The sequence below is a fragment of the Aethalodelphis obliquidens genome, unplaced genomic scaffold (assembly GCF_003676395.1).
Source record: "Aethalodelphis obliquidens isolate GAN/ISIS:26980383/991018 unplaced genomic scaffold, ASM367639v1 scaffold19, whole genome shotgun sequence".
Lineage (NCBI taxonomy): Eukaryota > Metazoa > Chordata > Mammalia > Artiodactyla > Delphinidae > Aethalodelphis > Aethalodelphis obliquidens.
Window position 1 is genome coordinate 16,206,185 of NW_020837963.1, and position 144,179 is coordinate 16,350,363.

General features: G+C 43.2%; 1 protein-coding gene across 16 annotated transcripts; it reads right to left on the reverse strand.

The window, feature by feature from the left end:
• Positions 1 to 29,601: 29,601 nt before the first annotated feature.
• RNF152 (ring finger protein 152) lies at positions 29,602 to 111,060 on the reverse strand. 16 transcript variants are annotated; one of them, XM_027118677.1, is made up of 4 exons: positions 110,950 to 111,060; positions 109,676 to 109,799; positions 75,472 to 75,598; positions 29,602 to 37,666 (listed from the first exon to the last, which is right to left on the reverse strand). In XM_027118677.1, exon 4 carries the CDS (start codon positions 37,514 to 37,516, stop codon positions 36,905 to 36,907), a length of 612 nt encoding a protein of 203 aa, XP_026974478.1. In that variant the 5' UTR covers positions 37,517 to 37,666; positions 75,472 to 75,598; positions 109,676 to 109,799; positions 110,950 to 111,060; the 3' UTR covers positions 29,602 to 36,904. The 16 variants fall into 16 exon arrangements, 10 of the variants coding, with proteins under 10 accessions (XP_026974478.1, XP_026974476.1, XP_026974479.1 ...); XM_027118675.1 differs by having other exon boundaries at positions 110,946 to 111,052; XM_027118678.1 differs by lacking the exons at positions 109,676 to 109,799; positions 110,950 to 111,060 and adding exons at positions 89,867 to 90,294; positions 91,864 to 93,605.
• Positions 111,061 to 144,179: the final 33,119 nt, after the last annotated feature.

Here is a 144,179-nt window from a genome sequence, read left to right on the forward strand (position 1 = left end):
AGTCTCACCAAACTATATTAGATGGAGGAGAAATAATTTCCCACAAGGCACGTGAAGTACTATTACTAAAATATGTGCTGAATTCGAGAGTCAAAAGTGTTCTTACTTCAATAAAATATGCAGTGTTACCACATCCAATCCATTAAGTTATAATCAGAAGCAAATAAATTTAACATTTTTGTTAGCCTGGATAAGATTATGACGGATAATTTTCTCAAAACAAAAATCTATTTTAACACACTTTAAATTTAGCTTTGAGAAGGAGAAACTCAAGAAGATGGAAGCAGAAAACAGCTCTATTCTTCCTCACTGTCTGTCTGAGCTCTTTCTGCCCGCATTCTCTTGGATGAACTCTTGGCTAGATCCCATGTCTTTGTCAGGCACCCTTTGATAAGAAAAAGTTCTCCAGCCACTTTTAGAACCAAGGACAGCCTCCATTCAGTAACTAAAACCCTCTCTTCAGTTTAACAAATAAAACTACAAACTTCATTAAAAGTTCCCGCCTCTGCAGATGAGCTTCGTTTCTGCCTGGGAGTCTGCAGGGGGAAGGGGTGGCAAAGTTGACTACTTACTGGTTTCTCTGCCTTTCCCTTCTTCTCCCCTAGTTGGGCAGCCTGGATTGCTGAATCCTTCAGGATTGTAGCTTGAAGGTGGGATTCAGGGGCGTGGGGGGGCGTGGTGCTGAAGGGGCGTGGGGGGGCGTGGGGGGGGGAGACTGGAAAGAGCTTACTTGGCGGCTACTGTCAAGGTCTACTAACGTGTTCCGTGGGCAATTCCTTTGTTGACCCTCTCATGGGGCACCTACTAGAAACATCCATTTGCAGCTCTCTTGACTGAAAATGTGAAGTCTCTCCTCCAGCTGTCTTCTTACAACATTCCGATCAGCTTCTGCGTCCAAAAGTGCACCTGGCAGGATGCCATTTCTCTGTGACCTATACTTAGGCTACAGTGTACCCCTGCCTTGCCACCAGCAGCTCAGTCTTCTCCCAGGAGTGCCACGTTGGTGAAGGGGAAAATGCCAAAGCATGTCAACAACCACATCAAGGAAATTCTCTCGATATCTTCAACCTCAATCCTTTTCTATGCTTAAGGTCACAAGATAGGCTTGTAGGAACCTCATGTGCAAGTCCAGCGTGAATTGGTCTAGCACCCCACTTAGGAGCATGAGGGTACTTATCTCATTTTGCTCTGAGTCTTTGAAAGAGTCCCATTTCAAAATGTTGATGTATAAAACCTAATATATTTTCCGAAAGTTGATCGTGCACCAGGCACTGCTAATCACTGGAAATCCAAACATGAATTAAGCTTCCTGCCCTCTAGGAGGCCATAAGAAACTTTTTAAGATAGGAAAAAGTATATTTTTAAAATATATAGTAATCAAACATTCCTAGTAAGTATGATCTTGAAAAACAAGTGGTCCTTTTCGATCCTTAGCTTCCTTACCTTTAAAAATAAGAGGCTGGTTCCTCAAAAGTTTAAACATAGAATCACCGTATGATCCAGCAATTCTAATCCTAAGTATATACCTGAAAGAATGGAAAGCAGGGACTCAGATATCTGTGCACCAACATTCGTAACAACATTTACAAGAGCCAAAAAATGGATCTTTTTTCTCTTGTAAATAATGTGTCCCTCAACAGATAAACAAAATGTGGTGTATATGCACCATGGAATATTATTTATCCATAAAAAGGAATGAAGTTCTGATGCATGCTACAAGATGGATAAACCTTGAAAACATGCTAAGTAAAATAAGTTAGGCACAGAAGGATTAAATTTCCTATGATTACACTTAATATGGTGTACCTGGAATAGTCAAGATCGTAGAGACAGAAAGTAGAATGGTAGTTACCAGGGACTGAGAGGGCCTGGAAATGGAGAGTTATTGCTTAATGGATACAGAGCTAATATATGGTATGATGAAAAGCTTCTAGAACTAGTTACTGGTGATGGCTGCAAAACATTGTAAATATACCTAATGTCGCAGAATTTACACTTAAAATGGTCGAAATGGTAAATTTTATGTATATTTTATCACAATAAAAAAAATGAGCTGGGCCTGAGAAACCCTCACAGCTCCATTGGGTTCTAACTCTCTAATTTCTCTGAGTATGGTAATTGTTGCTATGATGAAATTATTTTTGCTTGATTAACTATAAATATTAATGTGCAAATTCTAATAGGAAAAAAAGGAAACTGTATCCACCCACCAAGTTGACCTCAGCCTTAAAGGGAAGAGTGTGAAAAGAGTCAGCTGACTGAGGCAAAATGATTCTTATTCTCAGAAACCACAGCTGGCAGGGAGCTCTTCATTTATTCATTTATTGACTGTGAAAACTATGGCTAAACATCTGAGGTGCAACTTCTCATCCAGGAAGTCCAATTATATGTTGTGAAGCAATGAATAAAGTGAAGCAATGCTTTTTGTTGGCGGGGGCGGGGGGCGGACAGGGGAGACGGCGGGGAATGATAGTGAGGGAACCGAGTTTTAAATGGCTTCTGGGAAGTCAGCAGATCTTGGAGAATGAGACTCACAGACTGAAACACTAAGGATGCCACCAAACTGCCACCTCGGATCTAGGGAATGAAGTGGCTGTTTTATTTTGAAGGAAATTTTAGGAGACAGTAGAAATGAGGGCCCGGGAACCATAGCACCTGAGGTTTTTACCACCCAGATAATGTAGGCGACTAGCTCCTTGGAAGATTTATTTGACACTGAATATTTCACAAGTCTCATTTCAAAACCTAAGTGTGTTAAGGTCACGATTTTGGGAAATGTCACACCTCCCCTCCTCCGCTGAAAGCAAGTTTAGAAGAGGCGGTTATTGGAAGTAAAATGGGCCACAGAGGGAGAAGAAAGTGGAAAATGCAAACTACTGACAACATTCCATACAGAGTAAGCCCTGCCCAAACGGAAAATCGTTTGCAAAATTTATAGTAAACACACCACATCAGAAATCTCTGCTTCTTGCCGGATGCTTATGCCCTAAATCACCTCTGCTAAATTGTTTTTATTCCAGCTCCCTATTGAAAGATTAAATTCTAAGAAGAGGTTTTCTCCTAAATGAGTCATGTTAATTGGCCTGGTCTGAAAGTAAGGGGGACGCCTGCATTGATTAACAGCCTTATCTGTGGAGAGCAGCCTTTCAGGACAGCAGGCAGATTTGTCGTCTGTCTGTTTGCAGTGTCAGCTGGGTACACCTTTAATCGAGGTGTAAATTTATTTCCAATTCATCATTACCCTCAGGACATAGCCCTTTGAGTCTCAGCTTTATGTATGGACCTCTAATCAAACACCCAATGGGTGGGACCCAGCTTTTGTCAAATGTCCCCACAAGGCTTTGAAAACCAAGTTCAAGTTCACTCAACAGGAAATGTTGAATCAGTGCTCCACCTACTTCTATAGGTTAAAGCTTCTACTTAGATTTTGAGTATTCCTTCTTCTTGCTAGCTCATTGATGCATTTGAAAATATTTTTTTAATAGTTTCAGAGGCAGAGTCATTATGGTACCAAGTCCAGCACACCGCCAGAAATGGAAAAGTTCCTTTAATTTTTACAGGTTTCCAAAGAAGTGGAATTAATTTGACAATGTTCACCCATGTATCTCATAAAATAATTTGTAAGACTTTGCCTTAGTAACTTCAGGCTGCTATAGCAGAATACCATAGGCTTGGTAGCTTAAACAACAGAAATTTATTTCTCACGATTCGGAAGGCTGGGAAGTCCAAGATCAAGGCAACAGCAGATTCTGTGTCTGGTGAGGGCCTGCTTCCTGGTTTGCAGATGGCCACTTCTTGCTGTGTCCTCCCTCACATGGCAGAAAGCAGAGAAAGATAACCTCTCCTATGTCTCTTCAATAAGAACACTAATCCCATTCATGAGGGCTCCATCCTCATGACCTAATAATCTCCCAAAGGCCCCACCTCCTAATACCATCACATTGGGGATTAGGGCTTCAATGGATGGATTTTGGGGGACATAAACATTTAGTCCATAGCAATCTTATTGTTTTCTCATGACCTTTATATGGTTTGATCTCAAGCAGCTGCATGTGTAGCTTTAAATCAAGAAGATGCAAAAGGTGAAAGAGAGTTCAATTGTGCTTTCTTGTCATCTTGAGTAAACTTTTAATAAGACATCCCCCCTATTCCTCAGCCTCGCCCCCCATCCATCCCCACACAGAGGAACTATTAAGATATTTTCAGACATCCTAATGTAGATGGAATGACTTTGAATTTCATTGCTTTGTGAGAGATGAATCTATCTACGAAAATATAAAAGATACTAATCTAAACACCTTTTTTTCCCCTGCTTCCCAGCCCCACTAGTCTAAACATCTTTAGACAGCTTTTCAAGAAGCCTGGCTGACTAAATCATCCTCATAAAGCCCCTTTAGGTTATGGAATCATGGAGGTTTAGAGTTGGAGGTTGTTGCTTCAACATCTCATTCAATAGCTAAGGAAGTTGAGGTCCCAATACCTCAGCTGGGACTAAATCTCCACCTTGTACATTGCCTTGCTCATAGGAAGCAACTTGGTTTGATTCAAGTGACCTGAACCCCAGTCCCAATCTCTTTCCTCCACACCCCACTGCGAATATTCATACAACCCAGGACTTGTCTCTGAAGCTATAAGGGCTTTGGAATACAAACATCCCCCAGAGAAACTTCTTGCCATAACCTAATAAGACACATAGAAATATTGTTAATTTATGCTTTAGAGTGAATTTCAGCTTCTATTTTAGCTCACATCTCTGATTTGACCACTCATAATTTTTATGTGCTATTTGCTTACTTTATAGCCCATTGAGAGCCTGTTGTATAATGTGCACCGGGCATTTATGACCAATTCATAGGCATTACTATTTTAATTAATTGAAGAGGTTAATAGTTTTGTATATTTGATTTTATGGCACATATTTTGCATATCCATTATTTATTTGATATTGCATTCTGGATCAGAGATGGAACCCCTAATTATAACGTGGTTCCCGAGGGAAAAGATAACTTGCTTTATGATAATTACTTTACGACAACAATTTCTAGAAATGAATTATGGTCTACATATAATTTGTAACATCAAGTTTATGAGTAATGGGATTAGAACAAGTGGCCTGTGTGCTATAATTTGAGAGGCAGTGTCAATAGTAGCAGGATCTTGACAATTTTCCATGGGATAACCAAGATTTTGTGATAATTTGGTGGAGGAGAGGGGATTGGTTGGAAATAAAGCATTTAAAGAAAGAGTGCATATTATTAACTAGTGTGATATAAAATTGTCTCATCCCACTAATAGAGAGCACTGAATTTGTTATTTTATAGCAGGCTATCTGTCTCCTAGGGAATACAATTATTGGTAATATTTTTAATGGGAGAAAGTAGAATGGTGTGGTTGCAGGAGCTAGAGGGAGGGGGAAGGAGGGTGTTATGGTTTAATAAGAAGAGTTTCAGTTTTGCAAGATGAAAAGAGTTCTGGACATGGATGGTGGTGACGGTTGCACAACAATGTGAATGTACTTACTGCCACTGAGCTGTATATTTAAAAATTGTTAAAATGGTAATTTTTATATTAAGTGTATTTCACTACAATTATTATTATTATTTTATTTTATTTATTTTTTATTTTTCTTTTTTGTGGTACGTGGGCCTCTCACTGTTGTGGCCTCTCCCATTGTGGAGCACAGGCTCCAGACGCGCAGGCCCAGCAGCCATGGCTCATGGGCCCAGCCGCTCCACGGCATGTGGGATCTTCCCGGGCCGGACCACGATCCCGTGTCCCCTGCACCGGCAGGCAGACTCTCAACCACTGCGCCTCCAGGGAAGCCCGTCACTACAATTATTTTTAAAGGGGGAAAAAAAAGATGATGTGACCTTAGTCCAAGGCTCTGAATCCTAACATCTCCAGTCTTCTCAGGACTTTAACTCCATTCATCATCCTGTCTCTTTCTCTCTGGGACTTTCAAGGGCTTTTTTTTTTTTTCCTTCTCTCTCTCTGTCTCTCTGTCTCTCACTACTTTCCAACCAGTATTATTCAATATTATTCAAATAAGTGTATTATTTGTGCACTTTGTAGAAGCTATTTTTTCATTCCCCAACCACTATCTTCAGACTTGCATCCTCTCCACTCAGTCAACAATCATCCCTTCTCCTAAAATGCAATGCATGCTTTTTAGTTCTTACCTGGCTGGACCACTGAGCAGCCATTTATCCTACCAATCTCCTCCTCTTCCTTTAAATTGTTTCCATCCCTCTTGTGTCACACCAGACTCATCTGCTACCTCAAGGTCTCACTCCCCTCCCGCCTCTTCAAGCTCCTTTGTAGCCATTCTTCCTGTATGCATAAGAGCCGGACCCCCGAACCCCAGTTCCATCCTGGGTACTTTTTTATTCTCACTTTGTACACTTTCTGAGTGATTGCATCCATGCTGGCCTTTCTCATCATATGCTGATGATGCCTAAGTCCACGTCTGCAGTAGAGATTTCACTCCAGAACTTTACACCCATAATTCCTGGCCGTCTGGACCTCTCCACTTGGATGTCCCATATACATTTCAAACTCAATGTTTTTAAATTTGAACTCATTTTGGCCCCTCTCCACCACACACATACAAATTCCTCCTCCAATATGCCATTGGTTGAAATGGCAGAATTACCATTAAATAACCCAACCAGAAAGTTCACATCATCTTTCACTTCTCTCGCTCTCTCATGTCCATTTCTCAACAGTTATAATCAGGTCCATTTCACCTATCCAGGGAAATTAGAAAATCCCCAGGTAGACTGGTGCCCCTGAGAAGAAACTTTATAATGCTCTGCCCATCTGGGAGGTCATTGATAAGTTTAATAGTGTGCCAGAAAGACATCTTTTAATGGTGGTCTGATCTGTGTATTTGGAGAAAGGATTTGAATCTTCAAATGAATTGACAATCATTGGTAATAGGTATTTCACAAGGATGTAGTAATCCCCGTGCCGAGGATGCTCTCTACAGTCTGCTTTTGAAGCATTTGAATTGTATTTGTTGTAAAAAGTGTGTATTCAGTATCGGCAAGCATGATAAGTTACTTTTAGAAGCCCTGGGAACAACACTCTCTTGCTAGATTATAAGGCATCAGTTCTAAAGCCCCAAGATCCTGACATGTAGGAAGGAGGCAGTCAGCTGACGTTTGCCAGGAAGGGCTGGTTGAGGAGTCCTTGGCTCCCCCTCTGAAGCCTGCTGGAGATTTTCAGAGCTCCTTCGAAGTTCAAACACTTGGCTCACTCACTTCCTGTGGGAAGTTGCATCATCCTACCTGTTAAGATCCTCCTTCCTACACTGCTTGGAGCGAAGAAGGCATCTAGGGGGTGATGGCAATAGAACTCATGAAAGTGAAACAACACTGTCGACTACTGAGTAATCTGTGCTGTGACTGAAACCTCTTAAAGGGTGTTGGAGATTGAATTGTTTCCCCCCAAAAGATGTGTTTCTAGGATCCATGCCTGTGAACGTAACCTGATTTGGAAATAGGTCTTCAAAGATGTCATCAAATTAAGATGAGGCCATTGCATTAGGTCCTAATCCAAGGACTGGTGTCCTGATAAGAAGAGAGAAATTTGGACACAGAGAGTCACAGGGAAGAAGGCCATGTGAAGACGGACGCAGAGATTGGAGTGATGTGTCTACAGGGAACGTCAGGGATTGCTGTCAGCCATCAGAAGCTAGAAGGGAAACAGGAAACAGATTCTTCCCTAAAACCTCAGAAGGAGTCTTGATTTCAGACTTCTAACCTCCAGAGCTGTGAGAGAATAAAGTTCTGTTGTTTTAAACCCCCAGTTTGTGGTACTTTGTAGCAGCAGGCTTAGGAAATGAAAACGCTGGGGAATCCCTGGATGGGACAGACACAGGCGCCAAAAGGGAGGCCTCCAAGACCTCCACCACAGGTGTAAATGGCAGCAGAACCAATACACAGTATGTTAAATAGCTCTCAGGTCCACCCACTTCTGTGAACTAGGCCATCATGCCCCCTTGGCTGGATTCCAGAATGGCCTCCTGACCAGTCTCCCTGCTCTATTCTTACACCAGTGCATCAGGGAAACCCTGACAGAATTGCTGCATTTATTGAGAACTGTGTCCTTGACAATGTCTGAAGAGTTCACATAGTGTGTGCAAGTGCAGGCAGAATCCTAATGAGGATCTTAATCCTCTATCATGTTAATCTTGATCACAGTCCTTTGTGATGTGTTGTACTATAAACCTCATTTGGGAGCGTGGGGACACTCCAGCCCAGGGAAGCTGAGTAATTAGCCTGAGGTCACACAGCTAGAAATTGAACTCAGGTGTAGCTGCCTCTTTATACTCTATACTGTATTGCCTGGGGGGAAACCACGGTTCAAGGCTCAAAGGAGCAAGCAGAGCCCCTAAAAAAGACAGAGCACCCACCTGGAACAGTCCTTTGAAACCGGGAAGAAGCGGCATTATCTTTTTCAGTGGAGACACTGAAATCTGAGATTTGCTTTAGGTTCCCGATGCAAGTCAGAACTTGGACCAGAAACACCAATTTCTACACTTTCTCTTCCCCCGCCAACCCCCTGGCCTCCCCCCAGCCTCTCTTCACCCACCACCCCACTTCCATCCCCAGCCCCGCCCCGCCGCTTGCTGGCTCGATAACCTGCGTGTTATCAGTAACTTTCCCAAGAGTGCAGGGAGAGTTAATGTTTATAAAGTGCTCTGAAAGCCCCTGATAAAAGACGTTAAACGGTATTAACAGAACACATTCTACAGGCCCTGCGTTTCGCTCGGCTTGATTGATACGTGTCCCTCTTGCAGAAGGTGGACTCTGCTTCCGATGAACTGAGCTCATTAATTAGGATCCTGCCTGCAGTTTATTGTGAAGGATGCTTGGTTATTAACGTAATTAGGATCCTCAGCCACCACTATCTCACTGTACACATGTCAGGGGAGGGGGACTGTCTCCTTGAACCCATTGTGCTCATAGTTGCTAAATTCAAGCCCATTATCTTGTACCAACAGGCAGCTGAGACTCTAATATTATAAAAAAAGGAGATCGCTGATTTCAACCGTGCTTTCCTTAGACGATTGGCATGTAAGCACAACAGTGATAAATGCATCACTTAATAGTGCTTCCCCATTTCCAGACATGAGCTCAATTCTGGACCTGTAACATCTCTCAACAGCATTTCCACTCAACATCTCATAGACATTTTAAAGCAAAATCAAGTTTCTTTACCCATTTGCGATCAAGGGACTCTTTGCATTAGCCAGAAAACTGCAGTACTTTTAAGGCAATTCCTTACAAAACTGGTCGCATGTTAGAAACCTCTAGGGAACTTTTAAAAACTCCAGGTACCCAGGCCCCAGCCTCAGAAATTCTGAATCATTTGGTCTGGGGACCACACATAAGTACATCAGTATTTGTGTGTGTGTGTGTGTGTGTGTTGTTTCTTTCTTTCTTTCAATCAATAGACTTTATTTTATTTATTTATTTTTTTTGCGATACGCGGGCCTCTCACTGTTGTGGCCTCTCCCGTTTCGGAGCACAGGCTCCGGACGCGCAGGCTCAGTGGCCACCATGGCTCACGGGCCCAGCCGCTCCACGGCATGTGGGATCTTCCCGGACCGGGGCACGAACCCGTGTCCCCTGCATCGGCAGGCGGACTCTCAACCACTGCGCCACCAGGGAAGCCCTAGACTTTATTTTTTTAAGAGTAATTTTAGGTTTACAGAAAAACTGAGCAGAGTCCAGAGTCCCCATATACCCATACCCATAAACCATATAGAATGTTTTTCAATGCCTGGAGTGATGCAGATGTGCGGGCAGGGCTAAGGATTCAGTTGTAGTGCTATCATTGCCTACACAGCTGGAATTCAACAGCCTTTTAAAAACTAATTTCTGATTAAACCACAACCCAAACACTTCTGGGTTTTCTCAATACCTTTCCTTAATGTAACAGCCCAAGCTTGAGAATGTGCTTGGCATTCACGCAGATGAAAATGACTCCACTCACCACTGTGGTTTATGCTTTCAGATTGCATAACAAATGGCCTTATCAGTTATTACAGGTCTTGGAGGACTCTCTTCCTTGTTAGATTAAAAGAAATATAAAGAGATAATACAATAGAGATAACACAGTGGACAATCTAGAACTCTTTGAAAATGGTTGATGATTTGAAGAACTGAAGGAAAATTAACATATTACTTCTAAAAAGAAGTTATTTAAATATTTTAACATTAGTAGTCTTACTGGAAAGATAATTAAGTAGAGTGAAGGCAACAATCCATTTGATAGAGAATAAAAAATATGAAAAAATATTTTACACTATCCAAAAGGCAGCTATGCACTTAATCAAGTCTTTTGGGTCCATATTCATTCATTCATCCATTCATTAAAAAAAAATTTATTGAGCACCTACTAAGTTCCAGGTTCTAGGTGCTGTGGATAAATAATGAACCAAACAGGAATAGAATTGCTGATGGCATATTAGAATATATACTCTTCCACTTGCAAAAGTATTGTTGAAAATGTCTAATTATCCAGCTGTTGGATACTTTTGGAAATGTGAAATATGTAAATTCTAAACATTATTAATATTGACATCACTATGGCCTTTAATCACACTAACATCAAGATACAAACGAAACTCTAAATTATGAAATACGCTTGTTGAATTTTGACTTTAGAAAAAGCTACTATGCTTTGATATTGGTATGTTGTAATAATTGGATTGCTGAAGTATAAATCACAAATCATATAAAGTATAGAAAAGAAATAAATTCAAGTTCCTTCCATAAGGTTAACAGCTCATGCATGTGTTGGGTCTATTTAAGCTGATAGACATGTTTTTGAATCTTGTTAGGAGGAAATAGTATCTTTATTTATTGAAGGGGACTAGTATCTACCAGTTAGCTTATGCTGCATAACAAACTTCCCTGAAATGAAGTAGCTTGAAACAACCACCATTTTATTTAGCTCACAATTCTGTGAGCCAGCTGGAAGTTTCTTCTTGGTTGGCTCAGCTGATCTTTGTTGGACATTCACATGTGCTGGGGTCAGCTGGGGAGAGGACCTCACTCACAAGACTGGTGGTTGGCAATCTGGTTTGTCTAGGGCCCTGCAGCTGGGATGGTGCATCTCTTCTCCATGTGGCTTCTCATCCTCCAATAGGCTAGCATGGACATCTTCACATGAAGGTCTCAGGGTTCCACAAAACATAGGGAACAAGTGCCAGTGTTAAACAACTTTTCGAGTCTGTGATTGTGTCCCATTGATCAAAACAACTCACATGTCCAAGCCCAGAGTCAGTGCGAGAGGGAATGACTCAAGGGAAGAGAAGGAAATTATTTGTGCAAACAACTACCCCAATATCCCATTACTGGGGTACAGGTTTTTAGGTGAGAATCCCCCAGAAATTGCTCTTTTATAAGAGAAGTTCCTCATTGGTCCTGAGCTCCACATACACTCAGATCTGACTGTTCCCAGTGAATGCAGTCCAGGGAAGATGGCATCTTGCTGCATCACTACCCATCATGCAGTTCTGGGACCTGGAGATGCACACTTCTTTCATCCTCTAGGCTGTCCTACGTACATTCTACCTCTGGGGGCTATGCTTTCCTATCTTAAAGTGGCCTCATAAATTTCATATATAACCCTAATCTCCATGGGGACCAAACCCCTGCATCTTTAAGAGAAGAGAAAGATGTTTGTGATACTGTTGTGAATCTCTCTCTCCCAGGACTCAAACCCACACTATCTTCCTCTTCCTTAAGCCAAAAGTATGAGTGAATCATTGTTAGAACCAGTTGTAGGGGATTGCAGGCCTGGGACTCATGGGGCCAGGTCAAAAAAGAGGTTCAGGAAAAAGAGAACAATATACCTCCCGGGCCAACTCAGATTAGAGCTCTTCCCTCAGAGATGAGAGCAAGTGTAACAAGGTGGAAAACCAAAGAATCTCTTTTAGCATCTACATCTCTTAATTTGGAAAAGTCATTTAAAATTTTGTTTCATCTGGGCTTTGCTATTGAGTTTGAATATAATTTTCATGAGTAACTCTCTGTCCTTGGGCAGGAGGAGAATAGCCTACTCATTAGAAGGGCAGACTTCCCTGGAGTCCTGCTTCTACCAATTACTACTTATCACCTGTGTAACCTTGAACAAGTTAGTCCATGTAAGCCTCAGTTTCTCCAGCTGTATTAGATATGAATATAGGTATAGATACAGATATTTTAGAGAAAGAGAGAGAGATTTTGAGGAATTGGCTCACACCACTGTGGGAGCTGGCAAGTCTGAAATCTGTAGGACAGGCTGGCAGGCAGGATTCTGATGAGTCAATGTTGCAGTCTTGAGTCAGAGCTCCCCAGGGCAGCAGGCTGGAAACTCAAGCAAGCTTTCTATGTTGCACTCTTGAGTATAATTTCTTCTTCGAGGGTGACCTCAGTTTCTGCTCTTAAGGCTTTCAATTGATTGGATGAGGCTCACTCAAATTATGGAGAAAACCCCACTTTACTCACAGTCTACTGGTTTAAATGTCTAAAAAAGTAAATGTCTAAAAAAGAGCAATAGCTAGACTAGCGTTTGACCAAACAACCGGGCACTATGGCTTAGCCAAGTTGACACATAAAATTAACTATCACATCACCCATCAAAAGGAAGAAAAATAGTACATACACCATAGAATTGTGATGCAAAGAAGCATACAAAGCAGGGAGAACGACTCCTAGCATTAACCTTGGTCGTCACTGTCCTTGCCCATATCCTATGGATACAGTAAAGGCTGGTCATTCATGTAAGTCAGGGCTCCCTAGTTTGAGGAAGGGGTGAGCACAAGGTTTGGTGGATTTATGACAGGTTGTTTTATTCCTTACAGAACCAGAGCAGGGCCTTTGAGGTTAGTTTTCTGTGTTTATCTTTTGCTGTTGTGGTTGTTGTTTTTAATAAATTTATTTATATATTTATTTATTTTTGGCTACGTTGGGTCTTTGTTGCTGTGTGCGGGCTTTCTCTGGTTGCGGCGAGTGGGGGCTACTCTTCGTTGTGGTGCACGGGCTTCTCATTGCGGTGGCTTCTCTTGTTGTAGAGCACGGGCTCTAGGTGCGCGGGCTCAGTAGTTGTGGCTTGTGGGCTCTAGAGCACAAGCTCAGTCGTTGTGGCGCACGGGCTTAGTTGCTCCATGGCATGTGGGATCTTCCTGGACCAGGGCTCGAACCCGTGTCCCCTGCACTGGCAGGCGGATTCTTAACCACTGTGCCACCAGGGAAGTCCTGGGGTTAGTTTTTAAATTGATGTTTATTTTCAAAAGAAAAGGAATTTAAAAAGAGCTCTGATCCTTTAAGACTGAGCTATTGCTTTAGAGACCCATCACCTAGCAACAAGAAGGTAATACTTCTCTCCTCCAACAGGTAAACCTCTGGCTTATCTAATTGAAATTTCAGGTTTCCTGCCTCACTCCTAAAAAACTATCACTTTAAAGGGATCAAACCGTACAAGCCAAACAAAGTCAGATTTAAATGCACTACTTTTCAAATGGCAGGCTAATGAGATTTTCATTGGGAGAAGAGATTTGAAGCTTTGCAGCTCATAATTTAAGTAGCTTTGTTCCACTGGCATTTGCTGAATTTCACAAAAAGAGTCTGCAGTAAAATTCCTTTTTTGACTCCTGTCTGGCGATCAAAGATAAGTGTTAAAAGAAGAAACAAAGTATAAATTTTAAGAAAATAAAGAATTATCTAGACTTTTCACCAGGTTGAGTTATCTTTTATCCTTCCCTCCCGATCCCCTCCCCGTCCCTCCCATATTCATTGCAAATGCTATCCATTCTGCTCCTAAAATGACAGCTCCTTTCATGCTTTTCCATTCCACTGACACTGCCATTGTCAAGGCTCCTAACCCATCTTCCTGACCAGACTGTCCCAATCTCATCTAATCTTCACATAGCTGGCTGGTTTATTTTGTTTAAGACACAGCCTTTCCTCTTTCTACTTTGCTCAAAAGTTTCAATAGCTACTATTGTTTTTTTCAACAAATTCAAACTCTTTTGCCTGGCATTTAAGAACTTCTGTGATCTGACCTCAAATTCTCTTTCCAAGTTTGTCTCTATTCAGCAATTCGAGCCAAATACAAATGTCTTGTTCTCCCCAGACGTGGCCTATGCCTCTTTGACTCCACACCTGTTTATACTAGAACTTCCTCAAATGCCTCTCCTTGAATCCTAGTGCAGTTGACCCTTGAATACCATGGGTTTCAACTGCATGGGTCCACTTATATCTGGATTTTTTTTCAAGTAAATGCTACAACACTACACAGTTCGCAGCTGGTTGAATCCACGGATGTGGAGGAACCTCAGATATGCAAGGCTGACTATAAATTATATGCAGATTCACCCCCATGTTTTTCAAAGGTTGACTGTAAGTCATCTAGGCCTTGGTCAAATGCCACTCCCTCCAAGAAGATTTCCTTGATTTCCCTTCTCCTAAGTAGTAGGCTCACCTTTTAGTTACAACTCTGTTGTGATATTATAACATTTAGAGAAGTCAACAGGGCACAGTGGTTAAGAGCATAACCTTGGAGGCAGAGAACTGGGTTTGAGCCCCAGCTCTGCTGCTTCCTAGCTGTGTTACCTCGGACAAATCGCTTACCTTCTCTGAGTCACACCACCTATGTTTGTCTTTTTGAAAACTGAGGTAGCCCGTGATTGTGAAAGTTGAATAAGTTAAATCATAGAAAGTGCTTAGCACAAAGCCTGGCACGTGGCTGATAGCAAACATTAACTCCTATTTTATAAAAATCACATTTAACCTTGTTTATAGTCCATATATTCTCCATCTCTTTCCTCCATTGTAAAATTTGGGGGGAGTACAATCGATATCATAATCCCACCCTGTCCCACTTCCCACAGCATCTGCCATGTACTAGAACTCAAAACATTTTTATTCAAAATCTTGGTTCTTGGGGCCTTCCCTAGGCACCCTACCCCACACGCCAGCCACACTATCTTTTCAGTGGGCCTTAATTTCCCCATGACACTAATTATCACCTGAAGTTATAGTATATACCTATTGTTTTTGTGATTTGTTAATTTTATTGTCTATCTTCCCCACAAAAATGCACTTTCAAGAGCCTCTTCTGTGTGTTTTGATTATTGCTGAATCCCAGCACCTAGACTTTTTCACCAGGACTGAGGGATGGATTTGCACGAGTCCATGATACTTTCTGCCCTTTGCGCAAGAACAGATAATTGGCCAGAAGATGAGACATGATCCATGACCACAGGTTATGGCAAAGGGATTGACCTGCCAAACGATGAAGTCCATGTCCTTTGCTACAAGAGCATGATACTTTAACCAGCTGAACTCATGAGTCATCCTTAAAGACATTCCCAAACCTATTGATTCATAATTGACACCAATCCAACCCATCCTTGGTGTTAGAAAAATCCAATGTTTTAAGGTGTAGTCTATGTACTTGAGGGTCTTACAGTCTAGTTGGGGTCCAAGCGACTGTGTCTTCTGAAGCAGAAATAAAGAGAGAATTGTGCAAAATAATTTTCTGTTTCAGAAAGTCTGGAACTTTCTGTCATGTCAGTATTACATTATAAAAGGGACACAGTAAGGGGCACAGAAATGAAAAGCTGGCAAAGGAGAGACTGCGCAAAATTTTATCGAGGAGGAGAGAGAAAGGAAAACTAAGACTCAGATGTCCACAGGGCCAAGCAGAGAATGTGAGCTGAGTGACACTAGCACAGGAGAGAAATATTAATTCCACATGTCCACCTGCTGCGTGGGAGTGCGGGGCCCGGGTTACTGGACCTTCAGATTATTCAAGAAAAGGTAGAAATCCAGATATTTGTAAGAAATACCAGATTTTTAAAATATTGACAACTAAGATAAACGGGGTTGCAGGTCAAATAAAACGGTTTCTGAGGACTTCCCTGGCGGTCCGGTGCACAGGACTCGGCGATTCCACGGCAGGGGGCATGGGTTCAATCCCTGGTCGGGGAATTATGATCCCACATGCCACACGATAAGAACAGTTTCTGGCTGACCTGGATGACTGCTGTGCGCTCTGACCCAGTCAGCGAGGCGGGCAGCTTGGGAAAGTTCTTTCTTCTCCTGTCCCCCGAGCCTCTGCATTTCAAGTGACTCATTTTACTCTCTGCAGAATATATTTAGCCCTGATTAAATTGATACTAGATGTAGTGCGCTGACTTTGCATAATTCCTTAATTTTGAAGAGGACATTTAAGATACGCATTCCCCACCCCGCCATGATTTTGCTCTGTCAACAGTAATCGTCCTGAGCCACCACACCCACCGGTCAGAGCCGTGGAAGAGGGGTTGGCTGTGATTAATTAAACTCTGTTTGCTGCGAGCAAATGGCAGCGCCCTCAATCACGCTTAGTGCCTCTTCAGCTGCCTCCAGAGGAAGCTTTTGCCCAGGATTATAAAACTGTTATGGCATTCCTCCCCATTTACTTTTTTTAAAATTAATTAATTTTATTTATTTATTTTTGGCTGTGTTGGGTCTTCATTGCTGAGCGCGGGCTTCCTCTAGTTGTGGCGAGCAGGGGCTACTCTGCGTTGCGGTGCACAGGCTTCTCATTGCGGTGGCTTCTCTTGTTGCAGAGCCTGGGCTCTAGGTGCACAGGCTTCAGTAGCTGTGGCTCGCGGGCTCAGTAGTTGTGGCTCTTGGGCTCTAGAGCGCAGGCTCAGTAGTTGTGGCGCACGGGCTTAGTTGCTCCGCAGCACGTGGGATCTTCCCGGACCAGGGCTCGAACCCGTGTCCCAGGCATTGGCAGGCAGATTCTTAACCACTGCGCCACCAGGGTAGCCCCCATTTACTTCTTATTTTATTTTTTTATTGTGGTAAAATATACACACTATTTACCACTTTAACCATTTTAAGGTGCACCGTTCAGTGGCATTTAGCACATTCGCAGTGTGGTGCAACCGTCACCAGCGTCCACTTCCGGAACCTTCTCATCATCCCAAATAGAAACCAAGTACCCATTAAACAGTAACTCCCATTCCTCCCTCCCCCTACGCCCTGGTAATCTCTATTCAACTTCCCATTCCTCCCTCCCCCTACGCCCTGGTAATCTCTGTTCAACTTCCTGTCTCTATGAACTTGACTGCTCTGGGCCCCTTATGTGAGTGGAATCAGACAATATCCGTTTTTCTGTGTCTGGCCTATTACACTAAGCAAAAGGGTTTCAGATCCATCTGTGCTGTAGCAAATATCCCATCTACTTTTTACTTTGTTCCTTTCCTCATGCTTCCTTCACCCCTTTTCATATTTTAGTGGTAAATATTTACAAAAAGGATAATGCTTTAGCATAAAAACCACCAAGGATAAAACATTCAATGTTTTAATTCTCTTAAAGAGAAAGGATCCTGATTTATCCAAATCTATGGCTTTCAGACTGCCTGGATTTGAACCCTGGCACTACCATTAACTACTCATGTGGCTCCAGGAATGTTATTTGACCTTCCCGTTCCTTAGAATCCTCATCTGAAAAACCAGGATAGTAATAATTCGTACATACACTAATATCTAATGTTACGTATAACATGAGTATACATGAACACAGTAGCACCCATTTATTCAGACAACTTTTAGTAATTTAATTTTCTTGAAACATAACTAGGACTGGTTATGTATATACATCATATGTATATTCTAAATAATTTTAAAATAATCTAAATAATTTCTTTAAATAAGTCCTTGCTAGTAAATACTATTTACTAACCAGGGACTGACAGGTGAACCAGGGCTACTAGAAGTAGAGGAAGAGCCCAGGCACATCTCCCTCTGAGATAGACGGAAGGTTGGGAGCAGAGGATACAGTACACAACAAGACCACAGTGACAACTCTCAGTAAGAAAGTCAAAAGTAATACTTGGAAGGAATGAAGAAAAGGAGGGGAAAATGAACAGAGGGAGGAAGGGAAAAAAAGGAGGAAGCCAATCCATTGAATGGGGGCAGTAACCATGACATCCTTCTTATTAGCCCCTGAGAGCATCAACTGTTTCACTAGCCAAGCACTGTACAAGGAGTCCAGGTGAGACAATAGATACAAGTAAGAACCCTCTCTACAGACCCCTTATACAGGCTGATCACAATCCCTAGGAAAGAGAGGTGTGTAAGCCAGTGAGTTCTACAAGAGTGACAAGCACAAGAAGAGAAGTACGTAAGATACTGGTACCACAGAGGAGGAACTGATGAACCCTCTCTCATACGGTCAGGAAAACTTCCTTGCATCTATAACATCTACACTGAAAAACTGAGTGGGAGTTTCCTAGTCAGATGAGAATGGCTGGGAGGGAGAGACAGTGTGTGGACAATTGTATTCAGGGAACATTGAAAATCCTTTAACACTGCTGGACCTTAAAAATAGACTAGAGAAGTAGGGAGGGAGAGGAATGAGGAGCCCTGTGTGTGATGCTCGGGTACCGAGACCCTGGTCTTAATGCTAAGATGGAGCCAGTGCAGGGCTTATTCAGGAGAGGGGCGTGCGCAGAGAACACACTAGCTTTAGTGAAGAGGATACAAAGCTAGTGACAGAGATAGAGCAGAAGGCAGGGACTTTAGCCTTGGCTAATGTCGATTGGAATCTCCTGAAAAGCATCTAAACTGGGGCATTGGTGGCAAGGATGTAGAAGAAAAATAAACAAACGTGGTGCTTCTTTTATCATTCTTTCTGGTCTTTATAGTCATTCACTTAACAGGTGTTTATTGAGCATTCATTAGTAACCGAAGTATTTCATTAATACTATTTATGAATAGTGACCTATTTTTAAGCTTAATCATTTTCACAAACTTCATTATCTTGTTTGATCCTCAGGGTAAGTATGTGAGGTAGTAAATATTTTATCATCCCCATCTGACAGACGAAGAAACTGAGGTTCAAAGAAGTGAACTCATTTTTCCCAAGGCTACACAGATAGCAAGCTGCAAAGCCCCAGGGTAGACCCGAATCTTCTCACTCTGGCCCAGGTGTACCCTCCAGCCCCATCCCATGACATCATAGTCCAAAACAATTTTATTATTTGTGCATCCCCAGGAAATGAAAGTCCACTTGGCAACGGGCTATCCTTCAGGGGAATGGAAAACTTCAAAGAAGATGAAAGCTTTAGCAGTCTGTAGAATTCTCTAAGTCATTGATCTAGACACAAATGGCCCAGCAAATGGGAAGGAATGCAGAGCTCTTTCTGGTTTGCTTTTTAAATAAGCAGTGAATCTACTTACCCACACACACCTCTGGCACAGTTAATAAAGAAAATTTATGGTGTGCCTGACAAGATGCCGTCACCTCCTCCCTGTGGTAGGGGTAAACATCTGTAAAATCTCTGCGTTACATGAAAAGACTCATCAGGCCATGAAGATCTGTCTTGATCACTAAGGAAAACCAAAAAGCATTTGGTGACCCATTTAGGCTTAATTTGCTTTCAGTCTCCTCTACCATCTGCAGAGCTGGGAGGTGAGCTGTTGTTCAGCCCATTTGTACACACTGATTGTGTCTGGTGTCTCCATTCACCTGCATCCCAAACATGAGTCCCTTCAAAAAGACAGAGTCACATCTTCCACCTGTTGCTCAGGTCGTCATTTATTTGTGGCTCCCAGACCTACCTGTCAAAAAATATTTTCCATTCGGAGTCAAATCTGGCTGATTGCCCCAGTGTATTTATATGAGTGGGTCTGTGTTTTATTGCTGTAAAAAGGGATTAGTCCTGCTGTAATAATATTTTCCATTTAGAGAGCACTTTGGGCTGAGAGCCCCATTCGAAGGCACGTTGTTCTGATGCTGCTTTTCTAAAACCACCCGCTTTATCCCATCAAACTTTGTGAAAATGACAAATAGCCTCCAGGCGCCCCCCCCCCCCCCCCAGTCAGCTGGCAGAGGAAACAGCCTTAAACAAGGTTATTTTGGCGATTTATATCCTGAACCCCCCTGGGAAAGACTGCCAAAACTTTGAGACCCAAATCAGAGTCAACTGAATTAGTGGGAAAAGCCTGGCTGGAAAAAAGGTAGCCAAGGACTGGAAAGCACCTTAGAAATCACCCAGAAGAGTGATTTCCAAGTTTATTTCTCCAGCAGAACTCCTTTTACCTGACAAAACAGATGCCTGCTGGTTACTGTGGCCATCCTTGGTCCTCCCCTGGTGGCTCCCAAGGGTCCCAGGGAACATTTTTGAAAACCTGTACCGCAGGTCAACTTCTTCATTTTACAGATAAGAAAATGGAGGTCCAGAGAGATGACATGACCTGCTCAAAGCCTGACAGCAAGTGACAGGGACAGCATGCTGTCCTAACTGTCTCCTTAGCCAAGGAGGGACTGAAAAGGAGGAACAGGGACAGCATCTTGGTTCCTCTTTGATGGTTTTGATGTCAGTGGTTTTCTCCTGAATGGGAACCTTCAGTAGAGCTTGAATCTGGGTTCTCTCTGGTTTGCTCCTTCCTGGTGCCTCGTAGTGGGGACCAGCATCTTTCTTTTTTCCCTCCTTGAACGCAGATTGAAACTACTAGAGACCCTTCAAAGGCATACAGGTTCATCCACCCCAGAGCCTTTCCATTTGTGAATCATATAATAAATAAACCTCCAGGGACAGAGCCCAGGCCTTTGTAGGAGGGTTGGGGGCGCCCTTCACTTCCGGGTCCCCAACTTTGCCCTGCACAGGGCCCCTCTCTGACTGCTCCACCTTCACCCAGGAACTTCTCTTGTTGTGTATGTCAAATAAAAAGGCAAGCAGTGTGAACCTAAAATGTCAGGATCCAAGAAAACTGCAAGACTAACCTGCTTAACCAAGCATTTCTGGAAGGGAAGGGTCCTTGTGACGAATGCTTTTAGACTGTTTGCTCACTCTCCATCCATCACCAGTTTTTGTTTGCCAATCCCAAGCAGATCATTTATACGTGCTAAGAATCCCTGGGTAATGGGCATGCTGTAAAAATAAATGGAATAAATAAATTAGTGCTTGAGCTTCTCAAATAAATCCAGTTGAATCAGACACACCTAAAGTCACTCAGTCTTGAAGAGCAAAGCGGAGACTGTCATGAAATGAGAGACAGGCTTTTTGTTTCAGAAAAAGTAAGAAGAGCAGAAAAACCTCACTCAACAGGCATGAAAAATTTCAAGAAATAAAGGGAGTCATATTTGTACAGAGAGTTATTATTATTTTTGAGGCCTTGTCTCCCAGCTGCCTTTTTCCATAGCTTCAACTCACCTTATATTTCTAGAGCCCTCCACTGAGATTTGAATGCGGGTCTTTTTAAAAGTGACAGTGGGGCTTCCCTGGTGGTGCAGTGGTTGAGAGTCCGCCTGCCGATGCAGGGGACGCGGGTTCGTACCCCGGTCCGGGAAGATCCCACATGCCGCGGAGCGGCTGGGCCTGTGAGCCATGGCTGCTGAGCCTGCGCGTCCGGAGCCTGTGCTCCGCAACGGGAGAGGCCACAGCAGTGAGAAGCCCACGTACCGCAAAAAAAGGAACAGTGACAGTCACTTGACAATCACTGTATGTGCCCAAAGAGAAAATAAGGTTGTTACACCTGAAAAAGTTATCCCTCAGAAAGGAGGAAGTAGCCCAAATTTTCACATCCTTATTGTCTTTCCTAATATATTTTGAATAAAAAGTTTCTACTTGGGTTAGACACATGAGCTAGAAACACACACACGTATATAACCATCCTTTGTTTTGTGGTTTTTTTTAAATCTAGGTTGAATATTTGCACTTGGAATGAGAAGACCCTTCTTTCTTTTTAAATTAATTTATTTATTTGTTATTTATTTATTTATTTTTGGCTGCGTTGGGTCTTCGTTGCTGCACGCGGGCTTTCTCTAGTTGCAGCGAGCGGGGGTTACTCTTCGTTGCAGTGCACGGGCTTCTCATTGCGGTGGCTTCTTTTGTTGCGGAGCATGGGCTCTAGGCGCGTGGGCTTCAGTAGTTGTGGCTCACGGGCTCAGTAGTTGTGGCTCACAGACTCTAGAGCACAGGCTCAGTAGTTGTGGTGCACGGGCTTAGTTGCTCCACAGCATGTGGGATCTTCCCAGACAGGGCTCAAACCTGTGTCCCCTGCATTGGCAGGCGGATTCTTAACCACTGCGCCACCAGGGAAGCCCCTAACCATCCTTTGTTGAGACCCCACAATATACCAGGCACTGTTCTAAGTCCGATATTTGCATTAACTGTTTTAATCCTCACAACAATCCTATAAATCATGGACTATTATTATCAGATGAGGAGACTGCTAGTTTTAGATTCTTACGGAGGTCACCTGATAGAACTGTTCTTTTAAGAGGCAAAAGAGAAAAATCACCCAGGATTTCGAATGTATTGTACAATTAAGGTAAATTACATTTAAAGTAAACATTTGACATCTATGCTTATAAAAGTTTATATATTCAAGTTGGCCTAAATTGCATTTTTCTTTTTTAGATCTTTCAACTGGGAAGATAAAGTATGACCTTGTAATTTGCATTATTTTCTACGTCGGCATATGCAGTGTTAACTGAGCACGTACTTTGTTTGGAAGGCTACCTTGGCAGCTGTGGGGGAAACAAGTGAGATGTATTTGGATCTTACACTCAATCCAGTCACAGTCAAGACTCACACACACACACACACACACACACACACACACACACACACCCTCCCTTCCTCCTCCCAGAGCTGGGACAAGGGTGAGAAGAGGGAGGCTCTCAAGAGTGTCTCCTTAAACAGTCTGCCCTGGAGGTCTCACTTGCATCACCCTAATCCAGGTCTTGTCCCCTCCTTCTTAAGCACACACCATGTACTGCAATTCAATACAACAAAATAGAGCGTGTTCATGTATTCAAGCAAATGGACTATGAGGAATGTACAAGATCTATAAGTGGTCAAAGTGAGAGGGTTGGTGCAGACTTCACATTAGTGAATTCTGATTAACAAGCGAAGTTGCCAAGCCAGTCAGCCTTGAGCAGGAACATTTTGAGGAAGAGGAAATGACTTTATTGCAGGAAGACAGCTGAACAGGAACAACTCGTTAGAGTGGGTTTGATGGACAGGATGGAGGAAGCAAACTATTCCCCACAGCAATAGCAAGAATCTAAGTCCAGGAAGTGATGAGATCTGCAAAGAAGAGAGCTCCAACCACACCGCATATCCCAAAAGTGTCAGTGCACCAGAGCCTAGTGTTACTGAGTTACCTCAGCAGACAGGATGACACAGACACTCATTCATTCAGCGAATCCTTACAATCGATCACTCCACTAGGCACTGGATGCAATGGCGAGTGCAAAGCATAGAGAGATCCCAGCCTACCAGGGATAGATCCCAGGCAGGATCTACAGGGTCTCCTCTGTCAGTGGTACCAGGACCTGAATCATCATCCCTTTGTCCATCGTATCTCACCCGTTGGTCACTTAGGAGCCATCTCCATTATGGGATCAACTGTCATGGTATCATATTACTTGTGTTCAGGTAACCCTTATGTTAGTTAATAATGGCTCCAAAGGCCAAGAGTAGTGATGCTGGCAATTCAGATATGTCAAAGACAAGCCATAAAGTGCTTCCTTTAAATTTGCAACTTCATAAGGAAAGAAAAAAGCATATGCTGAGGTTGCTAAGATTTACAGTAAGAATAAATCTTCTGTCCGTGAAATTGTGAAGAAGGAAAAAGAAATTCATGCTAGTTCTGTTGTCGTACCTCAAACCGCAAAAGTTACGGCCACAGTGCTTGATAAATTCTTAGTTAAGATGGAAAAGGCATTAACTTTGTACAATAAGATATTTTGAGAGAGAGAGGGAAAGACCACATTCACATAACTTTTATTACAGTATATTGTAATTGTTCTTTTTTATTATTAGTTGCTGCTGTTAACCTCTTACTGTGCCTAATTTATAAACTCAACTTTATCACATGTATGTACAGGAAAACACATGGTATATATAGGGTTCAGTATTATTCATGGTTTCAGGCATCCACTGGGGGTCTTGGAATGTATTCCTTGCAGATAATCAGGGACTGCTCTATTACAACTATTGATTTCATTCCACGAAATTTATATTTCTATTAAAATGATGTTCTGTGAAATGGAAAAAGGTTTTCTTTTTAATTTATGTGTTTTGTATATGCTTGTAAATTCTTTTGTTTGCCTAATTCTCTGTGCAGTAGTTCTCAGGGTATGGCCCTCTGCCCACTGTGGGCATACTCTCTAATCCCAAAACTTTTTACCTGCCTGAATGAAATCAACTCATTAATAACTGACTACATATGTTTTGCTAAGTTCAGTATTTTTAAACTAAAATTAGTGCATTTGAGAGCTGAGAGAGCTTATGTCTGCCTCCAATTTAGTATTTTGCTAATTCAGTGTTTTATTAACATTGCAAGGCTCCTACTGCACATGTGCATATGCAAATAGCTGAATTCCTACAGTTTGGGGGAAGGATCCGTATTCATTATCAGCACTGCCTTGAATGGTCATGTTCTTTAATTGCTGCTCTTCTTGCTTCTTAATAGCAAATTATTGTTGGTTTTGCTCATCATTATCAATTTACTTTGTTGTGGGTTGTTTTTAACCCCACAGTATGTAGTAATGAATATTTATGAATTTTTAGGCTATAATTTTCCCAAACCTCTCTGGTCTCTATGCATTGTGTTCAAGTATGAATCATCCATACCCTTATTACTACAGCAGATGTATACATACTCCCCTCCCACCCCCCATGATTTGCTAATGTGAGAACATTTCATTGGTAACGTGGGCAGTACATGGAATTTTAGCATGCGAACTGCTCACAATATACCATCAAGGTAACTCTAATACAGGTACTGGGTTATTTTTACATTTGCGTGACATTGATTTAAAATAAAAAAACAAACGTGAGCTAATGGTTTAATTTTATTACATGATAATAAGCACTTAATGCATTTTGGAGGCCAGATTTGGATGATGTGGGGTGAGTCCTAATTGTGAATCATTTTCAACGTCAATATTCCCCAAACTGTGTTCTACCAGATGTTCATAGGTATCCTGAAAACAATGAGTTTTTTACTCAGATAAGTTGGGGAAAAGTGATGTGCATTATGTTCCCCTCTGACAGATTTGCAAGGCTCTTGAGCATATTATGATAGTTAATTTTATGTGCCAACTAGGGTAGGTCACAACAGCCAAGTATTTGATCAAACATTGGTCTGGATGCTGCTGCAAAAGTATTTTTTATATGACATTAACATTTAAATCAGTAAACTTTGAGTAAAGCAGACTGTTCTCTGTAACGTGGGTGGGCCCATTCAATCAGTTGATGATCTTAAGAGAAAAAAGACTGACCACCCCTGAGGAAGAGGGAACTCTGCCAGAAGGCAGCCTTTGGACTCAAGCTGCCGCCATCAACTCTTCCCTGGGTCTGCAGCCTGCTCTGAAGATTAGGGACTTGCCATAGCCTCTACAATTCCTTAAAATAAATCTCTCTCTAGATGGTACATACATACTTGCAGATATGTGTATATACTATGTATGATATATCTGTATATATAATCTATATGCACAGATATATGTATGTATACACTCTATGTGTGTGTATATGTATACAGAGAGAGAGAGAGATCTCATGTAGATGCATACACACTTATATGTTTGAACTGCAAGTGTTTCGACTTATACACAGATTTTTTTCAATAAATGTGTACTACGGTACTACGTGATCCGGTGATCCAGGGCTGGTTAAACCCACAGATGGGAAAACTGCAGATATGGAGGGCCAACTGTAAAGTTATAGGCAGATTTTTAACCGAGTGGGGAGTCAGTGCCCCTAACCCCTGTGTTGTTCAAGGGTCTATATATAGAGAGAGAATACACACACACTCACACACACACACACACACACACACACACACACTCTCTACTGGTTCTGTTTCCCTAGAGAACTAATACACATGTTAAAGTCTCTGAAAATTTCTACAGTTAAAAAAAACCCTGCTGGGGCTTCCCTGGGGGCACAGTGGTTGAGAGTCCGCCTGCCGATGCAGGGGACGCGGGTTCGTGCCCCAGTCCGGGAAGATCCCACATGCCGCGGAGCGGCTGGGCCCGTAAGCCATGGCCGCTGGGCCTGCGCGTCCAGAGCCTGTGCTCCGCAACGGGAGAAGCCACAACAGTGAGAGACCCGCGTACCGCAAAACAAAAACAAAAACAAAAACAAAAAACCAACAAAAAACCAACCCCTGCTTAACCCAGTATTTTCCCAGCTTATTCAAATCATAAAACATTTTTCATATAACACCTACTAATCTCTCAAAATATAACTTGGGAAATGCTTTTCTCAACACTTACTTTAGACAGGTTGTCAGCAATATCGGGCTCTGAATCTGTTTGATTCTGAAACGAATAAGTATTGGGACATAAGATTCCGTGTCCTCTTCTTCTGCACATGGCGAAGGCAGAAGAAAATAACTGCGTGTTATGTGGGCACAAGGAGGTGAAATGTCGACTGTGGAGCCCGTTCCACACGGTGATGACAGATGAAAATATCTACCAGTGAAATGGACCCCATAGCTGTGCTTTTGTCAAATGTTCCTTTGTGGACGTTCTCGGGGACTGGGGAGTCATACTGAAATATCATCAATCACAGTGTAACACGACACAAGGCAATGCATGAATGGCAGGGGGCCTAACAGGAAAAGCCAACTCTGTCTCCATAAAAACCCTCATACCTCCTTTGTCCCTTCTTGAAAGTGTTTCCACAAATGGTCCTCACTGACCCCAATTTATCCTTCAGATCTTATCTTAGAAGACAATTCCTCCAGAAAGGCTTTTCTGACTACATCCCCTACCATGAACCTACCAGGTCAGCCCACCTGCTTCCCTGTTACAGCATGTACATTTGCACTGGACATGAACGTTATTTATTAATGCCTGTCTTTGCTACAAGGCTGTGAGGCTCACGAGGGCAGGGCCCGTTTCCATCTTGTTCGTCTCAGCAGCCCCAGTGCGTGGCGACCAGCCAGTGGGAACTCTGAGCAGAGGAACGATGGATGCAGGGGAGCTTCCTTCTCCCTAATTTCTCTCATGATTCTACCCAGACTAGCCTTTCTCTGTAGCCAAATCTGAGTACTTTTCTCTACTCTGATCTTTCTCGAAAGATCTTCACTCTTTCAACCTTAAAAAAAAACTATACCAAGAGTCTACGAAATATTCATATATATGTGTGTACACACACACAGGCATGCGTGTACACACACACAGGCATGCGTGCACACACGTACATCTATACGTCCATTTACTCCTGTGAATAATAATGATAATAAAAACAAACATTGGGGGGCTTCCCTGGTGGCGCAGTGGTTGAGAGTCCGCCTGCCGATGCAGGGGACACGGGTTCGTGCCCCGGTCCGGGAAGATCCCACATGCCGCGGAGCGGCTGGGCCCGTGAGCCATGGCCGCTGAGCCTGTGCGTCCGGAGCCTGTGCTCTGCAACGGGAGAGGCCGCAACAGTGAGAGGCCCGCGTACCGCAAAACAAACAAACAAACAAACAAACATTGGGACTTCCCTAGTGGCACAGTGGTTAAGAATCCGCCCGCCAATGCAGGGGACACGGGTTCGAGCCCTGGTCCGGGAAGATCCCACATGCCACGGAGCAACTAAGCCCGTGCGCCGCAACTACCGAACCTGTGCTGTACAGCCCCGAGCCACAACTACTGAGCCCGCATGCCTAGAGCCCGTGCTCCACAACAAGAGAAGCCACCGCAATGAAAAGCCTGTGCACTGCAACGAAGTGTAGCCCCCGCTCGCCACAGCTAGAGAAAGCCCGTGCGCAGCAATAAAGACCCAACACGGCCAAAAATAAATAAATAAATAAATAAATAAATTTTAAAAAATAAAAACAATCATTTATCAAGTCTAATAGTGTGAAGAGAGATGGAAATGCAGGGAGCAGTAGGTTTGGGGAATGAGAGAGACCGAACCCAATCACAGCTGTATCACTTTCTGGGTCAAGTAAAATTGTGCAAAAGTTTTCAAACTTATATAAAGAAAAGCAGAGACTCAGTCTAATTCTTGGATCAGTTCCTTCCCCCCACCCCCTCCCGGGCCACCATTTACCCCAGCCTGGTGCTAGCTACATGGTGGACACTGGACATGGGTTTCTCTTCCCAGAATTATCACTGGAAACAAGCATTAAGAAAGACAACGCACTGGCAGATAGACAGGCTTTCATCTCAGGAAATCTGGCTGGTATTTGGAGGGGTAGTATGTAAGAATTGAGGGTGAGGGTGGGGTGCAGTGGACACCGGGCCTGGCTCCACTCACTATGTGTGCATCCTGCACCATCCCCATGGGACTTTCAACTACTCACACTCAGCGCCCCCTTCGCAGGGAGGGGTCAGAACGGCAAAGAGCTTGGAGCTGACCCAGGCTCATCCTCTCCTTCCAGCCCTGCACCACAAGCAGACCACCTGTGCCATCCAGTGTCATCTGAAGAGGTTGCCAACGTGGGTTATCCCCAGGCAAGACTGGCGTGTAGGGCTCTCCCGTGATTTCCTTCTCCTTCGCCCTGGCCCCCATTAAGTCTACAGAGAAGCCTCGAGATCAGACTATACATGGGATCCAGTCCCGGCTAAGCTCCTGGAGGAGCTAAGACCTTTTAAATGCCTTAAATGCCTTCTTCCAGTCAACTCTTCCTCTAGCTGACAGAAAAGCTCTGCTCTAACAGTGAGGAATCCCTCCCTGGCCCCCCAGCATGCACACACACACACACACACACACACACACCCTCTATTTGAGATCAGGGAAATCCACACCAGAAATCCTAAAATATACTAAATAAATGTCACACTTTCAAAAATCTGGACTCCCTAAAAAAGGCCTGCTTTTTTGGTACAAGAAATGAGTATTGAAGCACAGTAACCTCTCATGTTTAAAACTATAGGGATCATTTTTATAACTTCCCAGCGAGAGCCCCAGCACACTAATACTAGTGTTCATGCATATCCAATCATTGCTAACCCCTTAATTAGGATTAGGGCACCTGTTCCACTGAAATACAATTCGCTGATGTGATCCCAAGTTATTGAAAGGCAGAATGCTTTTATCCAAAAAGGCTGCCCCAACGCCCTCTGTTCCGCTGATAAAAACATTTGTTAAAAGATTCTTTTCCAGACGCAGAGCCAAGAGGCTGGGGTCATGGTACTAATCACTACACAGGGACCTGAGAAACTGATGACACTTGTGTGAAAATGCTGACTAGTTGGCAGCATCATTTTTCTAAGAGAAGATAGTAATTCAAACCATTGGCATATCACTCCTCTCATCCCAATAACCTTTGGACCTCTAATTTCCTCTAAGGTACTTAGAGATGGTCCACACAGCATCATTTCTAAATGGTAGAGGTTAAAGTTGGGGCCACCAGAAGCCACAAAAACCCAAATTGCAAAAGCACACTTGGACTTACCCATTACAAATGCGTTCTTTGGCTTCTCAGAGGAGCCACTTGAAGGTCGACTCCACTTAAACCCTTGGCTCAGAAGCAGCTTTATGACCCAAGTCTATTAAAATTCTTAGAGTCTCTGATGATGAAAATCCCAGCCAATTTTTTTCTCTTCATGAGGTGGGGGGGGGGGAAAACCAACACAAGTCTATTTGAAATCGTTTTATGAATTTTAATCATAGCAAATGTGTTTTAACAGTAGTCATAAAATCAACATTACCACATATACAAAGGACAAGACACCAGATTGGCATACAAAAATACCATATATTAAAATCGGGTTCATTGAAAAACTCAGGACTTGCTAAGACACCACCTACAACAGAAAGAGCAAGCAAGAATGCTTTTTAAGACATTCCGATTTATAAACAGCAGCTTGATATCCCCCTAACGAAGTCGATATTTGGCAACATTTGGACACTATTTTCTACACAGTCCAGCAGCTCATTTATCTGTAGGGCTATTTGGCCCTTTAAAAGAAAAGATTCTAAAATAAATAATCCACATAATTGTAAATGAAACATGTCAAGGACTTAAGTTAACAGCCTCTGAGCAGCATTAATCTAGCCATTTGACCGGAGTACTAGTTATCAAGAGGGCCAGGGAACCCACCAGTGGAGCCATCCGAATGGCAGGGACCCTGTGCAGCAGCTGCAGGGCGTATGTTGGGAGTCTGTAACCACCCCAAGCTGAAACCAGCCTCCACACCTGCATCTGCCAAGGGAGCGAAACAGAAACACGTGGTGGAATAAAAAATATAATAAATGACCACAACCTGGATAGAAACTGAAATATTCTGAATGAGTCTTCCCAATAGTCTTAACCTACTCAAGTCAGAATACATCCACAGGCACGGGCATTGCATTCCACGGTTGGGAGGATGTCATTAGAGTTTGTCTGCAATGACTCAGCAACCCACTGCAGAGCAGGTTCTGAAATTGTCTTGTGTGCTGACGCCCAGTAGGGCCTCCTTGGACCCTCTCATCAGCTGATCATATTCCCTGTTTGTCTTCAGTTTAAACATCCTGAATTGAATTTCGTGGGCCATACTGGAATGACAAATCGTGCTTGGCTAAGTTAGTCCCAGTTGTCCTGGGTTTCTTTCTTCAGCTGGTTTCTGCCACGATTGACCTTCATCTCTTCATCTTCTGTCTACTTTGTTCAGGAGTTATCATCTCATTACAGATTTCCCTCCCTTTATGCAAGTGTTTTCTCACTCTCTGGGGATATCTTCCTATCTGTTGCTATATACCAAATGCTACATCTCCACCTCTACCATACAGTGTCTACCTAAGAGCTGGGTTTTCTCTCAGCCAGGAAAATCCAACCAGGAATTTTCTGAAGCACAGGGTAAGACACCAACAATTGTGTCCTCCCACTTTTTAAACAGGGATGACCTAAATATCTCAACTTGTTCCCCTTTGAGGGGCATCTGCCTCATCTATTTCCTCCTTCTTACAGCCCATGCTCCTTCACAACCATCACATCCAACCGTCTACCTCTGGATTCTCAAAAAGCAAATGTCAAATTAAAAACTGAGCTTCCCTTTGGAAAACTGTTGTTAGAATAATCCAATTAACGTACCCCAGGGAGACCACAGAAGACTTTCACACGGGCTACTAGCCCTACATCCCATGGAGATGAATTTAGAGCAGTGTTCTAGAAGAATGGGGCAGCCATAAGAGAACATCCCCCATTAAAACAAAGAAAATCCATGCTGTTGCAGACTTCAAAAGACCCCTCAGTTCTTTGCCCCAAATATTACTGAGTGTCTCTAAAAAGATCCTAATATGAATAGTATCAAAAACCGGAGACTACAATAATAAAGTCCAGCTAATGAGATGAGTGTTTTCAAGCACCACTACATCATAAGTGAGATTGTACATAGTGGGGTACCCCAGGCAGTGAACCCTGAAAAAAAATAATTGGCCCGACTGTGCAAGGAAACTTGTGCAGAAAACTCAGAGCCATATTGCAAGAGTTCAATAGTGGTGCTCTGCCCTCGCCAACTTGAGCAGAGCCCAAACATAAGTCATTTGGAAGACAGAGATTAAATGTCCCACCCACTAATATTCTTTAATGATCAATGGCTTTCCAATAAAATGTATATGGTAGAACCCACCTCTTCATATATTTGAAAAGTCTCAAGAGCTTAGTTATATAGACACTCCCAAAGATAGCTGGGTTTGACAAAACGGGTGCAGCCTATAACACTTGTTGAGAAATTAACATCTAAATTCACCATTATATAACCCACATTGGAAAACATTTTACTTGATCTTTGTAGCTTCAGTTATAGCTAAATCGTGTGTCTACATATATATTTATATCTATATACAGTGAATCAATTGTGTCAGGAAAATCAATGGCTTGAATTTCCACTTATTTTTTTAGAAGACTTTCATGTTTAACAAACTTCAGCAACTTGTCATCACTTTTGAAATAGACTACCACTTTCAAAACAGTTGCTGAATTATCTTCACTCATTCTTTGGAGTTTCTCTTTCAGTAAGGATTACTTTGTGGGCAATGTTTTACTGAGAATGGTGGAAATGGTAAGGAACAGCTTCTCCTTCGAGGTCAAGGATGACAGATTGACTGACTGATGACACTTGTGTGAAAATGCTGACCAGTTGGCAGCATCATTTTTCTAAGAGAAGATAGTAGTTCAAACCATTGGCATATCACTCCTCTCATCCCAATAACCTTTGGACCTCTAATTTCCTCATAAGTCTAAAGAAAAACTATCATTGGGCAAAAAAATTTTTAATCATTTTCAAGGATGAACTAAAGAGTCCTCCTGCCCATTGATGAGTTCTCTATAAAAAAAAAAAAAATCAACCCAATTCTGTTAAATTGAAGCAAATGCATTTGGTTTACAGTATTTTTGGACAATGAAAAGCAGACTAACCAATTTAGACACAGCATAGCTTTTCAAATAAAACTATGAGAACTCTATAAAACCAAATCTAGACTGGAATAAATACTGTACTATCAGGAAGAGTCTGATCTTTCTATGAAAATATATCTCAATTTGAATTTTCTACTTCCCTTTATTCACTTAAAAAGCAATTTTAGTAACTTTAATAACCTTCAAGGCTTTAAATTCCATGGGCAATTTTTTTTTAATGTAAAACAAAGTGTCTTTGTGCAAGGCTTCAAATCTTCGATTCTTTCAGTGATAACTAAAAAAACCAAACAGGACGAAAACAATGTCAAATCTCACTCTAAAAATTGTACCTATGTTTTTGTCTGGCATCTGAAAAATGATGCCCACCTATGCCCATCTCAAATACGATGACGAGCTGGCAGACTTCAAGGGCAAACAAAAACACTCCCCGTGAACACTGCAAAACATGCTTGCTCTTTTATTTCATACCTTACTAATGTAATGATGGCGTTTGGGTAAGACCCTGAAAGAGGGATTTCATTAGGCTTTTTTTTTTTTTAACATTTACTTTTTGGTCACAAGACCCTAAACACAATTTCACAGTACAGGTCATGCAAGTCAAACGTTTTAGAGCTACTGTCTAACTACTATTTTTGGACAATAGATTCACATGCAGCTAATGATCCCAGAAAAGGGGGCTTTATCGAGCACTCTTTCAGCTTCACTGATTATTCCTTGGCCCAGAGTATCTAAGTAATAACCCTGAAGAGCAATTGATGCATTTTTACTGTCATACTTGAGATCATATATTTTTTAAGCCAACTGCATGTTACTAAACCAAAAACTGTCTTCTTCGCCTTACTCTGCTTACTCCATTAATATTTTGATGCTAGATTCCATTGCACAACCCTCCAGAAGTGCACTGTCCAATATAATGGCCACCAGCCACATGTGAGTGGCATCTATTTAAATAACTTTAAATTAAATAAAATACAAAATCCAGTTCCTCACTCAGACTAATCCCATTTCAGTTGCCCAACATCCAATGTGGCTACTGTATTGGACAGCATAAGTTATATAACATTTCCATCATCACAGAAAGTTCTATAGAACAGCGTGAATCTAGAAGATCCCAAGGTTGCACCAGCACATGGTTTTAACCTTCAAGGGACCCACTCAAGTCATGTGCAAGATTAAACTGAATTATATTCCTAAAGGAAATGCCTTATAGCTTTCTGATCATAAAGTATGACTGGAAATGAGAACCCATTTGCCTTTTCACAACTTATGCCCCAGGTCATTATACAAAAATGTTCCAAAGACAATGCTTTTTGATAGCATACTTGGCTCTACTTAGCATATTCAACATTCTCTTGCTTATGTCAAGATCATTAATAAAGATGAAAATTCATGCTTCTTATAGTTTACTATTTACACAACACTCACTGTCCTTTATAGCTCAAGTGGGAGGGGGGAACCAATGTTTTGCAATTAAAAAAATTCAAATCACATGGTTCTCTTTAACTGTCTATACTCATCCCTAAATCAACACTCCTTTCATTTCCCGGAGAGGTAGATGCTAACTAAAGTGAATATATAAATCTACAAAGACAAAAAACTTAATAGTTGAGTTAGTAAAGGGTATTGATCCTCCCTGAAAAGGATCATAGACCAACAGAGAGATCGACAGGTCTAGGAAGCAGCAAGAGGAAACGGCAGTACAAAGTTCTGGTCCCCTTTTGCTGCAGAATGACAAACGGGCTCGCACCTCTGGGGACCCCAGCAGACTCATCTACAAAATGAAGCCACCAGAGGTTGCTTTCAGCTTTCTGTGCTTTCATTTGTGAGTTTTTTCATTGACGTGCAACTGTGAATTCTGGCTGACTGTGTCACTGGACTTGAGTCACATGGGGTAGATGAGTTGTTAGTGTCATGGGTAAATGCCAGAGGCCAGAGCAATGGGATGCCAAATAACAGTACACATCATTAAGCCTATAAAAATCCTATCTGGCAGGCTGAGACATCACATAGACATGTGCACGCACACACGCGTGCACGCACAGGATTGCACACCCTGATAAGCAGGTACACAAATAAATAACTGCAGGCAGAATCCACATAAACAATTGTTCTTACCTCAGTAAGACTCACACGAAAAATTCTGATTTGGGTTGTTATTGTACCTTAAATTGTAACGTCAAGAATCTATCATAGAGCCGATTAATTTTGCACTGCTTAATTGCAGCTCTAGCACAGGGTTGTTTTTAAGTAAAAGGTACATGGACATTTGTAATCTACAGCTTTGCACTAGGAAACACAGGGCACTGTATCATCACATATGTTAGTGTCTATATATAACCTACAGACCATGTAGAATTCTATCACACACTACACTCCAGGGCTGGTCATTTCATACCGGACATAAACATACGTAGACATCATTCACAAAATTAATTTGAAAATGGCATGACTTAATATTGCAAGGGTAAAGTCCATTTGAAATGTGGAATTCTTAATGTAACATTTCTGTGGGGTTTTTTTTCCCAAGAGGAATAGAAATTAGGTCAGACATGCATCAAGGCAGCCTGGGAGAGTTTGAGAAATTGAAACTAACCCAACAGTATATTAGGTTACATAATAGAGGATAGCATTCAGCTAATGTGATACCTAAATTATTAATACCAAATAAATCCTAGATTATTTGTTGTATAATGCCCAATAGCTTACACAATAAAATGGCATTTTAACCTAATTTCTAGTTTGAGCTTTCAAATACATTTCCTAAAGGTCTAATGACAAATTGGAAAGATTTGAAAAACCCATGTTCACATTTTTATATCAAATTCTCATGTCAATGAACAGGGTTAGCTTGGGATTCTGTTCATTATATTGTCGTTTTATCTCATTAATTCCATCACTTTAATGTGCATATTTTGTGCTGCTTGAAGGTAACAGTTAGCATATAAGTAAATTAAATTATCTCAGTCTTAAGGGCTTTTTCTAGCCTTACTTTTTGGAGCCAGTCACTGCTTATTTTTCTGTCCCCTATTTTCAGGGATTCAATGGAACATAAACAGACATATTTATGAGTGGGGACCTTGGCACATACCACTTGCTTCATGAATTCCTTAAGAGAAACTAGAAGAGAACTGTAAAGCTCACAGCTATGTCTGAACGCACACATTCAGGGATAGAAATTTATCATTTAAGACCAGCAGATCTTTCTTCATGAGCATCTGTAGGCCATTACACATTTAAGAACGTCTGAGAATTTATGAAGAATTGGTCCACTTAAACTAGGAATGTGAGTTGCTAGTTCACCTTGCCATTCTTCTCAATGAAAACACATTTTGAAATACAAGAGATAGTCTCACTTATACCAACAAGAGGAAACTGGAATTCAAAATGATTTAACTCTCATGGAACAATCTCTTTCAAAAAATAATCATGGACTGTCTTAAAATGCCAGTCCAAGTTTGTTATTGTTTACCAACACTCATGGCTGTTACAATACATCAAAACTGGGAGCAAAGACAGAATCTTCTGTTACTCTCCCTTAGTGCCTTACAGAATACAGGACTTGAATACATAGAAGAGGAGCAAGTTTGGAAGTGACGTGTCTGTGACACCTCGCTGGGTGGGTACCGGTGCCCTTGAGGTGGCCATCATTTCAGACCCCGGACTCATTCATGCCCACAAAGTCTTACTCCCGGGATTCTTCTGAAAAGATTCAAAACCTGAGGTAAATCAAATTACACCCACACCCACACCCCCCCCACACACACAAATACACAATATTTACATTTAAAATTCTTATTTTGTGAGATGGCTTGAGAAAAATTGGCATGTAGGTTTCCTGTGGGATTAGGCATTTCTCATTATTACTCAGTTTATTGCTCCCCTGTTGGGCTTTCAGTTTAATAAACACATAGCGAGCTCTAATTACAAGGGAAGAAAAATGGAGGTACGTGACAAAACACAACACACTGGAAACACTTGTTCAAATATCTTCCTGAAAAAACAACTGTCCACTTAACTTATTTTAATTTGGGTGCCATTCAAAAAGTATAAAAGGCCTTAGCAACTAAATGAAGACTGGGTTTCATTTTTTAAAAAAGGAAAGAAACCAGCACTGCATGTCATCACTGAATTTTTACATGGATTTTCAGATTTAATTCTACTTGTATACATAGCATCTTTGTTTTAATCTACCACATTTAGAGATCACATTGTATGCACTTCCACAGTTTAACATCTAAGTAGAATAGGTCTACCTGGCAACATGATTTTGAGAAATCATAAATTACAGTCCATTTAATACATGATTATGAGGATGCATGCGATCGTCTTGGAAGCTGTTGCCACCAATAATCAGAGCGCTCTGCCTGGTATCTTGCTGACACCTCACATTCTGCCCTTCGTGTCTGTCTTGGGTTAATCAAGTGGCAGCCCAGAGGCCAGCACTCGGCACCCAATGATCAGCGTGGCCCCCCATCTCCTCACCGCGATCCATCACCAACACCTGCTCAACCGCTAGTTGGCACCCACAAGAGACTTCCCCGCAGCCCTCTTCAGCCACAGGATATCACAGTGAAGCGCTTAGAAATGCAGGACATGTTGTGGAGCACGATGCCGAGAAGGAAGACCAGGACGCAGGCCACCAAGATCACAGTGCACACCCCAGACCAGGTGGAGCTTTTCACCACGCCCCGCCTGTCTGGCTCCTCCTCCACCGCCTCGGGCGGAGCCCCGCCCTGCAGAGGCTGCTGCTCTGCCGGGATGGTCACCACGGTGACGGACTTCTGCTGGCTCCCGGGCAGCAGACGGCAGCCCATGTCTCCGGGCAGCAGCGCTCGCTCCTTGGAGATGGGCAGGGGCAGCATGTAGCACCCATTGCTCGGAAGTTTGATGAAGACTGGGGTGTGCTCGGAGGCGTGCGGGATGGCGATGACGGCAAGGACCTCGGGGTCGTCCGGGAGCTGGGACACGGAGAAGCCCGGGGGCAGCTTGGTGATGCCCCGGCACCAGGGGCACCTCACGTCCTTCTGGCTCGTCCTCATCTGCTGAAGGCACACCGAGCAGCACGTGTGTTTGCAGTCCAGCAACTTGGGCCTTCGCCGGGGGCTGTAGTAATTGAAGCAGATCTGACATTCCAGCAAAGACTCTTGGGAGAGCGTCTCCATGGTGGACTGTGGGCAGGAAGGCCAAGGCCGAGGGGGAGGAGCTTGTTCTCAGAGTCCACCACTCCGCCACCTTCTTTCTTGCAGTCTCTCCAAAGCCGCCGGGGGATCGGGGAGTTCACAGGCATCTAGCATACTCGGGCGTGTTCATTTCTGAAGGAGACAAAAAATGCCAACCAACTTAATTACTTCAAACAAGTTGAGATGGATTTATACGGCTGCTCAAAAGTCTTGACACCAGGTCAAAAGGGTAAAGTTTCCCACTTGTGAGGCTGTAGGATTCCCGTAATGTCCAGTGGACAGTAATGAGTTGTCTCCGCGAATACCTTGCTTATTTCTGAAGAAATAAACATCTCTATGGGGTATACAGAGGGAGTCTGCTCTTTCTGCTTTATTGTTCTTCTGGACTGTTCTTCTAAATACACTGCAGAAATTCTCTCCTTTCCAATAAGTTTGTAGCATTTCCTAAAAGTAAATTTCTTTCCTTAGATCCTCTGACCTTCTTTTTCTGACTCTACTTATCTTCCTGTAACTATTCATTACCAGATACGGGCAACTTTACAAATCCAGGTATTTCATGTAACTAGCTCGCTCACTTGATATGGGTTAGGACCGTTCCTCTCTCACAGGTAATTAAAATGATGCCACCAAAGAAGCACATGCAGGCATCTGTTATCTTTTCCACCAAATCACCTGAACCAAGGTAATTCTCGTCTGTTGGTTTTAAAAAGAGACAAAAACAAAATAACCCCCAAATAACAACAACAGTGAACCTTTATGCAGTAGGGGTCACAAAAATACACAGGATCACTACTACATTTCAGTCAGTTCTTTTAATTTCATTATTATTTGGGCTTGCATCAATTAACATGACCAAAAGCAAATACTGTTAATTCACTGATCATAATCGAGCATTATGGTCAGAGAAGACTGGTAAGGCAGCCTCACCAAAAAAAAAAAAAAGGAGAAGGAGAAGGAGAAGAAGGAGGAATGTTAGCCTTCTGATATTGACAGGAGGCAGAATAACTTAGTTCAACTTAACTGGAGTTTAAGGACCTCCCCCCGCCCCATCCCCCCCCTTCCCCGCCAAGTGTTCTAATAAAGGCTGCCCAACTCTGCTTCCTATTGAAAGCATCCAAATTATGTGTCTCTGGATGGAGCCATGATGACTCTGGAAAGAACTATTCAACCACTATTGTAGAAATAATTGTCAGTCCTAGAACCCCACCTACACCCAGAAGCAGGAGCTAATAACACAGAAAACCTCGTTCACATTTTTCTTAAAAAGTGAACCTTCTTTTTCTTTCCAATTTCCTTTGTGAAATTAAGAATGCACCCCCTCCCCAATGATTACGATTTGTAAAAATAAAAATTAAACATGCAGAAAAAGTTTAAAGTCAAAAATAATCACTGATAAAAATTAATGTTGACAATCAAAAGAGAAACATTTTAAAATATTTTAGCTGTAGTAAGAGCACTTAAGTTACTGAAAGTAAAAATATAGTAACATAGCATTCAGAAAGCTCATATTATTAATATAATCAACTACTCATCTATCCATTAATTCAAGAAATAGTTATGGAATAATTGAAATTTGCTAACCGTAGAACTTAAATGTTCTCACAAAAAAAAAAAAAGATAAATATGTGAGAAGTTGGAAACGCTTTCACAATGTAGACATATTTCAGATTACTGCGATGTCAACTTTAAATGTCTTACAATTTAATATGCCAATTATACCTCAATAAAGCTGAAAAAGGAAATAAAAATAAAAAAGAAATATCTACTGAGTATCTGTTATGCAGAAAGCTAGCCATGGTAGGATATTAAGATGAATCAGACCCAAATACTACTCTTAAGCAATTTAAAGTTAGGCAAGAATGAACTAGTGAATATATTTTCTCTTCTATTCATTTATTCATTCAAATTCTCATTGAATATTTACCATGTGTCAAGCATTATGATATTTATTTTTTTCCCTTGTAACAAAGACCTTGTCACCACTCATAAGAAACTCCCAGACTGGAGGTACTTAAATAGTTATGTGAGTAAATAGTTATAATAGAAATACAGTGATGCATGCCTTACTGGAGCTGGAGGAATAAAGGATGGCTCAGTGAAGAATCTGGATCAGGGAGAGGATTCAGACATGTAAAATCAGGGACAGGTTATTTTCAAGTTCAGAAATCAGCATGAGCAAAGTAAAAGGGGTGAGCAAATACAGAATTATTTTTATACTCTAGCTGTGACACTGGCTAGAAGATTTTTTCTAATACAAGAGTAACTTATAGATGCCATCTCTAAGAGTTTTACAGTTTTAGCTTGTAAGTTTAGGTCTTTGATACAGATGCCTTTTAAAGAAACAGAATTCTCACAGAACTGGCAAGCACCCTCCCACAGGCCCAGCCAGGGAGAGCAGGGCCCACAGGAAGGGGAGGTGATCAGACTCAGGCACGGGCCACAGACCACAGACTGTGGACAGCCTCGAGTGCCAAGGATGTGGGGCTTTCTAGTGAGCAATGGGAAAACATCAGAAAGGTTAAGAATATGAGAATGATTCATTAGGTAGCTATATTCAGGATAGACTGGAAAGACCTGCTGGGAAGCTATTATAATAGTAGACGAGAGATAATGAGTAGCTGAAGTCAATAGTGGTGATGAGAATGAAGAGCTGAAAAGTGCTGACAGGTCCTACAGGGGTCAAGTGGGATCTGGCCACATGTGACGATGAGGCTGTAAGGGGGAAGAAGTCCAAGGTCAAGTCTTGAGGGGAGGCTGGTATTATTAAGAGAAATAGGGATGGCAAAGAAAAAGATGATGAGTTCTGTTCGGGCCGTATTCCATTTGAGGGGTTAGGAAGATAAAAGAAATCAGTTATCCAGGAAGATGTTAAAGAGTCAAAAGAGGGGCTTCCCTGGTGGCGCAGTGGTTGAGAGTCCGCCTGCCGATGCAGGGGACTCGGGTTCGTGCCCCGGTCCGGGAAGATCCCACATGCTGCGGAGCGGCTGGGCCCGTGAGCCATGGCCGCTGAGCCTGCGCGTCCGGAGCCTGTGCTCCGCAACGGGAGAGGCCGCAACAATGAGAGGCCCGCGTACCGCAAAAAAAAAAAAAAAAAAGAGTCAAAAGAAAGCTGAATATATGGATCTGATATTGCAGAGCAGGCAGAGCAGAGAGAGACCCTTAGGGAGCACTTATCCTTAAGCCTGGCTAAAAGGAAGAATAGGGGCAGACATAAGCAGAAACCCAGGAACCCCTCCCAGCACATACCCCAGATGAAAGAGTTCCAGGCAGCAAAGGGCTATGAGCGGTGGGCACTGAGAACAGACCTTGAGGTGGGGCGACCAGGAGGTCACTAGCATTTTGGGGGTGTGACTTCAGCAGGGGACCAGGGGTATGATGGAGACTGGCGGGATGCTGGAGTTCCCTGTGATGCGGAGTGATGTCAGGCGATAGGATCATAGCTTAGAGGGAAGAGCATCAAGCAACAGTTCTTTTTCTTTTCAGAGTAGAGAAATTTGAGAAAAGAGGGGCAGAGCAAGCAAGTTAGGGCGCTCACAGCCAGATGGTCTGGTCTGTGCTGTTCAATACGGTGTCTGCTAGCCACAGGTCCCAGCAGAAGGTAGTGTTTGAAGCTCAGAAAGGAAAAAGTGTACAGACACTGAGGTGGGGAATGTGGAACGGAAACAGAAATCCCCAAAGTGTCAGCAATGAGGGTGGAATTCTTCTAATTCTATACCCAAGGTACTGAATTTATTTTTTCTTAGAAAATAAAAACCGAACACAGGGTTTGCTGGTGAATCTTGACCAATGCTCTTATCTATCCTCACTGTTAAAGCCCACTGACAGACAGCAGGCCATAATATTATAAATCATAGGAAGATGTGAATGTTAAATGGAGGGTGGGGGGCAGAGATTGATCATAATGAACTACAGTGGCAGAAATGACAAAATTGGGGAGGGGTATACAATAGCCAAGACATGAAAGCAACCTAAATGCCCGTTGACAGGTGAATGGATAAAGAAGACGTGGTATATGGGACTTCCCTGGTGGCCCAGTGGTTAAGAATCCGCCTGCCAATGCAGGGGACACAGGTTCGAGCCCTGGTCCAGGAAGATCCCACATGCCACGGAGCAACTGAGCCCGTGCACCACGACTACTGAGCCTGCGCTCTAGAGCCCACGAGCCACAAGTACTGAAGCCCACGCACCTAGAACCTGTGCTCCGCAACAAGAGAAGCCACCGCATTGAGAAGCCTGCACACCACCATGAAGAGTAGCCCCAGCTCGCAGCAAATGGAGAAAGCCCGCATGCAGCAATGAAAACCCAACACAGCCAAAAATAAATAAATAAATAAAATTAAAAAAAAAAAAAAAAGACGTGGTATATATATACAGTGCGATATTACTCAGCCATAAAAAAGAATGAAATAATGCTATTTGCAGCAACATGGATGGACCTAGAGATTATCATACTAAGCGAAGTAACTCATACAGATTAAGACAAATAAAATATGATATCACTTACATGTGGAATCTAAAAAAATGATACAAATGAACTTATTTACAAAACCGAAACAGACTCACAGATATAGAAAACAAACTTATGGTTACCAAAGGGGAAAGAGATGGGGAGGGATAAATTAGGAGTTTGGGATTAGCAGACACAAACTACTATACAGTACTACTACTAAAATAAACAAGGAACTACTATATAGCACAGGGAACTAGACTCAATACCTTGTAATAAAGTATAATGGAAAAGAATCTGCAAAAGAAAAAAAAATATATATATATATGTATATATATCTGAATCACTTTGATGTACACCTGAAACTAACACAACATTGTAAATCAACTATACTTCAATTAAAAAAACATTGGGGAGGGGTACAAAAAAAAAAGCACAGATTCCTGCCATTTTATGAATTTGGAGAAAGCTGTCCTTAACAATGGCACTCAGGGCAACCACCTTCTATGTAAAGAGAGCTGGGAACAAAAAAATACTTTGTGACACCAATATAGAAACAGTGACCACCAGTTCCTTTCTTACCCTTCTCTACTTCCACATTAGTTACCTTGCTTCCATAGAAAATTGTGGAAAACAGCTCAGCAGAGTGGGAAGAATAGGGGCTTTGGCTTCAAAGAATCTTGGGTCAAATCTGTTTTGTCACCACCAGCGGTGCCACTGGAACAAGTCCAAAGCTTCTAGAGCCTGCTTCCTCACTGGCTAACGAGGGGTGATGGAGTTTGTGGCTGAAGGTCAAGTGTGTTCAGGCACTGCCAGGTAGTGAAGGGCTCAGGGAGCCCTGGTGCTAATCCCTCCTTCCTTCTGACTTGGACTCCACACAGTGCAGTGCCGGGTGTGGTCTACCCAGAGGCACTTCCTGGCTCTCAAAGTACAGCCCTGTGCAACAGCTTGGGCGGAGAGAGGCGAGCACTCCTCTTGGCGCTGCCCCGAGACCTGCCACACCATCATTTTTCAACAAAACCAACATGCAATTTTGTTCATGAATTTATGTTCCAAGTAATGTTCACTTAATTGGTGTTGAGTTCCCTTAAAATTAGATTGTACAACTCAATTTTCAACTCTATCCAAGTAAGTGTAGGCCTTACAACACAGGCTGAACACAAAGGCAGAAGGGGAAAACAGTTCCTATCTTCTGTGCTCAGCCACTCAAGTCATTTTGACAGCAGGGCAGCTCTCTGATTTATACACTGATTCTGCCCTTACTGAATTCCAGTTTATTTCCTGTAGCATAATTAGTAATGATGATGACTATTTAGGTAATGAGAAGAAAATTTGGGCTTCCCTGGTGGCGCAGTGGTTGAGAGTCCACCTGCCGACGCAGGGGACACGAGTTCGTGCCCCGGTCTGGGAAGATCCCACATGCCGCAGAGCGGCTGGGCCCGTGAGCCATGGCCGCTGAGCCTGCGCGTCCGGAGCCTGTGCTCCGCAATGGGAGAGGCCACAACAGTGAGAGGCCTGTGTACCGCAAAAAAAAAAGAAAAAAAGAAGAAAATTTATGAGGCTCTGGACCAAAGGTAATGATGAATCTTCTTTCTCCCTTTCATCATGAACTCAAAAGATATGAGTCAACTACAGAAGAAACAAGGTCCACGTAAGCTAAAAAAGAAACTCGGAGTTCCTAGTCAAACACAGGATACACAAGCTCACACTGGCAACTGCTTTAGAGACCTGTCTTTGGAGTTAGTTTCCTTACAGGAGCAAGACATGATGCTCAAAGTAAGTACTCAAATTCAAAAGAAAAGAGTATTTTGGTAGAACGCATAAGAACAGGTGTAAACTGAAATATATTGGAACGATTTTTAACAGTTTAGTTTGAAAGAACCTAAAGTAAAAATTAAGAAAAAAAAAACAGACTACAAAAAGAGGAATAGCAGCTAAGGGAGGACATTCTCAAACTAACTGTGGCTTATGATCTAGAATTTATGTTCAAACGTATCTTCAAAAAACAGTAGTTTCAGGAATTCCCTGGTGGTTCAGAGGTTAGGGCTCCAAGCTTCCACTGCAGGGGGCACGGGTTCAATCCCTGGTAGGGGAACTAAGATCCCCGCGTGCTGCACAGCACGCCCAAAAAAAAAAAAGAAAGACAATATATATTACCTTAATTAAAAATTACTTTAAAATAAAAAAACCGTAGTTTCATAAATAATGTCAGTTGTACAATATACAAATTAAAGGCCTTGAATCATCACTGAACTCAATACTAATGCATATCCTGGTTTTAAAATAGTTTAAAAAACTAAGATTTGTATAAATGGAGGAAGGTGTGACTTGGAGGGAAAATGCCAAAACCAGAGGGGTGTGTATATTGTAATTGTTGTTTAGGGGCAATGGACATTTGTTGCTTTACAACATCGATATATTTTCATAAAATAAAATTTCTTCCTTTTTAAAAACTGTATACTTTTAAGCACTTTTATTAAAGCTGTGGGTGTGATAAAGTGCTCCCATGAATTTAGTGGGTGGTAAAAAAGCAAAGGTCTCCAACGCTGAATTTTTATAGTTCCAGTTGCTTTTAGAAGTCTGGGCACATGAGGACAGAAAAGCTGATGAAATATATCCAGTCGTCCCTTGGTATCTGCGGGGGATTGGTTCCAGGTTCCCCTCTCGAATACCAAAATCGAAGGACGCTCAAGCCCCTTATTTAAGATGGCCTAGGAGGGGCTTCCCTGGTGGCGCAGTGGTTGAGAGTCCACCTGCCGATACAGGGGACACGGGTTCGTGCCCCGGTCGGGGAAGATCCCACATGCCGCGGAGCGGCTGGGCCCATAAGCCATGGCCGCTGAGCCTGCGCGTCCGGAGCCTGTGCTCCGCAACGGGAGAGGCCACAGCAGTGGGAGGCCCGCGTACCGCAAAAAAAAAAAAAAAAAAATGGCCTAGGACAGCTGGCCCTCTGTATCCTTGGATATGAAATTCTCGAATATGAAACCCGCCGACTATAATGCAGGTAGTTTTACTCTGTTTATAGTATAGACTCTTCATACGTTCTGATTTAGATCCACGTCTGTGACATCAACTATGAAGCCTCTCCCCACTTGTGACATGAGTTGATATTAATTACATGTGGCTGACCTTGAATTATTCCATTTCATGGTCTACACAAGGATCTTAAATTCAATGGTTGTGTTGAGAAAAATCTCTAAGTCAAAGACTAAACTAGTCACTATACTGCTCTTCTTATTCTCTTAAAATAGCATGTCTTTCTGACGCAGGTCATTTACTTAATTTTTCAAGAAAATGTAAATATTTGAATTGAGATTGAAGAAATTAATTACAATTCCATTTAATCTGGCATTTCAGCTGGCAAGACCATTTAGTTATATTGGATCTTGACAAACTCTCCGATTAATGGCAAGAATAGGAATGGCTGGCAATGACAAGATGTGTGGCTGACTTTTGGTCCTCTGGTAGCAGAGAGCAACCCTTTCAGGACACAGTTGCCTACTACGTGTAAAGTCCAATTGGTATAACTACACTCTGTTTTCATGGAGAAGGCAGTGGATTCCAGGACTCTGACAAATCTCAAGTGAGAATTCTATGGGCCAAGCTTTAATAGTTGCCCTGTTTTCTCCTATGAGCATCATGGTTTGTGTATTTGAAGATGAAAAAATTCTGGAAAGTGAGAATGGTTACTTAAAAGTCTTGGGTGACCAAGGGGGATGGGGCAAAGGACGGTGACGGTGTTGGAGGCCGACTGGCCCCAGTAGCAGACGCAGGCAGGGTAGAGAGAGAGGTCATTGGTTAAATGGGCAAAGAGGAGCAGACCAGAACACCATGGTCAGCCTGGGGACTTGCCACACAAAGGGCTAGCCTTGCCAGCACTGCCCAATGGGACAACCACGAGCCCGATGGACCTGCCCACAGAGTAGGGGCCATACCTCTGCACGTGCCAATATTTTCGCTGCAAAAATGCAACTAACCAAGCAGCTGAAACCGAACCACAGTTTCCAGAGATGTACTTACATAGGAGCAGTTCAATTAAGTCAAGGTAGGGAAAAGATGAATGCATTTGACCTAATCACAGCCTGGTGATGAATATTTAAAATCAAAATATATTGGAACCAAGACATTTTTAGGAATTATAGCCAAATTTCATTATTGCCATGACTGATAATAACCACTGGTTTTTGTTGGTTTGCTCGTTTTAATATCTATCAGATAATCATTACTATTAGGAATCAGGAGGTAAGGATTTTAGCTCTAATTCTGCCTATAAGTAGTTGGGTTACCTTAGGCAAATCACCTCTCCATGAGTTGCAGTGTCCTCACCTCCAAGAACACTGGACTAGATGATCCCCCAGAGTCCCTTCTAGTAACAATAGTTCTATGACCTAAGTAACTGCTAACCACACTCCTGGGTTTTCAACAACATGACAGAACTGTCAGGCTGTTTGTTCTATAGTCATTACATCTGACAGATCGTTTATACATATTAACTGTCCATGATCTCATGCAGGTTTACGTGAGACAGTGGGCATCTAAAATAAATGGGAAGCATCTTACATATTAGAAGTTTCTTCCTTTAGGCCTTAGGTTGAATGAATGAGTCTAAAGAGAGCTAACACCCTAAAAGAAACAGCCCACAACCTCCATTTGCAGCAACTATCAAAGGAATAAGTATTTATGTTTAATCAATAACCCTCTCAGCTCAAGCAAGATACTCCCATTATCCAAACTTGCTACTACGTGAAGGTGGTTCCAACTGTCCCTTGAGCCGAAGCCTGCATAACTGTCTGGCTCATAGAGAGGCCAAGGTTAATGCTGGAATCAATCAGACACACAGCTTCACCTTCACTTGCTCTGCTCACCCAATGACGGCAAAGAGAAAAGTTGCAGATGGTCACAAAGGTAGAGAAGAGATATAAAGGACTGTCAGGGGATCCCCAGACTCCCTGGAGAGAGGAGATGATAAAAGATGCCATCAGACAGACAGGCACCGCAAAGGGGAAAAGATCAATTACCCCAACTCCTAGAATTCTGAGTAGAGCTGAAGGAACTGACAAGCCAGGCACATAAGTAAAGTAAAGGAATGGAAAACAAACAAAAATCCTAAGTCTTCCCAACGGCTGGACATCTACTAAGATAAAATATGTAGTAGGAGGTAGACAAATATCTACTGGGAATCCACCAAGTGCCAAGCATTACTCAAGGCACTGGGGTCACCATGGCAACAAGAGTCTCTGCCCTCAAGGACCCTGACTTTGCAACCTGGTCTGTGGAAAGAGAAGCAAAGGCGAGGGGAAGTGTAGACAAAGCACTGACAGGGAGACTCTTCTTCAAGTGATCATATGAATTCAATCGATCATGCATAGGGCTTAGACAGAACCACTAAGCAAAAAACTATAATTGCCTGTTAGAGCCAGAAAGGATATTGGAACCCAAGGAGTCTAAGCTGGCCCACTTCAGAGACACTGGAGAGCAAGGAGAGTCAGAGGGAAGGACACTGAAATTTCCTTTATTGATTAAGCATTCCACCTGACCCATGTCAGCATCATCCCAGACAGCAAGGTGGCTCTGAGCTCACAAGTCTCAAGAGATGCAGGAGTTGAAGATGGTATCGCAAGGCAGCGATACCTTGTGATATCTGAAGACAGCCCAATGCCAGGGAAGCACATTAAATCATCACTGGGGAGGATGTTTGAGGGCCAAGATTGTGAGTTAAGGACTGAGGGGCTGTCCGAGTAGGCAAGTGCCCTAGGGAGCAGAGGTCTCTCTCTGTGGAGGGTCCCCTTTGCCCCTGCTCTTCATGTGCAGGAGACAGAGAACCTCTGAAGGCCCCTGACAAACTTCCTATGTAAATATTTGCATTTTCATAATATGAACCGCACATGTGCACGCCCACTCCTATTTCTTACCCAACCACAAATTCCAACCACTGAAACCTTAAGGCAATTTGTTTTTTAATGTTTTCCTATTATATTTCATCTACTTCAGGGACCACAGCCTTCCTCTGTAAAGGAGCAGATGATAAATCTTTTAGGCTTTTAGGCTTTTTGGGTCATGCAGGCTCTTCCGCAAATACTCAACTCTGCCACCAAAGTGTGAAAGCAGTCAGGTCATATGTCAAGGAGCAGCAGAGGCTATGTTCCAATAAAACTGTCTTTACAGAAACAGGCCACAGATGGGATCTGGCCAATAGGACATCATTTACTGACCTCAGATCGACATCATTTCTCATCATCTCTGTCCTTAATCCCAGAAATTCAGTATATTACTCCAGAGATACCCATCCTCAAATCATCTTATTGCTCTAACATGAGTTATCTTAACTGAGTTTTCTGTCAAGCTACAGAATGCAAAAATATTTTCATAGTTATTTGGGAAGACATTAAGGGAATATAATGTCTTACAGATGCATTGTCGTTTTGAATGACTATTCCCAGTCAACAGGAGGAAAGAGAGTTGAGCAAAGAACATTAACAATGACAAACATTTGCTTGTCTCACCAACAGCAAGTACCATTAGTGAGAACATACAGATAGGGTTCCAAACTTTCTTCACACCTAAACATATGGATTCACTGCTTCAACCAAATAAGCAATGATTCTAGAAGTCATCGTGACAGCACCAGACTGAAGACAAGCCTTCATCTGATGGAATGTCACAAAGACAGCATGATAATGCCTCCTGAGGGTCTGAATTTTGGATACAATTCTTGTGTTCATCTGCATAGTCATTCAGTAGCTCAACAAATTTAGATTCGGCCAGGTGAATCTCAGCCCTATACAGGAGCATCTTCTGATGGTTCACCTTTGCCAAGAAGGGACATTGGGTACATTTCCCAAACATGCGGAGCATTCCTTCAAAGTGCCAAAGAACGTGGACGATTTACAATGAGAGCTTCGTTAATTTGAGGCATCTTAAGGCTGGAAGGGCAGGAAAGTCTTGGCTCAATTTTTTTAAAACCACCTAATTGTTAAGACTCACCTACTTTCACACATAAAAAGACATTTATATATATATATTTCTTTTTTTATTAATTTTTATTGGAGTATAGTTCCTTTACAATGTTGTGTTAGTTCCTGCTGTACAGCAAAGTGAATCAGCTATATGTATACATATATCCCCTTTTGGATTTCCTTATTTCTTAAGAGTTCTTCAGGTTACCTGGAGAATATTCTATATTAAACATTTGAAAAAAGGATGGCACATTAAAAACCTGGTGGGTTTTATAGCTATCGCTTCAAATAAGCCTATCCAAAAGGCATTCATGAGATTATTTTCTTTGAGCAGAGAGTGTTCATCGCTTCAACCTCCCTCCCTACCCTCAATATCGATGATTCATTGCACGAGTTAAGCCTCAAACTGAAGCTGCAAAGAATTCCTAAAGGCATTGGTACTAAAATTAAGCCCCATGGGGAGTCAGCTGTCAATCTGCTCATTACTTCTGCTTTTTCTTCTGGCTGCAGTAACTCAATGAGGGTTGATTTTCCATTTAGGCAAGGTATGAAGAAAAGAAAAAACCTACAACCTCCCAAATTAGATACTGAACAGTGCTGCAACCAAAGGCCATCAATCATTACCTCATCTTTCCTAACCAAACAATAAATCCAAAAGATTTTTCCTCTTGCTTTCTTATATTTTTAAGTCAACTTTGAGGTAAGGTTTTTCAATAATAAAATACACATATTTTAAGGGTACAGTTCAATGAGTTTTGACAAATGTGTGCAGCTGTGTAACCGCTGTGCCAATCAACCTATTTCCACCACCAAAGTTCCCTTTTGCGCCTCATCCAGCCCATCCTTCCTACCTCCACCCCAGACCCCCGTCCCTCCCAGCCACTGCTCTGCTCTCTTTGAATTCGTTTGTGTACTTAAAACCCTACCCGTGGGGGCTTCCCTTCCCCGGTGGCGCAGTGGTTGAGAGTCTGCCTGCCGATGCAGGGGACGTGGGTTCGTGCCCCGGTCCGGGAGGATCCCACATGCTGCGGAGCAGCTGGGCCCGTGAGCCATGGCCGTTGAGCCTGCGCGTCCAGAGCCTGTGCTCCGCAACGGGAGAGGCCACAACAGTGAGAGGCCCGCGTACAGCAAAAAATAATAAAAAAAAAACAACCCTACCCGTGGGCTTTGACTTAGGGGAAAATAGCAATACTCCAACGCTCCTTTCAGATGTCCCAGGACCATGACTTTTGTATATAAGGTGTTTATTCAACTTCACAGAGAAAACCCTCGAGTAGCAAATACTACTACAAATGCATTCATTCAAATATATATTAAGAGGCACTGTTCTAGGTTTGAAGGATTGAAAGAGAAAAAGATGAGGCCCATCACTGCAAAGACAACCATGCTCACATAACTACAGCACAAGTGTGATTTGGGCTTAATGCAGGGGGTGGGCAGGGGATCCGGTAGAAATGGAAAAAGGAGCACCTCTATCTGTCTGGGGAAGCCAGGAAAGATTTTTTTCAGAAAAAGACGGCATTTTAACTCCAAGGTAAGGACACAGCATATGCAAAAGCACAGAGTTCTAGATGTGACAGAATGAGGGGTGGTTAGGAAGAGGGACCAGAGCCTGGAGCTGCCAGCAAGTGACTCCAGTATCTCTGTAAAAGGTGATAATAACAGCACCTACCTCATAGGTTGTTCGGACTGAAATACATTAACACACGGAGCGCACTTAGAACAGTGCCTGGCATGCCTCTTCCAGGTACGATCGCCATCTTAGGAGGCAGGAAGGAGAAGGCTGGGTCCCAGGCAGGGTGGTGGGGTTGCAGCAGTGCTAACTAGTCAACCGATTAAGCACAGTCCTCCCCCCAGGCTCTGAGCTCAATGGAGAAGCAGATGACGAAGCAGGTGGGGGTTAAAACATGAGCTCCGCCACATGGCTCGAAAGCAAGACTGGAGGAAAGAGCCAGGCCCCGAAGCCCAAAGGCACTTCTTCCTCCTTCCCCTTCTGGTCCTAATGATCAGAGAGCTGTCCCCGCAGGCTGGAAAAGGCCAGGTCACTAGGTGGCAGCAGGTGCAGCGAGCAACACAAGACCCCAAGGAGGGTGAACAGGTCTGAGAGATGGGAGAGTGGGGGAGAGGCGGAGGAAGGGGGAAGGGTGGGGTGGGGGGAACACAGGCCAAGCAGGGCCCCATCTTCTCCTCCTTCCCACTCTTAGCAAGGGGTTTAGAGGAAGGCCGAGGCCCCCTGGAGAAGGCAGAAGTGGGAGTTCTTATTTTGTAGGAAGAGATGAGATTCCAAGGAATGGAACAGTGGCCCCTCCCTTCCGTTACACAGAGCCTGGATTTTATCTGGGAGGTGATAGGGCTCATGAAGACTTCACAGGAGAGAGGCATCCCAATCACAACTGCATTATCATTCTTATTTTGAACCATTTTAAAGAATATAATTCAGTGGCATTAAGTACATACATAATGTAGTGGAACCATCACCACTGTCTATTTCCAGAACTTGTTCATCATCCCAAACAGAAACTCTATAGCCATTAAACAGTAACTCCCCACCATCCCCTCCCCCGAGCCCCTGGTGGCCTCTATTCTGCATTTTGTCCCAAGGAACTACCTATCTAGGTACCTCGTGTAAGTGGAATCATATAACACTTGTCCTTTTGGGTCTGGCCTATTTCACTATGCATGTGTACCAAGGTCTGTCCATGTTAAAGCAGGTATCAGAATTTATCCCTTTTTATGGCTGAGTAATATTCCACTGTGCATTATTTTTAACAGCTCCCCTGGCAGCAGAGTGGGGATGAATTGGCAGGGGTTCAGCTGAAAGGGAAGGGTGGGCAAGGCTGGAATGAAGGCCATGAGGATGGAGGAAAAGGGAAGAGAAAATGAAGAGGACTTGGAGATAGGATGGAAGTAGAGAGGGGAGACCAAGGGAGGAATGAGGGAAAGACCCCCAGTCTCCAATTCAGACCACTAGTGGAGGTAGCATTTTTGAGGAGAGGGGCTCTGATGAAAAGCAGCGAGGGGTCTGGAGGTTACAGAGATGACCCAATACTCTCTGTGTCTTGAAATTTTCTAACTACGGAAGTCCTGACTTCCATGTGAAACTCAGACAACTATTGGGAAACTAGCTTTACTGCATACTTTTATTTATATGAAGTTATATTTCACCTAGCCAATTATTAGACAACAAAAAAATAGGTATTTTCATTAATAGGCCCTCTAGAAAAAAATGAAGGTGGGGAAGAGAACTATGAATCACAAATGTTTAAGTTTGAATTAATCAGTAAGGATTAATCACAAATCGCAATCACAAATGTTTAAGTTTCTAGAGGTTAAACCTTAGCAGTTTAAACCTCCCATTCTTAGCACCTCTGAAAAGCTACAGTAAAATACTTGTAAGGGGTTGTGCGGGGCCAGAGTGATTATTATTAGATCATCACATTGTCAAATAAGGACTGTCTCTGGGCCCCCAGCCATTTCTTGCCTCGTAAATTCCTTTCTCAATCAACACCGGGCTGTGATAGAATCAACGCAGGGAGATGCTAGATTCACCACCTCTCCCTTGGTTACTTATTCATCGAGCACCTTCTTCCTCTGTATAAACAGACACATCTTTAGATGGTTCATGGCAGGCACTCCTTTATTAAAAGTGTACACTTACTCTCTTTTTATCTCAACTAAAATAATTCAACTTTCCAAGGAGCCCCAAATTGAAATGTGAGGTTATTATGGATTATCCAAATCCTTATATCCAAGACGGTGCACGAAGCATGTAAGCTGGCTGCAAGGAAAAAAATTAAGCAATTTAGGATACAATGTTCCCCCTACTCTCACCAAGTACCCTCAAAGCAAAAAACACTGTAAAAATACAAGCTCTATGTCAGAAAAAAAAAAGATTCATTTTATTTAAAAACATTACATGTAAATGACTTCTGTTAAAAAAAAAAAAAGCTTTCTTGTTTAATATGAAAGCTTAAAGGTCCCATCATCAAATAAGGAACAATTTACTTCCAAAACCATTTTTTAAATTATGTAACCTTTTCAGAATATTAATACATATTCTAAATATAGCATGTGCGTGTGGGGATATATACGTGTCATGATCTGTTAGTATATTTTTATATATAGGCCACATAAGATCCAATTCATTTTTTTTTGAAAATAACAGAGACGGACAATTCTTACATCTTAAACTGGTTTTGTTATAGAATTATTGCAATTTTATCTCCATCACATCGAATACATTCAATTTTAGGGGAAGTAAAATATTTAGTTTTTTAATACATTTTTTTATTTTTATTTTTATTTATTTTTGGCTGCGTTGGGTCTTTGTTGCTGTGCCCAGGCTTTCTCTAGTTGCGGCGAGCAGGGGCTACTCTTTGTTGCAGTGCGCAGGCTTCTCATTGTGGTGCCTTCTCTTGTTGCGGAGCATGGGCTCTAGGTGCGTGGGCTTCAGTAGTTGTGGCTCACGCGCTCAGTAGTTGTGGCCCACGGACTTAGCTGCTCTGCGGCATGTGGGATCTTCCCGGACCAGGGCTCGAACCCGTGTCCCCTGCACTGGCATGCGGATTCTTAACCACTGCGCCACCAGGGAATTCCGAAGTAAAATATTTAAGTCATATTTTTAAACAATTGATAGTCAGAATATCTGAATTAATCAGTAATGACCAACACTTAAGAATAATCTCTACCAACGCCTTTCGCAATATCCTTTTTGGTTGGAATAAAGTCATCCTCAAGTACTTTGGATTTGAGTAAGTTGGTATTGTTATTCACAATATGTGAATATTTAATTTTTTTTAAGTACACATGTATAGACATATTACCTAACTAAAACTACTTAAAACATAAAAATATGTATCTTTATAGTACAGAATACTTATTTTCCAAAGCTAGCAGTTCAGTTAAATAAAGTAATTGATAAGTCTTATTTGGTGAAAATTGCTATCCCAATTCAGTAAGGCCTTTCCCAAATAGCCATGTACTATCCTGTTAACTTAAGTCTATTTAATCTACCAATAACTTACTGAGTTTCAGCTTTCATTTCATTTGTGAAAAAAATTCTCAATAACATCTTTCTTAGAATAGTCATAAAATGTATCTAAAAACAGGAGTTAATATTTTCTAAATTACCCAAACTCTATCTTGAGTTTAAAACAGTCTGATTTAACAAGCATTCATTTTTTTAAGTATTGATAGAAAACAAATTAAAATAGAGTCAGGCCAGCAAATAAAACTGAGGGGATTTTAGAAGCCACCTCTATATGGCCCACCTGTATTAGGTCATGCCTGTTAGCAAGCATGTGTTTTCAATCACCAAATGGTAGTTTTCTATATCTCACATTACTGAGCTTTTGTCAGTCTGTTCTTATGAGTACCTTTAATAACACGGTTAATCTATATCTGCTTAATTCAAGATATTTTAGCAGAAGAAATGGTAAGCATATTTCAAATCTCTATGCCAGTTATACTATGACAGAGCTTCCTTGTTCCTGGTTCTATGGTTCTACTAAACTCAATGACTCTTACCAACAGAGAAAATAGCTGTTTCCTTGCTTTATGTGTATTATGACACTTTTCACAGAGACATAATAATAGTAGAAATAAAACAACAAATACAGATTTAAATGAAAATGGATGTCTCATCAGCCATTAGCCAATGTAGGTCACAGGAATCAGATTACATTGGTTTGTTGAGATAGCCGGTCTATTTCGGAAAATAATTCTCTAATGCTCTCAAGATATTGAGTAACTTAAAATGAAACAAGGTCGAATTTAACTTACATTAAAGGAGGGAAGAAGTAGCAAAGCCTTAAAGAAATTCAAATCTAAGGTGATTTACAGTGAGCCACTGGTACAGCTGCAAATTCAATTCCAGCTTCCACCAGAACTCCTGTCCTTCAAATGATTGCTTGAATTGTCGCAATTCCTCCGTTTCCCAGTCTAATTTGGAATATCAATGAAACCACAGAACCAGACTCACACACAACACAATTTCCTGAGGAAGTCATTCTACAGCTAACATCACTGAACACAAGTGCTGTCTCTTAGTCTAGTCCGTTTGTTTTGCTTTAGCTGATGGGAAACATTCCGAGGGCTCTCAGGGCCAAAAGGACTATGCATTTTTAAAATGCCATCTATCCCTGAAGCTGGATTATAATAAGCAGATAAAGAGACAGGGACATTGTGAAAACAATTTGAAGAGATTTTTCTTTCTGTCCATCAAACCAGAATGGGGCAATACACCATCCAGGTGACCCTTCCCAATTATATGGCTTCTTTCATAATCTGATTGCCTTTTGCATTAAAAAAAAAAATCAGCTTTATCCACAAGATAAAATATCAAATACACTGGGAACACCAACTCCTTTTATCTTGAATGTAGTTAGCAAAACACTAATGCAAAACTGCTCTATTCCACAAATCAGCAAGTCATCATTTGTGAGATCAACCAACCAATGGTTTATTTAACACCCACTATGCACCAGGCACTGGAGCAGATGATGTGGCCTATGGTTACTTATCCAATCTTTTTTTTGTCATGCCCTGGCTCGAAGCCCACACTCTAGCCACTTTGAGGCACTTACACTTCTCTAAAAGCAATGTGCCTCTCTCACCGCTAAGCCTTTGCACGCACATCATTCTCTTAGCTTGGGATGCTGTCCCTCCCATTTTTAGTATGGAAAAATTCCGTCCAAATGTCCATCACCAACTCGAAGAAGGCTCCCCTCATCCCTCTAGCTGGGTTAGATGCCACTAGTATGTTCTCTAAGGACCCTTTCTATAATGATCATAGTCTATTTACTTGTGTCTCCCCCACTGGAAAGTGAGTTCCTTAAGGGCAAAAACCTACACACACCCCATATTTGGCCAACCAAGGGGTTCAGTGGCCTCCTCTTTCCCTGCTGTCTCCTTTCCTTAGTACCTAAGCAATGGCTGGCATTCAGTAAGTGCTCAATAAATGCTTGCAGAATGAATGAAAACTGATAGAAACCAGGCCATTTTTGAAAAATTAAGGATATATGGTCACCAGTATTCGTAGCCAATTCAGAAATCATGAGCATGATTAGATTCATGCATTTAACAGTATGCTTTCATTTACCTCTTCCCAGAACAGTAAGTTCATTAAAGGAAAGAGTTACTATGTTGGTAACTAAACTTAGATGTTAAACTAGTACTTCAACAAAATAATCTGAATCTATGCCTCATAAAGTCCACTGGAGGCTGAGCAAATCAGTGCCTGGGGGGTTTGGTTCCAAGGTAAATATCTGCAAAAAGCTCCCTGGGTGATTGTGATGTCAACTGAGGGTTGAGAGCCACTGATAATTCCTTATTCTAACTAAAAAGGGCTCTAATAATCTACCCCCAAACAGGCACTCTCGAACACTGCTCTTGAGAGAACAAATCAGTAGGAGGGGGATGCGTCATTATCTAATAAAGCTACTTATGATTTTACCTTCTACCCAGTGTTTCCACTTCTAAGTATTCACTCTGAAAATACACCTCCATAAATACAAAATAACATGTTCACAGGTAATTCATTCATTTCACCATTATTTGCAATAGCAATATGCTGGAAAACAAATCATCTGAATTCCCATTTATGGAAACAAATTGATTTCTATTCCCCCAATGAGTAGCATGTGGTCGTACAAAAGAATGAGAAAGACAGCTATGAACTGTTTTAGAATGACAGCCAGGTTATACTGTCAGGTGAAAAGAAAGCAAGGTGAAAGATTAAGAAGGGGAGTAAGAATATATATTTGCTTATTTCTACAAAAACAAATTCAAAAGAATAAACCAATTAATGTAAACGGTCATCAGTAAGTGGAGGGGTGGCAACGGAGAGGAAGGATGTGCAGGTGCGGCCTCTCTCAGTATATCTTTTATACAGTTGTGACTTTTGAGTCCTGTGAACATTTTACATATCCCCCAAAATAATTAAATCAGAGAATTAGAAAAAAAAATCAACCCTAAAATTAAATATAAACAGAAACAAGTGAACTGAACTCAGATGGACAATATAACTGCATTCATATAACTACTGGGCATAAAGACTGTACACACTTAGTGGGATACATTTTTTAATAATAATGGTATCTGCCAAGCAATCTTTTTAAAAAAATATTTATTTACTATTTATTTATTTTGGCTGCCCCGGGGTCTTAGTTGTGGCACTTGGGATCTTCACTGTGGCATGCAGGATCTAGTTCCCCAACCAGGGATCGAACCCGGGCCCCCTGCACTGGGAGCGTGAAGTCTTACCCACTGCACCAGGGAAGTCCCTGACAAGCAATCTTGAACTTTACTTAGTTGGTTTATGGTTGGTATTCATGGCAGTGCCATAGTAATTCTGAAACTATTTTGTAATATATACTACATGCTAGAAGAAGCAATTATATTGATGTTGTTAGGAAACAGGATTTTCCCACTGTGGGAAAAGGGAGGTAAAAAAATACTGAAATCAGGGAAGGTAAGAAGGAATTAGTTGTGCTGAATTTAAATTGGAACCATCAAAAGACAATCATGATTTAAAATAATAGATATGTATTTCTAAGTTTTGTCCACTGAAAACGTTTAGAAACAATGATAGTCCGGTAACAATGAGCATTCTTCATTCCTAGATCTTGGTTTCTAAATACTATTTCTCACTAAAAAGAATCTGAAATCCTTGGGAAGTGGCTGATTCCAGGTCGGGGCAGGGAAAATACAAAGTGAGCCTGGATCGTCCTATAGTGCCATCAGGTGAGAATGATGGGGACATGTCAGAGGCCACAGAAGTCAGCTTGAAGGTGCTCAAACTGCACTGACCAAACTTGGCAACATTTGAACACGGAAAAGAATGATCGTCTGAATGTTTGTGTCTCCCTGAGATTGAAGCTCTAACCCCCAATATGATGGTGTTTGAAGGGTGGCCTTTGGGAGGTAATTAGGTTTAGATGAGGTCATAATGGTGGAGCCCTTATGATGGGATCAGTCCCTTTTAAGAGGAAGAGGCCAGAGCCCTTTCTCCACCAAGTGAGGACACAGTGAGAAAGCAGACACCAGCAAACCAGGAAGAGATCTCTCACCAGTAATGAAACCTGCCCAACCCTTGACCTTGAACTTCCCTGCCTCCAGAACTGTGAGAAATAATTGTTTCTTGTTTACACCACCCAGTCTATGGTATTTTGTTATGGCAGCCCAAGATGACTAAGACAAAGGTAGTATTTTTTTTTTTTTTTGCGATACGCGGGCCTCTCACTGTTGTGGCCTCTCCCGTTGCGGAGCACAGGCTCCGGACGTGCAGGCTCAGTGGCCATGGCTCACGGGCCCAGCCGGGCCCAGCCGCTCCGCGGCATGTGGGATCTTCCCAGACCGAGGCACGAACCCGTGTCCCCTGCATCGGCAGGCGGACTCTCAACCACTGCACCACCAGGGAAGCCCCAAAGGTAGTATTTTTATAAGACTTTGAATTATAAAAAGGATCTGTGACCCCACAGTGATACTCAAAGGGAAAATCATACAGGAAGAGAAAGGGGAAATTAAGAGAGGAATTGGGGAGGGGAAGTACTTTTTAAATTGACGAATGCTGGTTTATAGATGAAAAAAACGATCGATTAAACTTAAAAAACACTGTTTTGCCATCTCCAGTGTAGGAATGATTTAGGCAAAGATCATCAATAGACACTAAAATCATTGGATGAAAGCTTATTGAAAGGCAGGATATTTACGTGCCTCAAAGTATCGGCTCACAGATTGCTTACTAAACGGTAGAGGAAAGTCATCCTTACAATGTGCAGACCAGGCAGATACCACCTTAACCAGAAGTCTAATTTAGCACACCCATTATGGAACAGACTGATGTGTCATCGTCCTCCTGCAGTGACGCAGTGAAATACTGCTAAACATCGCTGTGCCAAAATGTTCATCTTGAACTTCACCATGAGGGAACAAGACATGTAGGGCTGGTACGGGCTCCTCAAAACTGTCAATTGAGTGGAAAGGCAAACAAAGGCAAGGAGGCTGCTCCAGATTATAAGAGGCTAAGGAGACATGGTAGCTAAATCCGATGCATGATCCTTTTTTTTTTTTTGTGGTACGCGGGCCTCTCACTGTTGTGGCCTCTCCTGTTGCAGAGCACAGGCTCCAGACACGCAGGCTCAGCGGCCACGGCTCACGGGCCCAGCCACTCCGCGGCATGTGGGATCCTCCCGGCCCGGGGCACGAACCCGTGTCCCCTGCATCGGCAGGCGGACTCTAAACCACTGCGCCACCAGGGAAGCCCGATGCATGATCTTTGTTGTGATCCAGGATTGAGGTGGGGAAAAACTCTACCGTCATAAAGGACATTTTTGAGCATGGACCGTATATTAGATGACATTACTGACTTAATGGTGAATTTCTTAAGTGTGATGATGTGACTTTGCAGGAGAATGTCCTTGTTCTCCGGAGATACATGCTGGAAGTATTCCAAGGTGAAGGGTCATGATGCTGCAAACGTGATGAAACGTTAAAACTCATCTCCATTCCACCTGTTTAGTTAGTCCTTCTATTTCTAATATTATAGGTGAGAGAAAGCCTCACTACAGTTAAAGCAAGTCTCTCACACTTCTAGAAAAGCTGTCAATTGCCCTTTAAAAACTTGCATGAGGACCTACAAAAATAAAACCGCTTGACTGTTATGGGCTGAACGGTGTCTCCCCACCTCCCTACCCTACCCCCCAAGATTCCAACGTCCAAGTCCTAACCCTCAGTACCTCAGACTGTGACTGTATTTGGAGATAGGGCCTTTAAAGAGGTGATTCAGGTGAAATGAGACCATTAGGGTGGCCTGAATCTAATGTGACTATGTCCTCAGAAGAAGGGAAAATTGGGGCACAGACAGATATTTTGAAGACCAGGTGAAGACACAGGGGAAAGACGGCCAGCTACAAGCCAAGGAGAGAATCCTCCAAAGAAGCCAACCCTGTGGACGCCTTGATCTTCAACTTAGCCTCCAGAATCGTGAGAAAATCAACTTCTGTTGGTCAAACCACCCAATCGGTGCTTCTGATTATGGCAGCCTGAGCAAACTCATACACTGACTTGGTGCTTTTCTTGGTTAATTTTCTCTTCTGCCAGGCACAGTTCCTGGCTCACATTGCCCAGATGCACTCTTCTCTCCAGGACTGCTCAGAGGTGGCACACAAGGTCCTTCGATCTGGCCCCCATTAATCACACAGGCCCCATCTCCCACCCCCACCCCCTCCCCAGGCTCCAGGACACCCTCCCATTCCTGGTTTCTCACTTCTGTGCCTTTCTTTGAAGAAACACACACACTGTTCCTCCTGACTTGAAGGTGTCTCTCCACAACCCTTACAAAGTTGACGGTTCCCTCCTCCCCAGTTCCTCAGCCCTTCATCAGCCCCTATTAAGCTCCTTCCCACGATGCATTAAAACTACTTGTTCACTCACAATTCTCACCCCAAGACTCTGGTTCCTCTAGAGCAGGAAATACGTGTTCTTTATCTTTGTAAAGCGCAGCATTTAAGCACATGCTAGGCATTCGTATCTTCTGTGAATTAAGTTACCATGAAATACAAACAATCCTATACAGACAACTTCAGACTCTTTTGGCTTTTCACTTATTTGGCATGTTCAAGGGACCAGAGCATCATCACAGAAAGGACTCTGGAGATCAGCCCTGTCACCAAAGGCAGAGGAGTAATACTTAAATCCTCCCATCAGCCTGTACTTGGAGCCAGCCAGGTTTTCATTAGCGTTAACAGAAATGAATCTCAGAGAACTGAGATTAAGTGAAACGTAACTCAATGTGAGCTTAAAACAACCTCTCTTTCTAGAATAAACTGCTGTAACCCTTCTGAAGTCCCCAGCAAACCACCTCTCCTGCCCAACTTGGCCCCAAAGCATCTATGGATAGCCACGGAGCATCCCCAGATGGCACTGACATTCATGGCGAGGAAGAGATGGAAGAACCACCATTTACCAGGATGGCACTGGAGGGTCCAGCAAAGGACAGCACACAGACTGATGCACGTCTGCTGTTCAAAGCCCCTCTCGAGGTCCCTGCTTTCACCTCCACATCCAGATCTATCAAAGTCTTAGACCCACCCTTTTCTCAGGACTCAACTCCTTGCCTCCCATTTACTCCCCTCCTGGGGAACCCTTGGCGTTACATAGCCTTTTATAGGCTGATGCTTCTTTATCCTAAACTGACAATTTCCAGTTTGCTCCTTCGTCCTTGTCCCTACTGGAACCTGCTTTTCTGATAAAGACAACACAATGTCCCAATCCACCTTCAACCTCCTCGTCTGCAATCCGAGCTGAACTTTGCACCATCTTACACAACTTCAATAAACATGATTACCCATAGGACCTCACATTGTTGCAAAAAACAAATAACTTCCCCCCTCCCCAAACCACCTGAAAGTAAGTTGCAGACCTGAGGTTCCATTACTCCTGTATACTCAAAGTATTTCCTATTTAACTGCAGTAAGACCATTAAAATCAGGAACTCAACACTGGTACACTACCACAGACTTCATTCAAATTTCACCAAATATCCTAATAATGCAAAGGGATAGAACCCAGAGTCACATGCTGTATTTACTTGTCATGTTTCTTCATTCTTCCTCAATCTGGAACCGTTCCTCAGTCTTCCCTGACTTTTATAACTTGACAGTTTGAAGATTACCATAAATTATTTTGTAAAATATCCCTAAATTTGAGTTTGTCTGATGTTTTCTCACGAAGAGATTCGTTTCCTTTTTTTTTTTTTTTGGCAGGGGAGAGGGGAGATATTACAGAAACAATGTTGTAATTTCCTCCTTCTATCTTAGCAAGTGATTGTGTTACAGTAACTTGATCCCTTGTGTCTCCCAGGTTTCTCCAAGGTAAAGTTACTCTTTAATCCCTCTCTCTTTTGTATTTAACAAATACTGGGTTGGCCAAAAAGTTCGTTCGGGTTTTTCTGTAACAGCGAACAAAAAGCCGAACGAACTTTTTGGCCAACCAAATATTTTATGGAGACAGCCTGAGGCTATGTCAATCTCCTTATCAAGCTTTCACCCACTAATTTTGGCACACTTTTACATTTCTTGCCTGAATTAACCATTACATGATGATTGCCAGTGATGATATTTAATTCTACCTTTTATTCTACATTTATTAGTGGACATTCTACTGAAGACAGAACGTCCTCTTTTCCTTATTTATTTTATTCATATTAGTATGGGTTCATTGATTTTATATTACTTAATGAATTATGATCCATTACCGCTATATTTATTTTGATGCTGAAAACAACCCAGGTTTGGCTGTTGGGAGCTTCATCAACCTGGCTGCTATGTCCTTTTGACATGCCCCCACCATCCTTTGAGAACTTCCTTACTTTGTGGCACAAAAAGGTGTTTTAGGCTCATCTTATAGTTCCCCTTCCCCAGGCCCAGAATCAGATTTCTCCAAGGAGCCCATTCCTTTTAGTTGCAGAATGGTATTTAGAAACCAAGATCTGGCTTACAGATGTGCTCATGGCCATTGGATATCGCTACTCCCAGGCCCTGTAAGTGGACACAGCTAGGAAATATATGTAACCTCTGAGCTCCCCTGGAATGTCCAAAGTTTTGCTCCTATGAAGTAGAAAAGCCTCAACTTCAGTAAAATCTCCTAGAATCCTACAACTTGAACTGGTCTGTATTTTCTTCGTAAGCCACAACCCCAAGGAGCTAAGCCTACGAAGTGGGGTCCTGTCTCTCACAGCTCTCCCTCCTCTTCCAAAGCTTCGCCCTCTGGTCTGGAAGCTCCTAGTTCCATCTGATGAGTCATCCTTGGTCTCTCTCCTAGCCATATACCGTTTGCCTCTAACTTCTTGGCTTCATAGGTGAACTTTCAGAGTCCCTGGGTCCCAGGCAGCCCAAGAGCCAGGCTTACCCTGAGCACAACTCCATTCCAGCTCCCAGAACCCCAGGGACCTGTTTGTTCCAGTGTAGAACACCCCCACTGAAAATCAGCACCAAAAAGTATTTAAATCCCTAATTGTAGTCCATCTTAGCCTGCATTTATCTCTAATGGATTAAAAAATAGTTCCAGATTGTGAAGCAAAGTGATCCGTACCTTTTTGGGTTTGTGAGGATGATTATGTTTGTCCCAAGGTCAAAATATCTGTCCCAAGGTCAGACAGTCCTGCATTTCTAAGCTTTTCTTTCTCTACCTCTGACACCACAGTTTTCTAAAAGCACCATTGTTATTCCTCCCTCTACTGATCTGCACAACTTCCATCCCCAGAAGCACGTGTCCATCTAGGTAAACTTGACATGACATATAAATCGTCTGGTCCTAATACCTACTGTAGGAGCCTGATACAGGGTAAAGAATACCCACAGAATACATGAAACAGCCATTCATAGGAAAGGCGATCAGAAGTCAGCCTCAGTCCATTTTAGATGCTGTCTTCTGCCTTTTAGAAACTCCTACAGGGTTCTATACATGATGGATATTCAATAACATTGTCGGGCTAACTAGCAGTGATTTCTAGTGGGTACCCATAAAAAGTCATTACAAAGTCCTATAATTTTGGACCTTTGGGCTTTCATTTTTCCAAGGTGGGAGAGGCATGTAATAAATATCTCCATAACCACAATGGGATATGACAATAGCTATTAAGGCGCAAAGAACCAATATCCATGAAATAGTCCCTTGTCCATTAATAATAGTTACAAAATGTCATATCCTATAGCTAGGCTATGCTGCAAATCTTATATTCTGTTTTTTGTTTGTTTTTGTTTTTTTTTTTTTGCGGTACGCGGGCCTCTCACTGTTGTGGCCTCTCCCATTGCAGAGCACAGGCTCCGGACGCGCAGGCTCAGCGGCCATGGCTCACGGGCCCAGCCGCTCCGCGGCATGTGGGATCTTCCCGGACCGGGGCATGAACCCGTGTCCCCTGCATCGGCAGGCGGACTCTCAACCACTGTGCCACCAGGGAAGCCCCCTTATATTCTTTATATAAGCATAAATAAATAAATGAGCACGAGCTGGGTCTGACTTTTATTGGTGTAAAGTAGTGAGATCTTCATAACCATCACTTGAAACATGAATCCATGAATTCTGAGTCAAGGCCATCCTTTTCTAGCCTAATGATTCTCAGCAATTCTGAGAAAAACAGAAAAGCAGATTCTGAGAAAGTGATAATGGGTGCAGACCCCTCCACCTCTGAGAGGGTAGAGATGCAGAAAAATACACATAAGCACACGAACAGAACTGTGCCTATAACTTCATGGACTTTGATCACCAAAACCCCAGATGAAGAATGCCCTAGGCCATTACTTCTCAAACTTTAATGTGCCAATAAATCACCAATGAATCACCAATGCTGCTTTGAGTGGCAAAGTTCTAGAATAGAAGTTAACACACTTTTTCTGTACCAGAAGAGATGGTAAACACTTTAGGTATTGTAGGTCTTACTGTATCTGTTACCACTACTCAACTCTGCCATCGGAACAGGAAGCAGCCATTTACAATACGCAAGTGGATGGATGTGCCTGTGTTCTAATAAAACTTTATTTACAGAGACAGGAGGCAGGCTGGATTTGGCCCAAGGACTACTCTGGAAGGTTATCACTTCAAAGTCAGCACAAGAACTATAATAGCAAATCACAAAACTCAGCTCACTTCTGATATTTTTAAGGGCTCACATTTATTTTTACCACAAATTTTGTCATATTCACTCTGTTATTCACTTACCCAGCAATTCCCATTACTGCATTTTTTCCTACTGAACGATTTGTTATGAACAAGCCATTGTTCCATTTTTCAACCAACACAATGAAGATCAGAATAATTCCACGTTCTAAACATTTCCTGAAAGAGCTTTTGCAGCCTAGTTTTCTGACTCTCAGCAAAGTTTTATTAATTGACAGCTGATCACACACACGACGCAAAAGCAGAACCCAATCTTTCGTGTTCCAAGCCGCCTATGTCTCTTCTGGAGGCCGCTTTCACTTCTTTAACAAGCCTAGCAGCTGTCAGACTCAGGCCAAGAGTCACAAGGGCTTTGTTTCCCTACAGACTTATTTTCACAAAAATTAGGACCCACAGGAGGTTCTTCTCTGGCCCATCCTTCCTTCATGGTAAAAGGTCAAATGCTTGCCTACCGAGTGCCTTCCTGGGTCAGCAAGCGTCACCCAGTCACTTTCCGTTTCCTGACTCGGCCTGGCAGTACCCATCAACCACAGCCACCTGACTGCCCAGAATGGATGTGGTATAGATCGGTTTTCCTCCCTTCTGCATTTTAAAGCTCAGGCCTGGCCACGTGCCTGCCGACCTGCTCTGTGGGAAGGATGTTAGAATGGCCCATGTGGGCTTGTACCAGGGGAATGTGGATAACCACTTCTGAGTGATTGGGAAAACTATTTTCTTTACAACTCATGCAGATACTCACAGAAAAACCAGCTCCAGCTAGAACTGATTTAAGTCCACGGTGTATTTCTAGCCATTTCCACTGGTTTCTCAGTCAAGCCTCACCAAACTGGATGTCAACTTTCTTCAGGATTGCAGCTATGGTATAAAACCCTATATGGTACTCTAGGTGTCTAAAAAGCACAGTGAAACTCTACAGAGCACAAATGTTATCATTTTGTATGAGAGTCAAAGTCAAATTCATGAGCAAACTTCTTTTATAAAATCCCAACTAATCGGAATTTAGTTATCAGTAACAGAACACTGGAAATCATAAAACTGATAACCTACTGCCATCCTTCACATGGCAAAGGGCATTCATCACCTCGATCTGGTGCAGTAAGCCACACTCGCTCTGGTGGGTTCCGTGAACTTGTTTCGTTGTTCGTGTGTGAGAAGTATATTCGGGTCTGTAGTGTCTTCATGCATAGCACGTTTTACCTAGAAGGTAAGCTTCTTTTTCTAAGTACTAGCACGAATGATCCAACAAATTATTCATCTTACATCTATCCAGTAACTCTGAGGGTTATGAGAGAAGAAGAGTAATGAAAGCACGGGTCTGTAGGCCATATGTGCTTAAAACTTGTACCTCCAACGAGGGCAATAAGATGCAGTGAAACTTGATTTCTCAAGGGAACATGCAAAATGCATTTTATCCTAGTCCTTAAAGGCTCTGATGAACTTTAGATATTCACAATGGCCTTGCAAAAAGGCATTTATTCACCTACTCACCCTAGTGACAAACAATTTATGTAGGGCAAGTAAGAAAGTGCCTATTTCATTCATTTTATTCCCTCTGTTCCTCCCAGGGACCATAAGTGGATCTGAGGGTAGAAAAATGTCGGTAACACTATAGGATATTTATGCTAGGAGAGAAGCTGGGTTAAGACAATTTTCTTATTCATTTATAGACGTGACAGCTTTGGCTGTGCTCTAGAAGAAGGGAAAGGCTAGAGAGGTAAGATAAAACTCGGTTAAACAATGACGATGGCTCAGAGTGCCAAGATCTGTTGCCAAGTTCGCACACCAGCCCCACATCAGTTAGGCATACAGTGCATGCCATTCAGGCCGCCACTCAAACTGACTGGGCCATGCAGAAGCTTTTGTGCTAGAAAACATCCACCTTTCATCTAATTAGGTGCTGAAATTGGACGTTTACAGTCACAAAAGTTTCTTCCCTTACAACCGATTTTGGGAGTTTTTCTATCATCTCATCTCACATTGGTAGATACATTCATTCGTACTTTCAGACGTTGCCCAGATTAGGTGACTATCCTCTAAAGCACTCTCCACTCTTCGAGAAACTGTCTTCCCATAACAGAGGTAGCTCGGCTGACACTCCTCCCCATTAAAACCATCTCCTAATAATCATTTGCATGTGGTGGACCTGACTGTAAGCCCGCTCAAAAATTTAGCCAACACACAATTTCATGAGTCTCAGTCCAGCCATGCTGGCTCTTGTCCTTGGCTTCTTCCTAACCTTTAAAAAAAAATCCTCAAAGATTATTTTGGAAAGTGGCTACAATATCATGAAATGAAAAAGTCAAAAGGAGGGTAGAGTCAAGATGGTGGACTAGGAGGACACGGAATTCACGTCTCCGCACAACTAGGGCACCTACCAGGCACCAGTGGGGGAACACAGACACCTAAGGGGATGGGAGGAACCCACAGCGACCAGTTGTTTCAATTACACTTTTATTTTTCCTAATATATTTTTTATCTTTCTAATTTTATTTTGTTTTTTATTCTTTGATATTGTACTGCTTCCTTCCTTCTTTCTTTCTTTCCTTCCTCCTTTCCTTCTCTCTCTCTCTCTCTTTCTTTCTCTTTTTGCGGCATTACGCAGCTTGCGGGATATTGATTCCCAGGCCGGAGGTCGGGCCCAAGCACCTCACACCCCAGGGAATATTAATCAGAGTGAGGTCTCCCGGAGGTCCTCATCTCAGCACCAAGACCCAGCTCTATCCAACTGCCTGCAAACTCCAGTGCTGAACACCTCAGGCCAAACAACCAGTAAGACAGGAATACAGACCCACCCATCAAAAAAAAAGAAAGAAATGATAAAAAAAAAGTTACAGACAAAGGAGCAAGGTAAAAACCTACAAGACCAAATAAACGAAGAAGAAATAGGCAACCTACCTGAAAAATAATACAGAGTAATGATAGCAAAGATGATCCAAAATCTCAGAAACAGAATGGAGAAAAGTACAAGAAACATTTAACAAAGATCTAGAAGAACTAAAGAGCAAACAAACAGTGATAAACAATACAATAAATGAAATTAAAAATACTCTAGAAGGAATCAATAGCAGAATAACTGAGGCAGAAGAATGGATAAGTGAGCTGGAATATAAAATGGTGAAAATAACTGTCAGAGAGCAAAATAAAGAAAAAAGAATGAAAAGAATTGAGGACAGTCTCCAAGACCACTGGGGTAACATTAAACACACCAACATTCGAATTACAGGGGTCCCAGAAGAAGAAAAGAAAAAGAAAGGGTCTGAGAAAATATTTGAGAGGTTATAGTCAAAAACTTCCCTAACATGGGAAAGGAAATAGTCAATCAAGTCCAGGAAGCACAGAGAGTACCACATAGGATTAACCCAAAGAGAAACATGCTGAGACACATATTAATCAAACTATCAAAAATTAAATACAAAGAAAAAATATTAAAAGCAGCAAGGAAAAAACAACAAATAACGTACAAGGGAATCCCCAGAAGGTTAACAGCTGATCTTTAAGCAGAAACTCTGCATGCCAGAAGGGAGTGGCAGGACATATTCAAAGTGATGAAGGGGAAAAACCTACAACCAAGATTACTCTACCCAGCAAGGATTTCAACAAATTAAAACCTTTACAGACAAGCAAAAGTTAAGAGAATTCAGCACCACCAAACCAGCTTTACAACAAATGCTAAACGAACTTCTCTAGGCAGGAAACAATAGAGAAGGAAAAGACCTGTAAAACAAACCCAAAACAATTAAGAAAATGGTAATAGGAACAGACATATCGATAATTACCTTAAATGTAAATGGATTAAATGCTCTAACGAAAAGACATAGACTGGCTGAATGGATACAAAACAAAACCCGTATATATGCTGTCTACAAGAGACCCACTTCAGACCTAGGTACACATACAGGCTGAAAGTGAGGGAATGGAAAAAGATATTCCATGTAAATAGAAATCAAAAGATAGCTGGAGTAGCAATTCTCATATCAGACAAAATAGACTTTAAAATAAAGAGTATTACAAGAAACAAAGAAGGACATTACACAATGATCAAGGGATGAAGCCAAGAAGATATAACAATTGTAAACATTTATGCACCCAACATAGGAGCACCTCAATACATAAGGCAAATGCTGACAGCCATAAAAGGGGAAATCGACAGTAACACAATCATAGTAGGGGACTTTAACACCCCACTTTCACCAATGGACAGATCATCCAAAATGAAAATAAATACGGAAAACAAGTTTTAAATGATACATTAAACAAGATGGACTTAATTGATATTTATAGGACATTCCATCCAAAAACAACAGAATACACTTTCTTCTCAAGTGCTCATGGAACATTCTCCAGTATAGATCATATCTTGGGTCACAAATCAAGCCATGGTAAATTTTAGAAAATTGAACTTGTATCGAGTATCTTTTCCGACCACAATGCTATGAGACTAGATATCAATTACAGAAAAAAAAATGTAAAAAATACAAACACATGGAGGCTAAAAAATACGCTACTAAATAACCAAGAGATCACTGAAGAAATCAAAGAGGAAATCAAAACGTACCTAGAAACTAATGACAATGAAAACACAACAACCCAAAACCTATGGGATGCAGCAAAAGCAGTCCTAAGAGGGAAGTTTACAGCAATACAATCCTACCTCAAGAAACAAGAAACATCTCAAATAAACAACCTAACCTTACACCTAAAGCAATTAGAGACAGAAAAACAAAAAAAACCCCAAAGTTATCAGAAGGAAAGAAATCATAAAGATCAGAGCAGAAATAAATACAAAAGAAATGAAGGAAACAATAGCAAAGATCAATAAAACTAAAAGTTGGTTCTTTGAGAAGATAAACAAAATTGATAAACCATTAGCCAGACTCATCAAGAAAAAAAGGGAGAAGATTCAAATCAACAGATTTAGAAATGCAAAGGAGAAGTAACAACTGACTCTGCAGGAATACAAAGGATCATGAGAGATTACTACAAGCAACTATATGCCAATAAAATGGACAACCTGGAAGAAATGGACAAATGCTTAGAAAAGCACAACCTTCCAAAACTGAACCAGGAAGAAGTAGAAAACATAATCACACCAATCACAAGCACTGAAATTGAAACTGTGATTAAAAATCTTCCAACAAAAAAGCCCAGGACCAAATGGCTTCACAGGCAAATTCTAACATTTAGAGAAGAGCTAACACCTATCCTTCTCAAACTCTTCCAAAATATACTAGAGGGAGGAGCACTCCCAAACTCATTCTCCGAGGCCACCATCACCCTGATACCAAAACCAGACAAAGATGTCACAAAAAAAGAAAACTATAGGCCAATATCTCTGATGAACATGGATGTAAAAATTCTCAACAAAATACTAGCAAACAGAATCCAACAGCACATTAAAAGGATCATACAACATGATCAAGTAGGGTTTATCCCAGGAGTGCAAGGATTCTTCAATATACACAAATCAATCAATGTGATTCACCATATTAACAAATTGAAGGAGGAAAACCATATGATCATTTCAATAGATGCAGGAAAACCTTTTGACAAAATTGAACACCCATTTATGATAAAAACTCTCCAGAAAGTAGGCAGAGAGGAAACCTACCTCAACATAATAAAGGCCATATGTGAGAAACCCACAGCCAACATCGTTCTCAATGGTGGAAAACTGAAACCATTTCCTCTAAGATCAGGAACAAGACAAGGTTGCCAACTCTCACCAATATTATTCAACATAGTTTTGGAAGTTTCAGGCACAGCAATCAGAGAAGAAAAAGAAATAAAAGAAATCCAAATCAGAAAAGAAGTAAGACTGTCACTGTTTGCAGATGACATGATAGCATACATAGAGAATCCTAAAGATGCTACCAGAAAACTACTATAGCTAATCAATGAATTTGGTAAAGTTGCAGGATACAAAGTTAATGCACAGAAATCTCTTGCATTCCTATACGCTAATGATGAAAAATCTGAAAATGAATTTAAGGAAACACTCCCATTTACCACTGCAACAAAAAGAGTAAACTACCTAGGAATAAAACTACCTAAGGAGACAAAAGACCTACATGCAGAAAACTCTAAGACACTGATAAAAGAAATTAAAGATGATACAAACAGATAGAGAGATATACTATGTTCTTGGATTGGAAGAAGCAATATTGTGAAAATCACTATACTACCCAAAGCAATCTACAGATTCAATGCAATCTCTATCAAACTACCAGTGGCATTTTTCACAGAACTAGAACAAAAAATTGCACAATTTGTATGGAAACACAAAAAACCCTGAATAGCCAAAGCAATTCTGAGAAAAAATGGAGCTGGAGGACTCAGGCTCCCAGACTTCAGACTATACTACAAAGCTACGGTAATCAAGACAGTATGATACTGGCACAAAACAGAAATATAGATCAATGGAACAGGATAGAAAGCCCAGAGATAAACCCACGCACATATGGTCACCTTATCTTTGATAAAGGAGGCAAGAGTATACAATGGAGACAAGACAATAAGTAGTGCTGGGAAAACTGGACAGGTACATGTAAAAGAATGAAGTTAGAACACTTCCTAACACCATACACAAAAATAAACTCAAAATGGATTAAAGACCTAAGTGTAAGGCCAGACACTATCAAACTCTTAGAGGAAAACATAGGCAGAACACTCTGTGACATAAATCATAGCAAGATCGTTTTTGACCCACTTCCTAGAGAAATGGAAATAAAAACAAAAATAAACAAATGGGACCTAATGAAACTTAAAAGCTTTTGCACAGCAAAGGAAAGCATAAGGAAGACGAAAAGACAACCCTCAGAATGGGAGAAAATAATTGCAAATGAAGCAACTGACAAAGGATTAATCTCCAAAACATACAAGCAGCTCATGCAGCTCAATATGAAAAAAACAAACAACCCAATCCAAAAATGGGCAGAAGACCTAAATAGACATTTCTCCAAAGAACCTATACAGATTGCCAACAAACACACGAAAGGATGCTCCACATCACTAATCATTAGAGAAATGCAAATCAAAACTACAGTGAGGTATCACCTCACACCAGTTAGAAGGGTTATCATCAAAAAAATCTACAAACAATGCTGGAGAGGGTGTGGAGAAAAGGGAACCCTCTTGCACTGCTAGTGGGACTGTAAATTGATACAGCCACTATGGAGAACAGTATGGAGGTTCCTTAAAAAACTAAAAATAGAAGTACCATACGACCCGGCAATCCCACTACTGGGCATATACCCTGAGAAAACCATAATTCAAAAAGAGTCATGTACCACAGTGTTCACTGCAGCACTATTTACAATAGCCAGGACACGGAAGCAACCTAAGTGTCCATCAACAGATGAATGGATAAAGAAGATGTGGCACATATATATATACAGTGGAATATTACTCAGCCATAAAAAGAAATGAAATTGAGTTATCTGTAGTGAGGTGGATGGACCTAGAGTATGTCACACAGAGTGAAGTAAGTCAGAAAGAGAAAAACAAGTATCATATGCTAACACATATATATGAAATCTAAAAAACAAAAAGGTTCTGATGAACCTAGGGGCAGGACAGGAATAAAGACACAGATGTAGAGAATGGACTTGAGGACACAGGGAGGGGGAAGGGTAAGCTGCAACGAAGTGAGAGAGTGGCATGGACATATATACACTACCAAATGTAAAACAGCTAGCTAGTGGGAAACAGGTGCATAGCACAGGGAGATCAGCTCGGTGCTTTGTGACCACCTAGAGGGGTGGGATAGGGAGGGTGGGAGGGAGACGCAAGAGGGACAGACATGGAAATATATGTATGCATATAGCTGATTCACTTTGTTGTACAGCAGAAACTAACACAACACTGTAAAGCAATTACACTCCAATAAAGATGTTAAAAAAAAAGACAAAAGTACAAGAGTCAGTTAGTCCCAAACAGTGGACCACTTCTCTCTATTGCAGGCCCCCTTCTCCCCCTCTACCCACTGCACGTGTGCAATCTCATCTAATCCAATCTCGGCCTGACCTCAAGCCTTGGTTGCTGCTGTTTCTGCTGCAAAGAGCCTTTTTTCTATCTCCTTGGCTGGACAACTCTTAGGCTTAGCGTTTGAGGTGGGGTGAAAGGTGGTCCCAAAACACAGATGCACACACGCAGGGCACGGCTCCTTCCTTTGCCCCCCACACTTCTCCCATGTAATTCCTTACGTAACGTTGGCTGGAGTGGAAGCCCCCTGAGGTCTTGCCACCTCCCGCCAACACTGAGCACACAGCAGGTATGCACCATACGTCCCGGTAAACTTGTAGAAACATATATGAAAGAAGCATGAGGCACAGAAATATTACTACTGCTCACTTCTTCATCAGTAGGAAGCCAGACAAAACAGTGAATGAACTGATGTCCAGAAGCACTAAACTGCCAGAAGAGAGAACTCTGCTCGGACAGAGTTGAAGCCCCGGGACCTTGGAAATTCACCAATTGGAACTGGAAACTCAACTCTTGTGACCAATTAGCTTCAGGCCTTCTGCACATCATTTACCCTCACTGATTTCAGCTTCCTCATCTGTTAAGGAGGAATAGCCAGACCTATCTCCAAATACTGTTTTGAGGATTAAATGGGTTAGGAAGGTATCCAATGGCCAGCATATAATAGGTGCTCAAGAAACACTGGTATTCTTTCCCAACTCATAGTCTAACTTCAATTTGGGAGCAACAGTGACACTGCCAACAAAAAAACAGAACTTTCGGAAATAAAGACGTGGAGAGAAAAGCACAAGGAAAAGATACCAGAATGACACTGAAAAGCAAAAACATACCTAAAAGGCAGCAAAGCTTTAACACACCAGCAAATTGGGGCTTTGGTAAATGTGCGCTTTCAATCTGCATGAGGTCTGCTTCTGTGGCTGGCTTGAAACCCTCACTGCCTGATGCCGTAACACGCAGCCCTGCTCTAAAAAGGTTTGGTGTTGTTATAGCCAGGCTGGTAAAACAGTGCCCAAAGTCTCTTGACTCAGAATAAATCCCCACAAGTGTCCTGAATCTGTTAAGTATGCAAAGACGGTTTTGCATCAATGGAAAATATAGGCATTGCATATTCTGCCTTCAGGCTTACTCTGAAAATCACTACAGCCACGGTTGTAAATATTTCTTTTTCCTAAAACTCACCTCAGAGAAAGCCAGCCACCAAGGGTGATATAATTTGAAAGTAAAAACTACCATTCAAACATTGACAACAGTCACACATCTGAGATCACTCATAGACTTCTCGCAGTTAACAGGTCCAGAATGGAATTCTTGGTCCCCTCCCCCAACCACCCCCAAACCTGCCGTCCCCAAAGTCCTCCCCATCTCAGCTACTGGCAACTGCATCCTTCCAGCAGCTCAAGCCAAAACCTTCAGCAGCCTCTGGGTCACCTCTCTCTGTCACACCTCATATTCCATCTACCCCATCAGCTTCACCTTTTAAAAAAATTTAGTGCCAGGCACCCTGGCACTATCTCGGTCTGGTTCCCGGTCCCCTTCTTATGCCCCTACCGTCGACTCTCGGTACTGCACCCAGAGTGATGGAGTGACAACACAAGTCAGAGCAGGCTACGATAATCACCTTCTGTAAGCCCTACAAGAGCCACTTGTGTCACAAGAAGTAAAACCAAAGTTCTGGGCTTCCCTGGTGGCGCAGTGGTTGAGAGTCCGCCTGCCGATGCAGGGGACACGAGTTCGTGCCCCAGTCTGGGAAGATCCCACATGCCGCGGAGCGGCTGGGCCCGTGAGCCATGGCCTCTGAGCCTGCGCGTCCGGAGCCTGTGCTCTGCCACGGGAGAGGCCACAGCAGTGAGGGGCCCGCGTACCACAAAAAAAAAACAAAAAAAACACCCCAAAGTTCTTGCAATGGCCTACAGAGCCCGGCACCATCCGACCCCATTGCATACCAGGGCCCCCTCCCCCTGCCCACCCCTGCTGCCTCTGCTCCAGGCCAGATCTTCCCTCTCCCTGGAATCTCTTCTCTCAGATATGGATGTCTTTCCTCCTCGCCTCCTTCAAGCCTGTGCTCAAATGTCAGCTGCATTTTCCTAAGGAGTATTTGAAGAGAGTTAAGGAAGGGACTGTCTGCGGGGCTGTGCAGGGTTGAGAGTCCTATCGAGACTACCAGGGATTAGCAACAGTGGAAGATCCCACCACCTCCAGGGCTGAAGGGCAAAAGAAGGGTGCTGTCACCAGAATCAGTAAAAGTAGTCATGTAGTCTACCAGGAGGAGCTGAGAGAGAAGTAGGGAAATGGGGCCCAGGGAAGGAGGGAACAGGGATGTGTTTTGACTTCTCTTGTCCTTCCACCTCCTGCCAGTGGCACAACCCAACCTGAAGCCAGAGGGCAAGGAAGCCAGGGTGATGGAGCCCAAGAAGGTCTGGGAAGATGGGAGAATGATCTGGAGGGATGAATGGAGAATGTCCAGCACACCCTTGTTAGCCGATGGAGATCCTAGAGTCCAGTCCAGGGAAGAGCCTGCAAGGGGAGCCTGGAGGTGGCCATGAGCTTTCCTTACCTCCCCTCACTGTGAGCTGCTGATCTACTAGGACTTGGAAGCCAAGTCTTTGGAGGGGAGTCCTGCCCAGGGAGGGTCAATAGCTCATAACCTAAGCACTAAGTCCCTTGTCCAAAGTTGGTGGTCTCTAGTGCCCAACACACAAAAACTGAGATGCAACTGCTATGTGGTATAGCAGAGTTTCCATTCCTGCTACCGTGAAGTTGACCCTGAAGAATTCCCCTAGTCCCATGATTACAGTTTTGAGAGCCCTGCTCTCTCTTCCAAAATTATTTCAAATGCAGACTAAGTGACCAATCACTGAGCAATTATAGCAAATACCCACAAAGTTCCAGGTACCATTAGCACTCACTCCTCCCAACAGCCACACACAAAGGAAGGATTCGTTGCTGGGTTTAAGAAGTAGCTGCCCAAAGCGACCTCTGAGTAGACTCCAAAGCCTGTGCAGTGTTCTAAAATAGGAAAAGAAAAGAAGTTTTAGAATTGAATCCAAATTGAAAATTCTTAAACCTCTGATTTCAGATGATCCAAAACATAATGGATCTCTCTGTCATCCATGCAACTGAATTGCTGTAGGTTATGCAATTGTGTAAACTGACTCTCCATCGAATGAGGTGGAGAGGACCCAGCTTCTGGATTAAGTTCTATCAATGATTTACTTTATGACCTTAGGCAATCCGCAGTTTCTCAGCAGCTCAGTGTCCCTAACTCCAAGATAAATAGGATGCTTCCTCATCCAAACCTGCCAGGGACCTATTGGGGTGAATTAGCTAATATATCCTTCCTGTCTCCTTCAGAGGTTCTTCTCACCCAACCTCCTAACTGGATTTTGCCCAAGGAGATAATAAAGTAGTGTGGAAAGCACGTCTGAGTCAGACTCATTTGGAAATAAAATGGTAGTCCTTTCACTGATGGGACATTTGAACTTGGACAATGTATCCAACCCTGTGGTGCCTCAGTGCCCCTCCTCTGTAAAAAGTGAAAGCCAAGAAAGGACGACCTCATACAACTGCTGGGTGATAAAATGAGAGCATGCGTGCAAAGCCCTCATGACATAGTCTGGCATAGAATAACCACCCGAAAGCAAAACGCAATCATTGCAAACATTACCATCATTATCATTCTCATTACCACTTTTCATAGGCAATTCTAAGGGGGATTGGTGAAAGCACAGAATTTCTTTGAGCACTCTCTAGAATTTTTCTATGTCCTTAAAATAATTCTCTTTTTTTGTCTGTTAAAGTAGAGCTGAAAATAACACAAACGGTTATTATGATCACCACCAAACTTGATTAATAGCTCTAATCACTAACGAAACCTAAGTGGCTGAAAAGCAGGGTCGAGCTACATAGATTTGATTAGAGCACAAGAAATTCATCCTAAGAGAAATCTTGGGAAAAGAGGAGTTCATTTTGGAAAATTTTCTATGAAAAAGGTATACATTCACGACAGTAAGGGAAACCTGCTTCTGAATGGTACCCAAAAACTAAGTTAAAAAATAAACAATTTCATGAACCATAAAATACCCAAATGCTTCTTTGAGCTCAGGGATCTGGTGAAAGCTTCCTAAAGCTCCTACCTGGCATCCACACTGTAAGTACCCCACCCCTCAACTGTGAAATCTCCTGGTGCTCAGGGAGCTCCATCTGGACAGGGACCATGGACCCTCAAGAGCTGGCACGGCACCGGGCAAACGGAAATGCCCAATCACCATGTTTGCTCTGACACACGATTGACCATATGGCCAATCGGATCAGAGAACCATGTCTTCTCCCCAGGGGACCACTTGGAGCATCATTCCAACGACCTTCCTCTGCCCTGGTCCCGAGGTCCATCAACTGATTCCCGTAATTACAAGAAACATCTTAGGAACTTACTCTGGTTGGTGCAGATAAACCATCTGAAGTCTTACATTTCAGATCTATCAGGAACAAACAGGTTTTACTCACCCAATCCTACCCTATCACCACTTTGTACCAACATTTTTTTGTGTGTGTGTGGTATGCGGGCCTCTCCCTGTTGTGGCCTCTCCCGTTGTGGAGCACAGGCTCTGGATGCGCAGGCTCAGTGGCCATGGCTCACGGGCCCAGCCGCTCCGCAGCATGTGGGATCCTCCCGGACCGGGGCACGAACGCGTGTCCCCTGCATCGGCAGGCGGACTCTCAACCACTGTGCCACCAGGGAAGCCCTGTACCAACATTTTAAATCAAACTTTCAAACCATTAAAGCTCTGGACAAGAGTGTCTACTTTGCATAAACATTGTATCCATGGTATAGTTCCTAAAAGTATTAGGTGTCCAATAAATATTTATTGAAGGGACAGGAGGAAGGAAAAGAGGAGAGAACACTAGCCCATGCTCCTGAGCTGCCCCAAATACAAGGGTAAGGATGTAGGCCATGGTGACACACCCAGAATGGGTGCCAGGTTTTCTCCATGCCTTAGCCAATCCTTATGGCAGCCTTCTCAGGTATCTTATTTGCCCATTTTACAGATGCCAAAACTGAGGTACAGAGAGGTTAAATTGCTTCCTGAGTATCCCCCAGACAGTAAGTTTCAGAGCCAAGATCTAAACTGAGACAATGTAATACAGAGGTACACTGAAGTACCACCCTACTGTCTGGACACCCAAATTCACCTAGGGCAGCATTAAGCAGTCAAGCATTAGTGTTTCCATTTAGATGAGAAAATTAAACCCAACTGGTTAAATGACCAGTAAGAAATCACATGACTTTCACAGGTACTAGAGCCAGTGCTTCTACTTGGTCACTCAGGACCCTAGAAAATAAGGACCCCATCCGTTCTTACCATGAATAGAATGAACTTATGCTACAGGCTTTCTATCATCTTTATAAATTCATGGCAGACTGCACACTCAAAATACAATAGCAACAAGGTATAGCACCTTGTGATTTGTAAAAATAATTTTATCTGTAATACCCTCCCTGTGACATACATAAGGCAGATAATGTCACCAGCCGACAAGGCCAGGGTGCCCTCAGTGACAGGGGGCCCAGATACGCCTGGAAGCACACGACAGCTCACGGCAGCCAGGAACACAGGGAGACAGCAATGGCAACTTTCAACTCTCTCACAGCTTCTGACTCCATGGCTCCAAAGGAAGAAATTTCAAAATGATTTTTTCCTCCTTCAGACGGGAGGCATAGGACATACAGTCCAAGTAAAACAGTATTTATCAGTTTTCAAGGGCTCGACCATTTGAGGAGAAAGCCTCAACGTCTTCCTTTTCTCCCCCCAACCGTTGCTTTTAAAAACGCTTGGGCGAGATGAGGAGAAAACTACTTGCCGATATTGTGTTTGCCATCAGTGCACACCAATCTGTTTGCTGGACCTCTTGGGAGTGTTGGCTAATACTTTTGTATTTCCTACTGGAAACACACCACAGCTCATAAACTGATATGTTAATATCATTGAAAGATATAACAGCGAGGCCTCGGCACAGCATTTTCCACCAAACTCAAAAGAACATCTAGCTACATCAGGCTTCAAGGAGAACTGATTTAAAATCTTGCTTAGCAAACACGGCACCTCTGCAGCGGATCTCAGCCTGGGCTGCCTGCTGCAATCACCTGCGGAGCCTTAAAAATCACCCACGTTCAGGTTCTACCTGCAGAGGTTCCAATTTAATCGCCCTGGGGTGTGGCCTAGACATTGGACTTTTCAAAGCTTTCCCAGTGACTCTAATAAACATTCAAGGTTGAGACGCACAGGTGCAGAAAGTGAGGCGCATACCCAGAAGCTCATCTGAAAAGCGACTCACGGGTGGTTAAGGACCATGAACAATTTCACAATTAAGAATTATCTGATAACACGGATTTAATTTTTCAGACACAGTTTGTTCACTGCATAACTGAGAAGTCTTGATTCTTGTTCTCTGGGTCTTCCTGACCTACCTTAACCAACTTAACCTGGAAATCCAGATGAATATAAAAATTCACTTAAAAAGTACTAACGTCTATGTAGCACTTTGACATTTGCAAATATAGAAATACAAAGTCACATTTAACCATTACAAGAACTACGAGGTACGTAAGGTAAGTGTATTCGTTTCCTGTTGCTGCTGTGTGTTACAAATTATCCTAAGTTTAGTGGCTTAAACAATATGAGTTATTTTTATAGTTCTTGAGGCCAGATATCCAAAATCAGTCTCCCTTGGCTGAAGTAGGGTTATGGGCATGGCTGGCTCCTTCTGGAGGCTCTCAGGGGAGAATCTGTGTCCTTGCTCTTTTCAGCTTCTAGAGACCACCTGCATTCCTAGGCTCAGGGCCCCTTTTCCTCGTATCTTCTGTCTCCCTCTTATAAGGAAGAACCCTTGTGATTACACTGGATCCACTCGGATAATCCAGGATGATCTTTCCATTTCCAGATCCTTAATCACCTCTGCAGAGTCCGTTTTGCCACATAAGGTAACATTCAACAGTTCCAGGGATTAGAACAAGGACATCTTTGGGGACCAATATTCAGCCTGTCACAGAGTAAGGCAAACGTGACCAGCATCACCACTATGCCTATTCCCTCTGCCCACCACCGTCACTTTTCAACTGAAACTGAGGCTCAAGGCTGCATGACTTAAACCAGGTTCCACGTGTGGGACGGGGCTGAATTTAAACCCGATCTCATAACTCCAAGTTCCACTCCTTTCGGCTGCTCCTGTCGCCTCCCCAGATATGGCAATGCCTGCAATATTATTTTCTTTTCCAGGCTCTCACCATACTATTAACAAGAAGTATTTCAACTCTGCCCCAATCATTATCTCTGTTCCTCAGCCAACAGATGCCAAGTGGAAACTTCCAGTTCTATTACCCCTGCTGGTAACCCTGTCTCACGTCAGCCCCCTTCCCTATGGTCCAGTAGAAGCAGCAAGGCACTGAGGCAGCAATTCATTTTACAGACTATGATGTCACAACTACCTGAGAGATTAGTGTCACAAGAAAGTATATGGGCGAGGGGGTATGGAAATGACAGCTCTCAGTTTTTTGGGTTTTTTTTTTTTGCGGTACGCGGGCCTCTCACTGCTGTGGCCTCTCCCATTGCGGAGCACAGGATCCGGACGCGCAGGCCCAGCAGCCAGGGCTCACGGGCCCAGCCGCTCCGCGGCATGTAGGATCTTCCTGGACCGGGGCACGAACCCGCGTCCCCTGCATCGGCAGGCGGACTCTCAACCACTGCGCCACCAGGGAAGCCCAGCTCTCAGTTTTAAAAGAGCAAAACAATCTTAACTTGCTAAGACCTACACATACCAGTAACCGTCTGAAGAAAAATTTATAATAGGTGACATCCCCATTCTCCATGTTTGAAACAATCTATTTAGAATACATAGGAAACCGTCCTCTCAGTGATTTTCCATGGTTCCTTTCTCTCTTGCTCTCAAGTGAGGGAACTAGATAGAGAGGGCTGACAGGGTGCTATTTAGAGCCTTAGTCTGTGGTCCCCTGGCGTGTGGTGTGTCGCAGCTGGGTAATCAGAAAGGAGTGGGCGAGGCTTCCTACACGAAGGACATTCTAATACGATGGTCACACTTCCCTTGATGCCTGGGATGTGCCATCCCCTCCTCTCACTTGAACGTCGTGGAGAAGAAAAGAACCCAGTGTTGAGTCATAGGCACTTTACCAATGGGAGAAAATAAACAAGCCAAGCAGGTAGCATTGCCAAGCTTTTACCCTGCCTGTGTCTATGTGCAACCTGAAGTGAAAATGGTAGTGAAGAAAAAAAAAAAATCAGTGCCGCATCAGAATGCAAATGGTATAGTATCAGCAAGTTACATGGTTTTCCTGAGCTAAGATAAGTCATTGTCTCAGTCCCCAAAACTATAAAGTAACAGTGAATAGGGCTTGTAAAGTCATGCGGAAGAATTCAAGCAACCGGAATATTATATTTTAAATAAGCTAATGTGGTGGGGAGAAGGGGGGAGGGTGGTGCTGGAATACATTTTGTGGCTTGTGTTCATGCCAAATCCATGCTCTGAAGCTATAACCCTACACACTTACAACCAATATTTGGAATGATTCTAAGGACAGCAAGATTCCCAGACATCTAAGAGTCAGTTTGGAAAATGATTATTTTCCTATTTCGGAAAAATGAACCAATAAACTTTGTTAAGTTTTTCAAAAAGGGTAGCATCACAAGGGAATTCTGGTTTACCAGGACTTAACAATAAACATGTTAATAAAATTAAGATGTTCTAATCCACGTGATACATTATTTTGGCGATATCATAGCCTCCAGATAACCTGGCTAAATTAAAAGAGGGTATACCTGCTAAGGACGCCTTACTCCATACTTTATAGGACCACGCAATGCTTCCAGATAGTTAAAGAGCCCTGGGTCCTTGTCCTGACTCCGCCACTAACCTGCTGTATAACCCTAACCCGTCACTCAATTTCTCTGGGTCTCAGGGTTTTCATCTGTAAGGTGAGAGGGCTGGTCATGATGACTTCCAAGGGCTCCTCCAATTGCAACTCTAAAAGCTTGCAAAGACCCATTAACAAAATTTACTGACTCATCTGACATTAGATTCCGATTGAGCTGGTGAGTAAAAGGAAGATAACGAAGCTGATGTTTGAGACTGCTAACAACTAAAAGCTGGAAAGCACATGGAAGCTGGTGAGCAACATGGTGAAATACACATCGGGTTCCTCTCCTGGGAAAGCTACAAAGCCTGGGGGTCCCAAGAGTTTATTGCAAAACCCTCTGACGGTGCTTTACTTATCTGCAGGAGGGTCCTCTTCATGCTGCCTCCTGTTCAGCAGCCTCTCAAGTACCTGCTCAGAAGGGATGGGTGAGGTGGGGTGTTACCCTTGGGACTCAGATCCCACACAAATAGCATGGCTCAGGATCTTCTGGCCACTGAACATAGCTTTCAAGGTCACTCTGATCCAGGGATTCATTGCCACCAGAAACTGAGCGTCTGGGGATTTGCTACACCTCCCCCCTCCTGCCCTTACTAGCAGGGGAAGGGGGGCAAACTCTGTCCTCTTGAGGGCCCGCAAAATTAGCCACAGAAAATGAAAAGTAGATTCAAAGAGCTGTTGAGCTCTCTCAGGATTTAGTTCCCTCAACAGCTCTCTCTACAGAACAAATATGCTTAAGTGGGAAAGCCCAGGAAAAAAAAAAGTGACAGGAAAATTGAGGACTCACTATAAAACTCATCTTTAAACAGCCATAATTATCACAATAGTGTCACCTAAACATTATTTACAAACATCCTGCAGCACAATTCCCCCTCTTTGAACAGCCCTCATCTAGATATAGTGTTATTACTCAGGATAGCATTTGAAATTATTTAAGCAGTAAAACAAGGAAAAACCAGCATTTTTCAATCAAAACTCTGGAGTGAATATAATTAAAATCGATGCAGGGAAACAGGCATAAAAGAGAGAATCTGACTTTTTACCTGGTAACTGGTAACTCCTACTTACCAGTTGTATAATTAAGTCAGTTTTCAAACACTGTTTTGTGCATTACTCGTTGGATAACCCCCAACACTGTAAGAGGAAGAGAGGGTAGAAATTCTTCTATTTTGCTGATGAGAAAACTGAGACTTAAGGATATTAAATGGTAAGCCCAAAGTTGAGTCACAATAAAAACCCAAATCACCAAATTTCTTATTTCAAAGTCTCCTCCAGGACACCACACACTGTCCCAGTGATTTCATCTGCATGGCAAAACCAACATAATTTTTATATCAAACACTGTCATATATTTTGCCTGGGCCTTGCTTTTGAACTTTCAGGCCCTCAGAATACTCTAGTTTGAATCTCGGCAAAATGAAGCAAATTTCCAACTGCCACAGAAACGGAGTTTTCTTTATGAGCGGCTGCAGGTAAGAACACGCCCCTCGCAGTCTGACGTTATTACCGTAGTTCGCCTCCTAACCCACTGTTACTTCTTTTAAATGACCAGGCCTATGGTTCATGGCCGTATTCTGATCACACAAGGGCACAAAAGTAGCAAATAATCCCACAGTCCACTTCCAGGCCCCAGCCAGCAATCAGAACTGTGACTGTGGGTCTTTGTTCATTCTATTTTTGGATGATACCGTATCGCAAAACACCTCTCAGCCTCAGTCCTGTTAATCAATAGTCATTTAAAGTAAATTTGTCACGGAAGCGTTTAAACATCTACATTCAATAGTGTCTGCCAAAATAATGCATTTGCCCCGTGATTATAAATGACCGAATAACTAAGACAACACGGCAGCAGCAAAAACGGCTCTAGTCTGTGCTGAGGTGGTGGGTATGAGCTTAGCTTCATTTCTGGGATCCTCACTGTTACTAAATCCACTGAAATAAATGAAGCGGGGCTGAGACCCAGAGCAGGGCTGGGTAGGGGGACGCTCTGTCCCAGACATGGTCTGTCCCAACCCTCTCTTCTCATAGCTGGAATCCCCTCCATCCACCCATCCACCCCAGTTTCTAGGGCCAGCCCTAACCTTAGTGGAGATGTCTGAGTAATTTTGGTACAACCCTCTGAGACCCCACCCAAGTCCCTCGACTGCTGGCTCGGCCATGACTTCCTGCCCAGGCTCCTCTACCTACACTTAGAGTCCTTTCCTGATTCCTTAGCCCTCTGGGTCTGAAGCTCCCTGGACTCCTGGCCGCCCTTCCATCCCTCAAGCCACCTGGACCTGCTGTCCCTACAACCATGTACCCCAGGACTGGGAGCCTGTCCTGAGATACTGCCACTTCTGGAAATAGTCTTCAGTTCTGTCTCCTTCAACCTCCTATTGCAACCCATCACCCTGAAGGGACCCCCTCCCTTCCCCAGCCCTCCTGCAGCTCCTCCGTTTTATCTGGAAGTGGACTCCACCCATGGCCCCCACCAGACAAGTCTACAGCACTCCTCCCGGACCTGGCCAGACCCCAAGAACAAGACCGGCAGCTCCTCAATCAACCCTCTGCATTTCAGACTTTGCTCTTACTTAAATGGCTCTGTCCGAGCCTAACATCTATTTATTCGTGGAGACAGAGCTCGAGAGAGGCTGTCCTCATCATCACCCTTCACTAGTTACTTGAGATCTGCCAGTGGCTTGCACATAGCCACCTATTAATTGCCTTGCAGACTTCATGATGCAGCAAATTTCACTATTTTCACACAGAGGTGAGAAACCTGAGATCCCATTTTAATAAGAAATGTGCTTAAATTCAGTTGGCAAGACTGGGGCAAAACCAGGACTAAATGCAGCCTGACCTGGCTTCCTTCTTACTGTATGAGTCCTAATTGGGGAAGCCCTATGTTTCTCAGGCACCAGGTTATGTCAATTACCAGGTGCAGGGAGGCGGAGGAGGCATTTTTTAACCCACGTGGGGCGATCTGATGCCCCTTGGCCACAACCCTGTATTACTGGTGAGGGCTAGGGCTCCCTGGCATCCCAGTCACCTGCACGCACCATTCAGAAGCCACCATGAACTCATTCCACCTCGCAGAATGGGACAGAGTATGCACTTGCTCAAATTCCCACTTCAGTACTTCTGATAAAATCAATTGTTTCAAATGAAACTGGAAGGACTTTTGTACTCCCCACCAGTACCATCTAAGCTTCTTGGTTTCAGGCTTAGTTGACTTAAGTGAAATCAGCAACAGAGCACGAGAGGGTTGTTTTGGTGCTAATCCAAACTCTAAGTTGCTTCCAAAGTGCTGCGTGACTCTCACAGACCATGTTCCCAGGGGCTCCATGACATAGTCATTAGAGACACAATGTCACAGCAAGCAGTTCTGGAAGGAGGCGGGAGCTGCATCCCTCTCCAGGGGGGCACATGCTGCTCTCTGAAAATGGGCTTGAAGCTGTGGCGTGAATGAGCATCAAACTATCTGATGGGGGGGGAGACAGGGATGTTACGGGTTGAATTGTGTCTCCAAAAATGGTGTGTTCAAGTCCTAACGCCCGGTGCCTCAGAACGTGGCCTTATTGGGAAATAGGGTTGCTGCATATTCATCAGTTAAGGTGAGTTCACACTGGATTAGAGGGACCCTTAGTCCAACACGACTGGTGTGTTTAAGAAGAGAAGAGACACGTGAGGAGAGAAGGCCATGTGATGACAGAGGCAGAGATTAATGATGCATCTACGAGCCACGGGTTGCCGGCAACACCAGAAGCTGGAAGAGGCAAAGAAGGATCGTCTCGTACAGGTTTCAGATCGAGCGTGGCCCTGCCGACACCTCCAACGTGGACTTCCAGCCTCTAGAAATGTGAGAGAACGAGATTCTCGTTTTAAGCCACCCAGTTTGCGCAACTCTGTCACAGGAGCCCTAGGAAATTAACACAAGGGGAAGTGAACAACTGAGGAACCACAAAAACCTCCTGATTAAGAAGCAGCGTCAAGTAGGAAAGAGAAAATACAGACGGTCCCCAGCTTAGGATGGTTCGATTTACAATTTTTCGACTTTACAGTGGTGTAAAAGTAATATGCATTCAGTAGAAACTGTATTTCGAATTTTGATCTTTTGGGGGGCTAGCAATTTTCAGTACGATCCTCTCTTGTGATGCTGGGCAGTGGCAGTGAGCACAGCTCCCCATCAGCACGTGATCCCTAGAGTGAACAACCACACACTCACAACCATTCTGTACCCAGACGATCATTCTGTTTTTCACGTTCAGTACAGTAATCAGTAAGTTACATGAGACAGTCAATACAATAGGCTTTGTGTGCAATGGTTTTGCCCAGCTGTGGGCTAATGGAAGTGTTCTGAGCTCATTTAAGGTAGGCGAGGCGAACCTACGGCGTTCGGTAGGTTGGGTGTATTAAATGCATTTCTGACTTGAGACATTTTCAGCTTACGATGGGTTGATTGGGACATAACCCCATCGTAAGCCAAGGAAGATCTGTACGTATCTGTGATCAGGAACATCTTTCACAGCGTGGCCACCTGCCTGGTTGAACTGGAGGAAGACAGACAAGGCCTGGAGTCCCCAGAAGGAACCTTCCTTCCCCGAAGAAACTAGACCATCTAATTCAGGTCCTAAGTAGGGGAAGGAACGGGGTGGGGGCGCGAACAGTAGAAATTGAAGCTTTTTTCCTCCCTGTTTACATACAAAATACTCCCTCCTGCATCCTGAGCCTCGGAGTCCCTCTCTGCCTCACGTGCTTACAGAAAGGTACTAATAGGTGTCTTCATAGCCATGATCTCATGTCATCTTCACAGCCATTTTTGCTACAGGGAAGGAGGGAAAGTATTATCACCCCCATTTTACACACAAGGAAACTGAGGCTCACACGAGATCACAGATGAGATGACCATCCTGAAAAGAACCTCAGCTGACCAAAGGCCTTTTCAAAAAAGGTGGAGTGGAAGTAGGAGGTGGGGAGTAAAAAAGTCCTTAAATCTTGTCTTAAAAAAAAAAAGATGAGTTCAACAAAAGTTCTAGAAGCCTACCATGTCCAAAACAAATCAAATCTGTTGGCCGTAAAAAGCAGTCCCTTTACCTTTTTCAGTAGTTGTTCAGGTAATATTGCTTTGGACACAATCCACTGATTCTCTGACCTTTTTTTGGGGGGGGTACGCGGGCCTCTCACTGTTGTGGCCTCTCCCGTTGCAGAGCACAGGCTCCGGACGCGCAGGCTCAGCGGTCGTGGCTCACGGGCCCAGCCACTCTGCGGCATGTGGGATCTTCCCGGACCGGGGCACGAACCCGTGTCCCCTGCATCGGCAGGCGGACTCTCAACCACTGCGCCACCAGGGCAGCCCTCTCTGACCGTTATTTAAAGTGTCTTTGAGGGAAAACCCCAAACACATTTTCCAGGCTTGAAAATGTAAGTATTCTGGCCTTTGGTGTTCTGTCTCATTCGGTGCTTCCAAATCTCCACGCACTCCTGTGTGTGAAGCCACAGGGACCTTTCATAGCCATCACCCCGTACAAGCTGGACCTCAGACAGTGTTTGAGAGGCTGGAACCCCACAGACTCACATCCAACAACCTCTGATGACTGAATGGACCTTTTCCCAAAGCAACACTGGATAAGGGGAAGGAAGGCAGGGACAGAGCGGGGTGGCAGGCGTCCCAGGAAAGGATAAGACTGAAAGGGTTAAGCCGCAAAACACCGGGGATGAGAGCTTGGCTGGTGAGCTCTGACTGCCATCAGCTGCCTTTTCCATATATTTTCATCTTTCCCCCCCCTGGAAAACACCCGGTCACTCACTGGTCACTGAGAAGTCTTGACTTTCATACCCGCAAAGCGGCAGCCAAGATGTCAGGCACACAGACCCTAGGACCTGCCGCTCACCACTCTGGGAAATTCCCTCTGTGAAATGCCGTTCCACGTTTTTGTCAGCTTGAAGATATTAAACACCACGGAAAGAAATTTAAGGGTTTTTTTTTGAGATTTAAATGTCTACTTATTTCAAAATGAATTAGTAGTTCTCTGAGTTTCATGTTTGATTCATTAATGATAACTACAGCTCGAGAATTTGAAAGGGAAATTGCTTCCAGGATAAAATTAAATGCGAAACTCTAAGCAGTGATTCACGGCTGTTCCTATCTAAATTACTAATCCATGTGACAACCTGGTTGGCAGCACAAAAAAGAAATACTATTTTCCCCTGTTGCCTTTATAGACTTTGCTGAATTGTTTTTGCAAATTGTCTAAACCCAAGTCCTAGATAATCCCTTGCTAGCAGCCTCCATTTCACTGTGGCATTTAGTACTGTCTCTATTGCCTCAGAGAGGTTCAGAATGGACTAATACTTCTGTGCCTCAGAAAATAGTTTTCTCAACGTACAGTGCAATGGATTTCCAGGGCAACTCATTTTAAATTAAAGGCAAATATCTCCGTGATATCTGTCCACATCCCCCCAAAAGAAACCTGCATAAAACTCTAAAAATGGCGATTTTCTTTTAGTTTGCAAGGAGGGCTAGCCAGCTGAGATTCAATTACATATCTCCCTGTTGGAATGATTGGGAACTAGAGTAAACCCTGTGGTCCAAAAGACAAGATAATATAATGTTCCCAAAGTTTCATCAAGCCCAGGTTATGCTGCCTCCTAAAATTTCTCTCAGGTCTGTTCCTACAACCACTGCCTGGGTCCACACCTTAGACCAGGGTGGAGAAGCAGGCATATTCCCGACCATGTGGCCCCAACTTCCAAAGGTGCTCAGAGGACCAAGGTCCCACAGGGCACACCTCACTGGGAACCGCTGTCCAGACCACCACAAAAACCCTGCAAACCAGGTCCATCCCCATCTCCAATCTCCCCCTCACTCCCACCGCCCTGTGTACTGATCCTAAGTGGCAATCAGGTCCCTGGAAGCCCTCAGGAGCACTACCCCATGTCAGGGCTTTAATAGGATGATGGCTTAACCCTTGGGACAATTCGGGGAAGGTGCCCTCATGGTCCCAACACTGCCGGGCAAGAGACGGCAGCAAAGACACTCAACACACTTGCCCAGGTTACACAGCAAGAACACGGCAGAGCCAGGATTCACACCCACACTTTCTGCCCAATTTCCCATGCTTTGAACCATCTGAGCAGGCCTCCCACAACTTCGAATATTCTACTTACTCCTTATGACCAAGGGAGTGGGGCCCACATGCCCACTAAGGTCTAAAGATCCTTTGGTGATTTGGTTACATTTCCAGCCTCATCCGATCCACACCCTCTTCTCCATCTTCTCCCAACTCTGGCTTTTCCAAACTATGCACGTGCTGTTCCCTCCGCCGCTCCTCCCGGGAGGGCTCCCACAACCCCCCTTTATGCCCCCGCAGTGCCACATTCATCCCCTTCGTCAACCATTCACTACTTCCTATTGACACTGGGGACACACGTGTGTCTCCCCCGAGTCTGTGACCTTCTCCAAGGTGACGGCTCTGGCTCTTCCACAACCAGCCCCTGCGTGCTCACAGCAGGGCTGCGGTGAGCCGGTCCCCAAAGCTTCGGAACTAATGAATGTGCTATGACAAATGTCTTCAAAGCAAAAGCAAAACCAAACAACAGACTTAGGGGCTTGCCCCAGATTGACTCAGGACCCTTAAGAGTAGGGAGGAGGACATGGGAAGGGTTTATGTGCCCTTTTTAAAAGCTCTGCCTGTCGGGGCCTTTTTTTCCACCAAGCATTCAAACATGGCAACCTCGTGATGGCAAACACACCTAGCTATCTGCTCGCTAGCTCAAGGGTTTATGAAGCAAGCCTGTTTCAGATTTTAAATCGGCAAGAGATAATTTTCAGAGCGGGAACTCAAGAGTCACACGAGTCACAAAAGCGACGAGATGGCAAACTGAATCCACAACTCCGACTGGTTTTTATTGTTTTTTCCTGGCAGCAGGAGGGAGAGCAAAGAGATATTTGGAAGAAGGGGATTTTGTTGTTGCTGTTGTTTTTAATTTTAAGAAGGGAGGGTACCTATTCCCTACATCTCTTCTGTGGACCCTACCACAGGGTGAACCAATGTAAACCAGGCTGGACTCCCTGTAGCACCAGTCTGAACCATTCAGGCCTCTATTCCTGACCATGAACTTGGCATCAAATAAACCCAGACGCCATTGACAATGCAGCATGAAAAGCAAAAATAACAACTGTAACTCGCGGTAATCACTTAAAATATAAAATAACGTTCCTAAATCCCTTAGAATGGTTACCAATGTCCAGGGCACGCAATTTCTCCGAGGAACCCCACCGTACCGTGAAAACACACAAAATGCACATAAAGATACGACTTCAACTGATATGCTAGCTAAGACAAACAACACATTAAACCAATTTTACTCACCTTCTTAGCACTTAATGAGCCCCTGGGGGACAATCTGGATGCCCCGTGCCTCCTTCACAAACCCCCATTCGTGGTAAGGCATGAAGCTGGGCTTTCCTTTCTCTCCATTTCCCTTGCAGCCAGCACAGGCCTTCAAGTGTTGCTATCAGCTGATGACACCTATCTGCGCCATGTTCAGGGGTGCTTCTCCCAAGGAAAAGCATTTTTTACATATTTTCCAATGTTTCTCTTTTCTTCCCAGTTTATTCAATGTCTCAAGAGCAGCCACACCTGTTCAGTGTCAGCTTGGAGACCACAGGGCGGAGGGAAGTCCAGCCTAGTCACCCTTAGCTGACTCTGCAGGGCACTCACTGCCCTGGGCATCCAGAAAGGCCGCCTCAGGTCACAAGGATAAGTATGGGCTTTAGAAGCAACTTCAAAGTCGTCCACTACATGAATGAGAAGCATACATCAATATTTTGCTGTGTAGTTCTGTGGAGAAAAGATGCAGAACAGGAAAGTGTGGGGGAAAGTCAGGACCAGGCATTGCAAAGGCAGCTTCATAAAAAGGTCAAGGACACACAGGATTCTTCACAAGTGACTTAAAAGCAAATTGATAAAGAATTGCCTATTCTTGAGTTCCTTAGGGTTCCCACTTTAATGATTAAATACAAAAACTAAGAAGCATTCATTGCTCATAAGAATGTAGATCTTTCATAGGCATTTGAGGTTCTTAGAAAAGATTTTTAGAACATTCTAACATCTTGGTAATCTCATTTGTTCCGGGAATATCCTAAGTTCTCCACTTCTTTGTAAGTAGCACTAGCTAAAGTAACTCCAGTCTTAACCATTTCAATCACCACAAAATTCTAATTACTGAAATCCATAGAAATGGGAAATGTCTATCCTCAAATCTGAACGGCTAACAGTACAAGGAACAATGATATAAAGACAAAATAAGAAAGCAGAGGTACCTTTGGACAGGAAGCCACGACAGCAGCCGTGTAATTAGGATTCACGATAAGCATTTGTATTTTCTGATATAGACTTCCACGCTGAGCTCATTCATTCTGAATTCAACCCATGAGGGAAAAGATGGGCAAGTCTACCAACTCAAGTTAGGCATCGCCATATATGTTGCCCTATCACATCCTTCCATTTCTCCCAAACTTCCCCCTCTCTTGGAAAGAAATAATCGAAAATATAGAAATATTATTTTACTGGACCTGTATCTAACGCTAATCCCCTGCTTTTAGGATTATAAGGAGGCTGGACTTCGGGGGTGGGTAGGTGTAGAAAGCACAGCAGGAAGCCTTCAGTGGCCAAATTTCACTGCAGCCATGATGTGGCCTGTGACCTCCAAACAGGCTTTACTTATCACAGTGTCCGAGGATGGGATTTATTATTGCAAATATGCACAAGCAATGGTATTTTTTAAAATCCTCATGTCATGCATCTCCTTGTCTCCCACAAAGCTTGTGTCTACTAAGTGCTCTCATCTGCTCTGGTTTCTTCTACCCAAGGAAGAAAGGGTCCCTCCCCAACCCCGGCTGACCCTTCACCCCTGGTTCTTCACAGCTGGCATGGTCCCCAAGAAAAGACTTCACATCCCTGCTGGCTCCATCGCCCCAAAGTCCCGCCCCTTATTTGTCTTGACCAAGCAGACCCCAAACCCCACTCCCTGAAGGTTCTGCTTCAGGACGTCACTCTTCTTTCTCTACCTTCTTTTAAGGATGTGGAAAGAAGAGTTCTTTTAAGGTTAACCAAGAAAGAAAAAGGGTCAAAGTCCTATCTCCCTATCAGCATGTCTGTAGACCTCACTTCTTCAGATCCAAGAAAGAGAAAAAAGTGAAGCCAAAGTAAGGGACCACCTCCATCCGAGGCAAAAAGGTCCAGTTTAAATTGAGCGCCCACTGCCTTTCCTTATCGGTGCCTCCCGCCTCACTGTGATGCTCACCTTACTCCTCCCACCACTCCCGGGGTCCCTCCCACCACACCACCGTCAAGTCTTAGCCGACCTGCCCAGATCACGTTACAGCTTGTGATCGTCTTTTTCACCTTCCCTCCATCAGACCTGCACCTGCTTCTCAGAGGGGCTAAACGAAACCTGATTCACAGGATTAGCTACTATACCCTTACAGAGGTGAATGGGTTATCCTACCCAAGGGCACTCACATTTTAGCAAAGGACTCATGGATATAAAACCCAAAAGGAACAGCAAAAAGAACGAATTTATACTGATTGTCTATGTACCAGCTCCAGCTCTCAGATACAGCATTTAACTTCTCTGGGTCTGCCTCTGATTCCTACCTCAGACTACCGTTCTGAGAATTAGTGAGGTGACATATACATAACACTGAAAACAGCACCCGGCACCCTTGCAAGGGTTCCGTGCACATCAGTTATCAGTATTAACCTTCACAGCAGTGACCCTTCGAGACAGGTACTGCTGGCCTCATCTTCAATGAGGACACGGAGTGATTTGCTCAGGATCACAAGGCTAATACATAAGTAGCAGAGGAGGAATACAGCCCTCAGCCCACTGAGTAACCAGTTCATGCTGTCTTCTCCATACCACAAGGAATGAAGCTCTAATGGTAAAGCCAAGGACACTGCAGGCCAGCAGAGTGAAAGTGCATTAGCGGGTCCTGTGGTATGCTGATGGCGCCCCATCAGAAGGAAAGGCTGGACGGCTGGGGTGCGCATCAAGTGATTCCTGGAGCACGACTGGGGTTGAACAGGATGTTATGTTCTATCAGGGCTGATTCAAGGCCTACCTCTGAACTGCAGAGACCTCGGTCTATCATTTCACCTCATTTAGTCTCAGGTTTTCCCGACTATAAAATGGGAACAAATTTACTCGGGAGGTGGTAAGCTTCTGACACCGGGAAGTATTCATGGCAAAAGGTAAAACTTGTCGTGAGAGAGGTTCCAGAAAAGGATCCTGCGGTCAGGAGGGCAGCAAACCTGATGTTGGTTACTCCCAACATTCAGAATGGGGAGTTCATGGAACAGGCTAGAGATGAACAATGTTTATTTAAAAAACTTAATACCAGAGCCAAAAAATATTGCTAATGACCTTGATACTATCTGGTTAAAAACTCTGAATGAACTCTGGGCAGTCTGGTTTCTGATCTCCAAAACAGGATCCATAATTAGGCCCCCTTCCTCTCTGGCTTGTCCTACATTCGAAAAGCATTGGCTATTCTACTAAAGTGGACTTCCCTCAAAATAACCTCACTATTCTCTACTTCCACATAATTTCAGCAGCTACTCTTTGCACTATAATCTCCGGATGAATTTCTGGTATAGAAACAAAATAGCCACAATAAGATAAATTACAACTCTATTGTGACCAGAGCACAGAGGGACTGAAATTAAAACTCTAAAACTTTTAGCATTTCATTTTTAATATTATGTTCATTGAAGACGCTTATTGTCAGTATATTTTGTTTCTGATAGCAATTACTTTTTATCGGTACTTTCCAATACTGCAAAGTTTTGAAAGATCACTGTATTATAATGAACTGATGTACCAATGCTACTACTGAGTTTCCATCCTGGTTCTGCCACTTGACAGCATAATCTAGAGCAAGCTGCTAGACCTCTCCGTGCCTCAGTTTGGTCATCCAAAAAATGGGGACAAAAACCTGCTTCTAAATTATTGTAAGAATTACATTGGGTGACTATGTAGAGTTTTACAAGATGCTTTGGATTTAGTGACTGCCAAGGACATATCAGCAATTTTTTTTCACTTATAAAATTGTGAGACCAATGTAAAGATATTTAATACTTAAAATTTTACCCCAAATTTTGCAATCTCCATACTTAAAAACTGGCAGGCCTTACCTCTTACAGCACTGCGGCTAACACCACCACTTGCTTTTCTTCTGCCAACGTACTAAACTCCCATTACTCAAAAGTTAGTTATGAACGTCAGCCCACCTAAAATTCTCTGAAGGAGGAAAAGCTCTTTCTCCATAACCCAGAGGAAGTGGACTTGTTTTCTGAGAAAATGCAACAGGCCAGAGCCCAGGACAGCAGATTCTAGCTGAGATTGTATTGGTAAACAAACATCAAGAAAGGAAAATTAAAGCTGCTTTACTCCCCAAAGTATTTTCCTAATCTATCTTAATAAGCATAGTTTCATTCTGTTTACTCACAACCATTTTTCATACATTACTAAATGAATTTTGTCTGATTAAGTTAATTGTAGAAACATTAAAAACTAATTTCAGGTTTCTACTTCTGTTTTTACCCATTTGGACTCTGAGTATATTTTGGTTCCTGAAAACCTAACCCAACATCTTACCTTAAAACCAAAGGCAAAACTACATGGCAATGTGCCCCGACACTATCTCCTTGCAGCCACCGCTCAACACCACAGTAAGAAAAGAATCAATCAAGATAGTCAATATGTCTTTTGAATAGTAGACAAATATAAACACAGTCAAAGGTGGTAACTAACATGACACTTCTGATTACAGATACAAGATTTAGCTGTCAAGATGCAGTGGCCCCAACGAGGAAAGGAAACTTTCTGACACTACAGCCCTTAATCAACCAGGACCACCAAGATACCATATCCAAAAAACAGTGTGGGAAATACAAAAAAGCATTAGATCTCTGCAGTCCTCAAGGAGATTAAAAACTAGTTAGAGATGTAACAGTTCATGCTAACATTTACTGGTGAAAAAAGTAATAAGCTAGGTCCCTGCAATGCAAAGATGAATAGGTGGGCTCAGCCCTGATCTGCCCTTGGCCAGCAGCTGGCTGTCCCCAGGACCTACATTAAGGTCTGCGACACATAGGAGGCAGCAAAGGCCACTTTCAGCTGTGATTATTGGGGATTCAGTGATGGGATCTGAGCAGGGAATTAAAGAAAGAGTTATGATTTGAATAGAAGGGCAGAGGAAGAGGGAGCAGGCTGGCCGGTCCCGAGCACATCTAGGGGCTGGTGAGTGAACCGGCTTAGATGAGGAGAGGGTCTTCCAACCAGGTTCCCAATATTCCAGGCAGGGTCCCATAGGGAGCACTTCTCATGCATGGTCCGTAAAGCATTTCAAATCTAGAAGAAATCATAACCAATTTAGGAGCAACAAATAGAAATCGAGCTACACGATAACATGAAGTCACATACCACTTTTAGTGTTCGATACGTGCAAGTCTCCTCTGCTCCAGATAATTTTTTTCTTTGTTCCTACCATTCTTTTTACCTATGTCCTTTCACAGCCAGCCCTCGAGAGGTTCTCTCTGGGTAACACAGTTCAAAACTCAGACTCATAATGACCACCTGGATGTGCATTACTCTCGAAAAAACAGCTCTGACCTCGCTACTAACTGCATTTCCAAAGTGAACTCTTGATTTCTCCCAAATCTGGTCCTACCTCCAAAATTTTATATTTGTTACCACTATTCACCCAGTAGCTCAGACGTGAAAACCTGTTTACTTCTCACCTCTCATTCAATCCGTCTCCAAAATTCTAACTTTGTCTCAGAAACGCTTCTTGCTTTCATTCACCCTTTCCATTCCTGTGGCCTCCCCCCTGGAGTCCAAATCTTCCCCACATCTTCTCTGGACCCCGACTGGCCTCCCCACCTTTGTCCTTTCCTGCCCCGATCCATACCGACTGCTGCCAGGTTAAGCTTCTGAAAGCACGGTTTCACATCCACATCCTTTCCTGCCCCTACACCATCAATGGCTTCCTGCAGAATAAATGCCAAAGTCCCCCTCCCACCCACCATTCTAATCCTTTTCCTACAAGTCCTGCTCAAATGCTCCAGGCTTCAGGCAGAAAGCATTTTTTGTTGTCCAGAAGACAAGATCCACCCTCCCTTACCACCTTGCTGCTGCAGAAATGCCACTCCAGATGTCCAGATGACTACCTACCCTTCCAGGGCACTGGCAAATGCTACTTCTTCCATGAAGCCATTCTAAACCCTCTAGCAGGAAGTCATCTTTCCCCCTCTGAACTCCAAGGCCACTTCATCCAACACCACCTGGCACTTGAGTTCCTTGTGTCCATGTGTCCTTATTCCTACAGAGGTAACCTCCTAAAGGAGCATCTCTATATAAAAATAATCAAACCAACGTGCTAAATTAGCACTTTCTTACAAGGAAGCGTTGTGTCAAGAGTTATGGAAGACACAAGGCCATCAGCTGACAGCTTAGTAGGGAATTATGCTCAATCCATGCAAAAATAAAGCAATAATATCACGAACTCTTTTTAATCATCATATACAAATGTTAGTTGAAGTCATAAAAATACAGGATATCTCAGACAAAGTGAGTCTCCTTAACAGAATGAAAAATCTGAGGCAGCATACTGCAGTGGCTTATATCATAACCTCTGGAGCCAGTCATGGCTGGGTTCTAATCCCAGCTCTGGCATTACTTATTTTGTGATCTTGGGCAAATCATTTAGCCTCTCTGTGCCTCAAGTTCTTGTAAATGGAGAAATCAAAATAGAGATATTAGTAGTACCTTCCCCTTAAGACTATTGTGATAATGACGCACAATCTGTATGCAAAACACTTAGAGCCTGGCACGTAACTAGTGTCATCCATATTAGCTACTCTTATTCTTATGCAAATGTTTTATCTGGGGGAAAAAAAAAACACAGAAGGATCAGATATTTGGTAGTTAAGATGCCAGCAGGATTTTTTCTAGAAAGAGAGACTTTACCATCTTAAAATCCTGAGGCCAGATTTGTTCTATTTGCTGACAGGGAGTCTGACAGGTAAGGTAAAATTCACCGGGGGTGGCTCTTTGTACAATGGACTGAACGCTGTGCAAATGGGGCAGGCACTGAGACCACTGACTCAAACACAAAGCTTTCAGCCAACGAAGGGCTCACCCACAATCAGCCATTGTCTCCCACAAACAACCCCTCTGTTGTCATCCAGATGAGTGCCAAATGAAACCGTTTGACTTACGAGTTGCGGACAATGGCTCTGCGTAGACACAACCACAAATCCAATTAACTGCTGCAAAGGAAATCTTGCACTAGGCATTGAATTTGGTCTGAGAAGCAAGCTTTGGGGTTCAGCTTTTTAAGGGACACTAACCCACATCATTCAGCTGGACTAAGCATATAGGAGTCCGGTTCAAAGCCCATCACATCATATACAGCAATTTATTTGTTAATGGTGTGGGGAACAGCTGTGACTGTAGGGTATCAACATCTGTCATTTTCCCCCCAAAATATGAAAACGCATTAAACATAAATTACCACAGATATCTCAACCTGAACTTGCATTGCAGACTCATATTCATACACAGTGAAACGAGAACCGCTGGGACATTCGATGTTTTATTAACTTTTTACTAAAAGCTTTTATAGCTCAGAGCTGCCTGTTATTCACAGGTCAGAATTATTAAAGTGGTGGAACAGCAAATTCACATTTATCATCCTCTTATTTCCTGATAAATTTGAGAAATTAAAAGAATTATAGCAATAAGACTGATGCTACCTACACAAGAACAAACAAATAAACAAACTCTCTCTTTTGCCGTGGTTAGAATGTCTGATTTTACTCACTGCCTGGAATACTGGGCATGGCTGCTTCAGCAAAGTCCCTTCTTTCCAAGCGTCAGGGAAGGTTAGGGAAGGTAGACTGACTGCCAAAATACATACCCCCAAATCTCACTGGCCTAACGCATGTGGTTTAATTTCTTCACATTGCATCTCAATGCAACTTGGTAAGGAAGGCTCTGCTCCACAAGGTCATTCAGGACCAGGGGTCCTTCCACCCCGTGACTCCATCATACCCCAGGGCTTCATAGTTCTCCCCGGCACACCCCTGCAGCTGGCCAGCAGACCAGAAAGAGAGCAGATATGCAAAAGGACCCCCACTCTTAACTGCCTCTCATTTCCACACACAACCTTTCATGAGAACCAATCTCATGGCTCCAGCTAGATACAGAAAGTAGTCCAATACAGTGGTTGTCAACTGCGGGCAATTTTGACTCTCAAGAGGCAGGTGGCAATGTCTGGAGACATCTCTGATTGTTATAGCTGGGTAACTGGCATCTAGTGGGTAGAGTCCAGGGAAGCTCCTAAACGTCCCCCAGTGCACAGGACAGTCTCCCCACAAGAAAAAATTAACCAGCCCCAAATGGCAATATTGCCGAGACTTTGGTAAGCATCTAGCCAGTCTCCACAGTTGCACATACGTCAATGCTCAGATCCACCACCATTTCCCACTACCATACACTCTAATCAATCCCAGCAAATCCACGTATCGATAGTCTGTTCGTTCATTTGCTTGTTCGTTCCTCCATTCATTCATCCAAGCTCCAGGCTCCTAAACAAGACAAGGTCTTACAAGTCAAAGACTTCACAGTGGAGCAGGGGAGGCAAGTATATGTAGATTATCAGACATGGGGGTAAGTGGGATTTAAAAGAACAAATGGAAGGGCAATGAATTCCGGCTGAGAGAGTTGGAGGAGAAGCCATAGGGAAAGTGGAATAGGAAAGACGTCTCGAAGGAAGCATATACTCATGGCTTTCCATCGAAATGTTGTGGGGGTTTTTTTGCAGGGCGGTGGAGAAGAAAAAGGTGGTTCCAGGAAAAGGAAACTGTACAAACAAAGGAATAACAATATGAAAGGATATGATTTATTCCCTTTTTGTTTAGGGGAAGAAATAGGAACTAGGGGAGGAGGGGTAGTAAAAAACGCTATTTGGTTCAAACATTTTTTAGCAGTGTGCTCGTGAAAGTCTTAAGCTCCCAGCCACACACACTGTCTTTCAGTCAAGTGGCCCTTTGAGAAACAATTCACACCACCAGGCTTCATAGAAATTTGTTAGCACAGGGCAAAGCCCGGGTAATAGCTGGAAATCTCACTGCAAATTTCCCAACAGGACCTGTCACAGAGTCTTTCAAACCATGCTACCTCAGAGCCAACATGAAACTGATTCAGGCAGATGGTTGCCCAAATGCATCCATCTTTGTTCCCCAAAGACAGGACCGTGCAGAAGTCAGATCTCTTCCTAAATTATGTCACACTGAACCTGTTGGGTTAAAAAAGAAAAGCTTTTGCTTCTTCCGATCTTCTTCCAGTTGTGAATGTAGCTCCCAGGCTGTGGTTAAGAGCACAGACTGCCCGGGTTCAGATCCTGGCTCTGGCATAAATTCACTGTGTGACCTTGAAGAAGTTACCTAAGTTTCCAGGATCTCCTGCCTCCCAGATAATGTGCTTAAAGCTCTTAGCACTGAACCTGAAGCATATAATAAACACTGTCTCTATTTTTGTACCACAGCCATCTCCTCTGCCCCCCAAAATTGTCTTTTGGTTGTCATAAAATTCATTGTGGAATCTGACACAGTTGGGAAGGGAAATATCTGATGAACTTTCATGTTGTTTTGTAGAATATTACTAATAGCGACTTCAGTTTGCTTGGGCCAGATGCTATTAATTACAAACCAACATCACCATGTAAACAACGGTGGTTCTTAATTTTGAAGCTAAAATTAAAATGTTTTAAATACAATACACTGACACAATTATTACCCCCATCATTCTCTTCACTCACGCTTCCTCCCTCAAATTGATGCCTCTCTCTCTCTCTAACTCTTATTTTCACTGTGATCTGCTTTGGGAAAACAGTGTATCTAGTTGTTAAGTACTATAGATTATATCGAACGACACTAATCACCTAGCACTAAAAAGCCTCATAAAAGGAAGAAATTTGTTTCTTTACAAGTCGGAATCTCGAAGGAGAAGTTAAAACGAGGGAAGCAGCCTCCAGAACCCGGAGAAGAGTCAGTCTGTTCCGAACTGCTTCCTCCTATGGTGAGGGGGAGACATCTAGGGTCTTAGGCTAAGTCAAGTCCCATCCACCTTTACGAAAAGTGGAAACAAAATTGCATGGCAATGCCTTTTGCAGTAAGTCAAGAACAAGGAATAAAACAAAAGTCAAGCCAACCAGAAGAACTAGGCTGAATCACGCTTAGGCTTCAAAATTGATTATCGCTGCCCTCCTAATTTACAAGGAATTCTAAATTGTCTGGACAGGGTCTCCTTCAATTTCCATTGCAGACTGGACTTGATCCCAAGAGAATGCTATTTTAAGGAGCACATTAAAGAGAGGGTTCGGCATCTGCATGGACAGATTTCAACAAGTAAGGTATAATAAGTCTGGAGTGAAGTCTGTCGTGTTGTTTTTAACTTCTTAGTAAAGACATTTTTCCTTGTACGTCAATGAACTCCTTGTAGGGAAGTACGACCGCCCTGAGATGCAATTCTCAAAAACTTTATTTATTATTTTGATATAAACTCAAGGCGTATGAACAATAAATTTTTGATAGCTCTGACTCCACTGTTGGAAAAAAAAAAAAGTAAACTATGGACTCTGCAAAGAAACACTCTCTTTGAACTAATATTTAGTATTTTGTGTATAGAAATAAAGGCAATTTAGTAAATCAATTCTGTTTACCCGAAAGATTCCCCTTCCGTAGATAAGCTATTTACCTTCTTCTTAGGTGAAGTAAGAACCCATGAAGAAATCTGGCTTGTCAGGAACATAAAAGAATATGATTTCTCAGCGTACATAATGATGACATGGGAATCTGATGTGAAGGGTGATGTAAATGTCTGGCAGTTGCCCTCAGGTGCTCTGTGCATGAGATTTAGAGAACTGGCAACCAGCAAACTAATTACTGTTTCTGGCAACTTGCTGCAGGTCCTACCATCCCTGGATAAACAGTTAACACTTCTCAGGAAGAAACAGAAGACAAAAGATTACCATTTGAAGCCTCAGCTAAAGACTAGAAAAATCTGTGGCTTATCTAAGAGCCTTATAGGTTGCCATCTGTGTTCATAACGAAGGTTCAGGAGGAGGGAACGCTGGCAACTGGGAGCCCGGCTCTGGACATCTCCACCCAGCAGTATGGAGCCAGGCCTGGTCCCCTTCCCAGCCCCCATTTGGAATTAACAGACTCAGCAGGAAATCCCTCCCACACCTTTGGGAGGAAAGCACTGAGCACTGTGTACACAAGCGCCCCCATCACAGCCCACACTACTGTCATGTTTACAACACGGGCACGTTCCAGAAACATCCTAGCTGCAACCAAAAGACAAGGCAACCCATCTGCTGGTGTCGTGTGGTTTCACCGAGAAGAAAAAAACACAAGTCGAGAAGGGCCTAAGCTCCTACATAAATACACTTCGGATATCAGCACAACAAGGAATCTGCTTGCAACAAGAGCAGATCTGGGTTTACACACTTTCAAATTAGGTATCAAAGGCCCAGGCTCAAATCCAGCCTGAACTGGAACCCAGCTCTCAAAGCTATTTCTGAAGATTAAGTTGATTCTAGCCTTCCTTCAACAAATATTTACTGAATGTCTACTATGTACCAAGTTCCATTCAACAGCCCTACCAGGCATAGCAAATACCACTGTCTAGGGGAAACTTTTTAAAGGCTCCATTAACTTTATATTTTGCATTGTACAGTCTAGTTTTTGTGCCTTTATTAAAGAGCTCTCTTCTTTAAAATAATACTAATACTAATAAAGATTCCATCCAAAAAGCAGATTCAAATATAGATTGACAGCCACACTGCCTTCTCCAGTCTTATCCTGCCCCATTCTCTCCTGCCTCCTGTCTTACGATGGCTGTGCCTCTAACGATGTGAAATGTCTACAAAGCCTGCTTCAGGATGCGAACAACAATCACAGAACAAGGACAGGACCCCTAAGTAGGGTGACCAACCGGTCCCAGGTTTCCTGGGACTATTCTGGTTTTAAAATGGCAAGTCCCTCAACTCAGGTACCCTCTTAGGCCTGGACAAGCTGAGTCAGTGGGTCACCCTACCCCCAAGAAACCAGACCTCAGCAAAGGGAGGTACATTACTTCACTTGCCTGAGGGAAATGAGGCCCTAGGAGAAAGGCGCCTGGTGCCCTTTAAGGAAGGCCTGGGTTGCCCGTGGGCTGTCCTAGAACCTCACAGCTTCCTCCAGCTTCCTCCTGAGAAGGCCTATCCTTTTAAAATGCCACACCATTTAAGCTTTACAAAGACTTTCCAATGACAAGACTCCAATGACACGACATACAGAAGAAATCTTCACATAAATGCCGCAGGCTGGAGTTATTTGGATGTGGGTATTTCCTTGGCTAGTTTAAGAGCTCCTTCAGTTTAGACCATAACTATTGACCCCAAGATTTCCAGAACCCAGCACCAAGACTGGTGGATGGTAAATACTACATAAAATGGACGATAATAATAGTTGCCATTACGCAGGGCTTGTGATGTGTAGGACAACACACGAAGCACCTTATATAAATGATCTCACACTCACAATAACTCAGTGAGATTGATTGACCTCCATTTTCCAGAGGAAGAAACCAAGGCTCAGTCAGACCTTATTTACTCAAGGTCATTATGACAGAGCTCATGTTTGAACCCAACCCATCTTGCTTCAAAAGTTCCATGCTTTCAACCATTCAACTGAATTAGGTTCAAGTAAGGTGAGCATATATAGTGAGGCATCAAGAACTGAGAGAGGAGAGTATCAGATACATTTCTTTTATTCTCTCCACTTTCAGTGTCGCCATTGCAAGAAAAAAAAAAAAAGGCAGAAGAAGCCAAATCAATTATGAGTTAAGCTCGTACATTAAGCTAAGGCAAGGTAGGGATTTTAGTTAGAATTGGGCAGAACTGTGCCTGGCAAACAGTAGGCACTCAATATTTGAATAAATGTAATGAATACAATTGCATACCTAATATGAGTTTTAAGTTATTGATGCTCAGTGTTTCAAAGGCTATTTTAGCCACCACCATAGGTGAATAGATGAACTCCTACCTGAAGCTCCTGAAGGGTTCGTGTGATGGGGCAGGAATACATGGACAGGTACTTACCCCAGTTAAGGATGGCTGGCACTCTACCTGCATGGTAGAGATCTACCCTCCTGCTCTCCAACCACTTTCAGTTTCATTTAACCTGAAAGGAAGCAATCTGCAAACCTACAGAGCGACACAACTGCAAAAGAACATCACACCAAATACTTTGTTTCTGAGACATTTATCTCTTAGCTCCATTCATTACCTGTCAAACTGAGAACATTATTTTAATGTTAATATATTCCTGGTCATTCTCTCCAAGCAGCTGAACACATTTCCTCTTTCATAATAACACTATCCATAATGATCGAGCATTCCGAGGGCTAAAGAAGACTTTCTATCCTGTGAATTATTCCAAGATCAAAAGAAGTGAGGTAAACCAGATGTCCCTCCCAAAGGCATTTATGGCCAGAAGTTAATTAGGAAGGGAGGGGTGGTAGCCATTTGTGGGAAACTGTCACCCACTCATGTCAAACCCAAACAGCACCATCTGCTCCCTGAGTTTGTTGGCTGGCTTGGTGGAGTGTAGAGTTCTGATGCTGCTTACTGTATGTCCCCAGGAAGAGGGGTTTTTTGTTTGCTTTGTTATTGTTTTGGAAGAATCAGCCCAATTCAAGTTGAAAAACAGGCCACCAGTGACAATTCATTTTGTTAGAATGATGACCCTCTATGAGAATGTTCACCTCCCAACCACTGGTATGCACACTGCAGTCTGGCAACCCTAATCTGATTCAACATTTACTCATTATTAATGCAAGTAGGGGAAGCTCTTAAAAATAATTTTCTCTCTTCTTAACTTCAATTCCACAGGCCCAAAGCATGTATAATTCCCTCACCACAGTAAGTCAAAATCATTTCTGTGTTATCAATGATCGAGTATGTACGGAGCCCTTAATTTGTACAAACGTGGTAGGGAATACAAAATAAGGTCAAACCTCATCCAGTCTTCATCTTTAAGGAACTTGCAAGAGAACTGAGATCCTGCTATTTTCATCTCTACATCTACCAGCCTGCAGGCCCCTTGGAAAGAACTGTACGCCTTACCCTCTCCCCCAGCTGAGCAATGACTTGTGATATGTGGTTTGATGACAAAAGACACCCTGGGACATCTTGTCAACACACCTCCTGTTACATGAACTAGCTTTAGTGGGTTTCTATTCTTTGCAATTAAACAGAAAAAGACACTTCAATCTTACGTGATAATACAGGACAATCTAATGATAAGTGCCCTTTGTAGAATGAATGTTGAGTGAAATGAGAGAGGTAATTTTGACAGAGAACTGTGGAGGCGTCGAGGATTGCTATGAGCTAAAATGATGGAGTTAAGTTTTTTAGGAGAGTTAAGAGCTGAGTCACACCTTTAATGATGGGGTATCATGAGGCACAGGAGACTGTAGGCCACAGAATATTCCAGGATTAAGAAATAGGGCCATGCAAAGCATTTTGGGGGACTAGTGGGCTAACCATCCCAGCTAATGTTGTGTTTTAAAGTCATGCAGAGCAAAAGTCAAAGCTGGACAGGAAGCTGGGGCTGGGAAAGCCAGGAATGAGAGAAATAAGGTTCTCAGCTAAGATGTGGCAGTGGGGATGGAAATCAAGGAAGATGTGGGAACTGTCACTAAAGATGCTGAGTTCACTATTTACAACAGCCAGGACACGGAAACAGCCGAAGTGTCCATCGACAGATGAACGGATAAAGAAGATGTGGCACATATATACAATGGAGTATTATTCAGCCATGAAAAGGAACGAAACTGAGTTATTTGTAGTGAGGTGGATGGACCTAGAGTCTATCATACAGAGTGAAGTAAGTCAGAAAAACAAATACCGCATACTAACACACATATATGGAATCTTAAAAAAAAAATGGTTCTGAAGAACCTACGGGCAGGACAGGAATAAAGACGCAGACGTAGAGGATGGACTTGAGGACACGGGGAGGGGGAAGGGTAAGCTGGGATGAAGTGAGAGAGTGGCATGGACATATATACACTACCAAACGTAAAACAGATAGCTAGTGGGAAGCAGCCGCATAGCACAGGGAGATCAGCTGGGTGCTTTGTGACCACCTAGAGGGGTGGGATAGGGAGGGTGGGAGGGAGGGGACATGGGGATATATGTATACATATAGCTGATTCACTTTGTTATACAGCAGAAACTAACGCACCATTGTAAAGCAATTATACTCCAATAAAGATGTTAAAAGAAATAAAAAATTTAAAAAATAAAGATGATCAGTTAATCTGTTAATAAGCGGAACACCAACGTGAATAATAATGGCCCCTATTTCCACAGTATCTATTTCCACAGTATCTCTCAAAGCTTTTACCAAAATCTCATCAGTTCTTGTAGAACCTCAGTGAGGAGCACATTACATGTGATTATCTGGACTTATTAATGGAAAGTGAGGCAGAAAAGTTACACTTCCTTGACAGGTAGGAGTAAGATGGGGATGGGGGAGCAGAAAGAGAAAACACAAGCACAGAATACTGCGTTCGGAGACTCCATTTCCTCACGACTTATTCTCCACCAGCAGCACATCTGCATTTGATCAATCCCTTCCCTGGGGAAGTCTGCTCCCCCAGGAAGCCTATATGATGTTACAATAATAACCTTTACCATGCAGGATGTTGCAATGAGTTTCATCCATGCAGGAATTAATAAATCAAGTGGTGAATAAGGCATCCTTTCCTACTCAGCCCCTTGACTCCCAGCAGCTCACAGGTACCACACCCACCCGCCCCCCTCCCCGCCCCCCGACACACACACACACACACACACACACACACACACACAACTCCACAAGGAATGTGCTCCAAGGCCTGCGCAGCCACATCAGGTCTCCGGCAGGAAATCCCAGGCCTCAAGAGCTACCCAAAGGAAATGCAAATCACATATACACGACTTGAGGCCTCCCTCCTGAACTCTCACAATGACACTAAGTCAACTGGAAATAGAAAATCCTTAACCATAAAACAAGTACTTGTTTTATCCTGGAACATACAGTGTAGCTCCCAAAGCCCTGAGGGAAGGATCAGGAAAACCAACACGTTCCTTGCTTCCGGCTTCCACGACATTGCAACCACGTCATTGCGAATGGCAGTGCCAGGAACCACGTTCCCTCCACAGGGGTCTTCTACCTAGATGGCCAACTTCACTATGAAAGTAAAACGGTAGGAACTCAGAGGCCCAACAAAATCTAGGCATGTATTTTGGAGCTTCCCAAAGACCAGTCCCTCCGGGCTTCATTTTCTCCCTCTCTCAGTCTGCGCCTCGCCCTGAATTAGTACCTGGAGGTCTTGGATGGGCTGCATCTGATCTCTCTGCCGGTTTCTCAGCTGCTCATCTCCACCTCAGAACTCCTACGGGTGCAATCCTTTGTCACTCAAGGAAAGCTGGACTAGGGGGCAGCCTCTGGGCTCTTAGGCCAACACTGAGGTCCTCTGGTCACTGACTCAGGAGCTAGCAGTCAGTTTACCATATCACCTGCCTATGGAGAGCTGTCTGTAAAAACGACTTCAACAAGGTGATTACTGACCCAGAAGCCATACTCTTGTTCGATTCCATACTTATGCTAAAGGTATATATCAAATCCTAGACGTTCTAATCCATGCACGCATTTATCACAACAAAGATTATTTGCGTGACCAGCACTCTGCACAGCAAAATCTCTCAACAAGCCACCAGCCACTTAATCCACAGCCCCTCACAATGACTATGCCACAGAACCCAACTATTTTTAGGGAGGGTGCAGAAAGGGAGGCTTTAAAACTTACCACCCTCATAGCCACAATGGTTGCTGATGAAAGTCTGAATGCCCCAGAACTCTCAGGTGTTCTATTAGCCCTATGACCAGAAAATACCTCTTGTCCAAAATTCCTTTGTCTAATATCAAAGCAATAAGAGGAAGATCCAGACTACCCCACACATCCCCTGCCCCCTCTAGGTCTTATCTGCCGTATTGGCCGAGGGAGGCCACATCCTGGGTGACGCTAGGCCCACCGTTGCTTTTTCTACCCTTGGCTGCTCAAACAAACTCAGGAAGTCTTAGACAAGAGGCAGACAGCGAGGGAGAGGAAGTGTGTAAGCAACCCCTCTCTATTATATAATGCTAAGCACAGAACCTCCTAGAACCAGCCTTGGAAACATTCCTGGCCTATCACGTCAGAACAAAGAACTACTCAAAACAGGCAAAAAGAGAAAATAATTATCATTTTTTATTTGATGACCGGTGTGAGGTCATATTAGCAAATATAATAGGAACATACTAGTAAAGAACAGGTTGGAGTACGACCAGATTCTTTAAGCGACGTATCATTTGTTCATTCAATCCATACTCGTATAACACTCAATGTGCTAATAAGCTAGACCCCATAGGAACACACTAGACCACATCACTTGTGGAAGGTCATTAGTGCTACTCACCTATATCCGGTTTTCCCTTTTTCAGTACAAGAAATATCAGATTGTCGTTAAACGGGGTCATAGGACTAGTCTGGTGAAGCAACATAAGTCACTTCAGGGTCAGATCATGTCATTTTGGAGCAAGATCCCCTGGAGCTTCCTCTCCCATGCTGCAGTGATCTTGTGACCTTGATCTGCAGTGATCTTGTGACCTTGATCACACGTCAAGATCACACCCCCACCAATTTGGGTCGTTGCATGACTACGATGAGCAGGGCCCACTTGCTGACTGTGTTGGACACACAGTGTGGGAAAGAAAGAAACCGGGCCACTGAGACCCGGAGGTTATTTGTTATGGCAGAATAACCTAACCTATCTTGCTGATACATCACTGCTTAAAAAAGAGAGAGATCTGCAAACGTCCCCCTCCCATCTGTTTTCTAATTCAGAAAAGCAGAATTTATTTCAAAATTCAAGTGCAGCAGGGCCTGAATAATGCCTTGAAATGTAGAGGGTGCCAACAGGATAGACAGATCTAAACAACTCTGAGAGAATAAGGAATGAAAACAGAATAACCTCTCGACAATGGTGAAATCTACCCATTCATGTGGAATTCAGCTGCGGAGTTTAAAGACTATGAAGAGAAGGTCGCCTTCTGACAACAGGTGCAGACATTGGCGAAGCAGTGAGCACCCTAATGAAAGAGGCGTTCAAGTGGAGGCGGGATGATCATAGGCTGCCTCCTCAGAAGTCCAGTACCCCCTCTTTGCTCCCCTCTCTCTAGCGCCCACTGCACCTAATTAGTCAGGTCTTCATTTCTCCATCCCCCCAGAAGCTCTGGAAGGCGGTTCGCCTTTGTGTCTCCACACTCCGCCCCAGCCTGCCCCTTGGCAGTGATCAGAGAGCCAGGTGCCTATCAGGAGCTCCATAAACATCTGCCAAATGAATTAAATGAACACTGTAGAAAGGACTCGGCTCTGGCGGAAAAAGTCGGTCTCATCACCTCTAGGGCTCCTCCAACCTAAAACTAAAACACACTACTGCCGACATCTGGGAGTGGGGAGCATCCACCTAAAAGAACAAATTAAACATCAGTACAACACTTGATTAGGATTTATTACTAGACACAATTGAAAACCACATTGAAAGCTAACTCTGTGCTACGGCTATCTTTGTTCTTGGACATGCATTTACATGTTCAGGCAGCTGTTTTCCCATGTGGAATTTTGTGGGTGAGGTATTTATTTTTTCTATTTAAAACACACACACACACACCCTTTGTTTCTATTGCATTATTACACTCCCTATTATCCCATCACGTAGCTTCCCCTCTTGCACAGCACACACCCTGCATTACTGCTGACATAAAAACCACTTGTCAAAATACCTCTACCTTAGCCCCACTACAAGGCTGATCTTTCCAAAGCACTGGTCTTTGTTTCAGCTGGGACAGGTTGATAACTCATCTACTTTTCCTGGTGATACATGAATGCTCTGAGTCGAAGAATAAATGCCAGCATCACTGATGTTTTGTTAAAAGTCACGTTTCCAAACAAAACTACCCTAGAGGGGAATGACAAATCTTTCAAGTTTTAAAATTTTATTTTTTAAGGGATTTGGGGGAAAAAATGGTGAAGGGAGAATCTGCCCCAGATACCATGCTGTTGCTATAGTGCAAGAGACAGCACACTGGCCTCTGGTCCTCAGCCGTCCCTTCTTCCTGCAAAATAAAACTTGAGTCTATGTCCATACACATCCTTCTTCCCTGCTTCTCGTGTAGGACACCATGACTCTGCGCTCTAGGAGACAACACCAACACCAGGTGTCCTGATCCATCTGAAGGGTAGGCTTTCACTGAGCTTTATCAAGATAACCCCAGACCTGGTTAGGCTGCCATCAAAACAGAACTATCCTTGGAATGAAAAGAATAATAGGCCAGAGTTTTTGGAAAAGAACCAACACCTAAAGATAAAATGCAGACTGAGGGCCTAATGGTTCATGGCTATATAAATGGAAGCTTAACTGAAGCTCCATTTTCTGCTCCCCCAACTGTCCTCCCTCCCACCTCCCAGTAACTTACTTCTGCACGTCCTTCTTGATATTTCAAACACTATTACAATAAAGCGGGGGTGGGGGGGGTGGGGGGGAAGAGAGACAGTGTTTCATAAGAAGGTGAACAATTAGGACATTTGACCAATACCTTTTCAACAAATGATATCCCATCTACAGACTGAAGCCAAAATGTATTACTACAGATAGAAAGCAGACACAAATCCAAACCCCACGTTCAGATACAACTGCCTATGTGTGGATTATATCAAATTCCCCTCAAAGGGAACCAGGTGGAATTTATACAACCCCAAACGCAGCCTGCCCTCAATGACTTCTTCAAAAGGAAGGTTTCAAGTCTTTTGCAATTTCTTTCTTTGAATCAGGAGTTTCAGCAGCCCCTTCTGCTCCAAACAGATAGGAATGGATGGTGTGAGGCAGAAACCACCCAAATACCCCCCCTGCAAACGCCCGTTGACCTGAATGACCCAGAGACACCCAGGAGGCTACCCAGATTAGCGGTGGTTACCTGAATCTGTCACCGAGTCCCTTTCACCCCCTTCTGCGTGATGACATCAAGTGGAAATGGTACGCGTTTGGGAGGCAAGAGGCTGACAAGCAGGAAGCACAACTGAGCCTGAGCTTTGTTCAGCCTGCAGTGAAATACATGCAGTAAGGGTTAGATAGGCGCAGCAGAGAAACCCAAACGACCTCCCGGGCAGAGCAGCGGTGGTGGCGTGGGTGCACTGGGGGGAGGTGGAGGAAGGCGGCGGAGGTGTGGCGGGCTGGCGGGCCGCCGAGGGGCGTAACGCTTCCTAATCGTCTCCGCGGGACAAACAACGACCTCCCCGGACTCCTCTGCAGTCTCCCACGCCCCTAAGTTATCCTCTGGTTGTAGAGCCTCCACTGGCAACGGTAATCCCTCAGAAAGAAAGAAAAACGAGAAGGCATAGCATAGCACCGTGGAACACAAGCAAAATATACTAGGTAAACCCGGTTATGTGGGAACGCGGGGCGCCCAGTCACGCGCCCAAAGAGACACACCAGCGCTGCGTTCGCGAGCATCCTTCTTTCCGTCGCCCCTGTCCGCCACCTCATCAAGTCCCGGTCACTCTGTTTTGCCGATTTCTCTACTCTCTGCAAAACCTTGCGGCGCCGCCCCCAGCCTAGGCGGGATTGGGGACCGCCGCCTCCGGAGCAGCGTCCCACGAGTCCAGCCTGCTTTGTGCTGCCGCTGCCCTCCCAGGAGCGAGCGCCCCGGACGCGTGGGTGCGCACAAAAGACCCCCAACATCTATCCCTCCACTAAGCCCTCTCCTCCCCGGAGGGGCCCGGGGACCGCAGAGACAACTTCCGGGGGGGCGGAAGCGCTCGACAGAGGCCCTGCCAGGGGCCCATCCCGGGGGGGGCGCGCGCGGCGCGGGCACGAGACCGGCTCCCTCGGACAGGAGCTCCAGAGGGCATCCGAGGACTCGGCGGAGCCGCCGATAGCGCCGCTCCCGAGACCCAGCCGCGGGCGCAGCTCTGCCGGCGTTCGGGAGAGACGCAACTCCAGGGGCCCCCTCCCGCGCGCTCCCGGGCTGCCTCGCCGCGCCCCGGGCCCCGTTCCCCGCGACCCCTGCGGCCCCGCCACCCCGCTCTCCACAGTCCAAAAGGTGCCCCCTCTACCCGCCAGGCGGCACCTCCCCTTTCCAGCTTCCCTAGTTCCGGGCGCGGCCGCCGCGGGGGCGCAGACATCCCTTCGCGCTCCTCTCGCCGCCTGCGACCCAGGAGGAACAGAACCGAGAAACCGAAACTCACCGACCTCTCTCCGCAGCGGGCTCCGGCGCTCCCTACAGAAGCGGCGACGGCGGCGGCGGCAGCGGCAGCAGCAGCATCGCCGGGGGGTCCCGGCGCGCCCGTCACCCGCTCGGCCAGACGCGCGCCGAGGGCTGCGGGGCGGGCGCGGGGAGCGCGGCGGCGGCGGCGCCTGCAGCCCCAGCTCCCTGCTCGGACCCTCAGGAGGAGCCCCACCTGCCCGGCCGCCCTCCGCGCTCGCAGTCGAACACCGCCGCCAGGCGCTCGGCTAGGAGCGGGAGCTTTTTGTGTCACCGCCCAGACTCGGGCACCAAAAGGGGTGGGGGCGAGAGGCCGGGCTCCGCTCCCCGCGGCACCGCCCCTCCCCGGCGGCTCCACCTCCCACGCCCCTTCCCTCCCACCTCCCCGCTGGTCCAGGACTTCAGTCTGTCAGTCCCAAATCGCAAACCACTCACGGGCTGAGGAGCCGCCCACCCTCCCCCGCGCGCTCCCTCGGCCTTGCCTCCAAGTGCCCGACCTCGGCCGGGACCTCGACGTTGTCCCCTCCACGGCGCGCGAGTGGGACCCGAGCTGGAATCAGGTGTGAAAGGAGGCCGAGCTCGGCCGGCAGGAGGGCGGGTCTGAGGTAGGGGCAGAGGCCGGCGGGGACCAGTCTGCAGCTCGGGACCTGGGGACCGAGCGAGGGGGGAGTCGAGATCGTCACGTTTCCAGAAACTGCCCTGGGTCCGCGTCACCGCTGGTACTTTCTGGCTGCCCCTAAGAGTTCATGTGGTCCAGGCAGGGCGGGGTCCTGCTTTGGTGGAGGGGAGGATGCGTCCAAAGAAGCCTTAATGACACTCCACCACCTGGTTCCCTAGGATGGGGTGCAGGGAGCAGGAACAGGGAGGGGCCAGTCCTGAGGGTTACATGTCAGTGCGAATCCCCGGGACCTCGGGGCCCACCCTATTCTCCACCCTGAAACCGAACTCCTACCTTAGGGACATGCTTAGAATGTCTAGTTCCTCCGAGAAAATCTAGGCGTGGCTCTTGTGTTAACTGCAGAATAGCAGAATGGAGGAGGGAGGTCGCTGGTAGAGGATGGTGTCCATGCTCTCTGTTGCCTTTTTAAAGGATTTCTTTGCAGAACGGAAACCCAAAAGTCTGTTCTCTGACTCTAGTAAAGTGAAGCCTGCCAACTTTCCTGGATCTCCAGCACCAGGGTTCAACTGAGTGGTCCCTAGTCATCCAGCAGAGCGGGCAGCCTTTCTGGGCTGCCAGAATGGAGCTGTCTTTATGTCCCTACAGTCTTGGCCACAAGAAAAGAACTCCCATTCTAACCTCTCCCAATAGCTCATGTAAATGCTTCTGCCAAGATTACGAGATGGAAGCCCCATGAACCACGCTATGTGACCTACTAAAATTCAAAGTGTACTCAAGGGACCCTTCTTGTCTCTCAGATAAAAACCTGTTAATAGTGTTCCCAAATGTGCGGTCACTCAGCACATACAGAAATCAGTCACCAAGAAACATAAAGCTTGATGGGTATCAGGCTTTTCTAGGATCCCAAATAAAATGTTCACCTGCCTGACCCATGTCCTTTTGCTCCCTGAAGTTATATCCTCTATTGTACACCTGGCAGGAAGGAAAGCGATATGTCTGCTTTAAAAGCAGACATATATTCTTGGAGTAGAAAACTTAAGGAGTCTTATTTTCAGGCTCAACTTCAGGAACCAAAAAAAATTCTTTTCCTTGTTGTTGTTGTTCTTTTAATGAGAAGCTAATAAGAGTATTGAAAACTCTGATATTGACCAGGAGCTTTGAATAGGATGATGAGTTACAACACACCAAGATTTTACTAGAAAAGTTTAGCCTAGAAATATTATTATACAAGAGTGATTTTAAAGACTACATTGAGGAAGCTACTTTCAGGGATCGCTAATTATTACAAAATGTTTAAAATCTTTTTCAGCTGCTTTCCAAACAATTCTTTGGGAGGATTCAAGCATTCAGCATGGAGTTGGGTAAACTCTAACACCCTTAGTCATTCATTCCCCCTGACTGGTATTTTAATTCACAACCACATCACGGGTGTTCTGCCTTCTGTCCAGTCTTGTAAAGCTGTCACACAGAGAAGGTTAATTTAGTGGGGCAGACCGGGATACGCAGCTCTTAAGATGAGTTGGGGGCCAGCGCCGGGGCGGGCAGCCACGGTTTGAGTCAGGAGAGGCACAGGCAACTACATGTCGAAAAGGACTCTTCAGTGAGACACTTCCAGGATCAAGGCAGTTAGGAGCAGGCAGTGTTGAGAAGCGCACGCTGGCAGGCAGCATGGTCAAAGCTTCAGGAAGGCATAACGCTCCAGACTGAGGCACTGTGCCCATGTGTGGGAGGGAGGGAGACGAGATCAAGGCAGCACCCCAGGTCTTGAAGAACCAGGCTTATCAGGATGGGGCCCCCGGCACTGGGGAGTAAGATAGGATCAGATAGTCCTTAGTTCCTTCAACAAATATTCCTTGAGTGTGGACTCTGTACCTGGACCCTGGCCCTAGAGTTAGGACAGAGAAGGAAACAGACCCACATCCCTACCCTCACAGAACTTTACATCCTAATGGAGGAAGCCGGGAATACACAAGATAATAAATCAGAGAAAGAAACTGTGTGCTGGGGAGGGAAAGGGAAGGAAAGAGGGGGAAATCAAGCAGGGAGGGGTGTTGTGAAGACTTTGTATTGGATGGAAGCTGAAATTTTAGTTTGGTGGCCAGGGAGGGCCCCCTGAGAAGGTGCCTTTTGAGGGGAGAGCTGAAGAGGGAGAGACTTCCTGCCATCAGACAGGATGTGTGTGAGGGGGAGGGCTCTAATATCCCCACTCCACTCCCCTGGGCTGAGTCAAGGTACTGGGACTGGGTTACAAGGTTAGTCAGACCAGTAACATTTATTGATGCATAGTCACTTGAGGTTGAATGAAAGCTGCTTAAATCCAGGCAGGGATGAGTTCTTATTCATCTTTGTACCCACAGCATCAAGCATAGGTATCCCATAAATGTTTATCGAGCTGAACCCTTAAATCTCCTAGAACACGGGGTGGGGCTGAGATAAATGTGACCCCATGATTCCCAGGACTGCCCTTCTATCGGGATGTCACTTCCACAAAACAATGTGATAATCTTTTGTTATCACTTTTCATGACTGTGTTCTTGATCTTCGAGGGCAGAGATTATATTTCAACTTGTTCCCTGAGCACCTAAGATGCTAAGAGGGAGGGAGAGAAGGAGGAAATACAGGAGAGAGGCAGAGTCAGAGGAGAATGAGGATAGGGAAACACACAAACCCTGCCAGGTGCTTGAGACCCCTAAAGACCTTAATCCAGCCCAATAATGAGCATGAGTTTTCTGTTTAACATGTTTGAGTTTTACATATTAAAACTGCATCTTGAAACTGAACTATGGTGATAGTCGTACACTTAAAACAAGTGGATTTTATGGTACATAAATTATACCTAAATAAAGCTGTTTAAAAGCATTGAAGTAGGAGCTGCATTTAGACAGCTTTCATGTGCTGTGAATAACCCAGAGGCAGATTTAACCAAACACATTATCATCCTTCCTAATAGGTGTTTAAACCAAATAGATTTGTATGAAATAGTAGGAAAAAATATATATTGGTCCACGCCCCCAGTTCCTGGCCCAGAGCTCCTAAAACCCTTGTCATTTTCTCAGTGATAAGTACACTAGAAGCATCTTTTATTCTAATATTTGGTCTTTGATGCTGGTTCCTGACATCAAGGTGATAGAAATGTCTTTTGTTCTAATGAGGTCACCCTGGGTAGGCTCCTGGATGGGGGCTGGTCACCAGAAAGACCAAGATCAGAAGCTTGGAATTTTCAGCCCCACTCCATATTCCCCCAAAGAGGGGAGAGAGGCTAGAAGTGCAATTACGGATCGATCATGTCTCTGTGATGAATCCTCCATAAAAATCCCAAAAGTACAGGGTTCAGAGAGCTTCCAGTTGGTGAGCACGTTGGGGTGCTGGAGAGGGGTGGCCTGCAGAGGGCATGGACGCTCCTCGCCCCTTCCCACATACCTCGCCCTATGCATGTCTTCCATCTGGATGTTCAGCTGTATCCTTTATTGTACCCTTTTATAATAAACTGGTAAACAGTAAGTAAACGGTGTCCCTGAGTTCTGTGAGCTGCTCTAGCAAATTAATCAAACCTACGGCGGGAATCTCTGATTTAGAGCTGACTGGTCAGAAGCACAGGGGACAATCTGGACTTCTGATTGGCGTCTGAAGTTGGGGGGTGTGCAGTCTTCTAGGACTGAATCCCTCACCTTTGGGATCTGACGTTATCTCCAGGTAACTCCAGTTCTCCAGTGTCAGATCTGAGTTAAATCATAAAGCCACCCAGCTGCCTTATGGTGTCACAGAGAATTACTTACCTTGGGGAAAAACCCCACACATCTGGTGACCGGAAGTGTCAGAAGTGAAGTATTATATGTGAAAGTAAAGGAGAAACAACCAGGAGAAAGAGTGAATTTTTCTTTCTCAATTTGCAAATTTACTTTTTCCCTTATGTGATTTTTTTGCCACCTTAAAGTACACATAGTCTTTTTAAAAGTGTAAAAAACGGTCTTCAAGTACGTATAGTCTAAGATAGTTTACTGTTAGCGATTGCTAAGATAGTGCACATTTCAAGACTGGTTTTTATTTGGGGGCCCTACGTAAACCAATCTCAACAGACTAATTATTCCAGTAAGGTGTTCTCTAAGTGAGAGAGCTACTATATTTGAAACAGTGTCTAATCTCTTACCTATTTAGAGCCAGGTACTATCTATGGACAATGCAGCCTCATCCGGAACAAAATAACTGAAGGATTCTGTAAACTCCAAAGGATTTCATAAGAACCATACCCAGATTGCTTTTCTAAAAGTGGCGATGGGTTGAACAAAGCCATCTTTTTTCTTAACCTCATCTTTAATATGTACAATACACATTCCAAAACTGTTGGTTAGAATTATGTGGCCACAAGCAGGGATGATAGTCAAGAGCTATAGGCACAGGCATCCGCCAGTCAATTTGGATGATGACCATAAACAAGGTGGCCATTTTGGTGCGTCCTGGCTGAGTGTCAGCTTACAGTGTGATGCCATGGTCCTCTGGACACCCTCCTCAGCAGCAGGTATCTGCTGCTTTCTCATCACATTTGTACGGTTTGGGGTTGACTGAGACCCTCGCTCCCACCAGTAAGTTGCTAGTGTCTTTGCTATAAGCTTGGCGGAAGGAAATCATTATAAACTGAATTCTCTTCCTTGTACAATCAATATGAGACACTGTTCTCACTGATTAATGGGTTGGAGTGGCCACAGCTGATCAGCCAGGAGAGGATTGGAAAGCGTAGCTCCTTTCTTACACCCTTGTGTGTCACCTCCATCTTCTGTCCTATCCTCTCTCCTTCCACAGCACGTCCACCTTCTATCACCCGTGCCATTCCTGCTGCCTCCCCTGCCTTTCCTTTCCATCAGCTGTCAGGTTCCTGGCATCCATTGGGCTCCTCCCCTCGCTTGGCCACTACACCTGCTGCTCCGGCGGCCAGTTAGGGCAAAAGTGCAGCTTTGAGAAAAAAGGGAAAAAGAATGAGGATGTTCTATCACCATTTGTCGAGACCCAGGTCTGGATCCAAGGCCTTGTCCTATGGGTCCCCGAAACTGGCTCCAGACTCTCCAGGATCCATTCTTCTGTACTCCGTCCCTAGCCTTCATCTTGCCCAAGTTGACCTGGCACCCCATACCTGCTCCAGGTCCAGACCTGGCATCACCCACCCTCTTCTTCCCACTGTCTCTGTTCTCAGCCACCTCCTGCCCTAATCATTCAAACTCAAAGGAACCAAACATCTGTTTCTGTGCTTCTGGATCCAGAGGACCAAGTCAGAGCACCCCCTAGTGGTCAGGAGAAGTGGCACCCTTGACACCCCCCAGAGGTCAGACCTTCAGAGGTCAGTGAAGGATGATGCCAAATAGGACGTTCTTCACATACTTCCTACCTCTTCCGGCTTTAATGTATTTCCTCTGCTGTTACTTCCCTCTCTTCCCAGTGGGTGGAGTGTGCTGGCGGGGTTCCTGGAGTAAAGGACCCCCTACCAGATCCTAAACCTTCTCCTTCACTCTCTTCTGACACCTCCTCCGCTTCACAGTGTCCACAGCAGTTTGACAAGGTCACATATTCGTCTGTTTTAAAGAGCACAGATTATTCTGCCACAGGGCGGGGGAACTACAGGATATCAATCGAGTCCAAAATCAGTAAATACCTATAATCCCTTTTTTGTCAGTGCACGGTTATTGAGCCTGTGTGCAGCTGGTGTCGCTGACCATTTTCCACTCATCCTTAAAAGAACGTTAGCAGCAGTGTGAATGTCTCCACTTTACAGATGAGGACACTGAGGCCTAGACAATTTAAGCACTTTGCCCAACTTAACATGACCAGTAAATGGTGAATGTAAACTTGACCCAGGTCTGTAGAACCCAAAGCACCTCCCGTGAATCTCTGCACCAAGACTCCTCCCATCAACCAGCATCAAGACAATCCCTTTGATTTGGTTTAAAGGCATCTGTCTCTTCCAAGCTTCCCCTGTTGTAGCTCAGGGTTAGCAAGTGGCTTCTAAGCCTCACTGTGGCTCACAATCCTGCAGGGCCCCAAGTGTCCCCCAAGATTTCAAGCAGATCCGCTCTTTCTTATCCTTACCCACACCATTTCTTTGTGCAGTTACATGACCTATGTTTATCATTGTAATCCCCAAAGATTCAGTGCTTTCAAAGTTTCCAAGGGTGTTTACATCACTGCCTCTCACCCTGACCCTCTGTCCCTTCAAAGCTCACTCAAATTTCTCCAACCAGATTCATTTTTACCATCTGTGCATGAAACCCTGTGAAGCCCTCAAGGTACAAATCCTTTCTTTGTCCCCCATTTCCTGTTGGTAGTAAATAGGCTTCATTCACCCTCCTACACCTTCCAGAGTTCCAAAGAGCAGATTCAAACAGTTGCTAATCAGAGAGGGGAAGGAATGCAGAAACAAAGGAGGAACAATCAAGAAACAATAGTGCATCGATGGGGCAGGGTCCTGGTGCCTCCTCAAGGAATATACAGAACAATATCTCTGATCTCTTCGGCAGGAACTAGGCCCTCCACCCAGGTGGAGGATGGTAATTTCCAGGCTGAGCACAGGATTCCTGAAACACCACCCTCTTCCCCCCCCACCAACCAGTCAGAGCAAAGTCACACACCCTGCAGCCCTCACCCCAAATTTTGCCTATAAAAACTTCTCCCCCCAGTACCATCGGGGAGTTCAGGGTTTTTGACACAAGCCACCCGTTCTCCTTGCCTGGCCCTGCAGTAAACCTTTCTCTGCTCCAAACTCAGATGTTTCGGTTTATTTGGCCTCACTCCGCATCCAGCACATGAACTTGCATTCAGCAACATGCACTCTTAGGACCCATTGGTTATTCATACAGCGCGCCCCACAGCACCATGCAGAATAGAGAGCCCATGCCCTGCACACAGTCAGGGCTTAATAAATGTTCAAAACGACCAAACAGGAGTTTCTTTTGTCCATTCCAGATTCCTGCTCCCTACAACCCCTGTCAGGGGATTTTCTCTACGTTTTTACTTAACAAATCTGTTACAACCCCATTACTCCAGCTTAGCCAGAGTGGGATTTAGGGTTATTTCCAAATCCATTTAAAATAAAGAGTTTGGGAGGGGGATGGGTGTGGGTGGTGTAAGGCCAACTGGCCCGAGGCAGGGGAACACAATCAGATTCACAGATTGCATCAGACAGAAATTCTCCGGACCACCCAGGTCCATAAACTGCCCTGGAGACATTCCGGACCACCCAGTTCCAGGAACTGACCTGGGGACTTTGAACCCAGCCCAGCCTTCCCGCCTTTCGAGGGGCGGGACTAACGGTCCCCCAGGATACCCGAAACGACCACCAAATAGGGAATACCCTGCGCCCTCCCAGATTCACCACACCCCTTTCCCTTCTTCCCCTATAAAATCTTGCCCAACCCTCACCCGGGTGCGACTTCTCTGGCCCCTTTATCTCGGACCAGTGAACCTCGCCCGGGAGCGACTTTCCTGTTTCGCGGCGCCGTTTGTTAAGATCCGACCTTACAGGTGGGGTGAAGAGTTCCGACCTGACCTGAGAATTCTCACCCTGGGCTTTTCAGGAAAATAGATCTCCATAGCAACTCTTACTGTATATTATGGGATGAAATGTGTCCCCTCAAAATTTGTACGTTGAAGTCTTAACTTCCAGTACCTCAGGATGTGACAGTGTTTGGAGTAGGGTCTTTGCAGAGGTAATCAAGTTAAAATGAGTGGAAATTACACTTTCTTATTAAAGTGGTCCCTAGGGCTTCCCTGGTGATGCAGTGGTTGAGAGTCCGCCTGCCGATGCAGGGGACACGGGCTCGTGCCCCGGTCTGGGAAGATCCCACATGCCACAGAGCGGCTGGGCCCGTGAGCCATGGCCGCTGAGCCTGCGTGTCCGGAGCCTGTGCTCCGCAACGGGAGAGGCCACAACAGTGAGAGGCCCGCATACCGCAAAAAAAAAAAAAAAAGGGAAATTTAGACACAGACATGTACAGAAGATGATGTGAAGACACAGGGACACACCTTGATCTCAGACTTCTAGCCTCCAGAACTGTGAGACAATACATTTCTGTTGTTTAAGTCCCCCAGTTGGTGGCACTTTGTTTTGGCAGCCCTAATAAACTAATGCACCCTAGGACTCCACAGCCCATGGTGGAATATCCAAGTGTCATTTATTTCCTGAGTATTTACCTGCATTAGGTAAGCTAAAGAAGATAGCCCAGGGAATTCCCAAGAAGACAGCCCAGGGAATTCCCTGGCGGTCCGGTCCGGTGGTTAGGACTCCATGCTTCCACTGTCGGAGGCCCAGGTTCATTCCCTGGTCAGGGAACTAAGATCCTGCAAGCCTCCTCGCAGTGCAGCTAAAAAAAAAAAAAAAGAAGATAACCCAGCAATTGTGCATTCACACTCCTGGGAGAAGAATAGTCATGACAGCTACCATTTCTGAAGCATTTAACGCGTGTATCAGTAATGAGATCATGATCAATACAATAGTGTGTATAATCACTATACTAGGTGCTTTGCAAACACTATCTTAGTTAATCCTCCCAGCACCCCAGTTGAGGCAGACGTTATTATCCTCAGTTCACAGTGGTGGAAATTGAGGCTCAGAGATGTTTAGGTAAGTTGCCCAGGATCCTGCTTCTCAAGGCTCGGCTGTGACCTGTTGGAGGTCCATTGTGCTCTTCTTCCACGGGGCACATGCCCCTTCTTTTGTTCCAGCGTCCACCCCAGCGCACGGGGCTTTGACCATCCTGCCTAGTCCTGTGGTCACTCATGGTGGTGCCATTTCTCTCTCTGGTGGTTTGAGGATGAGCGTGTGATGAAATTCTGGACAGTGAGACACAGAGGAAGTCGGCTGGAAGGCTTGTAGAAAAGGGTTCTTACTATGGAGAAGTTGCACCAAGAAGAAGCAGTTCATTCTCTCCTGCTGGATGTTACTGATCTGTATATGATGTCAGGATGGGGGCAACCATCTTGTAACAATGAGGGGAGGTCCCCTGAGGAGAATACCCTAGAGGTAGAAGGAGGGTAAAGGGCCAGGTGATGACTTCACTTCATGTTTCTCATTTTCTGAGGTCATAAATCCACTTACCGCTCAACCCGTTTTGTGTTGTTTTCTGCTACTGATAGCCAAAATCATACCAATATGCCACTTCTACACATATGCTTTGATTTTCCACAGTTCTTATATCGTATTATTAGAACTCATAACTTTACATTGACTGCCATGGCGTTTCAAAGGCCCAACAGAGAGAAATGGCATTCTTTTCTTATTGAGGTAAGCTATACATAACATAAAATTTCCCATTTTAACCATTTTCAAGTGTACAGTTCTGTGGCATTAAGTACATTCACCTTGTTGTGCACTCAGGACCAGCACCCACCTCCAGAAATTTTTCATCATCCCACACTGAGACTCGGCACTCGTTAAACAATAATTTCCCATTCTTCCACCTCCCAGCACCTGGCAACCACCATCCTACGTTCTGTTTCTATGAATTTGACTTCAGGTACCTCATGTAAATGGAATCATACAGTATGATCCCTTTGTAACTGGCTTATTTCACTTCACATAATGTCCTCAAGGTTCATCCATGTTGTAGCCTATATCAGAATTTGCTTCCTTTTTAAGGCCAAATAATATACCATTGCATGTACAGACCACATTTAATTTATCCATTCATCAAATAGACATTTGAGTTGCTTGTACCTTTTGGCTATTGTGAATAATGCTGTTATGAATATAAGTGTACAAATATCTGAGTCCTTGTTTTCAATTCTGCTGAGTACATACCCAGAAATGGAATTGCTGATTGCTGGATCATATGGTAGTTCTTTTGTTTTGTTTTAGGAACTGCCATACAGTTTTCCACAGCAGCTGCACCATTTTCCATTTGAACCAACAGTACGCAAGGGCTTCAATTTCTCCGTATCGTTGCCAACATTTGTTTCTGGTTGTTTGTTTGTTTTTATTGCCAGTCTAATGGGTGTGAAGTGATGTCTCATTGTAATTTTGATTTGCATTTCTCTAATAATTAGTGATGTTAAGCATCTTGTCATGTGCTTATTGATCATTTGTAAATCTTCTTCGGAGAAATGTCTATTCAAGTCTTTTGCCCATTTTTAAATTAGGTTGTTTGGTTTTTGTTTGAGTTTTAGGCATTTTTATATATTCTAGATTTTAATCCCTTATTAAATATGTGATTTGCAAATATTTTCTCCCATTCTGTGGGATGCCCTTCCACTCCACTGATAGTGCCCTTTGATACACAAGAGAGAAATAGCATTTCTTTTGGCAATTTCTCTAAATAATATGGAGAGCCTATCTGTTCTTCAAAATACCCCAAAATCTATCCCTGAATTAAGTCAGACCAGCAGAGCTAGACACCTATTTGATTCATATTGTCCCCTATTATTCATCCATTCACCCACTCAGCCTTATTCAGTACTGAGCTCCTCTCACTTGACATACCTTGAATTGTGTGCTGATACTGTGTGAGGTACATTAAAAGAACTGGCCCTGTGATAGGTGTTGCTGGGTTCTTGGTATGGATGTTGCCAGTAGTGTAAAGACTTTTGTACCGTGTCCCAGTTAGGAAGACCCATGAGACAGATTTCCCTGTGGTCTCCTATCAGGGATATTTGTGTTTCTTCCTGAGCCACTGACCATGAATACAACCTATCATCCTCCCCTCCTCACAGTGGCTGCTAGAAAGTCTTCAAACCCCACTCATGTGCAACTTCTAGCAGGCAAATTGGACTGCTAGAAGTCCATCTTGACTTTAATGTAATAAACTCAGTCCAGTTCCGTCTTAACTTCCTAATTTTATTTTTCCTTTGCCTCAGTAAAAAGCTACTTATCTTCCTCCATTTTAGTCATCATTTATGCTGCCTTAAATTCTTTTTAAAACAAAAATAACATAAATGAATAATCAAACACTGTCACTATCAGTACATCCTATATAATTTGTAGATTTATGTATACGTATAGCTGATTCACTTTGCCGTACAGCAGAGACTAACACAACATTGTAAAGCAACTATCCTCCAATTAAAAAAAAAAATGAAAATGTGGGTCCCCTGCCCCAAAGTTATTAAAAATTTCAAGATGGTGACAGCAGAGCATTAAGCCAAGCATAGGACCCTTCAGAGTGTGGGGCCCCGTGTGACTGTGCAGGTCACACGTCCCTGAAGCCAGCCCAGCCAACTACCGTAATTCTCAAAAAACATGGGAAATAGACACCATTTATTCTACCATTTAGTAATGACATTATGTTCACTTATCTCTTAAAGTTTGTTCAAGAACAACTTAAGACCCAATTTGCATTGTGTACGCTGTTGCGTTGGAGAATGCAGAGGCAGAGAGGTGGGAAAATCAAAGATGTCTTTGGAGATTATATTTAACTAAAACTAATTATTCTATGAAATTATTCTCGGTTAGCTTCTCGGTTCACCGATCTCTGGTTCATATTTGCATTTCCCCACAGACCGATGCCGTCATACAATAGGGTCTCCAGCGTTTGCTGGCTGGCTGGCTGGCTGGTGGTTGGATACAGATAGGCTGCATTTAGGAAACAGAAGAGAAGGTTAGGAAAGCACTTTGGGTTTTGATTTGAGGATGTATAGAGTAGTAGACTTGGTTTGGTAGGAAATGAAAAGCAGGATGGTTTTTGAGAAAGACTGTGACACGGTAAAGCTGATCTGGCTCCAATGTAGAGGATGATGAATTGAAGGGCAGAGATAATGGAGGCAAGAAGCTCAGCTAGAGAGCCCTTACCCAGGGCCCCCCGAAGGTGATTAGGACCTGAATTGGACTGGGAGCAGTGAGAGTGTGATCATCATAACAACGGTACCTACTTCTTTACAGCTATCATGCCTTTTCACCCCACTGTTTCATTTGCTTCTCCAATAATCTTGCTAGGAACCTTTCATCACATTTTATAGAATTGCAAATTGATTCTCAGAAGGTGTGAATGATTTCCCCAGGTCAGCATAATTAAAGACCAGGTTAGCATTATCCCTCAAGGCAACGCTTTTCCTTGTCCACCGGTGGAGTTCCACCTGACTACACAGTAGAATCTCGGGATAAACTTTTTTTTTTTTTTTTTTTTTTTTTTTGCGGTACGCGGGCCTCTCACTGTTGTGGCCTCTCCCGTTGCGGAGCACAGGCTCCGGACGCGCAGGCTCAGCGGCCATGGCTCACGGGCCCAGCCGCTCCGCGGCATGTGGGATCCTCCCGGACCGGGGCACGAACCCGTGTCCCCTGCATCGGCAGGCAGACTCTCAACCACTGCGCCACCAGGGAAGCCCTCGGGATAAACTTTTAAACAATAAGCTGTCTAGGCTCCACCCCAGATATTCTGATATAATTGGCCTTGAGTGAGGCCCAAGGGAGTTTTTGAAAGCTCTCCAGGGATTCTAATTTGCAGCCAGGTTGAGAATCTCTCAGCACTATCAGGACCACTTAGGGTAGGGGGGTCTGGCTGAAAATGAGAGACAAGGGGAGATAAAATGGATGAGACTTGATGACTAATTGCAGAAAGATACCAATGGGATGACAAGGTTTTTAGCCTAAGGACTAAACTTCTCAGTAACCTCATCTACACTGCCCAGGATGGATACACTACACCTAGAACAGCTGCATTCAGGGTGAGAATTAAAGGAAAATGGCTGCTTTGGATGTGATCTAAAACAGTCATCTACAGAGGGTAACAAGGAAGCATATGACACGGGTATATGGCGAGAGGGGTAGCAATGTGGATGATGCTTCCTCTGAATTGTCCCACAGGCTTCCAATCAGTGGCACTAAATTGTGTCCCTAGAGACATCCCACTAGAAAGTTTCCATCTTGGATTCTCACAATTCTGCCCAGATGAGTGGTCCAGGGAAAACCACCTGGATGGTGTCAACAGTAGCAGTGTCATCCCTTAGATTTAAGGCAGTCAGTAAAGGAGGATGGCTGGAGAGGAAGATGGATTTAGGAGTCAAAAACATTTGAGAGGCCGGTAATGTATCCAGGTGGAAAAGATCAGCAGGCAATTGGAGATGTGAGACAATCACTAAGGGTTGGTCTGGATTAGATTTTAAAGCAACCCAGGTAGAAATTGGTGTGAATGAGATCACCAAGGAACTCCATAAAGAAAGAGAAGAGGTCCAAGGACCAAACCGTGAAGAATGGCTGTCTTTAGGGGTTTGGGTGAGGAAGCACACAGGTGCTTTCTTTGTAGTGCTAGCCCACCTTTCCTGATTCATCTCCCACCAGTTTCTGACGTGCATCACAGAGGCAGATCACTGACACTGCCCTCTTTCCTGAACATGACTTTCACTTTTCCATCTCCTTGTTCTTTCTCCTGAAATGTTATTTCTCTTCTCCATATACATATACATGCCCAGTTCTTTGCAAGACCCATCTCAAATGCCACACACCTCCATCGGAGGCTTTCACTGTTCTCCCACGGGGGTGTGACCGCTCCTTTCTTTAGCCTTCATTGTACCTCTTTGCGAAGCTCTAATGCACTGTTATAGTACGGACTGCTGTAACAAATTATACCCAAATTTAGCAGCTTAAAAAACTATCTATTATTGCTCCTAGTTTCTGGGGATCAGGAATCCAGGAGCAGCTAAGTTAGGTGGTTCTGGCCCAGGATCCCTCATGTGGTTGCAAGGTGTCAGTTGGGGCTGAGATGGGCCAAGATGGTGCCCTCAAAATATTATCTCTAACACAGATAAGGCAGGAGATCCTGAGTGCATCAAAAAGGGTGGTGTGTCCCCATAAGTAGATGGAGAAGAAACAGGAACCCCACCCTGGGTGGAAGACCTGACATATTATCAGCCAGACTTCTGGCTCTCTTCCCTGGGTCCCAACTACACCCAACTGAAGACACAAAAGTTTTCGGCAGCTTCATAGATGGCTTTCTCTCCCACCTTCGTGGAGACTGGTCCTGCTCTACACTCTTCTACTCTCGAGGCCAGAGACGCTCAAAGCTGCCAGCCTTCTCCTCCTCACTCATATTCTCCTGGCAAAGGTGAAAGAAGGGAAGGATGTAATAAAGCCTCTACTCAGAGAAGCCATTCCTCTGTCTTTGTTTTACACCCTTCCTAACTAGTCACGGGATGAAACTAGCTTCTACCAAGCCAAATCAAGGAACCCTGATGCAAACTTTGGAACTCAGACCCAACTCAAGCTCTTTGAGGTCATGGATCTCACGGATCACACCTCTACACCTACCTCACAGTGGATCCTCCATGAATGTTTAAAATTTTGATTTTTTTTCTTTCTCTTTTTTTAAAAATTATAGTTAATTTACAATATTGTGTTAGTTTCAGGTGTATAGCAAAGTGATTCAGTTACATATATATATATATATATATATATATATATATATATATATATAGTCTTTGTTTTTTCGATTCTTTTCCATTACAGTTTATTACAAGATATTGAATATACTTCCCTGTGCTATACAGTAAATCCTTTTTGTTTACACAGGTTTGAATTTTAATAAAGTAAAGAGAGGCTGAGCAGTGAAGTACTGAAGTTAGTAAGTGTAGCTGCCACTTCCAAATACTTACCAGTGCGGGTAAGGAGCGAGCCAGGACCACTTTGAAGGAATAGCGTCATCGAGAGAAGTCTCCAAGGCTGGGAGATACCTAAATGTGTTTGTACACTGAGAAGGAAGAAGATACTGTAGAGTTAAAAAAGAAGTCTATTTATTTGATCCATATATTTACTTAAGGTTGACCTAAAAACTGAATTTGTTTAAAAATGTAAGTTCACAAGCATTCATGGGACACACACACGCACACATGCACACATATATATACATGTATGTGTATGTATGTATACATGCACACACAGTTAAATATGTGGTAAGAAAGAAGATAATTTCAATAAATTCCAGATAGCAAAAATTGTGTAGGTCCTAATCTCTTACAACGACAATTGAAAAAAGTAATAAAAGTTTAAACAAAAAACCCTTCATTATTTGACAACAAATACACTTCCTATTATGTTACCATAAAAATACAAACTGTTTAGAAGAAACAGAAATTAGAACCATACATATTAAAACTTAAGGTATTTAGCCAAAATTGTACCCAAAAACAAATTAAAAAGTTTAAAAAACTCTCACTGTTATTCAGGAAAGGTTGAAAAGAGAAAATATAACCATCTGAATTTGGAAGCTAGAGAAAGATCATATGATAACTAAAATGAAGCAAAGGAAGAAAATAAAAGAGGTAGAAATCCCAAAATAATAACATTAGGGACTGGTCAACAAATTCAAGAGCTTTATATTTGAGGAAAAATAAGCATAATAGGCCATGTTTTACAAATTGAATGAAGAAACAAATAGAAATATTTAGAAATGATAAAGTAAGCAACAACTAACATGGAAGGAAATTTAAATAGATTAGCATAGACATGCATATGAAATTCTCATACCATGTTCAACTCTATGCTAAGAAATTTCAAAATCTGGCCATTTGCTGAAAAAATGTAAATTTCCAAAACTGAAACCAGAGATAATATAATGTACTAGAGCAATAACAATAATATAAACTGAAAAAACTATTAAAGAACTACTTCCCCCCAAAAGTTCCAGAACCAAATCATTTTACTAATAGATTCTTTCAAATTCTCAAGGAATGAAAATTCACATCCTCCATTTGTTCCAAAGCATGTAAAAAATGGAAATTACTCCACTTTTTTGTAATCCTTCCCTTTGCTTTTTTTTACCCCATCTTTCACCATTTATTTATTTTATTGTTCTTTTACACTCAGTTAACCTCGTATTCTATCAAACACTGCCTCACAAAAATGGTTTAAAAAATGTTTTTGCTTCTGAGGAGCTTTTAATAGGCCGTGAAACATGTTTATAGATAAGAAGTAAACAGGAAGATGCTTTTCTCATCCTTTCCAGAATCCAAACTTTCAATAATAAATATCTACAATGTGGGCGACACCTACCCTGCTTTTTAAGAAAGGCAAATGGTTTGTGAATATTATGATGTCTTTTTGTATTTTAACTTTAATATGTAATTTGTTTGGCTTTGTTTAGTTTATTTAATGTCTTTCCTTTTTAAAATCTCTGCTGATACTCAAAAGGGAAGGCCAAAATCTTGACTTTCCGATTCTTCCACTTGCAATGACTTTATAACCATGAATGTTGTTCCTTACCAATTTTTTTCCTGAATACCAACGGCTTAATATTCTACATCAACCCTCAATAAACACGTCAGAGTTATGAGCAAGTGAAGAAAACTGCTTGACTCCAGGAAGAAGGTTGCCATCATGGTTGGCGCACTTGCTGGAAAATTGAACAATGTGGAAACCTCAGAAATAATTTCTAATTTGCAGAACTGTGCTCACCAATTTCAAGGGCAAAACTAGTGAGAGGAAAATTTTGCTACCATAGTTCTCTGTTGTGCCTCTTCCATGGGGGCTGTAAGAGGAGTATTTTCACCAACCACCCATCCAGAAAGATTTGAATCCTTCCAAAAGGCAAGGGGCACAGATTTGCTGAAAGCATTCATAGTTAATTCAATGCAGCCAAAATCATTCATCTTTGAACTTTTCAGCACCTGGACCATGGATAGGTATTCCCTTCCCTCTGCCTCCTTTGAATTTTGTTCTTCCCATGGACCTAACTGCATTTATGTTAACACACACAAATGCACACACAACACACTTACACACGCTCTAGATGTTTGCTGGAAGGTACAGCTCAATTTTTTTTTCCTCGGGGCCTAAAACAGCAACTAGCACATAGTTTACACTTAATAAATGTTACCTGAAACTAAAGCAAATCAAATTGAATTGAATCTAGCTAAAATAGAAGTATGAAGAAAAAGCTATGGGAGCAACAGAGGAAAGCAGTTTCTAATCCCACCTGGGGGAATTAGAAAAAGTCAAAACAAAATGTGTGCTGAGGAGTTATACAAACCATGTGACAATGTAATTTAATTGTATGGAGCAAACATTTATTTAATTTTAATAATAACTGCTTACACATCTTTACACAGCACTTTAATCTCTGAAACCCTTCCAGACACTCAATAATTGAATTTTCTAGATCACATTCTTCAAAAATCATGCACATTGATTTAATGTTCCCAACAGAGTAGTCAAATGAAGATAGAAACAAATTGAAGACAGCACAAAGTTCGGGACTCCCCTTCACATTATTCGGACCACCCACTATACAAGAGGTGGAACCTAGAGGAGACAGCTGGCCCTGATTCTGTCTCTGAGAAATGGGAACCAGTCAAGCCAATGTGGACACCAACATCACCTTCTGTGCACAAGGGAGATCGTCTAAGAATTCCTCAGATCCTCTGGGCCATACGTGCAAAGTAACAGCATCAAAGCTCAACACTGGCTATTCTTCTCAGCACTTACTCCTATAGTCATTTCTTTCTTTCCTAGTAAACTAAAGAACTCCCAAGATTTATATTAGGCTTTGAAGAACTCTCTGATCACATGCAGTGAAGTTTCTGCCCTGGAATATACCTGTGCTATGGTCTATGTATCTGTGAACAGATGTTTAATGGGACTTTCCGTGTTGAAATATATTGTGAGGACAGCCCAATGCTGAGAAAAATCAGAGCAAAATCCCTGTCATCCATCTGCAGCTTAAGTAAGAAAGACTAGAAATAGGAAAGAATAATTGGAGAAAGTTACTAAGTGGCAGAGGGAGAGCTTCCTCCCACTCCAGGCTGGAAGTGGGTGGCCATTGAGAGACCCCTCACAGAGGCTGGGGAGGGGGGTCTTCAAGAAGATGGTGGGAAGGCAAGGAAAGGGCAAAGAAGAAAGAACCAGCCCTTCCTGACTGTGTCTCTTGAGCAGAGGTGAGGCCAGAGGTGGGGAAGGAAGAAGCTTTGGATTGAATGGGAGAATGAAGTTTTGATTTAGACTAGAGCAGACATTTTAACTCTTGAAAAATGAGTCACAGCTACCCAAGTGAGATGATTCTTATCACTGAAAGCCACCCAAAAGCCATGAGACTTGGCCGTGGTGCTGTCGTAGATCAGGAAACAGAGCTGACAAAGCTGTGAGGGGAAAAATAACTAATGCCATGTCCTATTTGCATCCACTAAGATCATCCCATTCAGTAAACTGGTTACATTGCCCTAAAACATCACCTCACTTGTCCTAACGTGGCCAAAATAACTATGCTGCTACACGGTCGATTCTGTTTGCTGTTGTAATGATCCAGTTGGCTTAACCACACGGCGTTCCAGACAATTGTGCACACAGAACGTTGACTGAAAGGCTGTGTATAGATGCAGCTTTTGACTTGTTTCCCTTTTTTCTCATAATATAGCTCTCAATAAAACTAAATAATGAAATTTAGATCAAACTGTCATTAACTTGACATTACGACTTATCCGGATAATCAAAACCTGGCAGACATTCAGCATAATTGTTTTAAAACACTTTGGTTTTCCACTCAGAAACAGGCCAAGGGACTAACCTCCATGATTAATAAGGGCAAAACTTAGCTGGAGAAACAAATTTCAGCCAAGCCTTCAAATGTCCCGGGTTTAAACTACCTTTTTACATGGACAAGAGGCTTAAGTGGTATATTCCAGCCCCCAGGTGATTGTGGAAATGGCCTTTTGATTTTGAATCACTGAGACGTGAGACGCCCAGGTCTCATTCAACACCTGCGAAGAAACTGGAAGGGGTTTCTTTCACTATGAACTGCTTTCATTTTCACCTGTTGGAAGGGTCAGCAACCCTGACCAAAAAAAAGAACTAAACTGATCAGGAGATGGCTAAATAAATTAACTAATAAAATCTGAAATGCTTTGTAATCGTACCATAATGACAGAATGTACAGTAATAAAATGGCTCACAATTTGAATTTACAATCCCTACTTACTCCTTAAAGTCATAGCATTTTAGAGACGAGATTATCTATTCACAAGGCTTCTGCCCAACTCATGTAACAGGATTCCATTATGGGTAAACTGGAGATAAAATGAGAGTTTTAATATGATTATAGGTCAGTGGTTTCTGAATTATTAATGTATAACAGACCCCAGAGGCATATGCTGAATATACAGTCCGTGAAAGACAAAATTAAATAAACAAAAAGCAATTTACAAGCTGGAAAACATTTTTTAGTTCTCATGGAGCGTTATAACACATGTCCTCTAGCATCCAACTTAACCTCTGATCTGACACCACAGAAAAGAGGAGAGTGAATTAAGTTAGCTTCATAGGCCCAGAACCTGAAAGAAAATGGTTTGTGGGAAAGCATTTCAAAATTGATAACGTGAACCACAGGAGCAGACATGATTCCTGAGGGCATGGAAGCTTCTTGGAATGAGATTCATCCTAGTGATATATTACAAAATAATGAAGATGAGATATATTTATCTATGTGTTTATTTATATTTGCTGTACCCTGCCCACTTCCAGAAGGGATTTGTAGTGAATGAGAAAATTCTGGGGAGTAGGGGACATATTTTCAGTCTGGATCGGGCAGTATTTTGAACGTATCTGCAAGACTCTCATACTAGGTATGGTACCTAGGAGAGATGTTACACGCAGCTTCCCCTTTTGCGGTTCAAGGATGACCTTGGCCATGGTAACTAACTTCCTTATTTTCTTGACTCTCGGTCCTGTAGTTGCGCATTTACGCCAATTGATTTCTCACCCCGAGATGCCCATCTGAAAACATCAGTCCAGAGGGGAGAGATGGCTCTCCTTATCAGTGTCACTGCACACACACCTCTCCCTGTCACAGCCTAGAAGCGTGAGAAACTCTGTCCGCACTTCTAGTTAATGGTTCAGAAACCAGAGACACAGTGCTGGTTGGGGGCAGGGGGATCAGGTTGCAAAACTTATCAGAAATGGTCCTTATAGACTCTCAGATTCTCTGATTCTCTGGCACCAACTGTGTGTCCAACAATTCAATTCCATTCTGACACTACCCAGAGTTAGCTCAGATCCCACAGGCGTGAGGGTTCAGTCCCAGAAGACCCCCTTCACTTCAAAAGCAGGCGATGCCCAGGCTGCTCACGCTCCTTCTGCTTGGCTACAAATTCTGGGTTCCCATGCCCCCGCTTTCAGTTTTGATCATTTGCTAGAATGACTCACAGAACTCAGGAAAATGCTACTGTTACAGTTTATTATAAAGGATACAAATGAACAGCCAGATGAAGAGCGACACAGGACGAGGTCTGGAAGAATGCTGAGCACAGGAGCCTCTGTCCCCATGGAGCTGGGGTGCGCCACCCTCCTGGCACACTGGTGTGTTCACCAACTTGGAAGATCCCAGAACTCCCTCATTTTGAGTTCTTTTGAAGGTCTCATTACACAGGCATGATTGATTAAATCACTGGCCATTGGTGATTGGACACAAACTCAAGCCCCTCTCCCCTTCTCAGAGGTCAAGGGGTGGGGATGAAAGTTCCAACCTTTTAACCAAGACTCTCTCTTTCTGGCCAGCCCCCCGCATCCAGAAGCTATCTAGGGCCTTGCCCAAAGTCACCTCATTTGCAAAAACGCAGGCTGAATGGTTGAAAGGAATCCATTATGAATAAAAAAAGATGCTCCTATCACTCCTAAACTCAGGAAATTCTAAGAGTTTTAGGAGCTCTGTGCCAGGAATCTGGGACAAAAACCACATATTTATTTCTTATCATACCACACAGGCTCTGTAGCATTAAGCTTAAAAAGGCTCTTTGAGATCCTCTAATCCAAACCAGCTCTCCTACAGTAAGAAAGTGAGGCTCATTCCCGTCTTACCTCCATGAACCCTGCAGTGAATTCAGTGGTGATTTCAGTTTTGTTCATGAACAATGCCTATAAGCCGGTTATGAATGTTAGGTGCTGCAGGGGTAGAGACCACTACCGGGAGCCAATTCCTACCACGGGCTAACATTGAACAGCACTGTCCCTGCTCTACCGCATTCAATCCTGTTAACTCGCCTACAAAGAAGGACCCATTCTGCAGATGAGGAACCTGAGGCTTCGACAAGTTAAGAAGGCCAAGGTCGCATGCTAGAAAGTTGTGGAAATGTCATTTGAACTCAGGTCTGTCTGACTCCAGGGTTCGGGTTCTTCACCACTCTGCCTCCCAGCCATCACGAGAGAGCAGACTGCTGTGGAACAGATCACAGGCTCAGGACTAAAATAGCCAGCAATGATCCCAAATAATGTAAGAGTCCAATACAATATAATATAATATATATAATATATAATATAACACATGTCTTAAAAATGATGTCCCTGATAGTGACACCCTCGCAGTGATGGCTTTGGTTCCTCTGAGTGGCACTTTCAGTTATTGGAGACATTACAGATGCAACTACAAAAAAATTTTATGTAATCAAAACAAAATTTTTAAAAAGTAAAGTTTCACTCACAATAAAACCTCATTAATTCAGATGCCGCTAACTCATAAACAGTGTTATATTAATAGGAACCGAGCTGAATTTTACCTTTGTAGACACTTTCCTAATAAATCAAGAGATTAACCATATTGTTGTATGAGATTTATATTCATTATTGGGTTCCAGAGCACTTTAATATTCTCAATTAAAATTCTGCATTGCTATTTTTTTTTTTTTTTTTTTTTTGGTACGCGGGCTTCTCACTGTTGTGGCCCCTCCCGTTGCGGAGCACAGGCTCCGGACACGCAGGCTCAGCGGCCATGGCTCAGGAGCCCAGCCGCTCCGCGGCATGTGGGATCTTCCCGGACCAGGGCACGAACCCGCGTCCCCTGCATCGGCAGGCGGACTCTCAACCACTGCGCCACCAGGGAAGCCCTGCATTGCTATTTTGACTATTATCATCATTATTATTATTCTTAAGCCACACTTGCCAAACTTCATAGAAAGGCAAAATATAGTTTCTAGGGTATCTAATATATAGTGTAGATATTAGAAATATTTATGCAGCAAATATTTGCTTATTTTCCAAAATCTGCATAATCAATTTAGCAAGTTTCTGTTGTTTAATGCATGTATACAGAAAAATCTATAATTTTCTGGTGTAGTCAACATAATACGTACAAAGAATGTGGTTCGGGTGGTTATTTCCTAGGTAATGCTATCATTCATAATAAAAGCTGCAACTTCTAAGACTCCAATAGTATTGGAGTTTAAAAGTTATTTAACAATAAATTTCTAGGGGCACCCCAAGTGTTCTTTCAGGCTATAAAATGTGTTCAGTTGCTTCATAAGAACAAAACAAATAGTCTTCTTTATGGAGTATTTGTTAGACTAAAGGATTCTTTTTTCCTCACTTCAGGTTCATGTGAGATGTGAATCTCTATGTCTACTTTTAGCCAATGAGCCACATGGACCTCAATGGTCCCATTGGAAGAGTCGGGCCTCTAAAGACTTGAGATGAATATAAACACATTTTAAGTCCCCTATGTGGGCTCTCCTATCTGCCCCCCCCCACACCTCCAATTCTGTGAGTCTTACACTGGCTTTTAACAGTGTTCAAAAATTGCCAACAGTTGTGATTGAAATGAAGTTGGACGCTATAGCAGACCCTGCTAAAATGGAGGGCAGGTTTTATAAAAATAGAAATAAAATTTAATAACAGTGGTTTAGCAATGAAAGAAGGGAATAAATAACAAATTTCTGTGGGAAGGATGCTCCCAGGACACAGAGGAGGTGAGCACAGTGGGCGAACCCACCCTGGCTGATGCCGCAGAAGCTCACCTGTGAGGGCTGACGCCGTCCTTCCTTTAGTTGTCTCAGGACCTCATTACAGAAAAATCTCATGAATTCAGGTTCAGCAAATCTGGAATTTGAGATACTTCATGAAACCATAAAATGCTAAAGGTGAGGGATCTGAGTATGTTATCCAATCTCCTCAATTCACAGACAGTACAAATGAGAAAACAGGACAAAAGATGTTAAGTGACTCGTCCAAGGTCATACAGGAGGTTCCTGGAGAGAACCTTCCTCTTCTTGCCACCATCCAAGATTATGTTCATGCTCACTGTTGAGGGTTAGATTGTGTCCCCCCAAAAGGTATGTTCAGGTCCTAATCCCTGGGATCTGTGAATGTGACCTTATCTGGAAATAAGGTTTTTGCAGATGCAATCAAGTTAAGATAAGGTCTCACTGGATTAGGGTGGGCCTTAGTCCAATGACTGGTATCATAAGAGGAGGGAAATTTAGGCACAGCACACAGAGAAGGGAAAGGGTGACAACAGAGGCAGATTGGAGTGATGCAGCCAAAGAACACACACCAAGGATTATGAGAAACTATCAGAAGCCGAAAGAGGCAAGGAAGGATCTCCCCCTAGAGCCTTCAGGGGGAGCACAGCACTGCCGACACCTTGATCTTGGATTTCTAGCTTCCAGAACTGTGAGATAATAAATTTCTGTTGTTAGAGCTGCTCAGTTTGTGATAATTTCTTAAAATAGCGCTGGGAAACTAATACAATCACACGTATGTAAAACAACATCAAAGCCCACTCTATACTAAAATGGTTTACAGTGACATAAATCCCCAGTGAAGATTCACAACCAACCTCAGCCACACATCACGAAAAGCATGTTTATTAAGCATTTGTTATTTTCTTAAGTGTCATACTTTACCTCATTTAATCCTCATGATAACACTATGATATATAATTTGCCCTATTTTAAAGATGAAGAAACAGAGGTTTGAAAACTTTCAGGAATTTGAGCAGTGTCAATAAACTAGTAAATGCTGAAAGTTGGGAATCAAATCTGGACCTGGAAATGCGTACCTCGAAATCCATGCTCTTAGCACTACCTTGGACCGGCTGCATATGGCAGGTCAGCCTGTGCACTGAATGCACCGGAGTTGCACAACATGGCAGCCCTGCTCTGGACAATGGGAATGCAGCCACTGCAAACAAACCATCTAGGAGAAATTGCCAGACATGGCAGAGGCTAATATGCCACTAGAACATCGGATAGCGATCTGACTACACTAGTTCACCTTCCTACCAAGCATTCCTTCATAACCACTCGGCCGCGTTCGTTCATTCTTTCTTACAATAAACGTACTGCGTGCCTTCATATACCAGCCACTCCCTTGAGGGCCTTTGTGGCCACTCAAAGAATAGAACACTAGCTTTGCCCTGACAGAACTTATAGGGAAGTTGTGGTTGAAGTTAAAAAGACTTTAGTTCTTGCCTGAAAAGGAGTCGAAAACTTCCCTGTGGTTTCTGGACTCCAGCCCTGTAGTGAATTTAGGATTTTTTCCTCTAAGGAATAAAAGTGTAGCTCAAAAGACCAAGGGCAGTGACCACTAACTGGACCCTGTGAATTTCTTCTCATTCACCAAAAGGCTTGGTAATGAAAGCTCAGAAACAGGAGACTGAAACAGATGAGCACATTTCCCAAGCATGTTCTTCACAGCTGGATTTTTCAGGCAAATGAGTGGTTTCAACAGGCACAAGAGGCATGGAAATCACTAAAGCAAAGACACAGGAGGCACGGAAATTCACGAAGTATGTAGAGAGCTATGAGCTTAATACAGCCAGAGCACTCTGTGTGTGTGCGTGTGGGTGTGTACGCATGCGTGTTCACCCACATCCAGGTATATGTGCACAGATGTGCACACACACGGGGTCGTAGGGCAGTGTTGGCTGACAACTCTGGAGAGGTAGATGGGAGGAGCTGAGCTCAGGTGTTCACTAAAAAGGCACACAGAACATGTCGTTTGGGAAGGAGCAGCTTAGAAGGGTGGCTGGGAAGGAACCCTCAGACATAACCAGTCCTGCATTTTAAACAGCCCCAGCCCTGTGGGATACGAGTAAGCTTTTTCTATCTTAACTGCAGTTTAAATAAAGAGGCTAGTAGAGGCTAATATCTGATGCCATTAACATTAGAGCCTTATTTTTAAACCTGATCTTTCCTCTCTTCTGCAGGCATCACTAATAACCTGACCCAAATATAGAGAAGCTTCACAACTTTCACTGCCAAAAATATATACATTTTTTAATTTTAAAAGTTCTTCTAACTGAGACAAAATTAAGATCGCTTTTATTGTGAATTTTTAATAGAAAAAGAATTTTCCCCCTATACATATCCATGTTACAAACTTCCACCGAGGGTAATTTTGTCCAGCCCAATGTTTACCTCTAGACTAGAGGCTGGCAGACACTTTCTATAAAGGGCCAGATAATAATATTTTAAGCTATGCAGACCCTATGATCTCTGTCATACCAACTCTAAGGTTTTAGCATGAAAAAAGCTACAGAGATTATGTAAATAAGCAAGTGTAGTTGTATTTCAATAAAACTTTATTTACAAAATGAGTCAGAAGCATATTTGGTATATGGGCCATATTTTGCTAATTCCTGCTCTAGACCAACATAACTTTCTCCCTTTACAATCAAGAAATGTTTAAACCATTTTTGTAACTGGTCAATTTTTTTTTTCTCTTTTTTTTGGCTGCGTTGGGTCTTCATTGCTGCCCGCAGGCTTTCTCTATAGTTGCGGTGAGCGGGGGCTACTCTTCATTGCGGTGCGTGGGCTTCTCATTGCGGTGGCTTCTCTTGTTGCAGAGCACGGGCTTCAGCAGTTGTGACTCGTGGGCTCTAGAGCTCAGGCTCAGTAGTTGTGGCACACGGGCTTAGTTGCTCCGCAGCATGTGGGATCTCCCCGGACCAGGGCTCGAACCTGTGTGCCCTGCACTGGCAGGCGGATTCTTTCTTTTTCTTTTTAAATAAATTTATTTATTTATATTTTGGCTGCGTTGGGTCTTTGTTGCTGCACACGGGCTTTCTCTAGTTGTGGTGAGCGGGGGCTTCTCTTGTTGCGGAGCACGGGCTTTAGGTACGCAGGCTTCAGTAGTTGTGGCTCACAGGCTCTAGAGCGCAGGCTCAGTAGTTGCAGTGCATGGGCTTAGTTGCTCCACAGCATGTGGGATCTTCCCGGACCAGGGCTCGAACCCACATCCCTGCCTTGGTAGGTGGATTCTCAACCACTGCGCCGGTAAGTCTGAGGCTTTACTTTGATATGCGTCATTAATTATCTTTTTATCTTTCCTTTCCTAGTCTCTTTCCCAAATCTTACAATAGCAATGTGTGAAACCCACCTGACTTGGCTCTTGCCCATAAAAATGCCTTCCTGACTTGGTGCCTTGTGAGCAAAACAGTCAGAAACAGCCCAGCAAGCCCCATTGACTCTGGCCAATTAGTGTTTCATCAGAGAAGTATTTTTCTTTTCTTTTTTTTTTTTTAATTTATTTATTTTATTTTTATTTTTGGCTGTTTTGGGTCTTCGTTTCTGTGTGAGGGCTTTCTCTAGTTGCGGCAAGTGGGGGCCACTCTTCATCCCAGTGCCCAGTTTGAGTCTCTTCCATCTGCTTACCTTTGTGTCCTTCTTGCCTTCTCAGTTCATACTTTAAATTGAGATTTTATAAGCCAAGCCAAATTGGTGCATTTCAAGGGTTTATTCTAATGTCTTCCATTGTTCTATAACTATGAGTTGGGTCCAAGCAATTCAGAATTGTGTGCCCATCCTGAAGTTATTCCAAATTGCTTACTTTGAGAATGAGTATTAGAAAGTCTGGCACATAGTAGGTACTCAATAAATGTTTATGGAATCCTGGTATATATACATGGCATTTTTTTTTTAACTGAGACAAAATCTTCTTTCAACAGGCAGTAGAAGCAAGATGTTCCTGGCACGTGACACACTGACTCAGGTCTCTGTGATAAGAGAGAGCACTATACAGAATTCCTGGAAGAGACACATTCTCTCAGCTTCCTTATTATCATGTCATCTCCCACTCTTAATTGATTTTCTCAAAGCTCCACAGATATAAGAATAAATATGCTGGAGCCTTAGGGTTGTTTAGTCCATGAGGACATAGGATTCAGTAATCTACCCAAGTCTTGTCACTACCTGAGCTACAAGGGCCTTTATAATACACACCTTTTTATGGACTCGAGTATTAGTATGATAGATTGACCCTAGGGGTTTTCTTTTAATAAAATGAAAGAAAAAGAAGAGGGAGAAAAAAGAGGGGGATGGGGAGAAAAGAGAGAGAGAGGGGGTCTCCCAACCCCCAAACTCAGCATATTCATATAAGCATATAAGACCAAAAGGATGCAATGTCAAAATTAAACTTGAAAAATTCCATCCTAGGAGAGGTTGTTTTTTTTTTTTTTTTACATAAAATGAAACCTTCCTATCTCCTTATTCTGGTGAAAAAAAAAATGAGAAAGATTGATGAAAGCACCTTTCTTTCAAAAGTCCTCTCTGTCAGTTCAGAGCAAGGAAAATTAAAACACCAGACAAATTCATCCATCATGATAGGTCTCTTGTTCCCTTTTCATCCTTCTTTTACTTTCTAGATTACTAATTTCTCAGTCACCTTGTTTTTGTTCCCTGTCTGATGGTAAGCATATGTATAATACTTAATAGTTGTTATATCTATAGATGCTGGTACTTTAGTACTTAATATTTGCCATATATCTAGGAGCTCAAAGAATTTCATTAATATTAATTAGGTATGTCAATCTATTTCAGAAATTAGAATACGTACGGAAATCAAGCTTTAGAAAATCAAAAGGATAACTGTTGTCTCTAGTAAAAACTTGAGAATTTCATACAGACGCTGGGGTCCCCATCACATTTCATCATTGGCTGCATGACCAAAGGCAGACTATCAGTCAGTATAAGTTAGGTTATGCTGTGGTAACAAACAAGCCCCAAACCTCAATGGTTTATAACAACTCAGGTTTATTTCCCACTCACACCACATATCCATCGTAGGGTGGTCATGGCTTTGTGATAGAGGGAAAAGAGCACACAGAAAATAACATGCTGGCTTCTAAAGCTTTTTCCCAGAAGTGGCCCACGTCATTTCCATTCACAGTCCGCTGGCCAGAGCAAGTCCAGTGACTCTATCAGCGGGGACAGGGACATATAATCCTCTCACAAGGAAAGGCAGCAAGTACTGTGAACATTATACAGTCTACCACAGTGAGAGGCCTCAGCTTTCTTACTTGTGAAAAAGTTGAGCCTAAGTTACCTCACAGATAAAGTTTATGATGTAGTAATTCTGAATACCATTTGACAATAAAGCAGGGCAGTATTATAATTATTGTTCATACCTGCCCACCTCAAGCACCCTAAATGCAGTGGTTCCTCATAAAAGCAATGGGCAAAGTTAGGAAAGACGTCTTGTTGAGTTGTGCTTGGTCCAGTTTTTCTGGAAGACTCTTCCCAGCAACAACCAATACAGTAGGCCCCACTTATCCACAGTTTTACTTTTCCTGGTTTCAGTTACCTGCAGTCAACCACGGTCCAAAAACATTACATGGAAAATTCCAGAAATAAACAATTTGTAACTTTTAAATTGCATGCCATTCTGAGTAGCTGATGAGAGTTCTGGTTGTCCCACTCCATCCTACCCAGGACGGGAATCATGTCTTTGTCCAGCGTATTCTACCCGTTAGTCATCAGTAGCCGCCCTGAGTAGCAGATCAACTGTCTCAGTATTGCAGTGCTTGTGTTCAAGTAACCCTCATTTTACTTAATAATGTCCCCAAAGCGCAAGAGTAGTGATGCTGGCAATTCGGATATGCTAAAGAGAAGCCAAAAAGTGCTTCCTGTAAGTGAAAAGGTAAAAGTTCTCCACTTCATAAGAAAGAAAAAAAATTATATGCTGAGGTGGCTAACATCTACAGTAAGAAGGAATCCTCTATCTGTAAAATTGTGAAGAAGGAAAAAGAAACGTGCGCTAGTTTTGCTGTCACATCTAAGACTGCAAAAGTTATGGCCACAGTGCATGGTAAGTGCTTAGTTAAGGTGGAAAAGGCATTAAATCTGTACAATAAAATATTTTGAGGGAGAGACTACATTCACATTCAAATTATTGTAATAATTTTTATTGCAATATATTTTTATAATTGCTTTATTTGTTATTGTTGTTAATCTCTTATTGTGCCTAATTTACAAATTAAACTTTATAATAGGTATGTATGTATAGGAAAAAACATAGTATATATAGAGTTTCATACTATCCACAGTTTCAGGCATCCTCTGGGGGTCTTGGGAAGTATCTCCTGAGAATAAGGGGGACTACTGTATTCTTTCCAACCCAAAATTCTATGATACTCTAACACAGAAGGGGTCAACAAAGTAGGGGAATTCTATGAAAACACTCTAGCCAGGATTTTCTTTAAAAGGTATCTGCTTCTTAATTATACTTAAATTTTCAAAATACTAATCTAAGTCTTCTAAGCCTCTCACTAGAAATCTTTGCCCCTGAAGTTACTTTACCTAGAAGGAAGTCTTAGAACCCCAGGCTTGGCGTATGCAAGGAAAACCCATGGGTTTCTGGTTCCCATTCAATTTGTACTAAGAGGATCATTATTATTTACCTGGTTATGCTGAAATGGGAGGCTGAGCCCTATAGTCACATTCTTTTTTAAAAAATTCAAAAACAGCTGTTGGGAGAAGAAAAGGGACTAAAAGTAACTCAGTGATTTATATATTAAAGGTTCAGAATGCATTATCTGAAATCCTTGGAGCCTAAATGTTTCAGAATTCAAAATTTTCAGGTTTCAGGAAGCTAATACAGTGCATATATCACCTTCATCAAGCTATATGAAGCTGAACCCATAATATTAAATATTCCAGCATCAGAAATGTATCAAGTATAAATGCACATAGGTATAAAATATAAAGACAATAAATAACTTTATGTGGGTTCAGATCTGATTTTTTCCAAATGAGTTTGCTGCAAACTTATAATAAAATTCTGGGTTTTCAGAGCTTTGAGAATTTGAGAATTGTGGATAAGAGTCTGTAGAATGTATTTTATTTAATATTTAATATAGTCCTATTTAGTGATGTGTAGCATGTATTAGGTGAAAAAAGCAAGGTGGAAAAAAGCATGAATGGTATGCTACCTTTATTTTGGGGGCGGGGGGAATGGATACTTGCTTATATTTTAAAAACTTGTTTATGAGAAAAAAAAAAAAAGAAGAAGAAAATGTAAACCAAAAAATAAAGCAATGGAAGCAAGGGGAACAAGGTGGGGAAGACAGGGATAAAAGCTAGGCCTCTCTGAATATACTTTGACTACAAAGAAAATTTAAAGTTAAAAATGTGTAATCCTTAAAAGTCTAAAGCAAAATGAAGCAAATGAATGGGCTAGTGCAGAATTGAGCTGGCAGCATAACCACACTGAGAGGGATTATTTCAATGACTCCAAGACACAGAATTTAAATGAACATCCTTTAGTGAAATATAACCTAAGGACAAAAAGAACTATTGAAAAATTAATCTGCTTTCAGTTATCACGTTGTTGGTGGTAGTGTTGGCGATTGTTATTGTCTACATATTTTGAGATAAAGCAACTGAATAAATAATATGCTGGTTTCAGTTGGGAACCAGGATTCCAGCAACAGAAAAAGTGATGCAGATGTATTACTGAAAAAGTTAGCAAAACAAACAAACCAACCTGAGTACGTAAATTTGAGTTGGAACTCTCAGTACGGACTCAACAACCAAACTGAAAAGAGAGCATACCTAAGCAAAGAAGAAACAAATGAGAGGGAAAACCAATACTTAAAAGAGAATTAATAAACATGTCAATCAATTATTTATACACATATTCCCTTGCCCTATCCATTGATAAGACCTAGAAACAATGACCAGTTCAGAAGCAATGAGTACCAAAAAGCAATGAGATTATCGTCTCTAAATACAGCCTCCTATTAAAAGGAACAGGGCTTCTGGGAGATATGGTTGATTCCATGTCTGGGACAGGAAATGAACAATATAAGCCTGAAACACTTCTCATCCCAAAAGACAGGTAAACCACTGGTGGTCAGAATGAGTGAGGGGCCAACTCTAAGAAGTTCCCAGTGGCCCAGAATGCGACAACTTCAGCATCAATAAGAATACAATGGATTGAAACCAATTAAATATGTCTAAATCTATGAAACAAACTCACTGGTCACATTCAGAGGATGCTGATACCAGCACATTATTTTTGAAAACAGGTCAATAAAGGGAAAGAATCAAGCATTTAATCTACCTTTCCGATACAATCTATCTCTGGGTTACCAAATAGTTGATGAGGAGACATTTCTCTTTACAAAAAATTATCACACTAATAAATAAAGAAGGAATGGTAGAATTAGAATACCCCTCTTTTTTTTTTTTTCTTTTTCACTTTGGAACACTGACATTTTATTTATTTAATTATTTATTTTTAAAATGTTTATGGGGTATAGGTGATTTACAATGTTGTGTTAGTTTCTGCTGCAGAGCAAAGTGAATCAGTTTATACATCTACATGTATCTACTCTTTTTTAGATTCTTTTTCCATATAGGTCATTACAGAGTAGTGAGTAGAGTTCCCTGTGCTATACAGTAGGTCCTTATTAGGTATGTATTTTATATACAGTAGTGTGTATATGTCAATCCTAGTCTCCCAATTTATCCCTCCCCACTTAGAGATGTTGAGCATCTTTTCATGTGCCTCTTGGCCATCTGTATGCCTTCTTTGGAGAACTATTTACATCTTCTGTCTGTTTTTTGATTGGGTTGTTTGTTTGTTTTTGTTATTGAGCTGCATGAGCTGTTTGTATATTTCGGAGATTAGGATATCCCTCTTTTGTAATTCCTAATTAAATAATTAATTTAGCGATTGCCCTTGAATGGTTTCTGGCATAACAAAAAGAGAGATAATTGGATATTATGTTCTTTGTGATGGAAGTCATAAAAAAATTAAACTTGAATCCAATCAAGCCTCCTGATTTCATTATCAGTTTATAGCAAATATAGGGGACAGAGAAAGATATAAAGTGACATCATGGGGATGCAATAGACAAATCTTATATAATAAGCATGTCTTTTTATTCTAATGTTTTGACAACTGAGGCGTTACAAACCATGGGAGACTGCCCTCCCAGGGCTAACCAATTACTAGTAATAGCAAAGAATTCACCTTCGGGCACATCTTTCATATACAAAGTAACCAATCCAGACAACTGGTACCTTCCTTTCCATGGAAACCACAATAAAAGCTCTTGCCCACACTTCCCTCCCACTACTGTCCCCTGATGACTCCAATGCTTCCTCATGTGGCCTTGCATGGCCTGGCATGGCCCAGTGTGCCCCTTCCTGTTGGGAACTGTGAGTAACAAACTCTCTTTTCAGTGGCAATTGTCTCCTGATCTGTTGGCCTCACCATACCTGAACAATAATAAACTTACATTTTATTTTTTTTTTAATTTTTACTTTTTTTTTTTTGGTCACAATGCACGGCTTGCAGGATCTTAGTTCCCCGACCAGGGATTGAACCCAGGCCCACGGCAGTGAAAGTGCTGATGCTAACCACGCCAGGGAATTCCCATAAAACCTACATTTTAAAACACCTTGACTGTGTGAAAACTCTACAAGACAAATGACAAACAAATTGCAAGGGAATTTACCTCAATTAAAAAAATAGAAATAGCAAGGGGATAAAATAAGAGGGAGAGAGAATCTTTGCTTAAAAGAGTCTTAAGAGGGCTTCCCTGGTGGCGCAGTGGTTGAGAGTCCGCCTGCCGATGCAGGGGACGTGGGTTCGTGCCCCGGTCCAGGAAGATCCCACATGCCGCGGAGCAGTTAGGCCCGTGAGCCATGGCC

Bases quoted from the DNA above. Each gene is read 5' to 3' on its own strand.
- RNF152 (XM_027118677.1), bottom strand. From the start codon at position 37,516: ATGGAGACGCTCTCCCAAGAGTCTTTGCTGGAATGTCAGATCTGCTTC.